This window comes from Rattus norvegicus, chromosome 7, assembly GCF_021556685.1.
Source record: "Rattus norvegicus strain SHRSP/BbbUtx chromosome 7, alternate assembly SHRSP_T2T, whole genome shotgun sequence".
Lineage (NCBI taxonomy): Eukaryota > Metazoa > Chordata > Mammalia > Rodentia > Muridae > Rattus > Rattus norvegicus.
In genome coordinates this window covers 140,307,182-140,419,600 of record NC_141540.1, presented here as the reverse complement: position 1 = coordinate 140,419,600, position 112,419 = coordinate 140,307,182, and the positions used below count along the sequence as shown (strand labels likewise).

Genomic DNA, 112,419 nt, shown 5'->3' with positions numbered 1-112,419 from the left:
GTAGCCAGAAGATGAGCACCTCCCTGCCACACATTCTGACTTGTGTGTCAGCAATGCCATTTTTGGATGTCACAGTTTTTCAAGGGAAAGATCATTAAGGAGGAGGGGGCAAGATAGAGATTAAAAGGGCAGATGCTTGGAGAAGAACCTGGTAGGTAAGGAGAGCTAGAGACATTGAGCAGGGGCAGCGATCCCTGAATAGGAAAGTCTGGGTCTTTGAGCAGTGAGAGATGGAGGGAAACAGAAGGTCCTTGGTGCCAGGGGCTTTTCTTACCCCTAGAAACTTCCCTGGTTTATTTTTTACCCCTATTACCGACTGGTTTTCTCTACATTGGGTACTGTAGCTACTGGGGAACAGGTCCTCTTGTACCTGTTTCTCAAGGGGTGTCCCAGAGGAAGCAGGGGTTGCCTTGATTCCAGAGGAGAGAGTACTCTGGATGAGGTGGGCCTAGGCATGCAAGCTCAAGTCTTTCATTTGTTGGCCTGCAGTAGGGGCACAGTAACCAGGGCATCCCCCTGGGGAGGGAGGGACTGCGTTTCTGACTGTGGGATGCAGAGACCTGGAGTGAACCTGGCCAGTGCAGCTGTCGAAACAGCATTTAAGGAATTGCATAAATGAAGAGCATTCTCCGGGAGTCCTGGCTGGGTTAGGCAGGGTGTGTGTATGTGTGTGTACGTGTATGTGTGTGTGCTCGCACGCGCACGCGCGCCCGGGTGCGTGTTTTCCTTTCCTTCCATCAGTTAGTCCTTAGGGCGCTGGGGTCTCGGAGCTGTTCCTAGCCAGGCACAATCCTCCACCACCTAGCAGGACTTCTCCAGTCCGCTGCCCTTCCCAGCGGGCCCCCCTCCCACCCTAACCGGCGCCTGTGGAAGGCGCAATCTCAGCGCCCAGGGCGGCCAGCGAGCCGGGAGAGGCAGAGGCGGTGAATAATTCATAGGGCTGGGAGGCCCTTATCTCCCCGGCCGGCCCCACCCGGGGGCCCCTGTGCTGGGCTGGCGTCCCTCGGCTCTCTGCTTTATCTCGACGCCCAGCTTGTAATGCAGCCCTCCATATCACAGGCAGAAGGGGAGATTAATTTTCTGGTTTTGCATGGGCGGGGAGGGGGAGAGGGCGAGGGGAGGTGCCGGGGAGCAGAAGCTGGGATCTTTCCGATTTCAGACTCCAGCGGCTTAATCCTCTCCCAGGCCTGCAGGAGCCGGAGGAAGAGGGTGTTGCAAGCCAAATTTCATCATCATCGGTGGCAGCCCCAACAGAGGGAGGAGGAGGCGAGGGGCAAACAGACGGCAGAGGCAGCAGCGCTGGCGCAGAAAAGAGGAGCTGTTTGGAAACAGGGTGTAGGGTGGCCCTCTCAGTCTCGTCACGCATAAGGCTGGCTTGTGGCGAGCTGGAACTCTCTGCCCACGTGGAACACGCGTGGGCACACGTATATGACATCTAGAACTTGGGGGCACTGGGCATATACCTCTTTGGAAGTTGACAGCGTCCTGATTTCTGCCTTGTCTAGCATCGGTCTTGAAAAAGAGTCTAAAGAACGTTGACTGACTGGGGAATGTTGATGGTCTGAGCAGACAGTGCCACATGCTCTTAGAATCTGGCTCTGCCAGCTCCTTGCCATCTGCCCCGTGGGCCCTGGCACGTGCCCACTTCTGGTTCCTTTCATTTTGGGGTTTTTTTACGGTCTGCATAGGACAGCGAGGTTTTCTGCTATATCTGCTTATGTGGCATAACTACCCAGAGCTGGAGGAACCCACCACCTGTTAGTTGAGCACCCATTCCATGTAGGGGCGTGGTCAGGCAGCTTTGTGCTTCCCACAATCGGAAGTGAGCCCTGTCTTCGCGGAGCTAACCACCTAGGAGAGATGACTGATACCTGGGGTAGCTGATTCGTTGAAAGACAGAGTGTGATGCTAGGAAAAACCACCCCGGGGGAGGAGAGCTGGTGAGAACCAGGGAAGCTTTCTAGCATGTAGTGTTTGAGATGTGCTTTTATTATTGGTGTGAACTGATAACAAGATAGAGGCAAGGCATTTTAGTCTGGGAAAAAAAATGATGACGGGGGATGTGAGGGTGAAGACACGGTAGTTTTGTCTGTTTAGTGGGGTCAAGTGGAGGAACTTAGATCAACCTTGGGGTGCAGGGTAGCCATTGATGGGTTTTGAGCAGGAAGTGGCATCGTCAAAATGGTACCCGTGGGAAGGTAAAGAGAGCCAACAACATTGAACATTTGTGTGCTGGGCATTTACTAAATGTTATGGAAGAGATTATCTCGTTAAACCCTAGACATTTTATACTCGACCTGAGCCAAACGGCTGAGAAGCGATGTTATCTCACTGTATATAGATGAGAAAGCCACAGAGGTGCTGGCGACAGAATGCGAATCAATGGAAGATACAGAGATTGAGGTGATAAATTATTTAATGACTCACGAACTTTCAGGCACGGGGTGGGGGGGAGGGAGAAGACATTTTTGTATTTTGGTGTTCAATGTATTCACCTTTATCCAGTGATTAGCATTTTTCTAAATAGTCTCATACCACTCACAATAAACCAACAACTTCTGCAATTAGCAAATTTCTTTTCTCTAAATATTTAAACATTGATTGTGAATGAAATCAAGCTCCCCATAAATCCATCGGTTTCTCTCGAAAGCCTTAAACATCATTAAAAGCAGACGAAACATCCATTACGACACCAGCGTAGAGCACTTTAAGGTCTTTGTGTGATATTTCCGCTGCTACTCTCTTTGTTCCTACTGTTTTGTTTTGTTTTGCTTTTTTCGCCCCCAGACATAGGATTTTCCTATCTTAAACTAGAGAGCAAAGCTTTACCTTCTCCCACAGGCTGACTACTGGAGGCGATTAGGTAGATGGGAGAGAGTTTGGTGGGTGCACAAACCCCAGGGGTGGGGGACCTCTGAGGGATTCTTCTGGGATTCATCATGCATCCCCTTCCCCTGCCTCACCAGGAATCGTTCTTTTTCCAGTCAGGCCAATCACAGGCTTTGATATTTTTGTGTGTGACCCTAATCTTTTGCCCCCAAATGCTTCTGGTCCTGAGGCCTTATCTTTACGGCGCAGCCCACCGGATAGCACTGTTCCGAACGGGGCTGGTCTGGTTAAGCTGAAAGCCCTTGGTCAATTGGTTAACTGGGACTTCAGCCTCCTCCTTCTCGTCAGCTGTTAAGGCCTCCAGCATTGTCAGCCAGGGCGCCGAAGCGAGTTTCTAAGATGAGGTATTAAGGGCTTAAATTAGGGCAGTGGCGATGGAAATTAAAAAAAAAAAAAAGGAGAGGACGGGTTTTTTTAGACGGTGTTTGGAAAGTCCACGGAAGCGAAATTGACTTCTGGTAACCGGAGGATAATATTTGCCTCACGGATTCAACAAAGCACACATGAAGCCTTTTGTACCTTACGAGCACCACTGATTCCTCGCCCCCCCCCCTTCTTTTTGTTATCACGGCGCGATTATGAAATGACTAAGAACAAAACCACACAGGGTTTTTTTTTTTTTTTTTACAAATGTAGTGAAAGGCAGGTGACACGAGGGGCTTGAAGGACAAGTGGCACTGGGAAAGGTTGGCTGAAGGGACAAAGACGAACCAGGGGTCATAGAAACCAAGGGGGTGGGGACAAGAAACAGTACTGTGTGTTAGGAAGGCCAGGAGAAATGGTCCGGTCTGAAGTAGGTGGGGCAGTGTGGATCTGTCAGGAGACAGGGACGTAGAAGAAGTATAGGGTCTTCTAGGATGTGCTGATGTGGACCATAGAGGAGCTGGGGGCTGAAGCCAGGCACTTGGGACCTGAGAAGACACAGACAGGAAGGTGAGGGTGGCTCTTGGTCCCTCGGATGCACAGGACCAAGGATCCCTTTGTGACCAGGTTGACTCTTCTTGGTGAACGGAAACCGTGCCATATGGTCCTCGCTCTTCTGGCACAACCACCGCCTCCCGCTCAATCCCCAGCCTTTGCCGAGACTCCGAGAAGCGGTATTGCAGGAGCTTAGGACCAGCAGGAACTTACCCAGACGTGGCGCCGCCAAACGGTTTTGATACCAGATTTTGGGATGCGGAAGCAGGAGGATCACGGGCTTAAGGTTAGCCTAGGATACGAAGGGAATTTAAAATGCAATACCCTGTCTCGAAGAACCAAGTGCTGGGCCCGCTGCTCAGGGCTAGGGCACTTGCTTGCATGGCCACCACCCTAGGTTTGACCCCCAGCACTGGAAAAACCAAACCAAGCCAGACAAGTACTGAGGGTGAGCACGGAAGTCACAGGCTTGGAGCCACAAAGTTCCTCCCCCGATCTTCTTTTACCTGTCACTCAACGTGGAGATCCTACTGCACAAGGACTCAGTCACCTAGCTGTCTGAAAACCCCCTCCTATGTGAGGAGCATGTTTCTGTTTGTCAGGCTTTAAAATGCTGGGATCGGGGTGGTAGTCCTGGATGGGTTTAGTGCTGAGGCTTTGACAGAGATGAGTCCACTCATGTATGGGCTTATCCAGGAACAGGGTGGTATTGGGGTGTTTAAAGTAATAGGAGGTAGAAGTGGGAAGAGATTAGAGGCCCAGCCTATGACTCTCTTGGGTTCAGGGTTAAAGCCTGTGGGAAGATGGAGAAAGGGAATACAGTGATGGGGTGGGGTACGTCTACAGGGATATGATTGCCAGACACAGACCAAGGGTGTGAAGATTCCGTGTAGGGTAGGGAGGAGACCATCGAACTGGAAGGAGCCACAAATAGGCCTTAAGTGCAGCATCCCTCCCTCTGTCCTGGGCCTCTGGCCATGTTACCCTCCTCCCTCTGTCTGCTGGTGGTAATTACTCTCCATTTGGTCATTACTTAGCTCACTAATTGCCTGAAGGAGACGAGAAGCCTAGAGTAGAGGGCATTGGCAGGAGGAGTAATGGATTAGATGGACTCTTGGGGAATGGAATGGACCCTAGTGTGGCATGGGCTAGAGGACCGTACAGCCTGCTCAGATCCAGTTTGGAAGAACATTTTTCAACTGTAATATGGACACCAGTATAGACACCCTGCCAACCCCAGTACAATCAATACCAATGGCTCCATTTTCCTTCGGGTCATGGCCATCACAATTACCACTATGGTAGGCATCCTCTAACATGGCTCCCAGTGACCGCTACAATCCTGTCCCTTTGGGTATGGGCTGTAATTAGCAACTCACTTCTACTTAAAGTACTTGTACATTTATTTATTTGTTTATTTATTGTGTGTGTGTGTGTGTGTGTGTGTGTGTGTGTGTGTGTGTGTGTGTGGTGTGTGATCAGGAACTAGTACTCCCATCTTCCTATAGATTCTAGGGCTCAAACTCAGGTTGTCAAGCCCTTTGCCCTCTTAGCCAACATCTCTATTTTTTTTTCTTTTTTTCTTTTTTTGGAGCTGGGGACTGAACCCAGGGCCTTGCGCTTCCTAGGCAAGCGCTCTACCACTGAGCTAAATCCCCAACCCCAGCCAACATCTCTATTAAACCCCATCCAGCGACCTGACTTTAAGGTTAAACTACACTGACTATGGTAGTGCATGCTGGTACTAGCACTGTGGAAACGGAGGCAGAAGGTTCAGGAGTTCAAAGCCAGCTCCCGCTGCACAGAGACTCTGAAGCTAGCCCAGGCCACATAAGATCCCGTCTCAAACAGATGGATAGACAAACAGACTAGTCTCCCAAACCACCGAGGCCTCCATTTTGGTAGCTCTTGTGCTGGCATTGAGGAGAAACAGCTACCCTGACAGCAAGCAGTGTCCCTGGAGGGGCTCCCATGGAGGGCAGCCCCAGGCCTTCTCCCCCTCAGGTCCTAAAGGCTAAGAGAACCTGAATACTAATTGTGTTCATGAGTCAGGTGCAGACAACCACCCAGTGGAGGCAATAACAGATGAAACTGTAGCCCCCTGCGGTCACCTTCAGAGCTGACTTGTGAGAGACATTGTTGACTTAGGCCATCCAAACCCTGGCCTGTGGAAACAGAGATGGTGACTCTCTTATTGTCTTGAGCAGCTGGGTTCTAAGTGACATCTCTCATACAGTGCTAGACATCCAGTACTGTTACCCCCTTCAATTCATGTCACTTAACAGCACAAAAACCCTCACTACCAGCCCCAAAAACCTTTCTAGGACCCAGTAACTGCCGGGTCCTCCTTATGGCCCAGGGGTGGGAGATGTGTTCAGCTGTCAGTTGGGGACTGTCATTGAGGAGTCAGGTCACCTTCCTTAAACACGGGTGGTGGGCTAGAGAGATGGCTCAGTGGTTAAAGGCACTGACTGCTTTTCCAGAGGTCCTGAGTTCAAATCCCAGCAAGCACATGGGGGCTCAGATGGTGCGTCAGAGCAGAGGTCACAGAGGGGTACTACTCACTGGCTTGCTTCGCCTGGCTTGTTTCTTATAGCACTGAGCAGCAGGGTTCTGTATATTCTATAGAATTTATAGCCTCAGGATGGCACCACACACAGGGGACTGGGCCCTCCCCCGTCAATCACTAATTAAGAAAAATGCCTGACAGGCCTGCCTGCAGTCTAATCTTATGGAGGCATATTTTTCTTCGTTGAGGCTCCCTCCTCTTAGATGGCTTGAGCTTGTGTTAAGTTGCCAGGACAGGGTGGTGGGGAAGGCCTCACGGAGGAGGAACTCCACGAAGGCCTTTACCCAGTCCTTTAAGGATCAGTGAGATCAACCACAGGAGAAGCGGGGCGGGGCGCGCCAGTGTCCGTGAAGCTTCAGGGGAAAACTGAATGGAGGGGAAGGGTATGCAAGGGACCTGTGAGAAATGTGGCTGCAGCACAAATCGGGTCGTGAAGAAGCAGCACTTAAAAGCTTGTGCAAGACTTTGGGCTTTCCAAAGCCCCCTGTGCCGCTCTTGAGAGCCAGCTCTTTCGTGGGGGAGAGAGCTGTGGACGTGGCCAGTGACGGAGCACTTGCCTAGTATGCGTGAAGTCTTCCACTCATTCTCCAGCATGGAACTGGGGTGTGGGCAGCAAAAATCGGCTCAGTTTTCCAGCTCTGCCGTGGAGGACAGGCCTGTACAGAGGCCCAAGCACTCAGTGGAGGCCGCGTGGGGTGATGGGATCAGGCCACTCAGCCTTGGGTTGTCCCAGTTGGTAACAATAGACCCACATAGGGTTAGCCTCGTGTCAATTTAATCTCTTCTCGGGCCATTGTGCTGTCTGGATATCTTCTGAGAAATTCTAAATGGAACCTGGCTCACGGTAGCCTGATAAGAAGTTCTGATCCGGGGCTGGGGATTTAGCTCAGTGGTAGAGCCCTTACCTAGGGGCCCTGGGTTCGGTCCCCTGCTCCGAAAAAAAGAACCAAAAAAAAAAAAAAAAAGAAGTTCTGATCCTGGCCATCCCCTTTTATCCCAGCACTTGGGAGGCAGAGGCAGGCCAGCTTGGACTACAGAGTGAGTTCTAGGACAGCCAGGGCTACACAAAGAAATTCTTGTTTTTGAAAGCACAAACAAACAAAAATCGTGATCTTTGGGGTTGGAGAGATAGTTCAGCTCAGTGGTTAGGAGCACTGACTGCCCTTCCAGAGGTCCTGAGTTCAAATCCCAGCAACCACATGTTGGCTCACAACCATCTGTAATGGTATCTGATGCCCTCTTCTGGTGTGTCTGAGGACAGCTACAGTGTAGTTATATATATAGTAAATAAGTCTTTAAAAATTGAAGGAAAAGAAAGATCTTGATCCTGTTCCCTAAGCCCCAGCACTTCCTCTGTCGCTGGAGGCTGGGTGGAAGTTGCTTCATTCTGGATGAGTCAGGATGACTCCAGAAGGTGTTAGTCTTCTGTGGACAGGAGAGCTGGGTAAACCAGGAAGCGGACGTACGTGACCAGATCCCGCTTTCTCTGGAATATCCTTCAGGGTCTGTGACAGGCACTCTCTCAGCATAGGGCTGGTTGACAGAGAAAAGGCCAAATTGCGGTGTCTGTTCCTCAGAGACTATGTCACCCAGGAGCTTAGGCCAGAATCAGGGATTCTAGGACTGGAAGAGCCCCCTGGAGGCTTTGTGGTATCCAGCCATCCTCAGCCTTTCATGGCACCTTCTACAGACTTCCACCCAAGCTCACCCTGGTCCTTATTTTCTTTAGTCCCATTTCACAGATGAGCCAGTGAAAGATGAGAGTGAGGGTGGAGGCAGCAAGCAGTTTCGCTGACCCCAGGTCTCTGGAGGACAAAGGTCATCTCTTTTTCTTCCACTTACGTGGTCCCATGATTTAAAGAGGCCCAGTACTGTCCCGGGCTGAGAGACAACTGGAGGTTGGAACCCCAGCCTCCCCTCCATCCCCTAGAGCTGTGTTCTTTCTGCTCCACCACCCTGTACCAGGTAGAACTGCTTTGGGGAAACAAGTTTGGCAAAGGAGAGAAGAAAGGAGGGGCTGGCGGGAGGAGGAGGGAGCTGGGACCCTGCGGGTAACTGCAGAGAACAGGTCGATATAAAGAGATGGGCGAATTAGGACGCCGGGGTCCCCAGCTGGCTGGGGCTGGGACCAGCCCCTCACACAGTCAGGCCCAGGCCTGAGGCTGCAGGCTGCCAGTGTTCTATAAGGACCCCTGGAGAGCCCGAAATCAAACATTCCTCCTCCCCTGCTCAGACAGCCTTATTGCGGTTGACAGTAAATGTATTGCTGTAATCTTTTCTCATTTTGCCAGGACCAGCTCCATTCTGACCTCCCTCCCAGCCTTGATGGCTTCACGGAGGTGGGAGGGTGGAGGCTGGAACTGACAGAAAGAGGTGGGAGGGTGGGGAGGGTGAGGCTGTCAGTGGGGTAGCTGCAGTGATCCCAGACTTGACATGGCCTTCTCTCTAAGGTGCTGAACGTTCCTAGATGCATGGGGGGTGGGGGTCCCTAGGAAAAGCCTGTCCCTTAACCCAAGGGTCTCTCCCTGTGAGTGAGCGGTAGGTAGTGAGGAAGCAAAGCATGAGACTGCAGGGCTGTAGACCTCTGCAGAGCACTGTGAGTGTGTGTGTGTATGTGTGTGTGTATGTGTGTGTGTATGTGTGTGGTGTATGTGTGTGGTGTATGTGTGTGTGTGTGTGTGTGTGTGTGTGCGTGCGTGTGTATTTAAGGGATGGTTTTCCTGCCTACCTGTCTGTGCCACTGCCCTCCGCTGCTCAGAGAATCAGAGAAGCTTGGCCACATATATGTATTGTTGCTCCTTTGGCTGTCTCTCCTGGTCTCTGCTGAGAAGCCCTTAGCTGGCAAAATACAGTGAGGCATTCAGATGTGTGGATCAGATGTGCAGGAGGATAGGACAAACAGACAGAGAGCAGAAAGCCTGGGGGATAAAGATGGTATTTGAAGCCCTGATAAAGGGAGGCAGAGGCAGAGGCAGAGGCAGAGGCAGAGGCAGAGGCAGAGGCAGAGGCAGAGGCAGAGGCAGAGGCAGAGGCAGAGGCAGAGGCAGAGGCAGGGGCAGAGGGGCAGAGGGGCAGAGACAGAGAGAGGCAGAGGCAGAGGCAGGGGCAGAGGGGCAGAGACAGAGAGAGGCAGAGGCAGAGGCAGAGGCAGAGGCAGAGGCAGAGGCAGAGGCAGAGGCAGAGGCAGAGGCAGAGGCAGAGGGGCAGAGGGGCAGAGACAGAGAGAGGCAGAGGCAGAGGCAGAGGCAGGTGGATTTATTTGAGTTCAAGGTCAGCCTAGTCTGCAGAGTAAGTTCCAGTTCAGCCAGGAGCACACAGTAAAAAATCCCAACAAATAACATTTGAAACGTAAATAAAGAAAATATCCAATAAAAGAAAAAAAAGAAAAACCCCAACAAAATAAAACAACAAAACCCCCAAGGCGTGGGGGCTAGACAGAGAGACTGTGAGAAGACATTTGTAGCTCAGAAGAACCAGAGATGGGGTTGCTGGTGCTGTGTGAGACAGGAAGAGCAGGTGAACGAGATGTGGTCCTAGATGATGTGTGGTAGCAACTCCAGGGCAGAGAGGGGCGAGCCAAGTCAAATGCTCTGCTGGAGAAGTTGGGGGTGGAGTGGTTGGGGACTGGAGGTCTAGAGTTTTCATTTGTTTTGCTAAAATTAATCCTGAGCTTGCGCGTGTACATGTGCATCTGCTTTCTCAGGGAAGTGTAGAGTCCTGTCTATCTCTTCATGGCTTCTTTAGGTTGAAATGGGTCATGTTTTGCATTTCTGTTAGTTCATTGAAATAGGTAGGGCCTCAGCTTCTGTGGGGTAGGATGTGTATAAACAGACAGACACCAAATTCTCTCTTTAAAGTCCTCTGGCCCCTTCCAACAGAAACCCTTGACGGACTGGCTGGACTGGATCCAAACCTGTAGAGTTCGGCAGAGAACAGCGAGGGGGTGGGTCCCTCTGGCTATAAGATGCTTCCTATAGCCAGGCAAGCATGCTATCCACCTGGAGATTTCCCTGCCTTGTTACACAGTGTTCAGCGTCCCATCCTTCCTTTTCTCTCTCTCCTCTCAGATCTGTCCCCTCCCACCCCGCTGCACACACCTTCTTTCTGTTATATAGTTCTGGCTGCCCTGAACTGAATCAGGCTTGCCTCGAACTCAGAGGTTCACCTGCCTTTGCCTGGTGAGTGCTGGGATTAAAGGCTATCATACCATGCTTCTCTGTTCCTCATTGTTTTGTGCTTCTCAGTATCCTATCTGAAGATAGCCGAGATGGAATTTGAGAGACTCTGTGTTTCTGCAGTCTGATCAGACAAAGAAAGATATGGAGATACAAAGTAATAAGTAGCCCAGCTGGGCTGTAGCTCATTCCTTACAATGCTTCTTTGACAGAGGCCCCGGGGTGGGGAGGGTGGGGGGTAAGGAGGGGTGTGGGGATGAGGGGTGGATTAGGGGGTGTGTGTCCATGCCCAGAAAGGCATAAGATGGGGTGTGGTAAATCCTTGGCTTCCTGGTAAGTTCAAGGGCAACCTGAACTATGTGAAAGTTCGTCAAACCAAACCAAAACACCAACTAATATTCTTGGAGCACAGTGCATGACTAGCTCTGTACTGAGTTTTGTAAACAGCTTGATCTCATTCCTCCACCAGCCTTTATCATTTATTGATACCATCACACTTATTTAACAGTCAGGGAACCCCAGGAAGCACATCAACTAGTTTGACCTGGTATTAAGGTGTCTCACGTGGCTCTGTGAAAATCATTTCCAGTCTTGTCCCCAGACTTCCAGGGGCCTTGCCCCTCAGACGCACTGCTTGGATTTTCTCTCCACATGTCTGCCTGCTTCACTTTCTACCTTAGGGTTGGAGTCTGCCCATGCTTTGGTCATCAGTCTTAGAGCATCTGCCTTTAAATCGCCGGCCCAGAACAGAGTCCTCAGTCTGGTGCTGTTTGACCCCAGGTCACCTTACATGTGCAAGGTGAACCCCTTCCTGGGGCAGGAGAGCTCACAGATGAGCTGGGTGGGGGTAGTGCTGAGACCCTTGAGTGGAGGTTCAATTTGTATTTCTAGAAAGAGGCTGAGAGCAATGAGAAGGAACTGGAAGACACAGCCGGGTGGGGCAGTCGAGGTGAAAAGACAAAAGCGCTCAGTGAGTCAGGTGACAGCGCCTCTGTCTGGATCTCTGGCTCCTGGCAAGGAAGGGTTCAGGCAGGGCGGGACCGGGCTGCGGGGCAAGGGTGATAGCGCTCGTGCTCCAGCGAGAATGACTCGCCCCACACACTGAAGCCCTTTTACAGACTTAGCCACCCACCACCCTCATCCGGGCGCTCGAAACCACTGCGTCTCCAGAGGTCGGACATCGAAGAACCAGGTTAAAAGCCAGCGCCTCCCGTAAGTGGCAGAACTAGGATCGAACTCTAGGCTTCCTGGAACTGGAGCCTTTGCTTTTTCCCCGTTCAAGTGGATCCCAGCAGGCTCCCTACGCACAAAACTAAGTTTGGAGGCAAAAGGATTTTAACACCTCTAACCCCACTCTGTACCCGCAAGCGCGCGCGCGCACACACACACACACACACGCACACGCACACGCACACATTCACTCAGCATTTTTTCTCACCAGTCTGGTGCAGCAGACAAAAGGGGCTGAGTGAGATGGTGCTTGGCTCCTGGGTTCGGATGAGGTGTAGGAGGACAGTGTCTCCATACCGCTCCTGCTCCTTCACCCCCCAACCCCGCCTTCCCTCCCGGCCAGCATCATTTGGAACGTGTAGATTGGGTGGTGGGGTGGAATACTGCCACCATCTGGTAGAGTTCAACTCACCTGCACTTGGATGACTTTATTGGGGTTGCCTACCATGCCAAATGTAGCAGTGAATCAAAGGCGTCCTGCTGCGGTTCTCCTGAAGCCGATGGACTGGCCATTTTACTGAGCATTTACTTTGTACTGGGACATGTGCTTAGTTTTTTTTTTTACAAGGACCTCTGAGTATTCCTCTGAAAGACCTCAAGAGACAGACATTGTTTCCACTTCTAGGTGTCTGAGCCAAAGCACAGTTAGCACGTGGGAGGCTGGACAGAAGTAACTAGAAGAATCAGAAAAAGATAAGGTAACTCCCACGGGGTGGGGAGTGGGGTGGAAGGGGAGCTAGTGTTTATAGCAAAACCACAGAGACAGGCAGCATAGACTCCTTTGAAGAAAGCAGTTAAAAAAAAAAATTCAAGCTGCCCAAAGGACAGATAAAACTTAGTCAGATGGAGGTGAGGGAAGGGGCTGGAAGAGTGTCTGGGGCAGATGGGACTGCAAGAGTAAAGCTCTGGATGCTAGGTGTCACTTGGTGCACTTCAGGACCTGTAAACAAGATGGAGGGCAGTTAGGGAGCAGGGAAGCACAGGTTAGGGGAGCCATTAAGGACCCCATCTTTTTTTTAAGGAGGGGAGGTGAAGTGATTAATGGTTTTCAGCAAGGAAAAGCCACGGTTAGAGCTGCTTTTTTGTTTGTTTGTTTGTTTGTTTGTTTGGTCTGGAGCTAAAGTAGCAGAGGCTGGTCTTGATCTCTCAGCCTCCACTCCTTAAGTGCTGGCGATTATGGGTGTGTGCCACCACACCCACACAGAACTGCCTTTTAAAATACCAACTGTTGTAAAGAGCTCAAGGGCACAGCTCCCCTGGTGGTTTGAGAACTGAGGCAGACTAGGCTGGCCTTGAGTTTACAGACATCTGCCTGCCTCTGCTGTGCTGGGCTTAAAGGCATATGCCTGGCTCACCCTTTCTAGTAAGCTCTAGCCAGCCAGTATTTTGTCAAATTGCAGGTAGCCACACCTTCCAGTAATTAGTAAATTCAGGAAGGAAGGGACTCCAACACAGAGAAATAACAACAACAACAAAAGAACAGAAACATCGGGAGTACACTAATAGATTAAGATGAATGGTTGTATATTGAGTGCATTTCTGATGTTGGGCCCAGATCTTTAAAAGTTTCAAAGCCTCTGTACCAATACAATGCCAAATTTTAAGTGCCATTTATTAAATGGAATTATAACACTTCATTCTGCACTTCTATTTGTTTTCTTGAGCTGTCTCACCCATTCATAGCTACTGGAAAGCAGAGACCACATGATCTGTATTTTTTTCTGATCTCTAGCAGAGTGCTTGCTATGAAGTTGGCATACTTACTGTGCATCAAATAGAAGTCTGAATGGATGCGTGAGTGAATGGGGGGGATAATTATAGCTCAGTAAATATGGTTAAAATGATTGTTGCTCTGTCTCCTTCTGGAATTCTTCCTATTCTACAGTGAGACCCGAAACTATTCGGTTATTAGTTTCCAAGAGTCCTATTTGTCTGCCTGGGGAAACATGGAGGCAAGAATAATATGCAATTAGTCAACAGGTCATTAGAATAATTGCAAGAAAGGGAGCCGTAGCCGGAGCCTGGAGCGGGAGTCCTACACAGGCCATGAAACACCCACTACTCCCGCAAAAGTGTGCCCACAGTCAAAATGGCCGTCTTTCGGCGTCTCGCTAATGTAATGCGCACGCTCTTCCCGTTTTGCGCCCGCCCCCTGGCCCTAACACGTGCGTCGCCCAGAGCATGATCTCCTCTGTGATTGGCTGCTGCGCGATTTTGAACCGGATCCGGCGGCGCGGTTTTACACTGCCGTTAGTGAGGCGCGCAGCTGGTGGACAGCAGCCCTCCTGGGGCGCGGCGGCCGGAGAGTAAGCGCCGCGGGCCGAACAGGGTTGCGTGTGCGCGGGGCCGGGAGCCTCGGTAAGCGGGTCGAGGCCGCGAGCGGGCGGCGGAGGGAGGAGGGGGGCATCTGGAGGGGTCTGCTCTCGGCGTGGGGCTGCGCGTTAAGTCGGGAGCGTCCTTTTGAGGCGTGGCCCGACGGGTGCGGGTGTGGTTCCCTCAAGGTGGTCTTGGCGAACTCTAGTGCGGGACGTGGGAGTGGCCGGGAGCGAGCCCCTCTCACCCTTTTCCGAGGAGCAGTCTCTTCTGCGGGAGAAGTCAGGTGTTTGAGGAACCTGGCGGCCTACAGTGGAGAGCCTCTACCTTCTTGGCTGTCTCCCACAAGGCTAATTAGAACATCCCTATATGTGGAGAGCTAGAATGCTGCAAATGCGGAGCCTATCTTTTTCAGCCCTCCTTTTAATAATAATTTATCACCTATTTCTGCCACTGACCTAGCTACCGTTCTGCGATTAGCATGGGAAACCCTTTGGGGGTGTATTACTTTATATTAACAGCCTCCACCCACAGAAAAGCTACGACTGTAATCTGGCAAGCCTCGGAAACCTTCTTGAAGCGCCCACCAAAGTTTTTTTAAGCGTTCCTTGATTTATGACTGTTCTTAACTATAAAACTTAATGAGAATGATTATATCAGAACATGGTATTTATTTAGGTAACCTGGATTCATGGTCACGAGCCAGGGTCACTTATATTTGGCTCAGGAAGGAACACTCATTTCTCTTGGGATGAGAACTTTGTTTTTGTGCCTCAGAAAGAGAGGGAGGGAGAGAGAGGGAGAGACGGACTGCAGTACTCCCAATAGTGTATTGGAGGGTTATTGGAGTTACTGTTCTATCACACTCTGTGTGTGTGTGTGTGTGTGTGTGTGTGTGTGTGAGAGAGAGAGAGAGACAGACAGACAGACACACACACACACACACACACACACACACACACACACACACACACGGTGTCTTATGTAGCCCAGGTTGGTCTGAGACACACACACACACACACACACACACACACACACACACACACACGGTGTCTTATGTAGCCCAGGTTGGCCTCTTGTATCCAAGGATAACCCCGAACCTCTGATCCGCCTGTCCCTGGAGTGTTGGGATTACAGGACAATTTGGAGATGACACGTGTGATCCACCATTCTCAGTATTTGCTGTGTTGAGGACAGAAACCAGGGGCTTGTCACTCTAGGCAGGCATGGTGTCAGCTAAGGTATAGGCCAGCACAATGGTACATTTAAGTTCAAGTAAGATTCTTCTACTAACCCTTAAGAAACTGTTGACTGCACATCAGGCTGCTGGGGTGCAGTAAAGATGGGGACTCTTGTGCTGTTAGACCTCAGTGCTGTCTGCTGACCAGCTTAGCTTCTGGGTTGATGAAAGGTAGTTATTTTTTGGTTTGTCTTTTTTTTTTTCCCCCCTGGAACTCAGAGATCTGCCTGTCTCTATGTCTCCCAAGCTTTGGGATTAAAGATGTCTGCCACCATTCCCCTTGGTAAAAGGTAATTAATTCAGGCCAAAATTTCATCTGATAGCAGCAAGGAGGTGGCTGGTGCATTAGTGGGGTAAAGAGATGACTGAGATAGTTTGGCTGCAGATCTAACTCTCCACAAATACACAATAAATCCCTCCCACCCACCCAGCTGAGGACCCAGTGCTAGGCAAGCTCTCTACCACTGAGCTAAATCCCCAACCTGCCTTATAGAATTCTTAACATTGGCTTTTTTCCCCTGGCTTTTTTCAGTTGACAAAAATTTCTACTCAATATAATAGCCTTGCTATATTATTTTGGCTGGCTTCTGTGTGAGGGTGTCAGATCCCCTGGGGATGGAGCTACAGACAGTTGTGAGCTGCCATGCCAGTGCTGGGAATTGAACTCAAGTCCTCTGAAACAGCAGCCAGTGCCCTTAACCACTGAGTCATCTCTTCGGCCCCCCTCCCCGCCAATATAAGGTTTTTATACCGTGCTACATTAATCAAAAACCTGTCGTTGCAAGGACTCACCTTTGAACCTGAGGAAGAAAACTGGCCATGAGGAGGCTCACTCAGTGAGTGTCAGGTCACCTACCAAGCATTGGTAGTGGGCAGTGTTCTAGATACCAGTGGCTCTGCTAAGTCCTTGCTTTCCAGACAGTAAGTAAACATGTTAGGTGGAGACAAGCACTCTGGAGCAGAATAAACCAGGAGTTACAGAAAAGGCTGAATTTAAAAGTGTGGCTGGTGGAGACTTCATTGAGAAGTAAATTCCCAGGGGTCAGGGAGAAGGGGACGGAATGGGATGGGTGACTGCCCATGCTAGAGACTTCTGGCAGAGGGTAACTGAAAAACTGAATCCAAAGAGAACGAGTAGACCAATGGTAGCCCATCGACTCTGTGATGCTTGCTCAGTGCAAACAAGATGCTAACAATCAAAAACTGTGTGCCCCGAGCGAGAGTGTGGTGGGCACAGGGCTGGATGAGGGGGATGAGGTTTGTGTTTTGAGGCAGTGTTTTATGTCTGCCTAAGTTGAAGTCATTAGGAAAAGGCTTCAGTGACTGCTAAGGCAGACTCTGGGTAGGCCTCACAGGAGACAGCAGCAGTGTGCCGAACTTACCTGTCACATCCAGTTCTCCTTCACTCTGGCCTTGACTCTTATTGAGCTGGAACATTCTGTTTACTCTTTCTTGATTGGTTTGCTCATAGGAACTTTTGGTTTCGCGGTGGAATTTCTTCTGTCCGTGGGTGGAGCCTCTGATGCAGAGCTGAGGCCGGACAGTTAGGGACGTGGATTGTTCTCACGTGCTTTGAATGGAAGCACCTTAGTCTGAGCTTGTCTTTGGGAGTATTTGTCTGTGGTAGCAGGAAACCTACACTGTTAATCTCCAGAACAACAATGTGCATAACAATGCTTTTCATTAAAGTACTTTGCTGGAAAAAAGATCCAGCAAGCAATCTGCCATTGCTTTGTCGTATGGAAAGTAAGTCTTCTTTTTTTTTTTTTTTTTTCTTTTTTCTTTTTTTCGGAGCTGGGGACCGAACCCAGGGCCTTGTGCTTGCTAAGCAAGTGCTCTACCACTGAGCCAAATCCCCAACCCCCGGAAAGTAAGTCTTGATGGGGATAAAAACCCCGATGTATAGTTTTCTTAATAATGTTGTGTGGAGGTGAGTATAGACGCCTTTCCCAGGATGCCCTGCAGTAAGAGCTGTGACAGTCTGCTGCTGTTCTGAAGGACCGTCTGTCTCTTTCCCGGGTGATTGAAATTAAATCGGGGGCTCACAGCAATCATAGCAAGCTGGGAACCTTTCTCCTGGTGCTGCCGAATTGCTCCCTTAGGATACTCACAGATTGGGGATATAACACAGTGACTTCTCCACCTCTGGGACTCTCCATCGATAGCAGCTGAGATTCCGGGCACCTTTTGTTTAAAGTGCTTCATAAACAGATCCCTTTGCTCACATGGGCCTTTGCAGTGTTGTCAAACGGCAGCAGCCTCTGCTTGGCGAGTGACAGCTGCTCCACAGCTGAGAGCAGTGCTCTGCAGAGGACTGCCGTTTCCTCTCATGCTACCGCACCTTCTAGCCATCCATGCTGCTAAATAATAAAGGGAGGGGGATGGAAATGTGGCCCAGCAGGAAAATTAAAGCCATTCTCTACTGACACTGGAAAGGCTGAATGAGAGTTGGTGTGAGCAGAGGGGTAGGTTTGTCATCTATAAATAATTCCTGAGAGTCCCTTCTGTAGATGTTAGTGGAGGATTATATTTTACTAAACCAAGTTTTGATTCTCCTAAGCAAACCTATATTAGAGGAGGGAAAATGAGCTTTCTTCAGGAGCAAGAGCTTCACCAAGAACCGCTTGTTTGACAGGTCAGGAGTTTTTGGACCTAGGTGACATCTGTGTTTACACCCATGGCTGTGCTTGTGTGACTGTTAGGATTTGCAAGTGTCTGAGAAAATCTGCAACATATACTACGGTCGATGCTTGATAACATTTTAGTGTGTTAGGGCGGAAAGAAAACAGACACCTGGGTGTCCCTGGTCGCTCAGCGTTTAGTCATTTCAGGTTTCTGAGCCTTTAAGTTGTCTGTAAAATGGCAGCTTAGTTAATTAGATTCACATGAAGAAAAAATGTGAAATGTCAAGTTTAGTACTCAATTCACAGCAAAGGCATATATTAAATATTATGTAGTACTATTTTAAAAAATAGTCTATGCTTCTGAGTTTAGTGGAGCCTCATGTGGAGACAGTCTAGACAACTTAGGGGAAATTACTAGAGTTGTGAATCATTCTTCCAGAATCTAATTAACAGCTATCAGACCCGGAACAACAAAGACCCACTCCTGTTTTCATTAGCTGTACTTTTGATAGGGTTCAGTTTATACATTATAACATTTTCACCTACATTTGCATTCTCTTGTGAGGCAGTCTACTCTATAGATTGTCTCAGAATCAATCCATCTGCAGGGATAGGGTCCTAGCCTTCATGGGCCAGCCTCTATTTAATGATGCTAAGCTGACGTGACAGAAGTATTGTGTATGTCTAGTTCACGTCTAGGCACCATGTTAAATACCGCGTGCTTGTGTATTTTAGTGCTGTAGTAGCAAATGCAAGATTTCTGTCCTCAAATTTAGTAAAGTTAAACTAGTGTGTCTGAGTAGCAACTGGTAAAGAGTAGTGGGGGATGGACCGGGGGATGTTGGAGGCAGGAAAGAGTTCAGGCAGGAAGTCAATCTGAGTGGTGACAATTGCGTGGGATGAGGAGACTCTGACCCATATATGAGAAAAGTCCACAGACGAGGAAGAAACCAAAGATATTTCTGAAATTTGGAACTGAAGGATTAGAAGGATAATGAAAATAGGGAGATAAAAATTGGGAGTCAGAGCCAGACCTGCTGGTAGTGAACACCTTTAATCCTTAACTCAGGAGGCAGAGGCAGTTGTACTTTTAGTTCAAGGCCAGCCTGGTCTATAGAGGGAGTTCCAGGCTCGCATAGGCTACGTAATGAGACCCCGTTCTCAAGAACCAACAGTGCCACCTGGGAGTCAGTAGGACAGTTGATGTATATGAAGGAGAAGGGAGAATGGTGTTTCAGAAGTTCAACACGAAGTGTAGCCACGCCTTGAGAACTACTTTAGACAGACGAACTGTAGAGAGAAATTGGTGTGGTGAACTACCAGAGCTTGGGACATGGCTGGAGTAGAGCAGTGGCATGAATTCAGAGAATTTGAGGGATTAATTTAGGTAATATTTGGCACTAGGAAGGATACCTAGACTTCTGGTAAACCACGAGGAACTGAGAATTGCCTCTCTGCTTACAGTAGAGCATTAGGATTTTAAATATCTATCTCCTAGGTACATAGATGTCAAGGAGACCAGTGTGAGACTCTGTGACAGCTACTGTGGTGCACTGTATCGTGTAAATCTGTGTTGTTGGAATCAGGTTTGTTTTCAATAGACCGCTCTTTCTTTAGCTGAGCAGAGTGACTCATGCCTTATATCAGCAGTTGGGAGGCTGATTTAGGAGTGCTATGGGTTCAAAGCCAGCTTGGGCTCTCTCACAATGGTCCTTTCCTCAAAACCAATCCAAACCAAACCACAGTAAACCAACCTCTAACCCTTACTCCTGGGAGTAAACACAGAGAGCAGAGTAATAACGAGGAAATGTGAAGATTCTGTTTTTATTTCTGCTGCTGTAACAAAATACCTTAAATTGGGTAATTTATGAAGATAGACATTTATTTTGTGTGTGTGTGTGTACACAGGGGCCAGGTCAGCCTCCAGTGGCGTTCCTCGGGAGGCTGTCCACTGTGGGCTTTTTGCTTTGTTTGTTTGAGATAGGGTCTTACTATGTGCACCCAGGCTGGCCTTCATTCACAGAGACCTGACTGCTGCTGCTTTCCTAGTGCTGGGATTAAATGATGGGGGAAAGTCGTGCATCACCACACCTGCCCCGTGTCTCATTTTTTGAGATGGAGTCTCACTGAGAGTGGGGTGCGCTCTAAGGATCTTTCTATTGCTTCCCCAGTGCTAAGGTTATAACTACATTACCTGTTCCGCTTAGAGTTTCTCTTTTCCATTCTGTTTGTGTGGGGTGTGCTGTATATGTGCCATAGCATGCAGGTGTTGGCCAGAGGGTAACTTGGGGAGGTAGTCGTGTGGGGTGGTGGGATTGAACTGGGGTTGTTAAGTTTTGCAGGAGGGTCCTTATCCTCTGAGCCAGAGTCTGAGGGTCAGACTTGGGTCCTCATGCTTGGGCAGCAAGCATCATGGGTGGAGCTCTCTCTTTACCTCTCCCACCCCCAAACAGGCATTTACTTCTTAAAATTTAGAAAGTCCAAGACGAAAGTGCCATGAGATGGCTTGAGAAAGTCCAGGTGAAAGTGCCGCGAGACAGCTTGGTCAGGACTTCCTTTGCTTTTACAGTGATGCCTTTTTGTGATCTCCTGTGGCAGAACAGTCGGGCTACCTAGTCCTTCAGGCCTTTCCCAAGGGCACCCAGTCCCTTGACATCCTAGTTCTGCTGCAGGGGGAGTTCAGTTTCAGCTTGCGTTGTGGAGGGGCACAAGCAGAGAGGGTCAGGACAGGTCTTACTGTCGTTTAAGATGGATTTTTGGTGGTGGTTTTAGGATGAGATCTTGTCATGTATCCCCCTGACCTGGAGCTTGTGACCATCCTGCCTTTGCCTCTAGTGCTGAGCTTTTAGTGCACAGCACCACGCCTGCCAGGAGATACAGGCCCCCCCCCCCCCCCCCCCCCCCCCCCGGAGCTGGGGACCAAACCCAGGGCCTTGCGCTTCCTAGGCAAGCGCTCTACCACTGAGCTAAATCCCCAACCCCGGAGATACAGTTTTTGCCTGCTCTGGTGGTGCACATCTTTAATTCCAAAGACAGGTAGATCTCTGGGTCTCAGCCCAGGTCTCAAAAACAAGAAAAGCCACTCCTCTGTTTTCAGCATCATGGTTGCCACAGAAACTGCTGTCTGAGTCCCTTAGCAGGAGCTCTCTTGTTCTGATGGCAGGACACACTCACGAGGTTGAGGCTGAGGCACGGTTCACTCAGGATTTTGAGGTAGAAGAGATCAATATCCCGTGTAGAGCGCGGGCTAGTAGCCTCCGTGCTTACTGGAGCCAGAGGAGATGATGTGAATTGATGCTGTGCGGCGCGTGCTTGTGCGTTTGTTAGGTCTGTCCTCCTGCTGGTCTCCACAGCACTGTCTGGGAAGCTCGGTTAGTTTGGTTGCCTAGCAGCTTGCCATAGTTGCCTGGAACCAGATATGTTGCCATTTGGAGAACAGGGTTTCAGCCCTGTTCAGGTTACTCTGCAGACAAGCTTGGGACTGGTAGAATTTATTTCATTTTATTTGCTATTAAAGCAGTTGTTTCATAACTACAAATGAATATTTCTGTAGTGTTTAATACCAACTATTTTTATGCTCACACATTTCTTTGTTCTTTGTGGAGTTTGATTTCCTTTTTTCATTTCTTAGTGTCATAGCTTGTGGTACAGTTTTACAAACATTTACAAAATCACCAAAAATTCAAAATAGAGCTCTGAAACTTTTTTAGATGAAGTGGTGACCTAGACACAGCATCAGGTGAGGAAAGCATGAGAATTCCCTAATGTATTTCTAAGAATATTTTATTTTGGAGTGAAATTTGACTATTTTCTTTTCTTGATAATTTTTTGTCACATTTAGTAAATGTCTTTCTTGACTACTAAATGAGCTTATTTTCCTAATCCCTTCCTGGTTGAAGTCTATTTGGAATGGAATTGTGTGGAAGGCCTGAGACACAAAGCCTGAAACTCCCTGTACAGAGCACACTGCAAATGGCTTGCCTTTGTCCTTGTCCCAGTGAAGGTGGTGTATTGTCTCTCTGATGCCAGAGTGGTATAACATAATCCCTTGCCTTACTTAGTATAAATTTATTAGACACAGTCCTGCATACAGTCCAACAGAGCCCCGCACCGCAGAAGTAATTCCTGTGCTGCTGAGCTAGCAGTTTCCCTACTTAATCACTGTGTGATGTCACCTGTGCCGTTGGTGAGAAATGTGCTGACCAGGTCCTGCCTTTTAAGAGACAGTTGTGACAGGATATTAGCCAACAGTGAAATTAAAAATAAACATTTTAAGTTACATTATAGGTTTTCAAAGTCTGAAAGATTAAAGTAACAAAAAAATATTGAATGAGACTTGAAGAACCACATTTTGTGGAGTTATTTATAACACATTGACTTGCTCATTCCTACTGAAGGCAGTTAGCACAGCATCCGTGAGGAGCAAGGGGCTTCACACAAGTAGACAGGGAAGGCAGATGTTTCTAGTTTATATGAATCTTTGTTTTTGTTTTTTTGTTTTTTTTTTTGTTTTTTTTTTTTTTTTGTTTTTTTTTTTTTTGGTTCTTTTTTTCGGACCTGGGGACCGAACCCAGGGCCTTGCGCTTCCTAGGTAAGCGCTCTACCACTGAGCTAAATCCCCAGCCCCTTGTTTTTGTTTTTTAAGACAGGGCTTCTCTTCTCCGTAGTCCAGGCTGGCGCCAAACTCAGAGATCTGCCTGCCTTTGCATCTCAAGATTAAATCTAAAGGCGTGTGCCGCCACAGCATGGATCCATAAGTGAGTCTTTTATTGCAACTTGGATCTGGCATGTTTGTAATCAACATTTGGAAGGCTGAGGCAGGAAGGTTATGAGTTCAAGGCCAGCCCAAACAATCCAGTAAGACATTGTCTTAAAAAATAAACAAGCAACCTGGTGTGATGACACATTTCTTTAATCCTAGCACAGCCAGATCTCCTAAATGAGAGAGAGAGAGAGAGAGAGAGAGAGAGAGAGAGAGAGAGAGAGAGAGAATAAAGAAACAACTTTTTAGTATAAATTAGGATCACACAAAATTGTTGGCTTGAGACCCTTCTAATGGTGGTTGTGGGTAGAAGAGTCCATCCAGTGTTGGTCACTGACAGATTTACTGGATTGATGTTGACACTTCTGTAAGGGGCAGAAGGCAGCTTCCCTGATGTATATTTGATTTCTTGGCAGAAAGATGGATACTACAATGGTGAATCTGTGGACTCTGTTTGAGCAGCTTGTGCGCCGGCTGGAGATTATCAATGAAGGAAATGAAAGCAGTAAGTCACTCTGAGCTGGGCTGTGGAGGGTGGGAGGGAGCGTGGGGGAGACCAAATAAAAGGGAAGCGCAGCAGATTGGGGTTTTTAATACTGCTGAAGTGTGTTGAAGTCTGAAAGTTGGTGTACTGTCAGGTTCCCTAAAAATGATGGCTACTTCAGTGGTAGAGCGCTTACCTAGGAAGCGCAAGGCCCTGGGTTCGGTCCCCAGCTCCAAAAAAAAAAAAATGATGGCTACTTAATGGCCAAAGCCATAGGCTGTTGCACTGTGTCTGTGTTCTGTGCCCATGGAAGCCAGAAGAGGGCAGGAGAGCCTCTGGAGCTGCAGTTACTGGATGTGTGAGCTACCCAGTATGGGTGCTATGAAGCTAACTCCGGCTCTCTGTACCCCTGGGCCTTTGTTCTTGCTCCCCCACACCCTTTCTTTTTTCTTGGGTGCCTTTTCATAGCATAGTGGGTATTAATTGCCAATTTCTTACTCCATGAAGTGGGGATCTGGATTTCTAAGCATGTTGCTTTTTTCTTTTTCTTTGTTAAGAGGGTTGGCCTCATACTGTAGCCAAGACAATTTAAGTCATGGCAGTCCTCTTGCCTCAGCCTCCTGACTGCAAGCACAGAGCCACCTCATGCAGCTCTGTTCTTCATGTTCTCACACAGGCAGGCCTCCAGTTCACTAAGTAGCCCAGGCTGGCCTAAAAGCTCTGTTCTTCCTGCCTTAGTCTCCCAAGTCCTGGCTGGCCTGGAACTCACCATGTAGACCAAGCTGGCTTTGAACTTACAGAGATCCACCTGCCTCTCTCTACCTTTAGTCCCCAAGTCCTGGGACTAAAGGTGTGCACCACCACACCTGGCTGTAATTCTTTTATCCTTTTTTTTTTTTTTTTTAATTTTTTTTCTTTTCTTTTTTTTCGGAGCCGGGGACCGAACACAGGGCCTTGTGCTTGCTAGGCAAGCACTCTACCACTGAGCTAAATCCCCAACCCCTTTTTAAAAATTTTTAAAGCTTTTATGTGTATCGGTGTTTTGACTGCATGCATGTCTGTGTGAAGTTGTTGGATCCCCTGCAACTGGAGTTACAGAAAGTTGTGAGCTGCCATATGGGTGCTGGGAATTGAACTCAGGACCTCTGGAAGAGCAGTCAGTGCTCTTAACCATTGAGCCATCTCCCAAGCCCTAATTTTTGATGCTTGATATTTACTTTGCCTAAGATGACTTTCATACTATCCTAGTTTGCTAAAATTAGTCTGCTGCTAACGTAAGTTCCTTATGACCCGCTTAATTCTTCCCTCCTTTCCCTCCCTCCCTTCCTTCCTGTGTTTTGGAGACAGAGTTTCTCCATGTAGCTCTGGCTGTCCTGGAACTCACTCTGTAGACCAGGCTGCCATCAAGCTCAGAGATTTGCCTGCCTCTTGCCTCCTGAGTGCTGGGACTGAAGAACCACCACAGGCCTGGCTCGATTTCTTTTGAATGAGTTTGTATACAAAGTTGAAAGTTTAGTCACATTAAAATTGCTTGTACGATGTATATTTCTGCATATGAAGAAGTTCTCTCACTACCTCATAAATCTGGTGGCTCATGTGAGTTGCTCACCTCATCGCGTGTGAGATGGTGGAGGCTGAGGCTGAGGTAGGTCGAGGTTAGCTTGGGAGCGTGAGGCAGGCGTACAGACACTAGAGGAGCAGTTTTTGCCAACATCAGGAGACAGAACGAATGCTGCCGGGCGGGCGGCTCTCTTTGAGGTGCTTCCTGCTGCCTAGGAGTGCTGTCTTTGCAGACATTTGAACAGGATTCCCATTCGCTACCAGTGACTTCCTAAGAGCCAGTGCCATCATTTCTTCTCTCACCTGGAGGTGTTTACTTACCCTTCAGGGAACTGTTAAATGGCAAAGCACTGGCTCTTTACTTTCTAATCAATATTTGTATAATTATGAGCAAATGGAATTTCAGGCCTTAGATATCTGTAATATTAATCCTCATCTACTGGAGTATATTGTAGCAGTTATAGCTCAATTTGCTGTTTAACTCTGGCTCAGCATGTGTGCCTGGGAAGGAGGTTGTTTTGTGTGGCTGTCCTGGTGTATGTGTGTGACAGCTACTCTAGAGGAATCCCTCGTTGATTGTCTTCTGTTGAGAGCGTTCAGCGTTGGTGACCTGGGGAGCCAGGTGACTAACTTACATACTCCATAGCAGATGCCCTGCTTAGGCCAGAGTGCATGGTAACCTATTGAATGAGGGATTGCTTTCCACTCAGCTATTGTCCAAAGTGAAACACAGGGTTTGTTCCTGGTCATTTTCAGCTGTTTGACCATAGTCCAGCAACACTCATATTTGGGGTGAAGCTAGCTGTGGGACCTATTTATTTGAGTAGCTATGTCTTTGCTACTTGGATTATTGAAGTTTTTGCCTGTCCTCAGTTGAATTCATCCAGGTTGTAAAGGACTTCGAGGACTTCCGAAAGAAATGTCAAAGAACCAACCAGGAGCTGGAGAAATTCAAAGATCTGTTGTTGAAGGCAGAGACTGGGCGGAGTGCCCTGGACGTCAAGCTGAAGCACGCCCGTAACCAAGTGGATGTGGAGATCAAACGGAGGCAACGAGCTGAGGCCGAGTGTGCGAAGCTGGTGTGCATTGCTTTGCGTATTAGACTGGTGGGCGGGGCATTGTCTGATGATGTCTCTACTTAACATAAATACCCAGTTTCTGCTTCTACATGAAGAACTCATTTGACATCTTGCCTGTGATTAGGGATGAAACGGAAGCCTGTGATTTCTGCTTTTCAGTTTGAGATTAAAATGTATGTTCTCCTTTAGGCTTGAAACTGTTTTTCACTCGACAGGCTTCAAGTGAGAGTTTAAAGAGTTAAAGCAAAGCAGCTAAAAGTGCTTGCCTGGCGTGCACAGCCCTGGACTAAGGAGTTAAAGTGGGGATCAGAAGGAAATTCTGGATACTTAGCTAATACAATTATTTGCTGTTCGGTGGGGTGTGTGTGCCTTTTGAGACAGGGTCCACTATTTAATCCCTGACAGCCTTTCACTCAGGTGATTCTCCTGCCTCTGCATCCTGAGCAGTAGGTTTAGTGGTGCATGCCAGTGTACCCAGCCTGTGTTGTTACTATAAATTGGAAGAGCATTGTCCTCTTTATGAATTAGTGGCTCTGGGCCTTTGTCATCACAGCTCTCTAGCACAGGGTGCAGGGCTGGATGCAGTCATATCGAGCAGTGTCAGGTGGGTCATGGTGCCGCTGTGGAGAGCTTTACTCGGGAACTAATCCATCTTAGCTCAGTGCAGATGCCCCAGGAAGCCCAAACTGTCTGCATTACAGCTTTGTGTCTATTTTAATGCATTTTGTTCCGTCATGTAGAGAAACATGCGACTGCCTTCTTTGATCCATAAAAGAAGCTAATAATTGTTCTGATAAAGACAACACTAAGTATGTTTGCTCTGTGAAATCTATTCTGGAGCTCTCGTTCTATATCATTCTCCCTGGTTTAGCAGTTTAAGGTCTTCTAGCGGAGATCTTGCTGTTCTATATGGGGTTGCTTTCACTCATCAGAAACCAGCCACAGTCAGGGCTTGGTGTGAATTAATATTCTATTGTTGTAAGGTCTTCCTGAAGGCCATTTGCATAATGTATTTTAATGTCTTCTGCCTATCCCATAAATTTGAGGTGAAGCTTTCTTCTCTGGCTGGTCATGATGTTTTACTCTGCTTTGGTCTGTAGGAACAACAGATTCAGCTGATTCGAGATATACTCATGTGTGACACAACTGGCAGCATCCAGCTAAGCGAGGAACAAAAATCAGCTCTGGCTTTTCTCAACCGAGGCCAAGCATCCAGTGGCAACGCTGGGAACAATAGGTGGGGACTGCATCTGTTGTTATCTGACCTCTGAAACACGCTGCTTCCGGGACGTGTGCTGAACAAAGCAGAAAGAGCCTTAGAGGAGGGCAGAGGGAGATAGAGGGGGAGGTGGGGGAACGAAGCCAAAAAGCCCATCCCCATCTGCTTTCATTGTTTTTTAAGCTTTCGTTAGGATGCTGTTTCACTGTGGGCACGATTTTGATGTTGGTGTTAAATTGCACATCAATAATGACTCCTGTCCAGTAACTAAGGTCTGGAAGGTTCAGCAACCCTCGCTTGTTCTCTGGAGAGCTCTTGTGGCTGCTGGGAGCTAAGAGTAGACAGTCCTTTTGGTTCCACGGTGTCACTGAGACAGGCTGTTGGGCTTTGGGTGTAATGCTTCCAGCACAGTGAGGAGGAGAGGTTCCACATGTGCAGGGGGAAGAGGTTCCACACGTGCAGGGTGCCCATGAAAAGCAGAAGGAGGTCCTGCGTCCCTGGAATGAGAGAGAGAAAGATTAAAGCTGCCAGGAACTGAGCTCCATCCAGTCCTGGAAGGATAGCGTGTGCTTTTAGTCACTGACCATCTCTCAGACCCCACCCCCAACCCAGCCTGTATTTTAAAGCGTGGCCTTTCATATCCCAGTCTGGTCTTGAACTTCTGATCCTCTGCCTGTACATCAAAAATGTTACAATTACCTGTATGGACCCCTATTTCCAGCTTGGGCTTAATGTCTTCAAAAGTCAGAGCTGGGGCTGGGGGTAGGCCCAGATAACAGAGCCGAGTATATAGCTCAGCACCTTGCAAACTGGGCCTGGAGTTACACATTTGTGCTCCCAGCATTTTAGGGAAGTTAAAAATCATCTCCTGTGACAAAGGAAGTTCATGGACAGCCTGGGCTAGAGGCCTTGTCTCAGACAAAACAAAAACAACAGCAAAAAACCTCAAAAGCCCAGTGCTGGGCAGCAGCAGGCATGATTAGATTCAAATTAAGCCTCAGCCTGCGCCCTGTAGTCCACACTCAGCCAGAAGAGCCCCGTGGGCCTGGCTGCAGTGCTCTGAGCCACTCTTCACGGACCCAGCCCAGGGAGACCTTGGAGCACAGCGCGCTGCAGCGTGCAGGCTTCGGCTTGGCGTGTCTGAGCTCGCTCACTCCATTACCCGACCAGTGGGACTTTCAGGTGCCGGTGGCTTTTATGTTTTATGGTGTTCTGTGTCTAACGCTGTTACTGTTTTTAATCCAGACTGTCAACGATTGATGAATCTGGCTCCATTTTATCAGATATCAGCTTTGACAAGACTGATGAATCACTGGTAATAAACATTTGCTTTCTAGAGTTCTCTCCTTCTGTTAACCTGCCCCCGCAGGAGCATGTCTGCCCGTCCTTGGCCATCCTTTATGACTGTTTATTAGTTGATTTGTTACAGGTTCTGAGCTAGTAATTTAAATATAAATCCACACAAGCTCTAAGATACGGACTTAAATATTCAGTTTCTGGAGAAGAAATGTGAAGTTTAGGATTCCCTGTGAGGTTGAAGGTCTCTGAAAGGTTTCTGGGAGGAGCCTGGAGTAACTGCTTATGACTTGTTAAAGCCCAAGAAGTGAGCAAGCTTGACCAGGCCAGCTGGTTTTGTTTGTTTGTTTGTTTGTTTGTTTTTTGGTTTTTTTTTTTTTAAATCTATTTTTTTTCCCCAGAGCTGAGGACGGAACCCAGGGCCTTGCGCTTGCTAGGCAAATGCTCTACCACTGAGCTAAATCCCCAACCCCCAGGCCAGGTGTTTACCTTTAGTTTTTGGAAAAGGGTCTCATGGAGTAGGCGGCCTGGACCTTACTGTGTGCAGACCCAGGGAAGGCTTTGCTGCTGCTGCTGCTGCTGCTGCTGCTGCTGCTGCTGCTGCTGCTGCTGCTGCTGCTGCTGCTGCTGCTGAGGTGAACAGATCTGTATCTTACTTCCAAATTAGTCTGGTTCTCCAGGAAGCCTTAGCCATCCTTCACGTCCATTAGAAGGGAACTGAAGCCCATCTAGAAGGGTGCTTTAGATTTCTCAGCAGCGTGTTGTTCCTCGGTTAAGCAGTGGTTTGCTGTGTCTAACTTGTTACCTTTTCTGGGCAGCAGACCTGGTAGAATTTCTGTATAAAACATAATATTTCATATACCTACATATATTTTAGTGTTTAATGTTGAGGAGACTGGTAGTCCACCAGTAATTTATCATTTCTGTGGAAAGCTGAAACCCTGCAAACAAAACAGCACGGGAAATCGTTATTATTTGGTTTTGATGCAGCAGCAGATAGCAAGCACTTACTACATGCCTAGGAGTGTTTTTGCTCATTCAACCAGAGAAGCAGATGTCCATTTTAAGGTTATGAATATTGGGCAATCACTTTCTGAAATAAAGAATGATACGGGACAGGTCTGGGCTATATAATGAAACATCAGCTGAGTTCTGAGGAAAACCTCTACTGTGTTAGCTGTTAAAAGTTGGAGCCGATGAACCCATAGAGAGATGACGTAACTGTGGATTGGGGAAGTGCAGTCCTGCGGACCCACTTTGTTCTCACTGTTTGTAGGAATTGTGTGTTTAGGGGTAACCAGTAGGATACTAAAATGTATGCCAGTGATTACAATAACGGAAGTGAAACTGACCGTGGTAAAAAAAAAAAGCACTCAAGGGTAAACTTGCTTTTAGGGCCACGGAAGAGGGCACCGAGGGTTATATGAGTTAAGCTAACTTTCTAAGTGATATATTTCCCAGCAGCAATCACTTGAGGAAAGAGTCACATCTAACATGGTCAGAACAATGTCTTCTATTCTCTAACTTCTAAAACTAATTAGAGAAATAATGAGCGATAAAGACTCAGGCTCCTGAAATGATCACGGCAGGAGCCGATTCTCTGACCTTCTCTGTCTCTGTGGCATTGCTTCCTGATTCTGTTACTGTTGCTTCAGTATTTGAAGGAAGCCTGTTAACTGCAGCTTTGGAACAAATGCCAGAGGCCTTTATTTCCCTCTTCCGGGGCTCTAAGTTAGGCAGTCTGACTCGTTTGCTGCACATTTATTTGCATAGGATTTATGAGCGACCTAACCAAAGATATTAACATGATCTAATTGCCAATAGGACTGGGATTCTTCTTTGAAGAATTTCAAAATGAAGAAACGAGAAAAGAGGGTATGTATTTTCTTGTTGTCCCTCCCCCAGTGGGGCTTGAATGCACAGCCCCATGCACAATCGGCAAGTACACCCATTGTCTCCTCACCAAGCGCCAGGATGTCCTTAACTCCTGTGTAAGCAAGCTTTGATTGTGACCTCCTGCCCCAGCCTTCCAGGTGACTGCCATCGTGCTCAGATGTTTAATGTTTTTGCCTGACATCATGCCCCACACTGTGATCCTAACACAAAGAAGGCTGAGTCAGCAAGATCAGAATGTGAGGCCAGCGTGCGTTACTTATCAATGTGAGACCATACATAACCATCAGGAGAACCAACCAGCAAAGAGTCCCATTGGTTACCGTTTTCCTTTTTGGGAAATTCAGATACAAAACTGACACATCTCTGGGCATTGTTAAACAGAAACACAAAATGTAGGTCAGCTGTGGTGCTGCCTGCTTTTTTTTTTTTTTTTTTTTTTTTTTTTTTTTTTTGGTTCTTTTTTTCGGAGCTGGGGACCGAACCCAGGGCCTTGCGCTTCCTAGGCAAGCGCTCTACCACTGAGCTAAATCCCCAACCCCTCTGCCTGCTTTTTAATCCAGGCAGAGGCAGGTGGATTTCTGTGAATTGGAGCTCAGCCTAGTCTTCAGAGCAAGTTCCAGGACAACCAGGGCTATATCAAGAGACCCCGTTTCAAAACAAGCACAAAACGCAAATGAATTGATGCTATTTTGGGCAATACTTTCTGACTTTAAAATTTTATTTATTACAGTTTTGTGTGTAATGTGGCCATGTGAGTGCAGGCATAGGCACACATACCTCAGTGCATGTGGGTTGCTCCTCTTCAAGCCTCTGGGAATTGAACTCAGGTCCTCAGGCTTGCACAGTAAGCACCTTTGCCCACTGAGCCATCTCACTGGTGCTCTAGGGGTCACATGATGGTACTGCTTGAAGCGGTGACTCGGGCAAGAGTCTACTTTATCTTACGGGTCTGGGCTACGTCCTCATGTAGTAAGGAAGAGAATATCTGAGTTTGTTTTGAGTTGTCCGTGAATTTTTATGCAAGAATTTTTTGCTCTAATATATGCTTCAGAAGCAGTGTGTGTATAATGGGATATGGAGATCTCTGTGCTGACGTGCTCAGCGTATTTGATGTGTTTCCAAAGACTTCATGTCCTTAGATAGGATTATAGTTCTACTTTTCCTGATTCTGTCTCAGAAGCTTGTCTCTTTTTTCTATAGCTGAAAGCATTTTTGTGTTTGTTTAACAAATGGGCCGTGAGAAAGAGCGCATTGTTATTTATTGTAGTCCTGGTTCTTAGAACTTGCATGCATTTGTCTGATAGGATTACTGTGTTTTCTGGGTTTCAGTTCTACTTGACACTGAAGTTTTGCTTTTATCCCTTCTCCAGCGCTCCAGCAGTAGACAGTTCATCGATGGCCCTCCTGGGCCTGTGAAGAAAACGTGTTCCATTGGCTCTACAATAGACCAGGTAAGAGAAGTCAGGGCCAGAGACCTGGGGGCCTAAACACACCAGCGATTAGTGGCTCTGCAGAGTGATAGTACTCAGTACTGCTGCAGTGTTACTTGAGGAAGTTAGAGTCTTCTATGGAGTGAGGTCCTTTATTATCCATTCGAGTGGGCTCTGAGTAAGAGCTGTCAGCTAGGCAGGGTGTGATGGCTCATGCCTTTAACCCCAGCACTCTGGAGACAGATGCAGGTAGATCTCTGCATGTCTGAGGCTAGTTTGGTCTAGCATAGTTCCAGGACAACCAGCATTACAAAGCAAGAACCTGTCTCAAACAAGGAAAAAAACTTAGTCCGGTCAGCTGTCGGTCTGTTGTTCTTTGCTCTCTCTATACTCCTGCAGTGTGTGAGATTTCAGCTTAAGGGCTTAGGACTGGAATATAGGTCTTATTCAGAATTTGGTGATTTTTATCCACTGGAAAATACCTGTATGGAAACAGTCAGCGCGTCCCTCTTTCATATGGCAAACGTTTCATTTTGTTTCAGGCAAATGAATCAATAGTTGCTAAAACAACGGTGACTGTCCCCAGTGACGGTGGGCCCATTGAAGCCGTGTCCACTATCGAGACATTGCCGTGTTGGACCAGGAGTCGAGGGAAATCAGGTCTGGCAGATATGTAGCTACATTTCCTCCTTATAGCCACAGGGCTGGCTCTGGTGACAGCTACAGTCTGCTCACCTAGAAGCCGAGACGGGAAGTGAGAGTTGCTGGGTAGCCTAGACTTCATACTGACTCAAGACCAGTCCTTGGCATACATGGTGAGACCAAAAAAGAGGGGCTGGAGAGACGGCTCCGCCCAGCTGCTCTCATAGAAGACATAGGTTTAATTCCTAGCACCTATAGGGTGGCTACAACCATCTGTAACTCCAGGCCTAAGGAATCTGACGCACGCTTCTGGTCTCCTTGGCACTACACTGCACCTATGGTGCAGATTCATTCAGACAAACGCCCATACACATAAATAAAGTCTCAAAAAAATTTTTAAAAAAGGAAAAAAGCACTGGTTCCAATTGAGAGTTAGTTGGTTTCTGCGAATCCTCTTGAGACATGGACATGCTGGGTAGGGAAGTTCTTATGAGCGCCTGCCCGATGCTACCCCGAGTAGTGTCTGCTGTCCTTTACTCTGTGGGGCTGGTCAGTCTGAGTGCACCACTCGTGGAGAATTTTAGCTTTTCTTGGAAACTGTGTGTGTGTGTGTGTGTGTGTGTGTGTGTGTGTGTGTGTGTGTGTGTGTTTACTACTATTAAAAGTGAAGTTAAAAAGAGAAAATTAAAATAGGATTAAAATTTATAAGGACGAACACTTTTATGACAAAAGTTTAAATTTGATTGTTTTTCTAGGACCTTTACAACCTGTGAACAGCGACTCTGCTCTCAATAGCAGGCCACTGGAGCCAAGAACTGAGACAGACGCTGTGGGCACACCCCAGAATAATGGCATGCGCTTACACGACTTTGTCTCAAAGACGGTAAGTCTGGGGTGCCTTCGTTTCCTCTGAGGCGTCATTGCGGTTGTGGAGACGGGCTGGCTCCTTCTCTGTGGCCCGGTTGGCCTCTCCCTCTGTTGTACTTTTGCTTTGTCCTCCCAGTGTGAGGGGCTACACTATAGTACTTCCACCTTTCCTATTTGTCTCTCTTTAGGGGGACTAGGGCCGTTGTCGCTTTGTTCAGCTTGTTTTGTTTTAGTTTTTTCAAGACAGGGTTTCCCTGTGTAGCCCTGACTATTGGAATTTGATCTGTACCAGGCTAGCCTTGAACTTGAGATTTACCTGCCTCTGCGTCCCCAGTGCTGGGATTAAATGGGTGCAAAGCTACACCTGACTTTATTGAGCTGATTTTACATACAATCACATATACTAATTTTATTAAAAGAAATTACTATTTTCTGTGTCCCTTGCTGAGTGGGGGGTGTGCATATGCTATGGCTGGTTCTCTGTCCATCACATGCATCCGGGGATTGAACTCAGGCCATTAGGCTTGGTGGCAGGTACCTTTACCCCAGGACTTTGGTAGGGCAGTTGATGCTCTTAACTGCTGAGCTGTCTCTCCAGCCTCTCTTTTTTCAATTTCTTTAAAATTACCTTGCATGATGTTGCCGATCTTAATGTAGGGTGTCAGTTCATTTGGAGTGGGAACTATAGGCAATTGTGAGCTGCCCAATGTGGGTGCTGAGAATTGAACTTGTGTCCTTTCTAAGAACAACTTAGTCTCTGAGTTGTCTTTCTTGCTCCATTGGTCTCCCATGCTGGGATCATAGATGTGAGCTACCATTGCCTGGCTTCGCTCATCCGCTTCAATGTTCAATTCCTTGACATTCAGTGTAGTCCTATAATTGGGTATCTGCCGACAGTAGCAGTTTTAGACCATTTTACCATCCAGAAGGGAAATCCCAACCAAACCTAACAGGATTTCCTCCATCACCCTGTGCCACACCAGCATCCAGTTGCCATAGGCTTCCACCATAGACTCTGCTGCGTCTCTCTGGGCGGGCTGTCTGTCTGTCTGTCTGTCTGTCTGTCTGTCTATCTATCTTAAAACATTTCCCATACACGAGGCACATGGCATGTGTGCCTTTGTGTCTGGCCTCAGTCAGTCGGTTACAGTCCCTCTGTAGCCTGGTTTATGTCTCTTTATCTGATGAACGATGTTCCCTTGTGAGGAGAGCCCTTGACTCATCCTCATCAGTGGAGAGAGCTCTTCTGCATCTGCTGGGAAGACATTTCCACTTCTGCTGGGTATGCATATCTGCGAGTGCTGTTGCTGTCGTACTGTAACGGTGCTTGAGTTTCAGCTTTTCTAGATCTTGTCAACACTTATGACATTGTCTATCTTTGAGAACTTCAGACATGCATGTAGTGTATGGAGAGCATATTCACCCCATTCACCAGCTCCCCAAAACTCCTCAACATGCCCCACTCTCAACATCATGTCCTCTTTCTATTTTTTAATAATTAATTGAGTCTAATATGCATGAGTGTGAGGATTCATGCACTGGAGCATGAAAAACTTCCCAGCAGCCTTCAGAGAACTGACTCCCACCTCCCACAGCATGGGTGAGGGAGGGGCTGGCTCATGAGCACCCACTCTCCACTCCTGACTGAGAGGTGTTGGTAGTCAGCCTTTTTCCTTTTTCTCTTCTCCTCCTCCTCTTCTTCCTCCTCTCTTTCTCCTCCTCTCCTTTTTTTTTTTTTTTTTTCCCCAAACAGGGCTTCATTTTGTAGCCCTGGTTGGTTTTTGAGCTCACAGAAATCCACTTGCGCTGTCTCCTAGGTACTTGAATTAAGGCATGTGCCACCATGCTCACCAGACCACTGCTATTATTATTATTTTTTTTTTCCTTTTTTTCGGAGCTGGGGACTGAACCCAGGGCCTTGCGCTTGCTAGGCAAGCGCTCTACCACTGAGCTAAATCCCCAACCCCAACTACTGCTATTATTAAAATGAAGAAAACAAGACTTATTTCACAATTTTTTTTGTGGGAATTACATTAAAATGTGTAATGGGCCTAAAATGTTATTTCATACATACAGTGCGCTTAATGCATGTAGTTGACATTAACTCTAATTCATATTGTCCCATGCCTCTGCCCTGTTTTATCTCCAGGTTATTAAGCCTGAATCTTGTGTCCCGTGTGGGAAGCGGATCAAGTTTGGCAAGCTGTCTCTGAAGTGTCGGGACTGTCGTTTGGTCTCTCATCCAGAATGCCGGGACCGATGTCCCCTTCCCTGCATTCCTCCCCTGGTGGGAACCCCCGTGAAGATTGGAGAGGTGAGACTCATGGCAACCAACCATCATTTGTTACTTTAGTCTTTAAAAGGCATAGTATCAGTTTTTCATTTAAAAATTATTGATCTCAAATAAAATTCCCTCCAAGAAAAATGAATAGAAATAGTAAAATGTCAACTTGTAGTGGAATCTTGTTTGGGATTTTCTATTTAATAATCTTTCTATGGCGGGTCCCTCTTCACTCTCCTCTCCTAGGGAGATCACACACACACACACACGCACACGCACGCGCACAGTAGCCATTCTTCTAGCCTACCCCTGGTTCCTACCATTTAACTCCACAGTGGTGAGCTCAAGGCCATTCCTGTTTACTGGCTCTCCAATCTCACCCTCAGTCCCACCCCGTGAGCTCGCGTTCGTTCTCTTCCCTATTGTTGTTACTGATGTTTTGGTTTCTCAAAACAGGGTTTCTCTGTGTAGCCCTGGATGTCCCGGAACTTGCTCAGTAGATCGGGCTGGCCTTAAATGCAGAGATCCTCCTGCCTCTGTCTCAGGAGTGCTGGGATCATAGGCCTCTGCCATTCATTATGCTTGCTTTATTTGATAGAAATTGTCAGTTTATTTAGGTCTAGACCACACACTGGAAGATGGATTTAACTATTACTCTGTATATGTGTGTCTGTGCATGTGAGTACAGGTGCCTCTCTAGCTGTAGTTACAGGTAGGTGTGAGGCACGTGGCATGGGTGCTGGAATTGAACTCAGGCCCCCTGCAAGAGGACTCTCACCTTCAGCAGTTTCTATCCCTGTCTGAATGCCTAACTAGAAAGAAGACGTGAGACCTGGGCACGCAAAGCTGTTCTGTGCTAAGACACAGCGTGTGTGCTGTCTGTATTGAGTGCAGAAGTCTCAACTGCACTCTTGTTCCAGTCCATCGTCTTCTCATCTGTGCAACTTCCCCAAGCCTCTTTTCCCTGCACTGAGTTCTACACGAGTCAGACCACATCACAGAGCAGCCCTGACGCTCCTGTACCTGGCTTTAGATGCCAACATGTAACTGAGTAATGGTTGCACCTTGTTGAGTGCAGGGCTAACATAGGGCTAGCCAAGACAGGAGTGGGGAAAGATTTGGTAACCTTCAGAAGGGTATACTGGGATCAGTTCTCAAGGATCCAAGCTCAAAGATGGCCTTACCTCTGCAGGGTGAAAGCTGTGGTGTGCCACCACACCCAGCTCACAGCAGGGACCTCTCCACTGCTTGCTTTCTCGGTCTCCAGTAGAAGAAAAGGAAGTAGGCGGTGTTGGTGGCATTGTTACCTGCTCATGACAAAGCACGGTTTTATTTATATACATACATACATACATACGTACATACGTATGTATGTATGTATGTATGTATGTATGTATGTATGTATGTATGTATATATTCTCACAGCAGGAAGACAGGAAAGTGACCAAGGAAGGCTCTGTGTGTTTGTTTTGAGGCAGGAGCTCATGTAGCCTTGGGTGGCCTCAAACTTACTATGTAGATGACTTCAAACTGCTCTTCCTGCTTCTATCTCCAGTGTGCTGGGATAACACGCATCGGTCACCACAGGGTCAAGACCAGGCCTCATACATGTCAGACTTATACTCTATCTCCTCCTCTTTTTAAAGATGTATTCATTCTTATATATTTGAATACATTGTGGCTATCTTCTGACAAATCAGAAGAGGGCATCAGAATTTAGTACACATGATTATGAACCACCATGTGGTTGCTGGGAATTGAACTCAGGACCTCTGGAAGAGTTGCCAGTACTCTTTAACCGCTGAGCCATCCCTCCAGCCCCCAGACTTATACTCTAATAAAGCCGCACCTCCCTCTCCCAAGATCCTTCAAAAATTTTATTCTTATTTAAACTATGTATGGGGTGGGGTATGTGGACATGAGCTGAGGTACCCCTGGAGGCCAGAGAGGTCACATTCCCCCGGAGTGGGGGGTAGGTGATTATGAGTCACCCAAGACTGTTTTAACATGAATTGTAGAACAGAAATTTAGAAGCTGATGTAATTTCCTAGTGTTTAGTGACAACTCTTTGCATGAGGTCTTCCTCTCTTAGTCTCAGGGGTTAAATCATAAAGCTTCTTCTTCCAGGGAATGCTGGCAGATTTTGTGTCGCAGACTTCCCCAATGATTCCTGCTATTGTTGTCAGCTGTGTGAATGAGATTGAGCAGCGAGGCCTGACTGAGGTGAGAGGAAACCATGCACAGGGAGAGTTTGTTATCTGTAATAGTAATTTGGAAGTCCCTGAATAAGTGTCATCTTTTAATAGGCAGGCTTATACAGGATCTCAGGCTGTGACCGGACAGTAAAGGAGCTGAAAGAGAAATTCCTTAAAGTGAAAACCGTGCCCCTCCTCAGCAAAGTGGACGACATCCATGCCATCTGCAGCCTCCTGAAAGACTTCCTTCGAAACCTCAAGGAACCCCTTCTGACCTTTTGGCTAAGCAAAGCGTTCATGGAGGCAGCAGGTAAGGGCAGAACTTGATTGTGCCACCAGCTGATTCCAGAACTGAGCTGTGTTCACACAGTGTACTAATGTTTCCCTACCTTATACAGTGTCTGAAGTGTAGTAGGCACTCAAACTGTTGAGTGGGTGAGTAACTGTCCATGCCTCCCATCATGCCGTTCTTCCCTTACTTAATTAGAGAGGCTGAGAGATGCTCTGTGGTTGAGCACGGGCTTCTCTTCCAGAGGATCTGGTTTTGATTCGAAGCTTCTGCATGGGTGGGTCACACTGTCTGTGACCCCAGACCTGAAGGATCTGTTGCCCTCTTCTGCCTCCTTCAGGCACCACATAACTGTCGGCAAAGTGCAGCAAAGTGCCTGTACACATCAAATAAAAGGGAAGAATTAAACTAAATTAAACTAAGCCTGTTTGTTGGTCTTGGTTCTTGGTTGGGTTTTCGGTTGTCCTTTCGGAAACAGAACCAGCTTTTTTTTTTTTTTTTTTTTTTTTAAGATTTTATTTATTGTATATGAGTACACTGTAGCTGTCTTCAGACACACCAGAAGAGGCATCAGATCTCATTACAGATGGTTGTGAGCCACCATGTGGTTGCTGGGATTTGAACTCAGGACCTTTGGAAGAGCAGCCGGTGCTCTTAACCACTGAGCCATCTCTCCAGCCCCAGAACCAGCTTTGATTCCTTTCTTTTCCACCACAGACCGTGTTAGCAGCTTGTAAATACACCTTAAATCTGGTATTTGTCATGAGTCCTGGTACTCAGCTGCCCTCGGAACATGCTAAGAACCTGCTGACAGATTGTGGTGTCTCTGCTTGCCCCTACATGATAGTGTCTGTGCGGGTGCTGTGTGGTCCTTTCACATTCCTAAGTTACTTGGTGGCCCTTTTGTCTCTGTCCACCATTTTTATTTTATTTTATAATTTTTGTTTTGATTTTTGAGATGAGGTTTCACTGTGTAGTCCTGGTTGTTCTGGAACCAGGCTGGCCTCAAACACAAACATCCACCTGCCTCTGCCTCCTGAGTGCTGGGATTAGAATCATGTGACACCTGCTAGGCTTGTCCATCGATTTTAGACTAACTTCATCTTTATCGTGGTTAAAAAGACCTGTGTGACTTGGCTCCTGGTTATTGTCTCCAATACCATTTTCTTTATACCCTTCCTTCCTCTTTTCTAATCGTGGAGTTTTGGATTTTACTTTTTATTTTATGTATATAGGTGTTTTACATGTCTGTGTACCACATCACACAGTGCCTACAGAGGCCTGAAGAGGGTGTTGGGTCCCCCACAGCTGGAGTTACAAGCAGTTGTGAGCTGCTGTGTGGGTGCTAAGAACTGAACCCAGGTCCTCTGTAAGAGCAGCCAGTGAGTGTCCTTATCTCTCCGCCCAGTCTTGGAATCCATAGCGTCCACCCACCACAAGTCCTTAGCCCCAGCAGCTTCCCCCTGGATGTCTCTGCAGTTTGTTTCCCAAGCCAGGTGTATGACATGGTAGTCCCAGCACTTGGGAAGTAGAGGCAGGATGACCAGGTATTTGAGACAGCGTTGGCTACACCATGAGTTTAAGATTGGAGTAGGCTACGGGACCCAGTTTTAAAAACTAACCTTAAACCCACCTTCTGCCCAGAGTGTGAGAAGTAGCTGACCCCATTACTTCAGCGTCCCATGGCTCCTTTTTTCTACCTGGCATGTGCTTTGTTTTCCCTGACCAGCTCTTTCAGTATTTATTCCAGGAAGCAAGGCCTCTGTCTGCTTTTTCCTCACACTTAAAGCAGCACCTGGTACAGGGTTGGCCCTTAAAGGTGGGATGACTGTCGATGGCTGACCCCGCAGTTGTCTGTCTTCCTAGCAAGTGGGTTGCAGCGGTGAGCTTAGGCTGTTTGAACTGTTGGCCAGTGTCCTGCCTGTTCATGAAACCAGAGTCTGGTGCTGTCATGAGCCTCATCAGAAGTTCCAGAGCCCCGTGTGTAGGCGGCCTTTGAGGTCGGTAACTTTGAAGCTGCTGTCCAGGGCAAGAGTCTGGACCTTAGAGCTTTCTTGTCATCACAGAGATAACGGATGAAGACAACAGCACAGCCGCCATGTACCAGGCTGTCAGTGAGCTGCCCCAGGCCAACAGGGACACGCTAGCCTTCCTCATGATCCACCTCCAGAGGTTAGTGTGGTAGATTAGTCTGTGAACCAGGGAATCTTCCAAGGAGAAGACTGTGGACTGGGTGTCGGAAGTGTGGACACTGGGTTGTTGTCTTACAGAATGTGTATTTTGGTGTGTAGTGAGGAGGAATAGTATGTCTTTAATATAATCTTTTGTTTAGAGTGGCTCAGAGTCCGAGCACTAAGATGGACGTTGTCAATCTGGCTAAAATCTTCGGCCCTACGATAGTTGCCCACACTGTGCCCAATCCAGATCCAGTGACGATGTTCCAGGACATCAAACGCCAGCTCAAGGTAGGGGCTCATGTGTGCACACAGATGCAGAAGGTCTGAGCTTTGCACTAACATGGCATAGTGACACAGTAAGCCGTGTATGGCGAGCACATGCAATGGCCGCTGTCCCAGGAGGGTCACCCCAGCCTGGTCTACATTTCAAGTTCTAGGCAAGCCTGGGCTGCAGAGTGAGACTGAGAAACAACGAGGATTACACGCAGTAAGCTTGACTCTGCCCTTTAGGTGGTGGAGCGCCTGCTCTCTCTGCCCCTGGAGTACTGGAATCAGTTCATGATGGTGGAACAAGAGAACATGGACTGCCACCGCGGCAATGGGAGCTCAACACCACGGACACCAGACATTAAAGGTCAGTCCTGCCTGCGTTTGCTGCTGCTTCTGCAGGCGCTCGGCGGCAGGCCCATTTCTCTGAGCTTCCAGCTGTTTGGATATCTGGGCTGGGCGTGGGAACGAACACCTGTAACCCTAATGCGTAGGAAGTGAAGGCCGAGGCAGAGAGCTGAAGGCCATCCTCGGCGAGAGTTCAGCGCCATTCCGGGTTCCACGAGGCCCTCTCTCAACCCCTCTAATCGGTGTGCACCAGCTTGGACGTTCCATCAGTGTTTCAGAGTTACATGTATTCCGTCCAGCGTGATGGAATTCCCAGGGTTTAGTCCTGCTTTGGGTGTGTTAGCGTGTTTTATTGATTTGGTTTCATTTTTGATTCTTTCCTTCGGAGCTGGGGACCGAACCCAGGGCCTTGCGCTTCCTAGGCAAGCGCTCTACCACTGAGCTAAATCCCCAACCCTGGTTTCATTTTTGAAAAATGTTATGTGTGGTGCACATGCCATGGTGCATTGGTGGAGCCCGAGGACAACTTGGGGGAATTGGTTTTCTCCTCCCACGATGTGTGTGGGTCTCAGGGACCGTCGTGCCTTTGCCTGGGAGCCGTCTCACTGGGTCTGATTCTGGTGTGACTTTGCCATTTCTGCTACCATTTGAGTGGAATGGTTTTATCCCCACCAAATAGACCTATTAAAAGTGTCTTTTTAAGGAAAGTGTCTTGTTTTTTGTAGTATATGTAAAAGTCAAATGTTCAGATGTCAGAAGTGTGAGGTTTGGAGTTTGGGAATTGTCTGAATCAGGAAGTGAGTGTCAGCTGTTCATTGAGTAGTTGCCTGGATGGTTCAGAAGACTCAGGAGCCAGTTACCACAAAAGGGCAAAAATGGCCTGTGAGCTGCTACACGTCTAACTTTCAGAGGCTAGTCAGCTAAAACCATCCCTCGTCAAAGGTACTTTCTTTATTTTTCCAAATTCACTTAAAAATATGTCTCAATTTTATTTCAAGTGAGCTTATTGGGGCCTGTGACCACTCCTGAATTCCAGCTTGTCAAGACTCCTTCATCAAATTCCCTGTCACAGAGATTGTACAACCTCTCCAAGAGCACACCCAGGTATGCAGAACTTCTCAGGGGTATGTGTGCACATACTCGTGTGTGTGTGTGTGTGTGTGTGCGCGCGTGCGCGTGTGCGTGTCTGTGCGTGTGTGCATGTCTGTGTGTGTGCGAGTGTGCGTGCGTGCGTCTCTCTGTGTGTGTGTCTCTGTGTGTGTGTCTGTGTGTGTCTCTGTGTGTGTGTGTGTGTGCGCGTGTGTGTGTGTGTCTCTGTGTGTGTATGTGTGCGTGAGTATGTGTGTGTCTGTGTGTGTGTGTCTGTGTGTGTGTCTCTGTGTGTGTGTCTCTGTGTGTGTGTGTGTCTGTGTGTGTGTGTCTCTGTGTGTGTGTGTCTGTCTGTGTGTGTCTCTGTGTGTGTGTCTGTGTCTGTGTGTGTGTGTCTGTGTGTGTGTGTGTGTGTGTGTACTCCTGCATGAGTTGCAGCAGCATGCTGGGGTAGAGCATACCTTGTAAGAATCAACTCTCTCCTACCGTGTAGTTCCTAGGAGTTGATTCAGGTCTTCAGGTTTGGGGACAGTAGTTTATTGAAGGTGTATTGGTGTATATGCCTGCAGTCCTCCAACAGTTCTAGCATTTGGGAGACTGAGACAGGAGAATCACCAGGAGTGCAAGGCCAGCCGGGGCCTTATCTAAAGAAGTAAATGAAAAGAATAACTGAAGTAGAAGTGGAAACCTCAGATGAAGGGCTCTGCGGTGACCCTGGGACCCACCCTGCTGGGTCAGTAACACCTTACCGAATAGCTCCCTAGGCAGTTCCCATGCTTAGTTTTATATCAAGTAACATAATTGTTATTCAGTATTTTTTATAGAATGTTTTTTAAAGAATGTGTACTCACCTGCATGTGTGATGCCTGCACTGGAGCACCCACCTGGAGAACAACCTTTAGAGTTAGTTCTTTCCTTCCTCCTTTGTGGGCTGTAGGGATGGATCTCAACTTGTCCGGGTTCGCAGTAATCACCTCTTTGTGGTGTCACTCACCAGCCTGTAGAGCACTTTTCTCAGCCGTTCTCTCTAATTTATTTTTAGATTTGGGAACAAGAGCAAGTCTGCCACCAACTTAGGTCAACAGGGCAAATTTTTCCCTGCTCCGTACCTCAAGTAAAGCTGTTTCTGCCTACTGTCTGCCTACTGCAGGAGACACACCTGTTCGCTCCTCAGCTCCTGTGTAATTACTACTTTTAGCATTTTCCAGGCTTTAAATAAAGTTTAATGTATATGAGAGTTTGATTATTACATAGCTCCCTCTCACCTGGTGACCTAGCACCTCGTAGAGTTGTTGGGAGCTTTAAAATGGAGCTTTCTGCAGGGTAGAAGGACAACGGGAATCGACTATGGCTCTTCTGGGGGGGGAGGGGGATCTCTTAGGCTTAAAGCCAGATACAGCTCGTGAAATGACTGGTCCTGTGGTGTCTCTTAGACAGTGACAGAAACTGTGCCTCTTAGGTAAACCTGAATTATCTCGGGACAAGAGGTTTTGGGACAAGATAAAGAACTACACAGAGGCCACAGGATGGCCCCTTCTCAGAAGCCAGGTCCTCTTCTCCTTCAGGGAGTGACACATGGCCGGGAGCCCTCTGCGGCGGGTAGGCCGAGGCACTGATCTGAGGATACTCACTTCTAACTGGGTTAAGTCTGAGTTGTAGAAAGTGCTAGAGGCTATGATCCCACGTGGCGTGTAGTCTCTAGTCAGCCTCAACCTGGACTTTGTTTGCAGTTGATTGGGGTCAAAGCCAGATTGGTTTAAAGCCTGATTCATTCTGACGACTGACCCCTTGTCCTTTGTCCAGTGGAGCCTATTTAAAAAGCCAGCTAATAGTTCAGAAGATTGTCTATTTTCATACAGCGAGAACGTTAGTTGCTTCTGTCTTTGCACTTTAGGTGGTGAGCTTTTTCCAGACATGTGTATGTAAGCATTGGTTTTTTGGTTAGCATTTTCCAGTGTCTAAAATGGCTTCCTTCCCTGGGATGTTTTCTGATACTCATACTAACCCTTATCTGTAAGACATGTATTTGGAATATTATGTGGAAAAAAATAAATACCTTTTTCAAGATGAAAGTGATGTTGGCTTTCTTGCCCTTGAGCACCTTTCTGAAGATGTCTCCCATACAGGGTGTTGCTTGCACCTTCCAGCTGAACCTGAAGTAAACCTGGAGAGCTTCCTCCTCCTTGTCATTCAGTCTGTTTTTCAAAACCGAAGTCCTAGATTTGTTACCTTCTTGTTTGAAGAAAGCATTTTAGGGAGAAAAAAAAACTTTTTAAACTAGTCTTTAGGGATCAGAATGGTGCAGATTTAAAGAAAAAAATTGCCGCTGGCTGTCTGCCTGGAACATCCTTCACTGCTGGAAGTGACTCTGGAGTGAGCCGGGATGATTAACTGAGGACACCTGCACTAAGAGCTCGAAGCTGGTGAGCAGACTGTATCTGAGATTGGAGGCAAACAGTCGCAGGCTTAATGTGTAACAGTGGACAGAGGAGGCAACCGACTGGCTTTTTTCCCAGGAGGGGGCAGCTCTCACAGCAGGGCCCATCTGCCTCAGCAAATTGACAGAAGTTGGGTCCCGTCTCCCAGGCTCCCCTCTCACACATGCCTGCTAGGCTCTTTTCTAACGCTGTCCTCTTTTCTCCTGTCTTTGCAAGCCTCACATTGGCCTGCCTCCACGTCGCTGTTCCACAGCGTCTCTCCAAGGTACACTTGAAGTCGCTAATGTGAGGAGGTAAATGAGTTGTGTAACGTTAGTGAAGGCAGAACTGCCCTGCGCAGGAATTGATGGCCCGTTAATGAAAAAGGAAACAGCCTCCTGTGTCACTTGCTGGCAGCCGGTTGCTCAGGTTTTGAGCTAAGTCAAGAGACCTTAGCTGTGCTGACGATTTTGAGGTTAGTAAAGGGAATGTACCTATTTCCATTTCAGCAGCCCCTCACATACAAGGGCTCAACTACCAAGGGCCTTTTTAAAAAATTATTTATTTTATGTATATGAGTACACTGTAGCTGTCTTCAGACACACCAGAAGAGGGCATCAGATCCCATTACAGATGGTTGTGAGCCACCATGTGGTGGCTGGGAATTGAACTCAGGATCTCTGGGAGAGCAGTCAGTGTTCTTAACCACTGAGCCATCTCTTCAGCCCTATTTAATTAAAGGGATCCACTGTTTTGAAGGGGCTGGACCCTTATCTCTTGTTTGTCGCACTTTCTCAAGATACCTCTTCATCTGTCTTGTTTTAGACCATGTCTCTCTCTGGCCCAGGCTGCCCTAGAATCGCTTCATTTATTTTTATTTATTTTGGGGGCAGTCCCTCAATATATCCCTGGAACTTGCTTTGTAGTCCAGGCTTCCCTTAGGGCTGTCCTGTTGCCTTAGCATTCCAAGTTCTGGAGTTGTAGACATGAACCACCATTCTAAGGCTAAAAATGGGAATCTTTAAATCTTAAATATCAATGTAAGCACAACTCTAGTGGTATCTACTTAACTGGACAGGCATTAGCCGGCCTGGTTCAACAGCAACGATCTGTGTCCATGGCTGGGTATTTGATCATTTCTCCTTTTCCAGGAAGATGGATTTGTAGCTAGGCCTGGTGGTGTCTTACAGTTTCGCACTTCATTCATGGGATTTTCCAGTTGGTGTTGTTGGGTTGTGGATGACTGGGGAATTGACCCTGCAGAGTGAAGCCACAGAGGGGGGCAGCAGTTAACATTCATGTGTCCGCACACATAGCTCTCGCATCATTCTACACATACAGTGTGCCCAGTGCTGGCTGTGGTACCCATGCATGTCTGTATAGCCTCATACATTGTTTCACACACAGTGTACCTATCATGGGCTCTGGTACCCTGCCTACGTACATAGCCACATACATTATTCTACGCATACAACGTACGCGTATTTGGGGGTGTGCCGTTCTCATATTTCCTGGGGTTTTTTACATGAATGAGAAAGCCGTTGTGGAAGTCCAGCTTTGAGAAGTGATTATGACCACGTGGTTCAGAGTTTAAGTCAACTTAACTCACACAGTAGGATCTTAGTCGGCGTACTTTACTTAACGCAGTCTTGGTGATGACTCAGGTTTAGCCATCATTAGGGTGTGGAGAAAATGTAAACCTATAGAACTGGGCCTGTTAGCATTGTGCTTTTAGTGTACACAGGGTTTGGAGAATGACCACTTAACTAACCTAAGAACTTGGTAATTTTTTTTAAAATTTGCTTCCTGTAGCTAGTGTGTTTTGTAAACGAAGAAAGGCACCAGGCCAGGAGCTCCCTCGCTTGTGTAATTCATTAGACCGTAATCCTCAGAACTATATTTGTTGATGGCTGCTGTTCACGAAGTCAGGTGGAAAACAGCCAATGTCACCAGGAATAACCTTGTAGTGGGTGAGAGTTTTGTCCTCTGTCATCACATGGGATGGGAAAAAAGGCCACTTTTGAGGACTCCGACTTGGAAGTGGGGTTTTGGTTTGAGTCGGGTTTATTTCCGTTTGTGGGCTAGGATCTCACGTAGCTGGTGCTGGTCTCAAAGCTTACAAAGCAGCTGAGGGTGACCTTTAACTTTTATTTTATTTATTTATTTATTTATTTATTTATTTATTTATTTATTTATTTATTGGTTCTTTTTTTCGGAGCTGGGGACCGAACCCAGGGCCTTGCGCTTCCTAGGCAAGCGCTCTACCACTGAGCTAAATCCCCAGCCCCCCAACCTTTAACTTTTAATTGTTCTGCTTCCTCATTTAGGATGCTGGCATTGCAGCTATGTGCCGCCACCTCAGGGTATGGCAGTAGGTATCGAGCCCAGGGCTTCATGTGCATGCATGCCAGATGGCCACTCTTCCGGTTGAACCAAATCCCTAGGCCTCACTTTGTTTTTATCATACACTGCTGTACCCCACACAACTGGCCACACCTCTGTGGCTGGCTTGGACACATAAATATGGAGGCTTCTGATGGGCACTTGCCAGTTATTCCTGCTCATCGCTGGAATTAAGGACACCCTCTCCATAAAAATCTCCAGGACTTAAAAAGTGCTTCTTTCTATTTATTTATGTGTCTTGGGTGCTGACCTGCTCGGATGCGCATGCATCAATGCTTGCAGTGCCCATGGAGGCCAAGAGGACATCGGATCCCCTGCATCACTGGGTGGGTGCTGGGAATGGAACCCTTGTCCTCGGTGCCAGCCACCAGTGCTCCTAACTGCTGAGCCATCTCTCCAGCCTTTAGGACACTTACATAGTGACTTAGCCCATTCAACAGCTGTTACTTGACCTCACGGTGCCCTGTGAGGGCAGAAGGATGGGTGGTGTGTCCTAGTTGGTAAATTCAGTGGGATGACTTGGCCCAAATGTCCATGAACTATAGTTTCCGTGGGATTAGAACTTGAGGATTCCAACTCTTAGTGAGCAATGGTGGGTGCTATTGCACACTTCCTAATAGCAGAATCTTTTTGGTGGAGTTTAATACCTAATAGTTTAAGTTGCCCTTAGCTTTACGTAGGCTCCAGTAACACACTTGTATCCCCAAATGACCAAAGAGTAAATGAGCAAAGCTAAGTTGGAGGCACAAGCTTAGGATTCTAGCATCTCACAAAGTCGGGCCATTTCAAGGCCTACCTGAGATAGTGAGTTCTGGGCCAGCCTGGGCAACTTAGTGAGACCATGTCTCAAAAAAAAAATGTTTTTAAAGATTAATTTATTTATTTATATGAGTGCACTGTAGCTGTCTTCAGACACACCAGAAGAGGGCATCAGGACTCATTACAGATGGTTGTGAGCCACCATGTGATTGCTGGGAATTGAACTCAGGACCTCTGGAAGAGCAGCCAGTGCTCTTAACCGCTGAGCCATCTCTCCAGCCCCATGTATCAGATTTTTAAATTAAGAAGCAGGGCTGGAGATATAACTCACTGAGAGAGTGGTTGCCTAACATGGGAGAGGCTCCAGTGGTTCAGTCCTCAGAACTGCAAACAACAAAGCCAAAACTGTATGTAATAAGGGACTGAAGAGATACTCAGTGATTAACAGAACTGGCTGCTCTTCAGGAGGACCCAGGTTCGATTCCCAGCACCTACACCACGGCTTACAGCTGTCTGCAACTCCTGTTCCAGGAGATCTGCCTGGTTTCCGTGCGGTGCTAAGACATGCTCTCCAACAAACACCCATATATGTTAAATGGACAAACAAAAAGCTCTAGTAAAAAGTGGTTAGCAATCATTTTCATTTTTTATGTTTTTTATGTTCTCATCATTATAAGAACTTATTTGAGTGCTGGAGAGATGGCTCAGTGGTTAAGAGCACTGACTGCTCTTCCAGAGGTTCTGAGTTCAATTCCTAGCAACCACATGGTGGCTCACAACCATCTGTAATGGGATCCGATGCCCTCTTCTGGTGTGTCTGAAGACAGTGACAGTGCACTCACATACATTTGAGACTAGATCTCACTGCCGAGTCAAAGGGATACCACCGTTCCCAGCCTTGTAAGTGAGGAATCCACTGATAACTGAATACAGTTCACCATGCTAGAGGGGACCCAGAAAGAGTGGGAACAGCCATGCTTCGGGCAGGGACAGAGGGCTAGGGACAGACTCTGTAGGGGTTGGGGTATTGCTCAACAGAATGGAGGACTTGGTCCTGGGAAGTTTTCTGTACAGAAGGAGGAGAATGAACAGGCACGAGCCTGTGAGGTTGTTCCTCTACGAGGCCTCTGTGCCATGAAACTCGAAGCCAAAGACAGACAAGTGTGAGCCGAGCTATCGTCCAGCTTTGAGGATGTGTCAAGGGATTAGCTCCCTGCCTTTCCCCTCTGAGTGGCACAAGCTCTCACTCCGTCTCATGTTTACCGTCTGGCGCTGAGTTAAGAAGTCTTCAAGTGATCTCTTCAGCAGCCTGAGCAGCGCCAGGCCTTTCTGAGGGCTGTTCCGCTTCCTCCCTCTCCAACCCTGGGGCCCAGTGCTCTCCACAAAGTTGTGTCCACACGTGTGCATGCCTGGGGTCAGAAGAATGCACTAGAGCTCCCAGAGGGATTAAATGAACTTCCAGCCCAAGGAGTCAGCGTGCTTAATGGTCCAAAGTCTTTCTGTTGTCAAAACTAACAAGTGGCCTTGTCCTTAGGTGAGTTGTTCCTACCACAGAGGACACTCTGCCTGCCGGATGATCTGCTCCATCCAGGACACAGTAGCTAGAAAGATAAAGGGGCTGGGATTTTTCTTCTTCGGAAAGCGAAGCTTAGGGGTAGGGGTGCTTGAACAAAGCACCGGCTTTCCTCCCAGGGAGCTGGCTGCTCTCCCCTCCTGGGCTAATGTGCACTGACTACAGCTAAATGCCTGATGCTTCTGGATAGCATCCAGCCCCTCAGCAGAGCAGCCACATTGGAGATACAGCTGCTGGCATTAAAGGGCTAAGCCCTTTCCAGCTGCTTTGCTCTAACGGGGAACCTACCGCGGTCAGAGGCTTAAGGGAGCCGTCTTGGCTGGGTTAGAGGAAATGACTAATCTCTGTATCTTCTCTGGACGATGCCCAGAGGCTCCAGGAAAGATAACCTGGTGGGGTGGGAAGTGGCTGGATAATGAATGGTGTTACAGTGCTAGGCTATTGTCTCAAAATTGTGGTACTGGGAGTGCCAGAGCTGAGCTGTGCCACGAAGTAGACTTAGATGCCTGAGCTCTCTGGCCCACAGCGGCCGAGGTCCCCTTACCTGCTCCACGTCCCAGTTCCCGGGAAAACTCAAACTCTGACACAGGCACAAACGTCTACGTGAGGACGAAGATTAGAAAAGCTGAGGCCTCAGGAGGAGGCCGCAGCTCGATGCCAAATGGTGAAAAGAGAGGACGAGGGAGGTCACACAGATGTGTGGTCAAGGTGGTGAAGCTGGCATCGTCTGCTATGCGTCAGGCTGCATGCTGTACAGCTCCGGAGAGCTCCGGTGTGCTCCAGCACTGACTTAATGGAACCTTGACAGATGTGTGACAGGGACAGAGCAGCTCCAGTGCACAAGCCGACATGCTCGGTCAAGTGTGCAAGCAGGTTCAAGCTCTAGGCATGCACCCAAACCACAGGAGCTGAGTGTGGAAGAGTCCACCACCCGCTGGACATTTTAGACAAGGAGCAGCTAGGTTGATGAGAACACCCTGGATGCCTTGAGAAAGACCAACCGACGGCTCACCAACCCCAGAAGAGCAGCTGTCCTCGGCTGAGGTGCTGAAGGACCAGAAGACCGCTCTGCAACCCCCCTCCCCAGTGCCCGCCACCGTATAAAATGGGGGAGGGTGGGGACTGCTTTCCCACCCCCCCTCAAACCTTGTTTCTCTGTTCTCATGCTTCTCCCCAGACCCAGAGAGCAAGATCTTCCTTCTGTCACCCTGCACAGCTGTCTACAGGAGTTAGGACGGTGGGTGGCTGATTGGCCTCCGTCCATTGAACTTGCTCCAGCCCAACCCTGAGTAGGTCTACAGCATTGCTGCCATGGGCCATCAGTGGAGTGGAGGGTGGGGAGGACATGGTGGAGCTTCCCTGGCTCCCTTTGCTGCACTGTATCAGCTCATTTACAGCAATGCTCAGGCTTCTCTGTACAGCGGAGGACACCTTCCTTTTGCTGTCCCCTAGGCTGTCCCTCCCCTGTGTCATGCTCTGTCCACCACAGTGGCAATGGGGTGGCTGTCTGCTTGGAGTTCCAGGTGTGGGGAGGCACCCCTCCGTCTTCTTGTCTGTTCACCGGGTGCCCCCTTTCTCTTTGGGCGTCCTGGCTTTGTGCTCACCGAAGAAAAGTCTACAGGCAACAAAGTGGAAATGTTCTGCCGTGAAAAAGAAGACGGCTCCAGTTTGGCATGGCTTGTGTTTTGTCTTGCCTTTTTGAAAAGGATTCCGAGGCGCAGTCTGGAAAACCTGAAGCCGACATTGCAACAGGCAGTGGGAGAGGCTAGGGAGGTGGTGGCCATCCCTCTGAGAGCAAGACTTGAGGCCTTCCCGACTTAGACTGATTAGACTGATTTAGACTCAAGATTTGAAGGAGAAACAATCATTTCATTGATTATAAGATGTGCTTTTAAAATGCCTGGCTAATACCTAGGAGACTCAGGGCACCTTATAATCAGTGGGGTTTTACAATGTACCCTTTGTTTATGTTTTTGTTTTTTCTGGTTGGCTTGTAAGATCACAGCATATACACCTGCATTCCGTGTTAGTTTGGTTGGAAGCATAAGCTGTTCTGTTAGCTGGCAACCTGCCACCTTGCCATGATCAAAGACATGTTAGGATAGTTCCGGTATGTGGTGGTTCAAAACATAACGGCCCACGTCGTGTTGTATGTTTGAACGCTTGGTCCCCACTGGGTGGAACTGTTTGGGAAGATTCCGAGGTGTGGCCTTGCTGGAGGGGTTGTGTCACTGGGGGTGGGGGGTGGGCTCTGGGCTTCAGAAGCCTGCCAAGCTCTCTACTTCTGCCTCCTGGTTGTCTTCTCCTCTTGTCTGCTTACTGCTTCCCTGTAACACGGTGGCTGCTGGCCTGCTGTCATGTTTCCTACCATGGTGGTCATAGACACCAAACCCCTGAGACTGTGAACCCACAGATTAAATGTTCTCTTGTATGAGATGTGTGGGTCTTGGCTGGTGGAACGTAACTAAGACACAGTGAGCAGTGCATGCTAAGGACGGAGACTGGGGATTCAATCCAGGGGTTCAGTTCCTGGTACCAGGGCATCCCTTGTCTGAGCACAGCTGCTCCAGGGACAGCAGAGCCACTAAGAATCTATAAAATATCCTAGCATAAAGAAGCAGACAGGTGGCTTCTAAGACAGTGTCAAAGTGTGTCCCTGTCACCATTCCCCAGAGCAAAGAACCAAGAAGGGGAGAAACACTCGTACGGAGATCAGTGATGGAGGTCACGGAACAGTCTATAGGAGTAAGACATCACATCTGAGCAGTCTGTTGGGAGCGTCCCTTATGATCCTTGTCCAGTTCTCTCGTCAAGTCCAGAATACCCAAAGAAGGTCTCTCCCACTGACGTACATCTGGATGACTCCAGGGAGACCGAGGCAGGAGGATTCTTACAAGTTTGAGACCTGCCTGGGCTACATGTTGCCACAAAAATGAGACCAAGGGAAAGCTGTGACTTGGAAAACGAATCCTCTAGCATGGGACAGACACTGAGGTCAGGGAAACACGTCCAAAAGTTAGTAGACTAAAAATATCATTTTGTTTTAGAAGGCCTTTCTGTGACAGGTGCTCAGATAATCTAGCGAAAGGGTGTTGAGTGCCAGGGCAGAACTGGGGTAGAGTGAGGGAGAGCCGGAAGCTGACAGTCTCCACAGCCATGATGTAAGGCTGGAGTCCAGGGAGAGGTTCAGCTGGTGAGGGCCATGGAAGCTGTACCCAGGCAGAGAACATTCAGCCCAGGACTCTTGACTCTGACATCCGAGATCTCCGTCCTCGGCTGGGCTCTGGCCTGTCTGGGCCCTGTTTCGTGTCTAGGGCTGGGATGGGAGTTACTGTTCTCTGCCCTGCCTTCTCCCTGAGAGTCTTTACTTCACCGGTCCCCATCAGAGCTCTGAAATACCATATTTTATTCCTCTCTTCTGCCCACTAACTGCAATGTATTAATTAATGTCATCAGACTCCTGTAACCCTCACTGGCAGGGCCTGGCTTCCACAGCTTTGCTGAATGTGACTCTGCCCTGTGTAGCCCTCTCCCCGAGAAGTGATTGCAGATCTTGGCCGTGCCGACCTCCTGCCATGGCTGCCCAGAGTGGCCCCAGTGTGGCTGGATTCTTTGTCTTGATTAGCTCTTCCTCTCTGCCTTCCTCTGATGCAGCCCACAGCTGGCCCTTAGCTGTAGGTTAAAAAAAAAAAAATCTATCAAGCTCTGGTTTTCTCTTACCCTGCACTCCCCAGAGTTGCTCTGAGCTATGGAGGAGAGCGGGTGGGGGCAGTGTTGTGGGTAATCCTTTTCCCTCACCCAGTGGAGCCTCCCATCAGGAGTTCAAGGTCACCAGCAGGCAGCCTGACCAACATGACATCTTTTGACTTTGTTAAAGATGGCAAGGATATTGCTCTATGCTATTCCTCAAACCGGGATCAGATATCAGTGCTCTCTGCCCCTGTCTGTCTCTCTCCATCTGCTTCTGTCTGTCTGTCTGTCTGTCTGTCTGTCTGTCTCTAATCACTGTTGCTTTATTCATTAACCATACAACTCTGTGCAGTTCGATGTATCTTGTTTTATAAAAACCACTACCAGGGCGATGAGGAGACAGAGAAGAAACATCTTCATATTGTGAACAAAAGATTGCATTCCCAAATGGAAAAGGTCCCCGGAAATTCCCACAAACGTAACAACCAACAGGAAGTGAAGCGAGGCGCAGCGGTCCTGGGTGAAGAAATCTAAGTAAGCCTCAGCAGGAAGAGAGCGGACTTCCCTGCTGGGGTCCAAGGCAAGTTTCTGAAACCTGGAAGGTCTTTGTAATCCCTTGAAAATAAAGTCAAGGCCGTGTGGTAGGAAAATGGAAGAGATTACACCCATGCATGCGCAGCTCAAGGGATCCTCCTGCCTCAGCCTCCAGAGTGGCTGGGATTCCATGTGCCCCGCTCGATGTGTGTGTGTGTATGTGTGTGTGTGTGTGTGTGTGTGTGTGTGTGTGTGTGTGTGCGCGCGCGCGTGCTGTGGCTGGTGTTATACTGTCCTGATCTTTGTGTGGTGCTCCAGCCGTCAACATGAGGGGCAGTCCTTCCTGCCATGGGTGGCCAGTGTCTTATCAGCTAGGACACCTGCACAGCCGGCTGGTCTGAACCAGTTGTTCAGTAACGGGAACAGCCTTGTCCTTGGCTGACGGGAGAGGGTCCTCTAAGAATCGCAGGCTGGAAGTGGTGTCTTGGAAGTGGCTCTCTGAGTCACTCTTCAAATCTTCTGCAAACTTCACACCTCATAAAGTTAGGAACCCAGAAGACCAAGGCCATTTTATGGAGTGGAAAATAGCTGGGGGAGGGGCTATCTGTGACGGAAGAAGGATTACCCACCCCGGACTCCCCCTCCTGCCCCATGGACGCAGCCCCATGGAGCTGTAGGCTATCCTGGAAGCTGGCTCAGGCCTATCACAGACTGTGAGAAGCTAGGAGTGCAAGCCAGCTCGGGGAATCCTGTGGGGTGCAGAGGGCTAGACTCTGGGGGCTTGGCGGGGCTCCTCTGCTCTCTGAGTTCTCGCACAGGCCTCCCTTCTCATGGAATCTACATGTCAAATCTAACACCCTCTCAGTGTTTGAAGGCTGTTTTGGACCTTGCCGGTACACATGCAGGTCTGGGGGTCCATATAGCATATGTGGGGGCTGTGCTGAGGGCACCCACAGTGGGGTCAGCTGTTCTCCCATCTCCAGTTCTTGTGTGTGTGTGTTGTGTGTGTGTGCGTGTGTATATGTGTGTGTGAGTTTTCTTTCATATGAAGTTCCAATCCTCAAAACCCTCCTTTTCACTATTGCTCCCAGCCCCCTTCAGTCCTGAAGCTCCTCCAAGCCAGCCACCATCTTTCCAATGATTCGCTTCTCTGCTCTAAGGTCATTGTTAATTATTTTTCTTCTTGTGTGTGACATGTCACCTTTTCTTTGGGGTCCACCTCATTTCCAGGAAAACATGCACACACACACACACACACACACACACACACACACACACACACACGCCACTCCACGGCTCGGCTCAGCCCAGGGTATGGAAAGGAGGCAGTGCTCTCTTCCTTAGTAACAGCCCTGGCTTTGCCAGGAACCACACAGGAAGCTGCTGTGCTCACGTGGATGAAATGGCGTCTCCCACTGTGGGGATAGGAGCTGTGGGATCCGACTCTGTGTCACGTATGGTAACAACAGGTGTCACAAAAGCTATCTAGCCTGGCTGTCTCTTCACTGCTGAGTTTTCCAGACGAGTAAATTAGTCCATGACCCAGAAACCTCGAGAGCCTACCGTCCCTTGGGCGACTGAGGCAGGAGGACATTTCTCTTCACCTTTGAGGCTACAGAGTAAGACCAGGCCTCCTGTCCTTATTTTCTGAGTGCCACCACGCCACGTTTATGTGGTGCTGGAGGTCAAACGGAGGGCTTTGCACATACTAGGCAAGCACTCAGCAGGCAGAGGTACACACCAGCCCTATCTTTTTCTTCAGCCTTGGCGGAAGAATCCTGTAAGGCAAAGTGATTTTCTTGAAAGGTAAATCTCTGGTTTGGTCCCTGTTTTCCCTTACACCTGGGGACCAAATAGATCCCAGAGGCTGGCCCCTCTCTGGCCTCTCCCATCTTGCCCAGTATGCTCTGTCCGGATGAGCCCTGTCCCCTTTATACTTGGTCTGTAAGTTAAAGGCCAGCATTGGGGGCAGGTTGGGAGTGGGGCAGCAAGGGGCTTCCTGCCAGCCAATCAGAAGTAACTGCCTGGGCTCTGGGCTCGCCTCATCTGCTCCTGCTAAGACAATCATCAACATAAAAGGCTAATTGTATTAATCACCAAGGCACCCATCCTGAGTCCCCCTCCCCCTCGAGAGAATTATGAATTGCCACCGCAGATGGCCCCACTGATTGAAAGCAGTACTCAGCAGGAAGAAGGACCAGATCCGATTACACACCATTAATTAAAAACTTCCCCTGACAAATGAGAAACAGGAGGCGAGCACTGAGGGCCTGCCTGGTGGGTCTCTCTGTCCTCCCCAGACCCTTTGTCCCCAACCAGCCCCAGGGACTGTGGTGGTGAAGCCTACTTCTCCAGCTGGAGCCCCGAGATCGGAACACCGAAGGTCAACTCTCCCCTTGTCCAAACAGATGGCTGCCCTAGTAAAGTGTCTGGGAAAGGAGAGGCTAACCTTCGATTTCTCACTCTGATTCCAAGTTCCTCTTTTCTCAGGAAGCCTACCCCTCCTCTCCTCCTTCCCTACCGAGGGTGCTAAAGGACTATCAGTGAAAATGGTTCCCTGCTCTCCCTCTAACCACCCCCTTGCTCTTTTGGGTCCCTTTGGGGGATCTCTGTGACCACCATAGCCAGCAGAGTAACCAACCATCTACGGGAGGCGAGAAGGCAGTTTGGTTAAACACAAGGTAGCTGGTGTTGGCTCAAACTTCAGGAGTCTGACCAGGAGGAGCAGCCATATCTAAGCACAGCACATTTTGGTGAAAATTTTCCTGGCGATAATAACTCAGTCCTGTGTGCACAGCTACCCTGGAATTCTTTGTAAAGTCCGTGTGACAGGCTAACAAGATGGAGCCTAACAAGTTCATGAGAAGGATTTAGGTGATCCTATGTGGTCTTGTCCACTGTGCAGGGAGTACAGAGGACTTCAGATTCTTAACCACTTCCACTCTGGGCAGATAACAGGCTATGCATGGTATTGTATTTTTTTTTTTTTTGATTGATTGATTCATTCAGGGTTCCTTTGTGTAGCCCTGGCTGTCCTGGAACTCCCTCTGTAGACCAGGCTGGCTTCTTCTTTTTTTTAAATATTTATTTATTTTATATATGTGAGTACACTGTAGCTGTCTTCAGACACACCAGAGAGGGCATCAGATCCTATTACAGATGGTTGTGAGCCACCATGTGGTTGCTGGGAATTGAACTCGGGACCTCTGGAAGAGCAGTCGGTGCTCTTAACCGCTGAGCCATCTCTCCAGCCCCCGAGCTGGCTTCTAAGCAGAGATCCACCTGCTTCTGCCTCCCGAGGGCTGGGATCAAAGGCTGTGCGCCCCCCCCCCCCCCACCTGACTGCATCCCTCTCTTTGAAGGAGCAAGGCTGTGTGTTTAATACTCCTGGTTCCTAGTGCGCATCCGTGAGCTCAAGGACCTCCATGCCTCCCACACCTAAATTCCAGGATTGCTGCTCCAGAGTGGTGGGTGGAGACACGAACTCTGGCTGCCGCCCTCTTCCCATCCCTGCATGGAAGCAGAGACTTCTCAGCTGCTGTCATTTAGGCTCATTTGGAGCTGCGAGTTCTGACTTTCCCTCTTCTTGATCAATTGTCCCTCCCCAGCCGCCCAGCCTCAGTCACTCATTCATCAAACTTTTATTGAGCACCCAGTGTGTGCTCGACTCTGGGGGCACAGAGATAATTTGTCAAGAGGCTTAAAAGCCTACTGCAGGAGCTCCCTGCTACAACACTCCAGCCCCTGCCTCTTTCTTGCAGGGCTGCAGCTCGTCTGAGACTCCATGGGGCTCTATTTTAGAAATTTCTAATCCGGGGAGCTAGGGACACCTTAGGGGTCTATGCAATGGAGTCAAGTGACCGCTGGCGAGCCAATCATGTATTGTTCACTCACTTGTACATAGATGAACACACACACAGACATGCCACACATACAGACACACAGAGGTGCACACTCATATACACATATACACACGGAGACACAGACACACATACACACACAGAGAGAGAAAGAGACACACATACACAGAGACACAGACACACACATACAGAGGCACACATCCACACACACACACAAAGACACACAGACACACACACACAGATACACACAGACACACACAGACACACATAGACACAGACACACAGACACACACACGGACACACACAGAGACACACAGAGATACACACAGACACGCACAGATACACACAGACACACACAGACACACATAGACACAGACACACAGACACACACACATGGACACACACAGAGACACACAGAGATACACAGAGACATAGACACACTTACAGACACACACAGACACACATACACACATACACACACACAGGTGTCCCTGCTTATAAAAGGACACAAGAAGCAGGACACCCTGGGGCTTTTTGAGATTGTGAAGACGAATGAGAAGGATTCAGCTCGGAGGGACGTGGATAGTCCTTGGCACCAATGATATCACAGAATGTGGAACATAGATGCTGGGCCACGGCCACCCCATGGCCACTGCAGTAATCCCAGATTGTCTCTACCAACCTGCCCTTGAAGGACTCTGGCGGCCCCTCCCTTACTCCCTCATCCTGGCCCATTGGAAGATGCGGAAAAGGACTTCAGCATCTCTCTCTCTCTCTCTCTCTCTCTCTCTCTCTCTGTCTAATGGATTTGGCTGCTGCATCTCAGGGTACCATGGTGATGGGTGCCATAGAGATGAGAACTGACTTGAATTGGCTTATCTCTCATTCCAGGGCCCCTCCCCTAATCCCACCCCCACAAAGCTCCCAGGTCAGTAGACATCAGAGAGAAGGAGGCAGAGTTTCTCTCAAGCATCCCCCTCCCCCTCCTTCTCCCTCTCAAGCATCCCCCTCCCCCTTCCCACTTCTCTTCCCCCCTCTCAAGCATCCCCCTCCCCCTTCCCTCTTCCCCTCCTTCTCAAGCATCCCCCTCCCCCTCCTTCTCCCTCTCAAGCATCCCCTCCCCCTTCCCACTTCTCTTCCCCCCTCTCAAGCATCCCCCTCCTCCTTCCCTCTTCCCCTCCTTCTCAAGCATCCCCCTCCCCCTCTCTCCCATTACCAACAGCAATTGTATCCAAACCCAATAATTACAGTAATAATCATCATTTATTGAAGTGTTCTATCAGCATTTAACTCCCCAAAGTGTTCTCTAACTCGTCCTTGTCACCGTGCTCCCGAGGGAGAAGTGTGCCCATTTTACAGTGGATAAGCTGAAATCCAGGAGAGGATGCCCCGCCACCCCACGACCTCCTTTGATTGGCAGAGTAGTTGTGCAGCAGCCATCAACATGGAGCCAAAACAATTCAACTCCCACGGTCTTTTAGAGACGTTAAACCTGTAATCTCCACTTTCTGGGTCATTCTATGGTCTCATTGTTTAATAGGACTTAAGAGCTTCTTTGGAGCCACAATGCTGAGAATCAGACTTCAGAGGCTTCTGGCCCAGGGTATAGACGGAGTGGGGCATGGTGGGAGTGGGGGCGGGGGAGTGTGTGTGTGCAATGGACGAGAGCGTCCCATGAGAAGGTTCCTCTGTGTCACCTTGTCCCAGGTGAGCATTTGGGAAGTAGGAACAGAGGCCTTTTGTAAGAGTGACCTTTGTCCTTGAGAAACACCAAACCACACCTAGAACAGAGAAGCTTGGGCTATCCCAGTAATTGGTATCCCCCTCTTCTCAGAGGGGAAAGTTTGGGGGTTCTGAAGCTCCCTCATCAGAGTCCAAGCAGAATGGATATTTGGGCCCCAGTCCTCCTTTCTTCAAGTCCGGGACCCAGAGGCCCAGGATGCCCACTGGGTGCTGCTGTGTGATTTCTGTCTCCCTTTGCTCTTGCCATTAAGAAATGAAAAAGAGTTATGAAACTAGAACCGTGACCATGAGAGTGAGAAGGCATGTAGGGGGAAGTAGAGGGACTGGAGGGGCTGGGAGGACAAGGGAGGGGAGACTGGGGGGAACTGGGATAGCCTGGGAGACTAGGGAGGGAGAACTGGGGGACAAGGCAGAGGGGACTAGAGGGGATTGAGGGACTAGGGAAGACTGGGGGACTGGAGTAGACTAGGGGACTGGGTGGGGGCTGGGCAGGACTGGGATAGACTGGGGGACTACAGAGGGAGGACTGGGGGGGGGAACTGGGATAGACTGGGGGACTAGGGGGACTGGGGTAGACTAGAGGACTAGGGAAGGGTATTGGGGGGCTGGGGTAGACTGGGGGACTAGGGAGGGGGACTGGGGTAGACTAGGGGACCAGTCAGTAGGGACTGGGGGGACTGGGGGAAGACAGCAACAGAATACGTGTAACATGAAAGCAATGTTAAAGCAGAGGTGGAGGACCTCAGGAGGGTAAGGTAAGGGCCAGCAGGAAGTGGCCAGGAGGTACTGGGAGGGGAGCCAGGGAGGGGATCAACAAAGGCAAAGCATGAAAGAAAATGGTTGGAGGAAACATATCACAGGTAAAAATTAAACACTGAAAGAAGAAAAGAGGGAAGGCAAGGAAGGCCTTGGAAAACTAACTGGATGGATTTAACCTCCAGATTCTTTCTGTCTGTCAATGTAGAAGCTAGTCCCAGCCATTTCACAGGGCAAGAGACTGAGGCCAGCAGGGTTTGGGGAGCATTGTGAACAGAAGGTCAGGTTGCATAGTGTATCTCAAGAGAGGAAAAATGGAAAGGGAACAACTGTTTGGTCAGGGATAGATAAAGATTGGTACCTACTGTTAGGACAGATCCCACACACACCAGGGACACCATACAAGGCAGCCTGCCCTGGAAGCCCAAGGGGCCAGAGGCTGTTACACGCTCACTTCTGTGTCCTCTGAGTTCGTCTGTGATTCTTTCTTCTGGGGCTCCAGGTCTACCACTTTCTCCACCTTTGTGGTACCCACAAGGATGGCCAATCGCTGGGCTACGGTCTTGGTGTCAGGAAACAAGATAAAGTTGTAGATCAGCGAAGCCAGGACAGCCCCTGTGAGCGGTCCTACCCAGAAGATCTGAGGAGAGAGACGTAGGCGTGAGCACAAGGTAGTTTCAGAAACCTGCCAGCACCAATGGCTTCCCAACCCCAGCCCCAGAGACTCACTAAAGCCCTACAAGGCAGGAACCTGAGAACTATGAGCCCAGGGGTGTGGAGACCATGCAGTCTCTGGAGCGGGGCCTTGGACGGTGCTGCCAAAACTAAAGCTGGCCTCCAGTCTCCTCACCCACCCCTACGTCTTCCTCTCACCTCTCCTGTTTTAGCTCTGACTATTGCTGTTTCTGTCTGTGCTTCTGTGTGGTCTATTTCTGTTTGTCTTTTCTTTATTCAAGTTTGAAATTTGGTCCAGCTGGAGAAAGTGAAGAAGGAAACAGCCAGAAGAAGAAAGCCTGGGCCAGGGCTGCAGTTTCTGCCCTGGCCCATTTTGTGTGAGTCCCTGGATACTGCAGGATATTGGAGCTGAAAGCTGGTGCAAGCCAGGACACTCACCTTGGCTTTTTGAATGTAGGGAAACCTGCACTCCTGAGGGGTTTAAATAACCCGGGGGCAGGAGCTGGTTTATTTTAACTCTATGTGGTTCTCCTAATGGCGAAACCTGCTATCTCCATTCCTTCTGCCTACCCCCCTGACACACACACACACACACACACACACACACACACACACACACACACACACACAAGCTTGAGGCTACCAGTGGAGGACCTCACCCAATGGACTGCAAACTTCCCAACAATGACCGCAGGGCCGAAGGAGCGAGCTGGGTTCATGGAACAGCCAGTGAAGTAGATCTGGTGAGGAAGTGTAGGGCAAAGAATGAAGAGATTGGGGCAGCCTGGAGGAGGACGTTCCTCATTGCCCTAGCTCAGACCCTCACCCCCCACACTAGTCCCATATTATAGGGCGTTCCTTGAGCCACAAGACATGAGGGGCTCAGGGAGAGACATTTCCTGTCCTTTTAGGATCCTATAGCCTTTAAGGCCTTAGGGTTTTCCAGGGAGGGCTCCAGTATGTGCACATGTATGGTGTCCCCCTTTGTCCCTTACCCCAATGAGATGGCCCAGTGCCACAGAGGTCCCAATCATGGCAGCTGGGGAGCCCAAGGTCTGCCGACTGTCCATGGAAGCAAAGACACAGAGAACCAACTGCAGCGTCAGAACCAGCTCCACGGCCACCGCCTGGCCAGTCGAGGTGCTGTTGTGGACCTTGGCAGAGAGGATTGCACAGGAGTGGACTTGGGCTCTGAGCACAGGACAGTGAGACTCCCTAGTCTTACTCCCCTCTGCTGAGGGCTGACACCACATCAGAACCTAAGGAGGTCTGTGCAGCGGGCTCACACCACATCCGGATGCTCCCTGTGCAAGCGCCTGCCTGGCGGGTCTCCCACTCTGCCATCGAGTGGGGCCTGCGGTTGGGGGTGGGGGCGGGAGGCTGCCACCGAAGTAAAGGAGTGAGAGAGCTTGAGGAGAGAATGGAGGGGCCGCGGGTAGTGGTAGATGGAGCAGAGACAATTAGGGGAGTGAAGCAGGCCTAGGAAACTGGGAAACCAGCAGGACACAGAAAGTACAAGGCCAGTTAGCTAGGGTCTTTCCCTTTCCCTCAAGCCCAGCTCTGCGCTCCTCCCTGCCAGCTCTTAGCAGCCTGGTCCTTCCTATTCCCCCCCCCCCCCCCCGCCCTGTATTGCCTCAATGTCCCATCTGCTTATCACACCGTGTTGCCATTTCTCTCCGGCCTGCGGAACCCCGGAACCTGCTCGGCGCAGTTACGCAGTTACGGGTGCGCCGCTGCTTTATTTCCCCGCCTGGCCTCCCACCTTCACCGTCTAACCTCACTCGGGTGCCCTATCGCCTGCCATGTGCCTGGGCCTCTTTGCACCTACCACGTTGACTCCAAGGGTCTCTCGGACACCTCCTGGAGTTACCCCATAAAGAAGAGCAGCCCCAACTGTAGCCCCAGCCAGCTGAGCAGCTATGTAGGCCACAGCCCGGGGCAGAGAGATGTGGGATCCCACGAGGTAGGCCAGGGTCACAGCGGGGTTGGCGTGGGCCCCGCTGGTCTTCCAGGAGATCTGCACAGCTGTGGCTGTGGCCAGGTTGAACGTGATGGCAACCTGCAGCACAGAGGGAAGCGCCACGGGCCAGGGCAGGACGGAGCCCACACCAAAGAAAACGTACAGCCCTGTGGCCAGGAACTCAGCAAAAAGCGCCTTGCTGATGGCGGTCCAAAGCCCGCCAACCAGCAGGTAAGCCCTGTTACACAGCCCAGGCTCCATGGCTGGTCGCCTTCGGGTCTGCTGCCTCTTCTCCCTGATTCTCTCCGATCCTCCTGGTCTCTTGACCCCTCCCCAACTCTACTGGCCTCCCTTTCTCTGGCAGCCTCACCAGCCCAGCTGAGGTGCCCCCAGCACACTGCTGGCCTTAGGAGCAAGCTGCTGGCACGGAGGGGGAGCCTGCTGATGACATTGTGCGTGTCTGGGGGTAGGAGGTACAGGGTGCTCACGTGTCTACTCCGGCTTTAGCTCACCTGACAGGAGGGGGCCAGACTAATCAGCGGGAGCACTGAGCGCTGAGGTGGAACCTCCCAGGACTATGTGCCAAAAGAAGTTTAGCCTGGGAGTTGGGGACTTGGAGACTGGAAACCAGATCCCTACTGTCAGCTTAGGGGACAGCAAGGTCACTGAGAACCCCGAGTCCAAGGCCTGCTTCAGGGCTGCCTGTGTCCTAATTGCCTAGCCTTTCCCTCAAAAAAGAGGAGTGTGTTCTGTACTCCTTAAGCCTAAGTGTGAAATTAAGTTCTTTCCACCATCCCCTCTACAACATCACTTCCGGTCCACAGGCAGGAATGATCAGCTTGACTGAGGCTGCGGTCCTGGCCGTGTGGAAAGGAGTGTAAAGCTGGGGTTCATCTCGCAGATGCTCAAACCCTGACAGCTGACCCATGTGGCCCTGGACAGGTCTACTGACCACTGGTGGCAGGGATTCCCTCTGCTCCTTCCCTCACTTCCTGCCTCTCTGCCTCCCCTCATGGCCTTGCTCTCAGAGGTCCCCCTCCCCCATGATTTATTAGATCAGACGGATTATCTGCTTATGTGGCTAAAGTGTCACCCATGCAGATGGCATTTTCTCCAACAGAGGGGTTCCCTCTGTGGGGCTATCCAACAATACCTGCATCCTGCCCTACCCGGGCTACTGCAGGCTTCTCAGAGTCCGCCCCAAAATGCAACCCTCCCTGCCTCCCACTCTTCTCTCCAGCACAGTTGGTGACACCCAAGAAGTGTCCTTGACCCCACCTTCCCCACAAAGGCATCTAACCCTGCTATGGTCCAGGCTGCATCCTCCTCCTGACACCTTGCAGCCGTTAGCCCGTCCGCCCTCACTTTGCCCCATGTCAGTTCACACTGCAGTCTGAATGATGTTTTAAAAAATGCAACCGCTCAGCCACCTGCTGTCCTGCTGCCATCTCTGCTAGGCTACACCGTCCTCTCAGGAGGTCTGAGCCGGAATGACAAGGTCCTGTGGGGTCCCACTCCTCCTGCCTCCCTCGCCTTCTTCCTTTGTCCCCTGACATCCTGGGAAGAACATCCCGCCATCTCCAGGACCTTCCCCTCTATGAGGAGCCTTCCATACTCTTGGCCTGGACCTCCTAACCCACCCTCGAGGACACCTGCTCTGTCCTAAGGACATCTATCTCTGTGTGTCCCTACCGTACTGACAACGTTGTTCCAAATACAAGTCAGCACACCCTTGTCATGGTGTTACTATGTCTTCCAAACAAGGTGATAAGCCCTCAGGGGGAGGAATCACATTCTGTTCTATATATAGTGTCCTGCACAGAGACTGGCTACTGGCTACTCATAATGAGAGCAGGTGACTGTGTGGTTGGTGTCACTCCGGTCTGCTGTTTCTATGGCCGCCCTCCTGTCCCCTCATAGGTCTGAACCCTCTGACATCTTCAAGGGAAGCATCCAATTCTGGACCACAGGCTCTACCGTCACCCACCCCCTCCCCCATCTCAGTCCCAATCAGACCCCTCCCTCTCCCATTCTGTCCTGGATTCCCCTTCTTCTCCTCAGAGGAACCTTGGTTCCCTACTGGGCACAGCACACTCGTGCCACTGCCTTGCTGCCCCTCCCATCCCTTCCGATGCCCATTCTTATTCTCATCCACACCTCTCCGCCCTGGTCTCTGTGGCCAGGTCCAGTTGGTGGGACCAAGACACCCTGCAGGCACAGCCATAGTGGGAGGTCTCATTCTCATCTGTGACTGCCACTCCCACCTCCCCCAACTTCTTACTGATGGAATGCTGGATAATCAGAATTGGTGGGAGACATCAGCTTAGAGTCAGTTCAGGTTCTTTTATGCCAAACAATACACCCTTGACCTCCAGGCAGAACCTGCTGGGGCCAGGCAGCCCAAGCTTCCTCTGACCTCATCTTCCCACTGTCCTGCTGGTCCCAGACCATCTCCCCCCTTTCTGCTTATTTGCCTGTTTTATTGTTTGTTCATTTGTTTTGAGACAGGGTCTCTCTGTGCAGCCCTGGCTGTCCTATTACTCTGTAGACCAGGCTGGCCTTGAACTCAGCCTGCCTCTGCCTCCCAAGCCCGACGGTCCTGACTCTAGTACCAATCTTAGAGTTCAGAGGCCTTTTGTCCCAGCCCCACACCTTCCCTCCACGGAAGCCACTCTCTTCCATTCTTAAAAATTATCACCATTGTTTACATTTCCCTTTTTATTGTGTGTATACGACTGTGTGCACATCTAGTTTCAGAGGGCAACTTTCAGGAGTCAGTTCTCTCCTAGGGACTGAACTCAGGGTGCCTGTCAGGCTTGGCGCAGACGTCTCTCACCCTGAGCCATCCCCCTGTCCCTCTCCCCCATCCTTCAGACCTCCGCACTCTGCCCAAACTCCTTGTTCCCTCTGAGTTCCTGCAACTGTGGGTCAACCTCCCATCCCATGCAGAAGGCCAGGCGACCAGCAAGCCTTCTCCCATCCTCCCTTCCTTCCAGCTGACAGCTCAACTGTGGCCCACACCCTGACCCGGTGCTTATGGAGCTAGAGGTGGCCTTTCTCTTATGTAAGGGACCCGTCCAAAATGCCACACTGGTCACACCACCCCGGTGCCCACCAAAGCTTCAATGGCTCCCACTAGCCACTACTTCAGGTTCAAGTCTGAATGTTTATGTCCCCCTCCACCCAGGAGGGGGCATCTCTCCTGTCCTCCAGCACAGTTCTCAAGTGCAGTTCCCTTGTAAAGCCTTGTGTTTCTCCCCAGCAGAATGAGAGTGAGCTACATGGAGAAAGCAGGCTTGAGCAACAGAAGAGGGGTCTGAGGGGCACCCTCAGCATCCCCCAAAGGCCTGCTTCCCTCCTCTCCCAGTAGAAGGAAGGGCACTTAGCACAGTCCCCATATCTGACCTAGCCTGGCTAGGGTTAGACAAGCAGTGGCGTGTGTGGCTATGAGCGTGTGTACTGTGCCCTGCACCCACTGCCTGGCTTCTGTCATCTCAGTGCCTTGCTAGTATCGTTCTTCTGTCCCCCTGTGTTGGGAGAAGCGACTGCAGACACCTTGAGAGTGCCTCTGGTCAGATTGCCATCAGGTTCACAGCAGTGAAGGTTAGCCGGAAGAAGTCGAGGGGTCTTGACCTCTGTGGCAGGTCAGGGCCAAGTACTACCTGCAGCTCTTCTCTGGTTTCAGAGGCAAAGGGTTCTAAGGGCAGCAATAGTTTCTTTTAAGATCACATAGGACAGAGCCTCCTTGGATCCTGGTTAGCCTGGGACAAGGTCTTTTACCCCCTAGGGGCAGGCAGGCATTGCCCAGTTCCTGTTTTTCCTGCCCCAACCAGCACCTTCCTGGGCCTGACGGTCCTGACTCTAGTGCCAATCTTAGAGTTCAGAAGCCTTTTGTCCCAGCCCCACACCTGGCTGCCTTTTGGATGTTTCCTCCACCGAAGCCTTCTCAGCCCTGGGGAGGTGAGGCCAGCAAGAGAGAGAAAAGGGAGGAAAGGGGCTCAGACAGCCTACACATTACCTCCCTGACTCCGACCACACACTGGCAGGCTAGGAGGTTGGATAGAAGCTCTTGTTCCCTGTCGACCAGGGAGGGGGCTGAGCTGAGATCAGATCCTCCCCCAAATCCTTTCTCCCGCCCAACCATCTAATCAACTCCCTTCTGCCCACCACTGCCCACGTTTAGCTCTTGTCCTCTTCCCTCTATCCCAGTGCCTTGTCCGTCCAGCCCTGATGGAAAATGGCAGCTTCCTGAGGGAGGCATAGATTTCGGAGGAGGGACAGCCTTCAAATGGGGAATCTGAGTTCTTCCTACACTCCATCTTCAGACTGAGAAGTGTCTCAGAGAGCCGACAAAGCGTGTGTGCCAGGGTATGGCTTCACACAGGCGTTGCCTGGCTGTTTGAGAGTGAGTGGTGGCCAACTCGGGGGTGGGGGTGGGGTTGGGGCCCCAGGACGGTGGCTCTGCACACCTGGAATGATCGTGCCCTCTCTGAGAGAAGGGGATCACACAGGGAAGATATAGCCTCCCTAGGCACAGCTGACAGCCAGTGCCACAGCTTGGAGCCCCGGAGGCGTGCAGGATTAGTGTCTGTGTAAGTGTGTGTGCTGGCATGGGTCTTTGTCAGTCCAGGAACCATTACACACAGGCGCACAGTGCCCCCTGCTGGCCAAACAACCCAACCACAGCAACCTACCAGCCCCTTTTGGATCCTCACCCAACAGCAAGGAAGATGTCACCCGCAGGAAGCTCCAGATCTGTAGGTAACTCCCACTGGCTAGATGCCCCACCCATGCTGAGGGTCTGTCTCTTATAGACCCCCTGTGTACCCTGTCACACACCCTTTAGGGGTCCATTAGAGCGGGGTTTGCAAATTAGAGTTGTCTGAAAGCTTTAGGTGAGACTTTGTTCTCTTTTGAACCTTCTCCTGGGTAGTGAACTGAGCGTGCTGCTCCCGGGTGGCCTCGGGACCCTAGGCCCGAGGCACCCTTTGTGCTCTTGAGGCGTCCCATCCTTGCCTGGCCAGAGCCCAGTCCCAGAGAAGTGTCGAGTATGGATTTGGTGGGCGAGTCTGCCCCCTGCTGGCTACACCTAGCACTTACAGTCAGCCGGTCAGGTTCCCTCCCCACCCCCATCTCCTTGCTTGATTTTCCCAGGAAACCAGTGGAGCAGGTAGGCCTGGGTCCAGTGGTTCCCTCTGCCTTTCCCCCGGGATGTTTTGAAGGAGGGCTGAGTGGTCCGGCCTCCCAGCCTGGGTCTGCAGCTTCTTCCCACTCTTGTTGCCTCCCACTCTTCTGAGGCAGAGTGGAGGAGGCAGGGGGAGGATCTACTGAGGAGCCGAGGCCTCAGGGAGCATTTGGAGAGCAGACTTCATTGCTCACCCATCTCTCAGAGGTGCTCTCCTTAACTAGTGTCTAACCCCTGGTCACTGTCTCATTTTCTCCTCAAGGCAACCCATGAGGCAGGTAGATATATAAAACGACGTAAGAGTCTATCACTCCAGTTGCAGCAAGGCTGGTCAGTGGTGGCTCAGCCTTTAGTCCTGGCACCTGAGAGGCAGAAGCAGGCAGACATCTGAGTTTAAGGTCAACCTGGTTAACAGAGTGAGTTCCAGGACAGCACTACACAGAGAACCTTTGTCTCGAAAAACAAACAAACAAAAAAAATTTGGATGCCAATGGCCACCTTCCACACTTTCCACTCTGGACTCCTTAACGACTCTGGGAACTGAGCAGTTGTGTGTCTTTACCCTGTTCCTCACAGTGAGGCAGTCAGGCAGTTGGCACCAAGCACCTCAGCCTTACCTCATCTGGTTCCCACTCCTCCTGAGTCTAGACAAGCAGGCAAGGACAGGACAGGAGGGGAGGAGGGTGTAATGGACACTCCCCACCCCCAAAGGTGACCTGGGAAGGAACTGAGTGGGGAGATGCTGCTGTGAACGTCTGAGCTTTTGGGGACATGGGGAGACCCAGAAAAGGAAGCGCTAGGTGGGGACTCTCAGGACTGAACCTGGCTGGTCTGGTCATCCCTTTGGAATCCCAAGGAGCTGTGGCTGGTTCACTTTTCCACCCCACCTGGCACATTCAGGGCCCTCCTCAAGTGTCAGACTTGACATAGCTGAAGGGATAGGTGGGAAGGACATGTGACTTGGATGTGGGCCCTCAGCCCTGTCCTGGTCTCTTGGGCTGTTTCTGTATCCTTCTGTCTCTACATTCGATCTCCCCCTCCCTCCAGCTCTGGTCCTCTCAGCCTCCCCGGCCTCAGCTTCCCTTTCTTTCCTGGGGGCTTTGTGTTCTGGTCTTCCTTGTACTTTCCAGTGAGCATTCGTGAGGCTGTGGCATCACGAGTGGGAGATGTGACTGGCCACTGTCCTGAGAGGCTTCAGGAGGGAGATGAAGGCACAATATGAAGATAGGTGGTTTATTGGGAAGCGCCCAGCTCAAACACCAGCAGCCCCACCCCACCCCCATCCTTGACCAGAAATAAATAAAATAGCACTCCGTGAGCCATCTATCCCTCTCCTGAAGAGCTCTGGGGGAAATGTCCCCTCTGTCCACCTGGGGGCCGGCTTTGGCACTTGAGATACTGGGTTGGGAGAGATAAGCAAGCTGTCGTCCCTTTCTGGTGTGGTCCTGGACCGCCTGTGAGCTTGGCACCGCATTCACGATCTCTGAGGTCTGAGCTGTGGCAGACATTCTGCCTGATTCCAAAGCGGCTATGTCCCTGACCCTGTCAGACTCCAGCCCTTGGCCCACACCCAAGTGTCCCATTATGGGCTTCTGCTCCTGTCCCTGTGCGCAGCATGGGGATCCAATGCCTCTTCCCCAGCTGAGAGGATGTTGGGGAGGGGTGCTTCAAACTCTTCGTCTTCCTTTTCTCCAGTGGTCCAGGGGCTGAGGGACTGGCCCCTGTCCGGCACCAGTCAGTGTGCCGTCAGCTCGATGGTCTTCTTCCTCTCCTCTCGATGATCTTCCCAGTCCTCCTCCGGCTCATATGTGCCTTTGACGACAGCCACGCGATCATGGAGGCTCAGAGAGGAGGGGAAGAGCAGGTAGAAATAGAGGATGGCCGCCAGCATGGCCCCCACAATAGGCCCTACCCAGAAGACCTGTGAAGACAGGCTTAAATCAGAAGGCGAGCCCCAGGACTCAGGGACCACGCTCTTCCCCACCAGAACACAGAACTCATGGACCTTGAAAGGAAATGGACACCAATTTCAGACCTTCAGAGGGAAAGGTGTCTTTCCATCTTGGGGACTGATATTGTTAGCCAGTCCTTAATGACAAAGTCATGGACCCTCCACGGAGGCAGGCAGAGCCCAGGAGAGACAGGATTCCCAATCTCACCCCCAAAGGGAGGCAACTGTGCCTTCTGAAGAGATGGACAGAACCTCCAATACACGTGTCTTCCAAAGTGCAGGGCCCAGCAAGGCTGCTGATACATGGAAACACTGTCTAGGGGTACAGTCCCTCCCAGAAGAGTAAGCCTCAATATCTCCACAGGGACAGATAAATACAACATTAGAGGACAGCTACACGGAGGGGCAGACGAAATCCTCAGATTAACACAGACCCCCCCTCCAATGCACTTCTGAAGACTCGTTGATTCATTCCACCCTTCTCTGGCTGAGCGTCACCCCCTTCTGCGTTCTCTTCTCTTTCCAACCTCCAAGTTCTGGGCCGAAACACCCAGAAAGTTCAGTCACTTCAGGACTTTCAGTTCAGCACGCTGCCTGCCATGAGGAGCGGGAGGAAGGCCACACTTACCCAGTGAGAGGGGCTGAACCGGTTCATGACCACCGCAGGGCCGAAAGATCGGGCTGGGTTCATGGAACAGCCGGTGAAGTAGATCTGGGTAGATGGGGGGTTCATGGTGAGGAGGGCACCATCCCTTCCACTCCCACAGATTTCTGACTCTCTCGGGGGTCATACAGTGCAGGGGCCAGCCACATCTCAAATCCAGGTTTCTCAGTTTCTAGGATGCTGACTGTCCATGCAGCCCAGCTGCCCACCACACACTCCTAAACACATCCCCTGCCTTCTCAGCCTTTGCTTCAGCTTGAGTCTCTATGCTCCCTTCCTTCCACTCGTTCAGTTTCTCAGTCCAGAGAGGGTTTTTTTGGGGGGGGGGTGGGCAACATTAAACCTAGGGTCCAGTAAGGCAACAGCCTAGATAGTCAAGACCAGGTCTTAAACTCTGCTGGGTCTTATCCATCTGGAGGAGCTGGTGTTCAACTCCACGACACCCCAGCTTGTGTCAGCACTACTCACCCCCACAAGATGGCCCAGTGTGACAGACAAGCCAATGGATAAGGCTGGGGAGCCCACAGGGCTGGTTCGGCGAGAGTCGGTGGAGGAGAAGATGCAGAGGGCTAGCTGGAAAGTCAAGATTAACTCCACCACCATGGCCTTGCCAGGCGTTGTGTTGTTGTTCAGCTGTAAGGAAGAGCTGGGTTAGGAGCCTGCTGCCTTCAGGCTCTGTGACAGGGGTAGACAAGCGAGGCTCTGGTCTTCAAGGACACCTAGAGCCTGAGCTCTTGGAAGCCAAGAGCATGACCCAGACGGGCTATTGGAGAAACCGCACTTCAGTGTGCACAAGCTTGAAGCTCTCAGGCCTGTAGCCAGAGGGTAGGGTGTCAGCGAGTTTTCCTGGGTGCCATCATGTCAACGACTCTGCCCAATCCCCAGCCCCCATGAGCTGGCATTTACCCTCCCTCCTGTGGGCAGCTGCCCAGTTTGCCTACTGCAAACAGCCCCTGGCCTCCTATCCGTGCCTGACCCACTGCCAGTGCCAACTTCAAACCCGTCTCTCCAGTGGCTGACTCACAGCTTGACAATGGCCGAGAAAATCCTCCTCTGTGTTTGATTAATGAGCCCAGTTCACATGGGACAGGGGGCTGAATCTAGGGCTCCAAAAATGGGGAGACAACAGGAGGCAGGAACAGGGATTACAGAAGAGGGAGCCAGTATTGGGGGCGGTGTCCCATCATGGCTTCCAAGTGCAATCCCCACGACACTGTGCTCTAATCACCTCCACGTAATGGCTAATAAACTGGAAGCCCAGGGAGATCACGGTTGCTCCAGACCGGGACTGATTACTACTACCCCTTGCTCTCTGGTGGGTCTGTTAAAATGACACCACCAAGGGGATGACAAGAAAGAACTCACAGGTGAGATTAGAAATTGAAGAGATGTCTCGGTGGCCAGGGGGAGTTAGGCCAGGAAGAGCGGCCTAAGAGGGAAGGGTAGAGGAGGTAGAATGTGAAGAGAAGCCAGGACCAAGGAGCCAGGACCAGGGAGCACCGAGCTTGGCTAGGAGGTTGGTCAGCCTGTTCTTACCGGCATAGTTGTGCACTGTTGCTTGGCTTGTACCCTTTATCCTTTCTTAAGAAGGGGGAAGCATGGAGGATCTGGTCTGAAATGTCCCCAGCGTCCCTGGCCATCCCTCCACAGTCTGGTGGACACTCACCGCATTGACGGCCAGGTTACCCCGGGCATTGAGTGGCGCCAGCCAGTACAGGATGTCTGCCCCAGCAATGGCGCCCACCAGCTGGGCTGCCACGTAGAAGACAGCTCGGAGCAGCGAGATCTGGTTTCCTATTAAGAGGGCCAGAGTAATGGCTGGATTGATGTGGCCACCACTCACAGGTCCCAGAGCTTGGGCTAAGGTACCTATGGCCAGGCCAAAGGCAATTGAGATTTGCAGAATGGTGGGCAGAGCCGAGGGCCACTTGAGTGCTGAGCCCAGGCCAAAGAAGACGAAGATGAGGGTGGCCAGGAACTCTGCGAACACCGCCTTGAAGAAGGCAAGGGAGCACACCTCCTTTTTCATGGTGGCCTTGGGGGCCCGGTGGCAGCGGGAGGGTTGCGGGGCGGCCGTCGGGGCGGCGCTGGTAGCGGCGGGCGTCTGTCTGCGGGGCTCTGCGCGCGGTGCGGTGCCCACTCGGTGGCAGGTGACCTGGCGCGGACCGGGCAGGGGCGCGCTATATAGAGGGCGCGCGCCCCGCGGCGGGCAGAGCGCGGGGGGGCCGGGGGCGGCTCCCGCGCCCAGGGGCCAGCGCAGAGCGCAGGGCGCGAGCCTGGCCGGGGCGCGCTCGCCTCCCCCCGCTCCGCGCGCCCCGGGCCCCCCAGCCGCACAGCGGCGGACCCGCCCGGGCCACGTGACCCACGCGGCGGTGTAAACCGGCCCCGCGGCCTGGGTCGCGCGCATCGTGCGCTCAGCGCTGTTCCCGCGCCCTCCTGGCCGACGTGCGTGCGGGACTCCCCGGGCTGCTGAGCGCGGTCCTGGCTCTCCGCTCCCACAGAGCTCTGGAAGTCCGTCTCCGGCCGGCTTTACCGGCGTCCCGGGCCGACCGGCAGCCTTCCCCCTTTCTCCTCCTCGGGCTCGCGCGACCCGAGCATCTTGACCCGGTCTCACCCTCGGCCCGGCCAGAGTGATGCGATTCTCTGAGGACAGCGCCTCTTAGCTCCCAATCCGCCCGTGGCGGGGGCGGTTCGGCCATTGTGGGCCTCTCCCCGGTCCAGCCCGGCGGGAGCGGGGGCGTTGGGTCGGGAGCGCAATGCCAGCCTAATGGCAATCCTCGACGCCGCGTGTGGCAGTGTTGGCTCTAGGCAGCGGGCTCTAGGAGGCGTTCTCAGTGGGAGCCCTTGGGGACCTCGGAGTGTTGACCAATTTGGGTTGTTTGGGCTTAGGGAAGTGGCCCTGAGACTGGTGTCAGAGGGAAGGATCTTGGCCTCTTCTGTTTCCAACCCACCAGAACTCCCTCACTTTAGACCTTTGAGTGGCTGTTTGCTTTTTATCCTTGTTCTTTCTTCTCTCTCTCTCTCTCTCTCTCTCTCTCTCTCTCTCTCTCTCTCTCTCTCTCTCTCTCTCTCCATGTGCGTGAGTTCCTCCATCTCTCTGACTCTTGGTTTTTGCTTTTTCTTTCTTTTTTTCCCCCAGTCAATCCGTCCATTACTGTTTCTAGCTCTTTCCTTGGTCTCTTTTAACCTGTGGGTCTTTATTTCTGCCCGGCTATCTCCCATTCCTACGTCGGACACTCATACAGTTTGTCTTTCTGGCCCCCACCCCCACCCCATCAAGTCCTTCCACTCTTGTACTGGGCAGCACATTTTTATAGTTTCCAGCTCCCTCTTGTCCTCCCAACCCTCCCTCTGCAGGTTTGGTATGTGTGAAAGGAGATTGGAGGGCTTTCCAGGGTTTGGGGGCAGGGCAAGGATCCACCCTCAGGATCCCAGAAAAGGAGCTGCCTACCCTCTGCCCCCCAAAATTCGTGCTTGAGCTCTTTACATGGTATCACCCATAGAGCAAGGCCCAGGAGAGTCACCTCCGCCATGGTCAATTTTAAAAACCTCCTAGGGCAATTGAGCAGTAGGGTGCAGTGGGGGAATACACGTGTCCAGCAGGGGAGGAGGGTGGAGCCTACAGGAAGGCAAGAACCGGGAGGAGGAACCTTGGGCCAGGTGGCAGCTAAGAGGCCAAAGAAAACAGGGTCCAAAGAAACCCCACTATTGTTCCCATTCTGCCTGGCATTTCCTGCTGAGCGACTCCTCCCTAACGGCTCTGGTCAGGTGGACTGTTCTTTTCTCCGGAGTCGCAGGGCTATGCCCCCCGCAGAGCAAGGCAGTACATCCAGGATCAGAGACCTTCAGGCCCGGCATCTTCCTTGTGGCTGCACCATCCCTCCTTTTAAATGCATCTTCTCTACCCGGGCACCGACCATCTACCTGAATCCACAGGTCTCACAGTCTGTCCTCTTAGAGTGGGCAGGACTCACGTGCTGTTAGGAGACTGACCATGAAATATGTTGCTGCCTGAGAATTTGAGCCTACTCTTTTCTAACTAACAAAGGACTGGAAAAGCCAAGAACTTGTTCTTGCCAGATCTGTAGTTCAGTGGTAGAGTCCTTGCCTAGCATACGAGGGGCCCTAAGTTCAATGCCCAGTGCTGGGGGGAAAATAAAGGAAGTTTTGGTCAGGCACGGCAGCTGTTCTCGCCAACCATCAGGAGGCAGAAACAGGCAGATCTCTGAGCTCAAGGACAGACCGGTCTACAGAGTGAGTTCTAGGTCAGTCAAAGGCTACATAGTAAGACCCTAACTCAAAAAAACAAACAAACAAAAGAACTAGTTCGTGACATTTTATGGATTAAAATAGAGGTTTGAATTGTCTCTCCGTCGAAAGTGATTTAATTCCAAGCAACTTTGTGAGGAGACCAGAAGTCAGAAGTCACTGGCTCAGGCTAGGATGGGGACCACAACTTGTCACACAGACTTGGTCACAAGGAAATGGGTTTTGGTGTAACTAAAGAGGCTCCACCTGTCAGGGTTACCCCAAGCATCAGCTGATTCTGTTTCCAAGGCCTGTGTCTGAGACCTTTCCGAATCTCTTACCATCAGGGTCACTAGATCTCTTCCTGGAGATAAGGTGTGATAGAATTACCAGCAAAGTTTCGGGAATATGGGAAGAGAAAGAAACCCCTCGCCCTAGAGTGTGGGCAAAGCTCTTACCAGCTAAGAACAGTAAATTCCAACACAATTAGCCACAAACACAATTAGCAGCATTTGCTTACCGCCTTTCTCCTTTCCCAGTGCAAATGCTCAGTTCTCTAGGTCTCTGGGGGAAGACCCCATTTATCATGAAAAGCTATCCTAACCAACTTGTGAAGACGTGGTGTCTGTTGCCCGTTCCTTATCTCATTGTAACCCCATCTAAGGCTCCTCCAAAGCCACTTTATAATCTGTTATAGAAGGGGGACATGCTAGCTCAGAGTCAGTTAACTCCAGGGCAATTAACATTTGCTTAAGGCTTCTTCTTCCTGCCCAGTTGTAAACCTGTAATTTTCTAGGAATCTCACCAGAAACAGCCTTTACAGTAAAACAATGCATTTTAAACTCCCCTCCATCCCCACCCCTCCCCACACAACCTTAGTGGTTTCTGGTTTTATCAGATTGTAATCCTAGCCCTGCAGAGCCACGTCCAGAGCCACCTTGAAATCTCACTCATCGAAGAAAAACAGTTTCTTAGCAACCGTCTGAGAGCCACCGAAATGTTACATATGGCTAATACTCAGACATCTCATCGGGACTCTTCATTGAGAAGCCCATCCACTCAGGTGGTTCTTATTTTTCTTTTATCAAAACTGTCTTTTAATGAACTCCAACTCTGTTTCATACTGGCTTCTCCTGGAGTTCTTTTCTGAGTCAAAGCCAAGGATCTGAACTAAAGATTAAGAGAACTCAGGGCACTTTTGGGTGACAATGGGGCTGTGATTCCAGCCCTTCCTCTGCTGTCCTAGGAACAATACTTTAGAACTGGGAGCTGGAGAGATGACTGTGGTTAAAAGCACTGGCTGCTCTTCCAGAAGACCTGGGTTTGATTCTCTGTGCCCACGTAGCAGCTCACAATAGTATGTAACTATGTCTGAGGGGTGTCTTCTTCTGGTTTCTGTGGGCACCAAACACACACATGGTGCACAGACATTTATGCAGGAAAATGTTCACAACACATAGGATAAAAACAGTGATGACAACGACGATAATTTTTGCCTTGTGCACTCAAGGTCCTGGCCTTCCTGCTCAAAGGAACTTTTGGGCTGGGAAAAGCCCACTAGTGGCAAAGGGACTAGCATCTTTCAGAGAAAGGCCTTTGTCCTATTTCTCCTAATTAGGGACTTCTGGGTTCCCTGGGAGGTGGAGAGTCCTGGGGTGGAAATGTTAGGGCCTGGGACTGTCTCTGGCACATGGACTGTACTGACCACTTCTAAGCTGCAGGAGAAAACATCTATTGCCAACTGAGCATTTACTGAGTGTTCACCAGATACAGAACCCCGGTTTATTGACAATCAAGCCCTTATTAAGTGTTTACCATTTGCAGAATATTAAGTTAGACCAGACCAAGGGAGAAAGGAGGTAAGAGAACGGCTTGCCCCTGGGGAGCTTACACTCCACCCGAGAGGCATGATGTATGTACAGGATCACGGCTTGGAGATACAGACATGGAAGCAACTTTTGGGGGTATGAAATCCTTGGGTACAAAGTAAGACAGGGTATACTAGGACAGGTTCAGCCACTTCCTCCTGTCCAGCCCAGAGCCCTGCATTTCCCAGCTCAGGGACCTGGAAGCCCATCTACGCAGGTGCCGTCCTGTGTCTGTCTAGTTTGGGTGTGCCTGGCCTCCACCTTCTTGGCTGGGTGCTCTTTGAGGGCTGGAACCATCCATGAGGCCTTGTGTCATTTCCTCCTGACCCAATCACCACCCTCCTCAAGGCCCTTTGTCCACTACATGATTGGGGTCTGGACTGAGCTGGACCAACCCTGCTGAGTGTTCTGGTTTCTGCTAGGGGATGGCAGGAAGAGATGTCCTGGATTCAAGTCTTGACTCTGCTGTGTATTAGCCGTACGTCTTTGGGTCAGACTGTAGGGTCTCAGTTTCAGAATCAAATGGGGGAAAGAAGCAGTTGCCCTGCTAAGGTTGGGGTGCTAAGGGAATTATCTAGGAATAGCAAAGGTTTATATCACTGGAGGGCTTGACCAAAGATTTTTCATTAGATAAAGCTTAGCACATCAGAGGTACCAGCCCATCGCTGGGACACAGAGAAGCCTAATCGCCCGTACTGCCCTATCCTCCCATCATTTAGAATCTTGCTGTGACCTCTAGCCCCAGTCTGAGGGAGGATGTGACTCAGAAAGTGGTTCAGATACATTCTTGACCTTCAAGAGGAGTGTGTTGGGGGTGAAGTGCCTTTGAACGTTCAGAGCAATGACAGAGAGGCAGCCCCAGAGATCACTGATGCCACTCTTCTGGCAGCCATGATGTCAAGCCACTGTCACCAGCTGCTAGAGTTCGGGAGGGTCCTTCCCACAGCATGCACTTCCACTACACCTCTTCTTGCCTCCAGTGAGAAATTTGGTCAAGGAGACAGAAAGGCCAGTTACAGAGATTTCCCCTATACATATGTGCTTATAGGATCGGGGTTTGGAGCGTGAGACTCATGGACGGGGACTGATGGAGTCAGGAGCCTTGAGAGTGTCGGGGTGGCAAGGCCATGGAGAAGGGGCTCAAGATTGTGACCCTTAGATAGGCAGTGGCTGGAGAGGACATGTGGGTGAGCAAGGAAAGGGGAGGTTGCTAGGACGCAGGCAATAAGGAAAGGCTCAGAGACCAGGATGGGGCCAAGAGTAACCCCATCTCTTGTCTGGACCCTAGGACCCCAGGGTTCTCCTTTGCTTTAACCACCAGTTACAAGAAGCTGAAGAGGTTAGAGGTCTGGCCTCTTCTGCCTTCCCCTACCCAAGAAGACACAATAGTGAAGTGATCCTAATACAGTGTGATAAGGGTGTTATGAATCACAGTGAACACGGCATCTTTACACGCACTGCCTCACTTAATCCCAGCTTAATCTCATTGGAGAAATGTTGCCCTGACCTGGGCGTTTAGAAGCCTGGGGTTCTGGATTCCGACCTGCCTCTGCCTGGTCAAGTCGCTTCCTTTTTCTGCAGGCAGGCAGCAGGGTCCACGCACAGTAACTGTCAGGTAGTGGGAACTGGAAAAGGGTGGAGCACAGGCCAGGAAGGAAGGAAGGAGGGAACAGAGATTCCTGGGGAGGAAGGACAATAAGTGATGGAGGGGTGTTGCCCGGTGCCTGTGGTTGCATGCCTGAGCACCTTGCCCTGCCAGCTGTAGGCATGCGCTGTGTGCCGGGCTCCGGGCAGGGCTCACTTGCGAAACCGAGTGTCTCCTTTCAAGCAGTGTCTAGTTGCAAATCTCCCCCTCTCCTGGGACAAAAGCTGGGGCCCCACAGAGGGCTTTTGTTTTCTTTGCCTAAGTGGAAGGCTAATCTTTAGGTGTGTGTGGGCTCCCTGGTTATGGGAGTCATGCACACTCGCATGCCTGGCTCCCCTCTCCCCCTTGAAGAGCCCTCCCTCCGGGCAGAAAGTCCTTGGATACCCAGTCGTCCCTTCCTTAGAGGTCATGTCTAGGGGACTTGTTCTCTAGTTGACAAGTTCCTTCCAGCGATGAGCCCTGGCAAGTCTTTGGGCTGAGGACTGGTGGAATCTTGTGGCCCCAGAGGGTCGGAGAAGAGGTTGGAAACCAGCCCCCCTCCCCCTTTTCTGGGGCTGACTGCAAGGGAGGACTCATCTGTATCAGAGATAGTGGATTTATTGCAGGTACAGGAGAAGAAGGCCAAAGCGGGAATGACAGTCCCCGGCTCTGTATCACCACAGGCACTCGGGATCACGCTCAGGATCATGCAAACTCTGTTCGTGAGGAAAAGAAATACGCGGAGACGAGCACTTTTACAACCTAATAAAATGAGATGCACTAAGCACAGTCCCCCAGAAGGGAGTCTATGCACTTCTCCCCAGGCACCAGAGCGGGCTCTCCAGAGCTCTCCGTCTCTCGCCGGCCTGCCTTCCCTCCCCACGCCTCGGTCCCCAAGTGTCTGGTTCCCTGCAAGGGGCGAGCTCGAGGGTAGCTCAAGGCTTCCGGGCGGAGGTACTGTCAGGCTCCCGGGCGAGCCCCTTCTTGAGGCTCACTGCACTCGCTGGAGCAGCTACTCTGCACTGGGAACCGACGACGGGTCAGGGGGAAGGAGGGGGCGAGCCGTCGGTCGGCTGAGCTGCGGTGCGCTGCAGGGGAGCTCAGGCCTTGCTGCCGCGAGGCAGGCTCTGAGGAGAGTGGAGCTCCACCGACTGCCGCCGCCGCACTTCACGTTCCTCCCAGTCGGTGTCGGGCTCCAGGCCCTTGAGCACTGCCAAGCGCTCCTGCAGGCTCTTTGCCGAGGGGAACAGCAGGTAGTTGTAGAGGAGGGAGCCGATGATGGCGCCCACCAGGGGTCCGATCCAGAAGACCTAGAGTGTGGCGGGGGTAGGGGGGCGGGGGAAAGGAAAAGGCTCTGGCAGCCGCTCGCCCAGCTGGCAGCACCTTCTGTACTCGCTGGTATCTCGGCTAGTGTGGGAACTGGCCCTCCTGTGCCTCTGATATAGTCAAGACTCAGGCAGTAAAGGCCGTTGTGAGCCGTCAGCCTGTTAGTGTGTGGGGCGAGTGGGCAAGTTCTGAAGCGGGCTGCCTGGCAGGGAGTTCTGATCTCACCACTTGTGTGAACTTAGACAGTCACTGCCTCTGAGCCTGCATCCTTTCTCTACAAGAATGCTCACTTCCTCACTTCGAGAGATGAGGCAATTAAACGGGCTAAGGTTTGTAAAGCTCTAAGAAAAAAACCGCCCAGCACACACCAAACACTGCTAACTGTTCCACATGAATATCATTTACGAGGTTCTGAATGCCAGGCACTGTGTTATGGAAATAAGCTTGCTTAATTTCTCCCAAGAAAGCCAATAAAATGCCGACTGTTATTTTCATTTATCGGAAGGGACAGGGGAAGACAGAATCTTTGGCACAGCTCTGCAGAGTGGAACAAAGGTTTCTCAGGAACTCGGGACAAATGAAGAGAGATTGAAAGCCACCACCCCACCCCACCCCGCCCACGTGCGATATGGCCCCTAGTGTCTCTCTGGGATGATTTCTAGGAATGGGGAAGGCAGGGGTTTGGCCATTACCCAGTGATCATCAAACTTGCCAGTGACAACTGCTGGAGCCAGGGAGCGGGCTGGATTCATGGAGCAACCGGTGAAATAGATCTGTAGTGGGAGAGGCAGATAGAGGAGAGGAGGTGAGGACAGACAGGGCAGGGCATTCTCAGCCTCCTTTCCAGTGCTGGGAACACTTGGCCTCAGCTTGAAGTTGGGACTACGATCCACACCTTTCATCCCAGCACTTGGGAGGCAAGATCTCTGCGAGTTCAAGGACACTCTAAGGATATCTGTCTTATAGGGGTCACAGCTTCAGTAGGTGTCCCCTTGGGCGTTCTGTGAGACAGTTCGTCTAGGGAGTTGCATGTATCCATCTCTACAGCGATAGGTGACCGTTTCTTTGGGGGACATATATGTTCTAGTTCTTTTAGGGCAGCTGGAACCTGTGGCTGTCTGTGACTTACCCCAAGGAGGTGGCCCAGGGTAACAGAGAAACCAATGGAGAGGGCAGGGCTACCCAGGTTGTCACCGCGGCGCTCGTCGGTGGAGGCAAAGATGCACAGCACCAGCTGCATGGTCAGGAAGAGCTCTACAGTCACAGCCTGGCCAGCTGTGGCGTTGTTGTGGAGCTGGAGAGAAAGATGGAGGGATGAGTCTAGGGAGGCTGGTCACACTGCCCCCTCTTCCTGTCACCTGCTTCCGGAGCCAGAATACCATCCTCCACCTCAATTGTAACCACTGCCCCTTCTGAATCCTGGTCCCACGGTAGAGGATGGACCTGGGGCAGCCCGAGGCTGGGAGGTGGGTCTCAGAACTGACAGCCCAGGAGACTGAGGTTTGCGAGAGGAAAGAGATACTGTGTTTCAGATTTTGGGAAGAGGTTACTGTTGCAGCAGGAAGCTTTGGACCTGGTACTAGAAAGGCTAGTGTGAGCTCTAGGTCATACTGATGCAACAGGGTGTGTGTGTGTGTGTGTGTGTGTGTGTGTGTGTGTGTGTGTGTGTGTGTGTGTGTGTGAGAGAGAGAGAGAGAGAGAGAGAGAGAGAGAGAGAGAGAGTGTCTTTCTGTGGTCTTATGGTGGAGGAACTTATGGCCTAATTCCCCTCACCTCTCTCTGCCTCCCCTCCACCCCTTGCATTCAGGCCTTGCTTCTGTCCCCATAGCTGTTCCCTGTACATCCTGTGGAGTCTGAGGATGCTGAAGGCGGACCTTCATACCCACATAGGGTACCCACTGTCCCTGCAGCCCCTACCCCGGGAAAGAAGAGAACTTGGTGCTGAGCTCAGGGGCCATTTCATAACCTGGCCACACCCAGCGATGCATTTCAGGGTTTTGTCATCCTGCACCCCACACCCTGCCCTCTGGGGCTGAGCACTGCATGGGGTAGATTGGTGACAACTTTCAACTCCCACACTCCTTTAGGTCCTGAGCTCCTAGCCTGATGCTTCAAGATCTTTCTGGGGTCTAGCCTCAGCCTCTACTGTGCTACAGCCCCTTAGAGACAGGAACAAGGACTTGGGACTCCCACCTTGGCCTCCTCCAGCTCGACGGGAGACTATCTGAGTCTCAGTATCTCATTCTGTACAGATGTGCAGGATAAAACCAACCCTAGAAGATTGAGGGTGGCAAGGACGAACCTCTGGCCCCACTCTTGCTGGCAATGCTGTTCAGAGACTGATGGTGTAGGTTTGAGTCTGGTGTCACACAAGCCCAGGCTGTCCCTTGGATGGTACTGTTTATTGCTTCCACGATTTGGGTCACTGAATGCTGGATTTAAACCATAGGGAGGGGGAGAGCTCAGAACTGAAGTTACAGTGCTCTACCAAGGACAAGATAGTATGTGACCTGGCACAGGGATGATCGCCATCAGTGGCAGCTTCCTGGGGTCCAAGCTGACTCTTGGTGGCATCCTCAGAGAACACTGACTGCTTCAGTGGTTGCTGGTCTCTCCCTAGCCTCAGGGCAAATGGGCCCTCCGATGCCCTATCCCAGACAGACAGGGCTCCCTCTACCACCTAAGGTGGGTCAAGGCAGAGAAACAGTCTTTGGTGCTGAGGGGTGGGTAGGCTGGGATATGTGGTGGGTGGATGGGGGATAAGGGATGGCTGTTCCCCAGGGCTTTGGTGTTCCCAGGGCCTCGGTGCTAGAGAAAGCCTATGGCATGTTTTCAGGGGGTTCTTTGACTAGCTGTATGTCTCCCTGTTTTAAAACAAGCTCATTTTACTAGGTATAGACACCCTTCACACCTCAGCTTGCCCCTTGCCCCCTTGTGGCTCTAGATCCCCTGCCCCTTTTCTGTTTTTGAAGAGTGGTCCCTCATGGGGAGACTTCTGTCCCTCTCATGAGGAAAGCCATGTGCAGAGGAGTATGTGTGCAGGGCCAAGGGATTGACTCAGTAGAGAAATGAAAAGGGAGGAGCCCCGAGAGACACTTGCTTTCCTAGTTTGGGATCCTGACAGGGTCCCCACATTCCTAGGCCTGCGCAGATTGGAGAGCAGACAGACCATGGCTTCACCTTCAACTCTCAAAGTGCCCTGGGTGCTGTTTCACCATTATAGCATGAAGGCAGACTCCAAGAGTCTCTTCCTGTAGGCTTCTGCCAGGTTCTGGTACTTCTGGTATTAACAAATCTGATCTCTGGCCTCCCTTCCCAAGTCTGTTTCTTGGTTTGGAAGACAAAGCCCAGATGGCACTTTGGATAGTTGGTTGCTGGAGAGATCATGGGTTTTGGGGTTGAATCAGGGTTTGGGGGTGCTTCCTGCCTGGAGCCTGCTCCACCTTACATAGTGTCAGTGTTGCCTTGTGAGCGGCACTGCCCAGTCCTCACAAGCTCAATGCTGCTGGGATATCTTCTTCTCTAGATCCCTGTAACTGCACTCTGGAGTCCCCAAGGCCCCCAAGGCCTGTCTGTGCTAGGCTGCTGTGTCCTGCTAGGGTCTAGCCTAGTCCTCCCATGGAGTCTAATAGAAATCCAGACTTCTGTTCCTTGGTGGTGCTGGGTGGAAGGCCCTACAGGCGGCCACCAGGATTCTGCTCCCGGTGACCCTGTTGCTTTCCTTCCAGCTCTCCTTGGGTAGTTGTGTTCCTAGCCTTCCTGGCCTTCGGCTCTCCGTTCCCTCACCCAGAGCCTGTCCCACCCATCTTACCCGTCGCAAGGGTTTTCAGTGACTGCCCCTCCTGGAGGAGACAAAACTCAGGCTACTTACAGCATTGACAGCCAGGTCCCCACGGATTTCTACTGGAGTAATCTCATGGAGGATGGCAGCCCCAGCCACGGCGCCCAGCAGCTGGGCAGCCACATAGAAGGCAGCTCGAAGGAAGGAGACATGGCAACCCACCAGGCATGCCACAGTCACGGCGGGGTTGATGTGTGCCCCGCTGACATGGCCCAGAGCCTGAACCAGGGTGCCGATGCCCAGACCAAAGGCCACGGCGATCTGGAGCACAGAGGGTGGGGAGCTGGCCCACTGGAGGGCTGAGCCAAGGCCAAAGAAGACAAAAAGGAGCGTGGCCAAGAACTCAGCCAGCACTGCTCGGGAGAAGGCTATGGATCTGAGTTCCCACATGCTGCTCCGACTTCTGCGCGCTGGCCAGGGGTCTGGGCCACGGGGGTGGCTCTTCCTCCCTCCCTCTCTCTTTCTCTTCTCTCTTCCTCTGGGCCTCTGGGGAGGCTAGACCGTGGGCACTTATAGGACCTTCCTATCGTAGGCTTGGGCACGTGGTATGGAGGAGGCGTTCCTGCCCACACCATGCTCTCCCGTGGTGGCCTTGCCCCAACCCATGCTCCTGCCCACCTGAAGGCCCTATCGTCCCATCTTAGCTTCCACAGCTGACTAAATGTTCTCCTCGTTAATGAACTCCAGATAAGGATTGACGTCCTCTGTTTTCCTCATTTTTTTTCTCCTCAGTTACTCCAGGGAGCTGCCCCAGGGCTTCCCCAGCCCCCAGAGTGACCACCAGTTCCAGTTCCTGCATTGGAGACCGTGTCCAGTGACCTTCTCTTCGACTAAAAGGCTGGCCAAGGAAGGGGCACCACCTCAGCCCAAACTGTGAGAAAATGTGGGAACTACCTTTCCGCTGACTGGATGGTCGGTCTTTCTTCTGGAAGAGGATGGAAAACAACTGATTGGCCTGGGACAGATTTCCAAGGCAAAGGTCTTGTGCTTGCTTTCTTGCAGTTAATCACCCAGAAGTTATTATGTTTCACCTTCACCCAGGAACCCCAGCCAGAGAGTAACTCCCATTGCCCGGAGCCAAGGGTGGCTTCAGTGGCCCCCGGGGACCCTAGCCCTGTGTGGTAGAGTCATCCAGAGCCAACAAGAAACACAAGGGCTTCTGTTCTGCAGCACGCACTCCAGATGTGACATCCCCGCTCTGTCTCTATAGATGAGGTAATAAAACTATCTCGTAGGATAGAGATCTGCGTTACTATGTCAGTCATTGCTCAGTGCTATTTGCATTTTGAGGTAAATAGGTCCTGTCCCCCAAACTCAGAGTCTCTGAGGCTACAACAGACTCTAGGTACCATCTTTGAGCTCAGAGGAGGAAGATGTTTCTGGTGGCGGGACCACTCAGCTTGGTCAGTGTTCTACAAGGTCACCTGCCCTCACAGCTCCTGTGGCTGTGGAGCCTCAGAAGACTGACCTACCTGATGCCTCTTCCTTCTTTGGGGATCCAAAGGCAGGAGTGCTTACAGTGCATCCAGATGACAGGCTTCTAGTCCCCCTGGCCAGCCATAGCCCAAGGGACAGGAATGTGTGAGAAACCGATGAGCATGTGGTGGAGACACACTAAGGGGTGACTGAAGCTAAGGGAGGGTCCATTTCTTCCCAGGGTACCCCAGAAGATTGGTGGCTGAGCTCAGACTAGAACCCATCAAGGAGTGCTTTCCTGACACCCTGCACTGCCCAGGTCTGCTCTGAGCCCTGCTCTCCTTGCCCAGACAGGGCCAGACAGTGATGCTTCTCCCCTTAGTTTTCAGAACATAGTAAGATGCACAGTAAACACCCACGTATACAACGTGGGCACATGCACACTTGCCTCCCACACATGACTTGCAACTCCTGCTGTTAGGGGGCAAGATAAGAATGAATACATGAGGGTTGGGGATTTAGCTCAGTGGTAGAGCGCTTGCCTAGCAAGCGCAAGGCCCTGGGTTCGGTCCCCAGCTCCGGAAAAAAAAAAAAAAGAATGAATACACGACACCAACAGAGGCCCTCAGAGGAGTCTGAGGACTTGGGCTCAGGTAGTGCTCCCTGCTCAGGGTCCTCCCCTGCAATCCAGGCTCTCCAGAAAGACTCAGTGGGAAGGTGGAAGAGCCTTGTCTTGAGAAGGGTACTTGTGACTCTGTTTTCTCCTTCAATCATAGGGTACCCAGACTTGGCACACAAAAAGGGTGAAGGACCCTATCCAGGGACTGTATCATGTCTGTGCCTCCATGATACATACTATCTTGTATGTAGTGTCTACCACCTCTCCCTGTCCTCTCCCTGCCTGTCTCAGCGGTGCCTGGAAAACCCCCAGGCTGTATTGAGCTGAACTGTGACCGTGGTTCCAAAGCCACTTGACTATTGAGTTCCAGTGTGACCTCCGATGAGCCGCACACTCTTTCTGGTCTCTACACTGTGTGTGATCATGAGAACAGCGTTCACTGGTTCTGACCCTAAACAGCACAGCTTCTAATCAACCTGTTGTCCTGGTGGTCCCATAACAGGGTTCACTGCCTCTGAAACCACACATCCACATTTCCACAGGGCAGGGGGTGCGGTTCTGTGGAAGAGTGCTTGCCTAGCACACGGGAAGCCCTAGGTTCAACTCCCAGTGCTGGAAAAAACTACAAAAGCAAAAGCAAAACAAAACAAAAAACCCAATCAGACAGACCGTGATGGCCGTGGGTCTCATTTCACCTGTGGGTTCCTTTCAGAGAACATGATTCCCGCAGAGACTGACTTCCAGGAGCAGTGAGAATATTCTGGTCTGATCCCAAGCCAGGGTAGAGGAAGAGGTCAGCCTTAACCATCCCGCCCATGCCCTGCCTGTGCACTCGACCTTCCTTCAGCCAGGAAAGAAGCTGCAACATTGTTACAGAGGCCCAGCCGCCTACTGCGGCTCGGGCTTCAGCAGGCTCCCTAAGAGCACCACTTGGTTCTGCTTTTGTTTGTCCTTACCCTTCCAGCTTCCCAACTTGTGGGTCACAGAACTGAATGAAGGGAATCACGACAAACTCGGCCACAGTAAAAGGTTTTCCAAATGAGTAACAAGCAAAAACTTAATCAAAGAGTAAGCGTCTGATGGATTCCGAGCATTTTTGGTGGGGTCGGCTGTGCTCCATTGTGAGCCGTTGCTGCCCCGCACAGGTCCTGGACACAGCTCGTGCCCTTCGTGTGCACGTGTGGTGCACCCCCCAGGCCAGCAAACTGTGCCTGGAGCTCCTTGGTGAAATCTGACATAGTTGTGTTGTTAGTTGCGCCGTTTTTACTGTACATGGTCAGCTTCCTGCGCCTATAGAAACGTGTAGGTTTAATTATGAAAATAGACCTTACTATTTCCCCACTGCTGTTTCTCAGAGGGTACCATGTTCGAATACCCGTAGAGTATACCATGTTAGAAAGTTTGATTTTGGGGCTGGGGATTTAGCTCAGTGGTAGAGCGATTACCTAGGAAGTGCAAGGCCCTGGGTTCGGTCCCCAGCTCCAAAAAAAAAAAAAAAAAAAAAAAAGTTTGATTTTTTAAAAAAATTGCTATTTGGAGGCTAAGGAGGCGGCTTAGTGGTTAAGTGCTTGCCACTCATGCTCGAATCCCCAGCTTGACCATAGCTGGAAAGAGTGGCTCATAATCTGTAATCCCAGCACTTGGAGTGTTGAGGTAAGAGAATCAGGAGGTCAAGACCAGCCTGGACTAAAGAACAAGTTCAGAGCTAGCCCAGGCTATGTGAGACTCTGTTCCAAAACCCACAATGCATTAATTAACTAACTAATTAATTAAAAACAATAGAAGTTGTTGTTGGAGTTGTGGACTTCCATAAAAAAGATTGCTCAATGGATTTTGGCTTGTGATGAGGATAGAATTTCCAACAACTTAGGAACTGACTGGAAAGCTACTTGTTTTGAACTACATATTAATAAGAACCAGTGTTTCATATTGAGCATCATAAAGTCCAAATATTATCTACCTCTAGAAAACATGGAAGACGTATATCTTGCAGTATCAAGTATGTAGCAGGAAATTTATTCCATTTGTAAAATAAATGGACAGATCCACTTCAGCGTGTGGCTTTGCTTTTGTCTTTAATAGATGGTAAGATTACACATGTATCAAAGGCTTTTTAAAAAAGTAGATTTCTTGATGGTTTCTTGTTAGTGTTTGAGATGTGTGCGTCTCTCACAGGTCTACATTCCTGGGGCTGCACAAAACTTTCTCAGGCAAAAGGGGGTCGTGAGGGGGAGGCGCTCAAGCCATAGCCTGTCTGTCCAACCATCCTCTGAGCCATAGGAGGTCTAGGGAGCCAGGGATGCATCTGCGATCCCCTGCTCAGTAGACTTTGGGTGATGTGATGTCTTGGATGAGTGGGAATGCATGTACCCCACGGCTCTGAAGTGTGCTTGGGAAGGATTTCTGACGGTTGAGTTTCAGGTAACACAACAATTAGAATTTCTTAAACTCAGAGAACTAAAAATGCTTCCTCACCAGCCAGCGTTGTTTTCAGTTACTGAACGAATCTCTCTTTCCTCAGAAATCCAGTCTTCAAGCCAGAATCGTTCTGCATAGCAAACAGGTTGCAAGATTTCCTCCCACTCAAGGCCAATGGCTGGGAGGAGAAGCTCTCTTTTCTGCCTCTGTACCCTCTTGCCTCCTGCTTCTGCATCCAAGGTTGACCTCAGAGTCTGATCCTCCTCCCTAAGCCCCCACTTCCACCCATTCATGGTGGCTTCTTCACCATTCTGTGCCACAGAAGCCAAGATGAGTCATATACCATTTTCTTTAAAAAGAATTTAGACATGTTTATTTAGTATGTTGGGAGTTGCGCGTCTGCTATGGCATGTGTATGGACATCGGAGGACAACTTGTAGGACTCGGTTCTCTTCTATAGCCATGTGGGTCATGGGAATCAAATTTGTCTTCTGGCTGGGTAGTAAGCACTCAACTGAGCCCTCTTGCTGGCCTGAGGTATGGTCTCTTCAAGACTGACAGCTGCTGTTTCTTTCAGAACTCCTCCCAGCCCTCAGATACCATGTTGCGAGCATTGTTGCAGGTGTCTGCTGTGCGTGTGAGCAGTGATGACTTTGTTCTTCCTCAGTAATAAACCTCACAATGCAACGCCTCTTTATCTCCTGGTGGGCTCTTCCAGCTGTAGCCACGAACATTTGGGTATTGTTTTGCAAGAAGACAGGGAATTGTGCTCATTCTTGGATCAGTAAGGCTGGGCTCTTAATCATCTGTTTCTTCATCTTCCCGAGTGCTTAGTAACTCTGCCTAGTGCAGAGTAAATTTATGTGTTTATTCGTTCACAATTCATTTGTCCTGATTTCCCCCCTCCCTCACCTACCCAACGCTTCCTTCCTAAGCTCACCTACTGCTTTGGTGAGTTTTGTGACCCACTACATTTAAGGTTCATGAGCAGAGGCATCAGATCGTTCACTTGAACACGGGCAGCTAAGCAATGGCCACACGCCCGAGGAACGTGACTTCCTCTCTCCCAGCAACCATTAACTACCCAGGGCTCCTCAGGGTGGGGCCTCAGGAGCGCCACCCTCGTTCTCGATGGAATGTTAGTGGGCCCCATCTTGTACAGGTCGTACACAGGTGATCTCCCCTGCTGTGAGTTCATGGGTGCAGTCGTCCAGGAGATGGTGTCTCACAGAATCTTTCCCCATCCTCTGGACGTTGCCTGAGTCTAAGAGGGAAGGATATCGATCAGATGATCCACTTAGGATTCCACTTAGGGCCGAGCACGCCAGTCACTTCTTTCCCACACTTTGATGAATAGCGAGTGTCTGCATTATCTGCTGTCCATTGCCTAAAGAAACGCCTTTGATCAAGAATCTGTGGCTATAACAGAAGTATTTAGAATACAGTTTTAACACACCATGTTAGCAAGACAGTTGAATAGTAGATTTCTCCATCCCCTACCAGAGCCTAGGACCTCAGCAGCCATGGGTTCTATACGTGTTTACAGTGCCAGTCATGAATTCTCTCCTGTGCAACGAGCTCAGATCTAATCAGAAGGCGGTCTACCACATAACAGTTTGAGGGTTTATCATTCGGGAAAGATCCTCACTACGGAGCTCAGGCCGACCTCAAACTTATGATCCTCCTGCCTCAGCCTCAGAGGGCTGGGATTGCAAGCATGTGTTGCTCACTCAGTGCAAAGCCATCTCAAGTGATGATTAACTTACGTAGCAGAGAGAAGGCTCTTGGAAACTTACCAGGCCAAGTTCACGCTTGCACGGGCAATGAATGACAGCTACTCCCAGACGTCCTCTGATGGCACAATTGCCAGGAACATTACAAGGAGGCACGCCATAGGATTGATGGAATACAGCAGTTACCGTATTAAATGTATTTAATTCCCACTCTGTCATACACAGTTCTGGGAACGCTTAAAAGTATCAGCTATCGGTGGTGGCGTGAATGAAAATGGCTCCCCTTAGGGTTGTAGGGAGTGGCACAGTTAGGAAGGGTGGCCTTGTTAGAGTAGGTGTAGCCTCATTGAAGGAAGTATGTCACTGGGGAAGGGCTGTGAGGTTTCAAGTGCTCAAGCCAGGACCGATGTTACTCTCTCTGAACTCTCAGCTACCTTTCTAGCATCATGCCTACCTGCATGCCTCCATGATTCCTGCCATGATGATAATGAACTGAACCTCTGAACCTATAAGCCAGCCCCAATTAAATGCCTTCCTTTATAAGAATGGCTGTGGTCTTGGTGTCTCTTCACAGCAAGAGAAACCCTAATTAAGAAACCATCTCTCATCCTCACAGACATCTTACAGGTCAAATGTTATCTTTATTAAAGGCAGGAAAGTGAGGCAGAGAGAGGTTGGGTAACTTTCCTGAGGTCACACAGCTAGTAAGCAAGAAGGTGAAATAGGAACCCCAGTAGGCAGGCTTCTGGGAGCCCTTGTATTTCAATCTCATGTATGTAGGTGTTTTGCCTGCATGTACATACGGGTACCGCATGTGTGCTTGAGCAGGTCAGAAGAAAGCGTTGGGTCTCCTGAGCTGGAGTTTATCGATGGCTATGAGCCACCATGTGGGTGCTGAGAGTCCAATTAGGTCCTCTGAAAGGTTAACCAGTGCTTCTGAGCCCCTCTCCAAGCCCTCGAAAGAGGGTGTTTAAAAAAATTTATTGTTGGGCATAAATTACACCTTTAATCTTAGCACTCAGAGCACAAAGGCAGGGGGATCTCTGTGAGTTGGAGGCCAGCCTGGTCTACACAGAGTATTCCAGGATACCTGGGGCTACACAGAGAGATCCTCTGTGTGTGTGTGTGTGTGTGTGTGTGTGTGTGTGTGTGTATACACATATATACATATATACACATACAGATATGCATATATACGTATACACATATGCATATATGAATATATACATACACATATACATATGTATGTATGTATGTATGTATGTATGTATATGTAGGATGATGTCATTATACAGGTGTAGGCAGGTACAAGATAGAATGAGGAAGGATGGGCAGGAGAAAGAGAGGAGGAAGAGACTGGAGAGCGGAGAGAGGCAGCCGCCGGGAGAACATGGAGGCTGACGTTAAGATTCCTCTCTGAACATTTACAGGTTGTTATGAATGTCCTTAAGGAATGGATGTGTACAGGGCTTTATATGTCTTGGTGGGCAAAATTATATCTTATCAATTGGATCAGAGGTTATTGTATTGTGTGTTCTCTCATGTGGGGATTTAATTGAATTCAAGAGCGTCTGTGGTGACTGGAGACATGTGTATGTGTGGCATGGTGGCAGCCTGCCCTGGGAACTAGATGGGTAGAGAGATTGCTGCCAGGCTCAGAGAGTAGCCATCGGCAGTGCGATGTGGGATGGAGCAGAGTGGGTGAGAGGCTTTACTGACTGAGATGAAGATTCTACCAGATATCCTGGGGCGCTATGGTGCCGGATCTAGTGCGGGATAAAAGACATTTTTTTTTATCATTTTATAGTAACACATATATATATATATATACATTATATATACATATATATATATGCTGGAGAGATGGCTGAGCAGATGAGAGCACAGGCTGCTTTTCCAGAGGACCTGAGTTCAATTCCCAGGCCACCATAAAGCAGTTCATACCATGTACCTCCAGTTCCAGGGGATCAGTGCCATCTTCCGGCCTCTGCAGGCAGCAGGTATGCATGTGGTTCATAGAGATACACAGAGGAAGAACCTTCATGCATAAACATAAAATAAAGTTTAATCAGATTGTTATCATTTAGATTACGCTCTGGATGCTGGCGCGTGCACATGGGCGCAGATGCCCTCTGAGGCCAGAGGCACTGGGTTCCCAGGAGCTGGAGTTATAGGGATTGTAAGCTGCCCTATACTGAGCTAGGCACTGTGCTTGGGTCCTCCGCACAAGTATTATATATCTTAACCATGGGCGCCATCCCTTAGCCCTTCAAGGGACAGTTTTTATAAAACCGTGAAAGTGAACCTCATTTCATCCCTTAAAATAGTCAAGATGGTCTGGGTCTGGCAGCAAATGCCTTTAATTCTAGTATTCAGTATGTAGACGCAGACCAATATCTGTGAGTTTGAGGCCACCCTGGTCTACATATTGAGTTCCAGACCATCCAGAGTTACATAGTGACATCCTGATAAAATAAATAAATAATACAAACAAGCAAGCAAACAAATAAAAAGAGAACTAGATTTCCCCTGGGAATAGATAATTATATAATTGTTAGTGTGTTCTTTGCTAGTAGTTGTTAAAAGGGAACTGGCATCCTCCTACCTGCCTCTGCTTTAACACACTTTTTAAAAATTTTATTAATTATTCATTTACATATCAAATAATATTCCACTTTCTGGTTACCCCTCTACCAACCCCCAATCCCAATCCGCCCTCTCCCTCCTCCTCTTTGCCTGTATGAGAGTGCTCCCCCACCCACCCACACTCTCCTGCCCCGCTACTGCTCCAGGATCCCCCTACACTAGGGCATCAACCCTCCCCAGGACAAAGGGTCCCCTCCTGTTGCTCTCAGGCAAGGCCATCCTCTGCTACATATATATCTGGAGCCATGGGTCCCTCCAGTTACACAACTTGGTTGGTGTTCTGGGTTCTGGAAGAACTGGGTGGTCAGGCCAGTCTGTGTTGTTCTTCCAATGGGGTTGCCACCCCCCTCTGCTCCTCCAGTCCTTCCCCCAGCTTCCCCACCAGGTTCCCTGAGCTCAGTCTGATGATTTAATCCCAGCGCTTGGAAAGCAGAGGAGTTGTTGGCCAGCCTGGTCTATATATTGAGTTTCAGGCCAGCCAGGGCTACATAGTGTCTTAGTCATTGTTCCACCGCTGTGAAAAGATACTGTTACCAACACAACTGAAAAGGGAAACATTTAACTGGGAGCTTGCTTACCCTGTCACCATGGCAAGGGCCATAGTGGCATGTACTGCTTTGGAACTACGTCCTGATCCATAGACTGCAGAAGGAGAAACTGGGTCTGGCATAGCTTTTGTTTTTTTTTTTTTTTTCGGAGCTGGGGACCGAACCCAAGGCCTTGCGTTTGCTAGGCAAGCGCTCTACCACTGAGCTAAATCCCCAACCCTGGCATAGCTTTTTAAATCTCAGAGCCCGACCCCAGTGACATACTTCCTATCCAAAGAGTCACCTCCTCCAACAAAGCCACACCTCCTAATCTTTCTAATCCCATCAAAGAGTTCAGCTTCCTGGTGAGGGAAGCATTCAAGTCTGTGAGCCTTTGGGGGCCATTCTTATTTAAACCACCATATATAGTGAGACTGTCTCAAAAAACAAAAAGACGTTCCGAGCAATATTTGACATATATTAAACTTATTCTGAACAGCTCTTCATCTCCTCCATGGCTTGGGAACATCTGAGCTGCATCCTGAGTCCTCAGAAGTCCTCAGAATGACTTTGATCTCAGCAGCTTTTCTCCTCATGGCTGGTGAGGCTCGAGGGCAGCCATGCATTTCCACCTGTGGCTCTGACTCAGGACCCAGTAGAGGTAAGAAAGGGCACAGGACCAGAGGCGGCAAAGAAGCCTGTGGCTTTTATGCTGCCCACTGTGGAGAGGGGTCGGGGTACAGGACAAACAGATGGCAGAGGTACAAACATTCGATTTAACCTCCCCGGCCTCCCTCTTTTCCCTCTTCATCGCTGAACCCTGATGTGTTCATGGACCATGTGACATCATCATGTTCTCACAGCCAGGTCCCGCTGTCAAACCTGTGCTAACAAGTACATTCCAGGGCTGGAAAGACGGCTCAGGGGTTAAGAGCACTGACCGCTCTTCCAGAGGTCCTGAGTTCCATTCCCAGCGAGCACACGGTGGCTCACAACCATCTGTAACGGGATCCCATGCACTCTTTGGGTATGTGTCTGAAGACAGCTGCAGAGTACTTATAAAAATAAAAATAAATAAATCTTAAAAAAAAAAGAAGCACATTTCACATTCCCATGAAGAGATGAAACTAACATTTCAGAAAACCTTCCTAAGTGTGATGTTTTGAATTCTAGGTTACCAAAAAGCAAGCAGTTCTTATGAAGACAAAATTGATGGTGTGACCCCATTTCCAGTTGTTGCTCAGCTTGAGGGTTTGAGAAACACCCCTGGACATTCCAGATGAGAAAGGTGCTCTCCTTGGGGACAGCCGCTCAGCCCCATTTCCCATCTGTTGCAGCTTGTCTTCTCACTCTTAGCAGCTGATGCTGACCCAGTGGGTGTTGGCTTCTCCTCTGTGAATGTCAGGGATCTGGAGACTATTTCTGGTTTGCTTCGTGTTGCATACCCGGCAGTCTGGCACAATATAGCTTCTCAAGAACTGCTTGTCGAAAGGCTGAATAAACAAACTTCCAACATGTTTCCTCAAACCTGGACGCCATGGCAGACCCTAGCAAGAGCTACTGCTCCTCCCTGGTCAGCTCTGAACTTTTGCTAATCCCTGGTGTCCTCACCTCTGACATTGGGGAGTTGGGGGAGGGGTAGTTGACCAGACTGGAGGCCTACTGAGCTGAGGTGATTTGGTGGCTCCTGTTGTCCCCAATGTTTCTACCCCTCAGGCCTGGGAATCATTCACCAGAAGCCTAGGACGTCTGGTCTACTCACCTGGGAGACTAGGGAGCTGTGAATGTCAGGACTCACCACAGCCATTACTAAATAGGAGTTGGTGACAAGCCACACCCAGTGACCATGTATGCAAAGGTCACCAGAACCTGTTTACTCACCCCTCGTGACATCTGTCAGCCATCCTGGCTCCTGTGTCTGCTGCAAGCATCCGTGATTGGATGCACATAATCTCTGCTCCCCGTCATGCCTTCACTCTCCCCCACCTCTGGCCTATCACCACAACCCCTGACTCCCCAGTCTCTCCCCCTATAGCCTCTGCCCAAGCCTGTCCATTCTTCTTTAGCAAGAGGCGCTGACCTCAGCTTTCTCTATTCTCTTGATTACAAGACACAGTAGGACAGTATATCTGGATGAGGGGACAGAGAGTTGAAGGAGCTAGCTGGCTGCCACCCCGTCCTACCTCTCCTAACTCATCCCTTGTCCCAGGCCCTATAACACGGATAGGCTGTGTGCTTTCCGGGATGAGCTGCAGGACGAGAGCTGTATCTAATCGGCCTTTGTTGTCCTAATGCTTTACACGTGATTGGCACGGAGTAGATGCTGAAAAAATGTTTGTGGAATGAACACATGCTTGCCTAAGGTCAGACAGCTGGGAAGTAGCTATAATTCAAACCTAACTCTTCCTGGATCTCACCTCACCCCACCCTGACATCCTCCAGGAAGCCTTCCTCAATTTATTCAGGCAGCTTCTGTCCCCACCCCTCAGAGACCTGGGACTCAGGCACAAGCCACATTCTCCTCCTCACCTAGGATGGGCCTCCACAACACTGACCGTGGTCAGAGCGAGGGTGAGGTAGACACTGTGGAAAGACCTCAGCCGCCACAGTGATCCTTGCTTTCAGGATCACTGACCTGATGCTTTCTTGGGCTAGCTCCCATACAGCCATCTTGCCCCAGACCCTCTGCTCATTTTGCAGTAGTTTAAAATCAGCCTCTGATCTGCAAGCTTTTCTGCAGTCTCTCCTACTTCAAGTAAGAACTTGTGCTGTCCCCTCAGTAACAGCCCCAAGGCACCCCTTGTGCTTCCCTTATCCCCCATAGGCTTGCTTGGGGGCTGAACACTGACCTTGAGCATAGGGACAGGTGCCTTTCTTAGGGTCACAAGGCCGACACCTACTCAGCTGCCTGGATGTGGGGCCTGAAGCCACTCAAGCCCTCTAAGGGTTTCCCCAAAAGTGGATGGCTCTGTGGTTCTGGGAAGTCCCTCACCCTATCTAACCACTCACCTCTGGCCACAGTGTCGGCCCATTCACTCTGCTTCTAGTGGGTGGATGACTCTTTTCTCGTGACTTTAGAACACTGAGACCATTCTTTGTATTCACTTAGCTAAGCAGCAAATGTTGCCTGAGCACCAGGCATGTGCCAAGTACTTGCTGGTCAAGGCTTCAGCTATTCATCAGGGAGCAAGCCTGACAGATCGCTGGGGGCGGGGCCTGCAGCACACAGCGTGTAGTCCATGAGGCAGAGATGTATCCAGGCCCTCAGCCTGACGGAGCACGAAGATGCCAGGATGAGGCTCAGTGGCAGAGGGCATTCACCCAGAGTGTGTGAGGCCCTGCGTATGATCAGCCCCAGAAAAACAAATGAACGAACAAACAACAAAATCAGCAGCAGCAAAGAGAGGAGAAAGGGGAAGAGGAAAGATTAAAGGAAAATGTAACTACAGGAAAACAATCCCGTGTATTCTCAAGCCTTCTGCCTAGTGTATGAATTCAAGCCACTCAATTGCGAGTGAATGTTGGGCTTAGCGGGTGAGGGTGCTTGCCGCCAAACCTGAAAACCCGAGTTCAGTCTAAGACACAGGCTTAGTGAGGTCTTCCACTGCTGTGAACAGACACCGTGACCAAGGCAACTCTTATAAAAACAGCATTTAATTGGGGCTGGCTTACAGGTTCAGTCCATTATCATCATGCGGAAGCATGGCCGCATCTAGGCAGGCATGGTGCAGGAGGAGCTGAGAGTTCTACATCTTCTTCTGAAGGCAAATAGGAGAAGACTGGGTGCCAGGCAGCTAGGAGGAGGGTCCACAAGCCTAACCCCCAAAGTGATGCACTTCCTCCAACAAGACCACACCCCCTAATAGTGCCACTCCTTGGCCAAGCATATTCTAGTTTTTTGGAAAGTCAGTTATGTCAAATGATGCTTTGCTGGGCACACAGGTGAAAGGATGATTGGATGTAGCAAACACGTGAAAGGCCCTGTGATGAAGGAGTATAGATGTGACCCCGCAGACAGTGGGGGATGAGCACTGAGCATTGGTTTGGTTTGCTCTGCCTTGCTACTCCTCACTAAAGACACGCATGTATTGGTTTGCCTTACATAGATAGCAGTGTTGAGCTCAACTTGTGAGAATGTCGCCATTGAGAGAAACTCACCCAAGAACTGCTCTTGAGGTTCCTGGGGCTGCTTGCCCCTTCTGCAGCCTCAGGTCAGTTGGCGAGCCGGGCAGCCTCTTCAGGATTGAGCTACAGCTGCCTGGTGTCTGTCTGTTGAAAGCACTGGACTGTAGCTGCTGGTTCGTGCCTGGTGTCTGCCTGCCTAGAGGACTGGTCTGCAGCTGCTGAGTCATATTCGGTGTTTGCTACAGGACTGAACTGCTGCCCAAGAAGATCAAGCTCGCCCCCAAAGAACTATTGGTGAACAGATCTCCTTCCCCCATATCCTAATAACTTTTCTCTCCCACTCCTTCTGCTGGGTGGTGGGCTAGAGGAGAGGTTGAACCCTTATTAAAATCAGGTTGCAAAAAAAAATTTATGTCTCCACGCATGCATACAGGATGATAATTCTCCTTCCAAGAGCCAAAGACCCTCTAACAAGGTGACCGATGCAAAGCATGAGAAGCCATTTTTAGAGTCGTTGGTCAGGGCTGTACGGATACATTATAGACTCTTGCTATTGTCACCCTGCAGAGGGGGAGGTAAATCCCTATTGCTGCAGATACCCATGCACTTCACGCACATTGCCCCGAGTCCCCTAAGAGAGAACTAATCTGAAATTCTCTTCCCGAGGACTAGATTTCATGGCACCAGAAGGTGCCACGCAAACTTCCAGAGGAGGGAAGCAACCAACAGCCCTGCCCAGCTCTGATGCCTGTGAGCCACATCCCAGCGTGGCACAATGGGCCCAAGGGTGCAGTCATGGCATGCATACATGGGCAGTGCCCAACAGCTCTCTAATCGGACTTAATATCTGCTCAACAAAAGGACTCTATGCCTAGCCCTGGAAACCTAGTCAACTTCTCAGTGAAGTCCTTGGAGGAGAACCTACAACCTCCACTTCATTAAACCAACGCAAGTCCTAGCTACACTGCACACATTCATCCTTACCCCACGGAGAAATGCAGACTTCACCCCTCATCAGGGGAACTTTTCAATGAATAGAGACCTCCATAGAAAACCACAGCCAATCAAGACACAGAGCTGTGGATCCCATTCCAATGGACACAGCTACAGTATAGCTCCCTCACTCAAGGATCAGGGGTAATTGCAGAAGAGGGGGCAGGGAGGGTGTAGGAGTCACAGGAGAGCTGAGACCAGGAGATATAGTCTTCCCAGAGAAGCACACGCTGACTGGCTAATCGACACCAAAAGGTCAGTCAACGCCGAAAACATACATACAAGTAACATGTATGTATATACACACATATATACATATACATATTATATATACATATATATATCAATAATTAGTGAGAAAGAGGGCCACGAATTTGAGAGTAAAGAAAAGGGAAATTACGTAATTATTTTATAATCTCAGAAAATAGGAGACAGTGAAGATTGTTGGGCAGAAGACACAGACAGGGAAAGACACATGCTTCGTGGTGTCCTTTCGATGAATCGTCCAGAACAGGTAAATCTACAGGGACATAAAATAGATAAGTGGTTGTCAGAGGTTGGGGCAGGGGGATGACAGACAGGGAGAGCTCAGTGGGAGCAGGGTTTCCTCTTGGGGCGATGAGCTGTGTGGTAGTAATAATTGCATCACACCGTGGACTTAATGAATACTACTGGGCCGTCTACTTTAAGACGGTTGCAGTGGTGGGTCCTGGGCGATTCTGCCTCACAATTGAACAAAGAGTGTGTGCTATACTGGCCTGGTCACATGGTCATACTATGTCACAAGCAGTAGGGAATGTCTGTCCTGTACCAACAAGGCAAGCTCTGGGGATGGGCAGGCTGGGGAAGTAAGGAATCACTTTCTGGACGTTTCTACATTGACCTGCTTCCAGGACAGGCAAATGAAGTCCAGGGAGTTGCAGAGGCCAAAGGCAGAGTGTGGGATGTAAGAAGGAAAGGCGGCAGGCAGGGGCTTCTGTGATTGTGGGAGGATCAGGCGAAAGCTGCCGGCTGGAGAGGGAGGCAAAGGGTGTAACTCCATGTCCTGTGAGAACACCAGAGCCAGGCTGGACCACAGGCTGGTCCCAGTCAGGAACAGGGAGGGCTGCCTTGCAGGCGGTGAGGAAGAACAGGAGCCTGAGAGGGGGAAATAGGAAGGTGGGTGGCAGAGGGTGAAGTGCTCTCTGTGTCTGGACTCCAGAGCATTTTGTGAATGAGGAAGCATGTTGGCTACCAGCAAGCTAACAGGGGCAGCACTGGAGGGACCAGGACAGGGCCAGGGGAACAAGGATGGGACAGCATTGGAGAGGGCAGACAGCAGTGGGACAGACAGTGTAGAGAGTCTGGCCAGAGGCCAGAGTGGGCCTTCAGTAGGGCTCAGTGGCCCAGGGGAAGCCAGAAAGGCAGCCAGGTCTCTGGGCCCAGAGGACACTGATGGTGTAGTCGACCACTGGACAGACATGGCTGACAGGGAAGGGCTGGAAGGCTAGAGTGTTCCCGGTGAGACAGCATGGTGAGGTCCAAAAGTCTTGGGGTGTGAGGGACAGACAGATGGGATGTAGCTGGAGAACAGACTATGCACTTTGAGGGTCACAGGTCAGGTGAACCTCCAGGTGCAGGCTGGGAGGCTGACAGACAAGGGATAGATAGCCTTTGCAATGAAGCAGAGGCTAGACCCTCACCAGCTGACAGCAGAGTGAGCCCAACTGGAACATGGAGCGAGGACTCCGGGACTGTACTGAGGAAAAGGAAGGCTCATCCCGGGGTGCTGTGCCAGGAGTGGAAGTGGGGGCTGTGAGAAGCAGAGCAGGAAATGCTGACGGCCATAGGCCTCCACGTGGGTGGCGGTGGCTATACACACCGTTTCCAGAACAATCCCCTCTGCAGAGCCCAGCACAAGAGGGATTCCAGCCTCTCGGGGGATAGGGGTGGGGACAGCTGTAGCTGGGACTACTCTTGAGAAAGCTTCTACCCATTCTTTTCAATCAGGCCTTGGCATCCCTTGTTAAATTTGACGGATGTAAATGGCCGAGGCTGTTGGGCTGTAGCCTTGAGTGGTTGCAACAGTGAATTTTCAGTCGAAGGATCCCCTTTCTGACTGTCTTAGTTAGGGTTTTACTGCTGTGAACAGACACCATGACCAAGGCAAGTCTTTTTTTTTTTTTTTTTTTTTTTTTGGTTCTTTTTTTAGGAGCTGGGGACCGATCCCAGGGCCTTGCGCTTCCTAGGTAAGCGCTCTACCACTGAGCTAAATCCCCAGCCCCCAAGGCAAGTCTTATAAGGACAACATTTAAGTGGGGCTGGCTCACAAGTTCAGAGGTTCAGTCCATCATCATCAAGGAGGAAACATGGCAGCATCCAGGCAGGCATGGTGCAGGAGCTGAGAGTTCTACATCTTCATCTGAAGGCTGCTAGTGGAAGACTGACTTTCAGACAGCTAGGGTGAGGGTCTTAAGCCCACGCCAAGTGACACACCTACTCCAACAAGGTCACACCTCCTAATAGTGCCACTCTCTGGGCTAAGCATATACAAACCCTCATATTCCACTCCCTGACCTCCACAAGTTTCAAACATAAGTCTACGGGGGCCATACCTAAACATAGCATAATGCAAAATACATTTAGTCCATCTTCAAAAGTTCCCATAGTCTATAGTAGTCTCAACAATGTTAAAAGTCCAAAGTTCAAAGTCTCTTCTCCTGGACTGGTTCCACTCCCTGTTATCAGCTTTCCTCAGCAGATAGCCCGTGGCTCTGCCATCTCGAACATTTTTGGGGTTTCCAAAGCAACTTTAATGTGACAGCTTCTTGTTTCATTGTCTGGGATCCACACATGGTCTTCTGGGCTCCTCCAAAGGGCTGGCGTCACTTCTCCAGCTCTGCCCTCTGTAGCACTCAGGTTGATCCACACTACACTGCTGCTGCTGTTCTTGGTGGTCATCCCATGGTCCTGGCATCTCCAATCCACTGGGGTCTTCTGCTGCAACTAGGCTTCACCAATAGCCTCTCATAGGCTCTCTTCATGGTGCCAACCTTCAGCTCCTTTGCATGATCCTTTCAGTCCTGGGCCATCAACTGCAACTGAGGCTGCACCTTCACCAATGGCCTTCCCTGGCCTCTCACAGTGCCCAGCCTCAGCTGCTCTTCCTGACCCCTTCATGCCTTCAAAACCAGTATCACTTGGGCGACTCTTACACATTACCAAGTCCAGCTGCAGCATGAGGTGCAACCTTGGCCAACTCTGAAACACTGTTTCTTTGTACTCTGAGAAAACACTTCCCAGAAAGATTTCACCTCAGTGATGCTGATCTCTTCTTAATAGCTTAGCTCCAGCTGACCACCAGCAGCAGCTGTCCCAGTCATCCCTTCTATTTTTCACATGGTTGAAGGTCACCTTCATTCCTCACTGCAACCTGAACACGACGAGATTGCGCTGTACACAACGCCGTGGGTTCACCGTGTACCCAGCTGTCTGACTCCCGCAGATGCAAGTATCCTATCCTGGCTTCTGTATGCCTGGACATCACTCCCTAGGTCCTCAGCAGCTGCATCTTCTCCCTTCCTCCAACCCCATCACCCCGCTTGCTACTGCATTCCTTCTGTGGGGACTCCTGGGTCTCTGCACAGCCATGTACTACCTCTCATGCTGTGTGGAGACTCCAAGATGCAGCTCGCCCACCTGCGCTGTCTCCTCCTCTTCTGCATGTTTCCCACACACTTTCTCTGACAAAGTTTGCCTCAGCTCCCTCCTTCCCTATGCCCTCTCTAGTTTTGACTCCCTATGTCCCTCAAGTGGATTTATGGTCATGGCAGAAATAGTTGCAGGGTCAGGAAGCAGAGGGCTCTAGAAGTCACGCCAGGTCATGCTAGGCACCCTGGGATTTTTCTGGACTGGTGGGAGATGCCTGGAGCTGGAGGAGACAGTGATCATGTTGTAGAAATCAGAGCCCTGTCAAGAGTTTCCATTGTCCCCTGGAGGGACACTGGCAGTCTCTACCCAGAGAACCTGCCCAACAGTGTGGACAGGGACCTGCTAGGTAGAGTAGAGAGTGGGGGTGGGGCTGGGGTGGAGCCTGCTGGAGGGGTTCACACCGTACAGCTCTGCAGTCAGTTCCAGGGTCCCCCAAGCTCTGAGGTTTTTTGGGGATGCAAGAAAAGTTAGAGGTAGTCCATCTCGCCAGCAGTCCAAGGCTAGGGGGAGGATTCACTCACAACCTCACAGAGAGAGCTTCAGGCTCTGAGGTTTGCTTTAACTTAAACACTGCAGTCAAGTATCCCTGAACCTCAGCTCCTGGTGGGAATTCTCTCAGTGTCGGGCTTGCTATCTGCTACAGAGCTGAGTCTGCCTCACAGTCTTCTACTTAGCAGGAAATAGGGAAACAAATTAATCATTACTTGCCCTGGATCTAGAGCAGCAGTTCTCAACCTTCCTAATGCCGCGGCCCTGATGTCTCGGTGCCCCCTCCAACCATACAATTAGTTTCACTGCTACTTTATAGCTGCAATTCTGCTACTGTTATGAGTTGTAAAAGTGTCTGCGGCTTCAACCCATGTGAAAGCTGTAATCAAAGAGCCCTGAGTCTCATTGAGAACCAGAGAGGCGGCTCAGTGGTTAAGGATGCTTACTGCTTCTTCAGAGGCTCCGGGTTTGTTTTCCAGCACCCACACCAGGTGCTCACAACTGGCGGTAAGCCCTTTGCCCTCCTTGGGCACCTGCACACACATGGTGCATATAAACACGCACGCACATATGTGTAAATAAAAATAATAAATCCTTCAAAAAAGAGTAAGGGTTGGGGTTGGGGATTTGGCTCAGTGGTAGAGCGCTTGCCTAGGAAGCGCAAGGTCCTGGGTTCGGTCCCCAGCCCCGAAAAAAAGAAAAAAAAAAGAGTAAGGGTTAAAGCTGGGGTGAGTGGGCAGTGCACACCTACTGTGCACCACCAGGCTGTGGGTGGGCAGTGCACACCTACTGTGTACCACCAGGTTGTGGGCAGTGCACACCTACTGTGCACCACCAGGCTGTGGGCAGTGCACACCTACTGTGGCACCAGGCTGTGGTTAATAGAGGCAGAAGGAAGTTCCAGGCCAGCGAGACCTTGTCTTCAAAGTAGAAAGTCAGGGGCTGTGGCGTAGGTCAGTCTCTTAAGTGCTTGCCTTGAAGACATGGAGACTTGAGTTTAACCCCAAGAATCTTACAAAGGAAACAAACAGAAGCCAGGCATGATGTTCCAGAGAAAGGAAGATTTCTAGTCAGCCAGTTTAACCTACTGGTGTACATTCCAGGACAGTGAGAGGACCTAGCTCAAAAGAGGAGGTGGGAGAGAGAGAGAGAGAGAGAGAGAGAGAGAGAGAGAGAGAGAGAGAGAGAGAGAGAGAGGTAAATATGGATCCGAGGAACCATATCTAAGGTTTTCTCTGACGTGCACTCACATAGGTATGAACACACACATACACTCACACACACTCACACACATACCACAGAAATCAATTCCAAAAGAATTTGTGTGTAAATACACACGAATACAAATCTCAATGAAACGATCTATTCTGCTACAAGACAGGAGAAGGTCCCCTTTGGGGGAGGCTGTGAATGGAAGGAGACCCAGACTCTAGGGTGCCACTCATGTTCTGTGTCTGGACAGGAGTTCTGGTTACAAGAGTGTATTCCGCTCGTAAAAAAAACAACAACAAAAAAACCGCATGAAGTTGCTCCCTGATGATATGCACATTTTAATGTATGTTTGAATACTTTAATTGCAAATTGACAATCCAAGTTGATCGATAAAGGCTTGGCGGATGGTAGAAAGCACAACTTCCAAGCAAGGCATTAAATCCAGGACAGCAGGGAGATGCCCTCCCTGCCTTCTTGGCCTGGCTCCTCAGCCAAAGGTCCCATGAGGCGGGTGGAAAATTCTTCGTGAATGCTTCACAGGACCTGCGGCCCGTGGCTTGCTTCGCTGGGTCTTCTGGGATTTGAGCTGCAGTGTGTCTGTGGTGCAAAAGGCTCCTGAAGGAAATGTGCAGACAGGCTGGCCAAGGAGCCTGCATGAGGGGACCTGGGCAAGGAGAGCAGATGTTCAATGCCCTCCTGAGGTACTGACAGAGGTAGACAGGCTGACAGCTTTCAGGAGAACGATTGCCTGGTTCTCAGCATTCTCAGCAGATGATCTACTGAGCGTGGGCGTGAGAGTCCAGCGTGTTCCTGTGAACTTCCCTTTCTCTGGGTGTTCCTTCTGCCAGGAACACCTTGCCCACTGCCCTTGACTACAGCCTCCAGGCCTCCATAAATCCTAGGCAGGCTCCAAGACCCAGTTGAACAGGACATTACCTCTCCCCACCTCCCTGTTCCCACCCTTCTCTGTCTAACACTTGCCAGCACAGACTCAAGAGGCTTTGAGCCATCCCCTCTAGGGCAGAGCGGAGACCCCAGCCCTCAGCAGGGGATTAAGGGACAAAGAAGTGCATGCATTCACACAGCAAGTGTCTGAAGTGACCAGGACCTTCCCCTCCAAACAAAGGAAACCCTTAGTAGATGAATGGAGAGTCCTGTTTGTAGTGCTAATTTGAAGGCTGATAATCTTTTGGCTTAAGCAAGATCCGATGCTTTGATAAGAGCCTTTATTGTGTTTCGGTATTGATCGGGGTGGGCCCTGGCAGCAGAAAGCCTGAGTGTGCAATTCATGCATAATTCCTTAAGTAAGTTGGGCACATTTTTCTCTTATTGATGGGCATTATAATGACTATAATAAACCAAGGAAACCTCAGGTGAAACAACGTATCATTACCCTTGTCAATAGAGGTGTAGCCGCGGCTTTAATGAGCGTGTTTGCTAAACCCTTCTTTGTTAAGGATGTCTGCCCAGGTTCTGATGAGAATATGAACTGTGTGACTCAGGACCATTCATTCATTCATTCATCCACTCATTCATTCATTTGGCATAGCCTCAGCCCCACCACAGCCCTAGGCCCCACGCCAGGGGCCAGGGAAATAATTTCAAATGAGTAATAATCCCTCCCCAGCCGAGCTCATCTTTCTGTGACAACAGTGGTCCCAGCATCTTCTTGTACATAGGAGCCCTTGTGAATTATTAGGAGATGACAAGAGAAATGTGTAGGCTACGGAGAGTCTAGAACACGCTTCCTAGAGGAGCTGACTCTTGGGGGGTTACATTGGATACAGAGCATTATGTTAATAGCTACCTGTATTTTTCCTATCCATCAAAGTAGTTTCAAGCTTCAGAATGGCCAACGAGACAACTCAGTGTAGCTCAATGGTAGAGTGCTTGCTTGCCTGGCGTGTGCATGGCCCTGGGTTTAATCCTCAGTGCTGCAGAAACAAAAGAATGAATACACAAAATAAGGTTGCCAAACGGCCAAAACAATTTTGAAAATGGACAGAGATATAGGAGTCATGTTTCCCGATTTTAAAATCAACCGCACTGGGATGGAAACAGTTGTGCTCAATTTAGCGCGGTGGGATCAGTCTGACAAGTCAGGGGATCGGGTAAATCGGGCAATTCAGACATCTAAGACACAAGAAAGAGGAGGAAGAATTAGATTTCGCAAAATGATAAAAATAAAAATGGGCTGAGGGTGTCATTAGGAGAGTACAAACCTAGAATGCGTAAAACCCTGGGCTTATCCCCAGCACCACAAAAACTAACAGACAAGAAAAGAACACTTTGGAGGATGGAGTAGGTTTCAGTGTTCCCAAGCAGACACTGCTCTTCCAGGGGACCTCAATTCAGTTCCCATTGTTAAAATAAGTCATGGCTACAGAGAAAGAGACTGCCACTCCAGTCGGAGAGTCTGCACGAGCAAAAGCTTGTTCCTAATCAAGGGGGTGGAACATCGAACAGAAGCAGAAAGAGCACTCAGTTTTTATTTCCTCTTGGTGGTGACTTTCCCCGCTATAGCTGGTGTCCCACTTCACTGGCTTGTTGGATTGGTTACTCTTAAAAGAACTGTCACACAAGAGAGAAAAGAGGTCACAGCTCCAGGCCATTAAATTCCTAGAGGTTATCGGGTGCTTTGTGTAAACAAAGATTTTACCAGGTGTGTGTGTGTGTGTGTGTGTGTGTGTGTGTGTGTGTGTGTGTGTCTGAGTGTGTTGGTAGTTGAAACACTTGCATAAAAGTCTTAGAAAGTGAGGAAGATAAGAATATTTAAATTCCTTGCTGCAAACACAGGTTTGATAGTATCTGATAGAAGAGACTTACATTTGATATTTCTTATGCCAGAACCTACGTTGGATGGCTCAGGACTACCAGGAATTCCAGCTCCAGGGGATGCAACTCCCTCTTCAGGCCTCCTAGGGTACTGCATTTACGTGCATATACCCTCGAAGACAGACACAGACATGTGCATAACTAAAGATCATTTTAACTTTTCTTTATTAAAAGAGAGAAAACTTTTGTGATAAGTGTGAAAGGTACACACCTACAACCCAGGACTTTTGGAGGCGGAGGCAGAGGATCGGGAGTTAAGGCCAGCCTTAGCCTCATAGCAAGTTTGAAGCCAGCCTTTAATACATGAGATATTTTACCAAAAACAAAACAAAAGGGGTTGGGGATTTAGCTCAGTGGTAGAGCGCTTGCCTAGCAAGCGCAAGGCCCTGAGTTTGGTCCCCAGCTCCGAAAAAAAAGAAAAAAGAAAAAAAAATAAAAAACAAAATAAAAAAGCAAAACCCTCAAGAATGAAAGGCAGCATTGTCAAATCATATGGTTTTTTTTTTTTTTTTTGGTTTTTTTTTTTTTTTTTTTGAGCTGGGGACTGAACCCAGGGCCTTGCGCTTGCTAGGCAAGCGCTCTACCACTGAGCTAAATCCCCAACCCCTTAAATCATATGTTTAATATATTAAAATATATAAGAACACTTATAACTCAACTCAAGGATTTGAAGAGATGTTTCTCTAAAATACTTATACAAATGGTTAATGGAACCACACTCATCAGGAAATTGCAAAGCAAAACCACCGGAGGACACTGCTATACATCTACCCAAATGGCTACTAAAAACAAAACCAAAAACCAAAACCAAACAAACCCTACCTATAACAAGTGGTGGCAAGGTGTAGAAAAATGGTGATCTTTGTTCATTGCTGATGGCAATGCAAAGTGGTTCAGAGAGTGTTATGATCTTTTAAGAACTACCAACCAAACAACCAAACAAACAACCAATAACCAGACAACAACCAACCAACCAACCAAACAAGCAACCATCAACCAAACAAGCAACCATCAACCAAACAACCAAGCAAATAAACAACCAAACAACCAAACAAATAAACAATCAACCAACCAAACAAACAAACAAGCAACCAAACAACCAATCAAACAACCAAACAACCAAGCAAACAACCAACCAACCAAACAAACAAACAAACAAACAAACCAGCAATCAAACAACCAACCAACCAATCAACCAAACAAACAATCAAACAACTAAACAACCAAACAACCAAACAACCAAATAAGCAAAACCAGCCTTGTCATGTGGTCCAGCACGTCAACTGCTAGATGTATGCTTCGAGGAGCTGTAAGCAGGGACAGTGTGCCAAGGATCAGAGCCCCATTCTTCGTAATAGCCAAAATAGCCAGGCCCCATCGCTAGACACTGGTGAGCCCACATAGTGGACTAATCGACCTTAAAAAGGGAGGGAACTCTGGATCTGCTACGAGGCAGACGAATCCCGGTGACGGTGACGGCAGGCCAAAGCCAATCAGAAAGGGACGCAGATTCCACTTATATGGGAAATCCTAGGCAGGCAAACCCAGTAGGAAGCTGCTAGGAGACAGAGGAAGGGAGACCAGGGTGTGACTGCCAGCGGGTATAGAAGGCTTCTTAAGGTCAGGACAAATGTTCTGGAAGGAAAGTAATGGTTGCTTAGCTGTATAAAAAACCAAACCCCTCTAAATTATATAGTTTGTTTGTTGAGCAGGATTTTCTGTAGCCCAGGCCGTCCTCAAACTTGCTATGTAGCTGAGGTTATTAACCACGAACTCTTGATCTTCCTGTTCCTGCCTCCAAAAACACAAGTGCTACCCCACCCGGCCTCGAACTGTACAGGGCAATGTTTACATTGTTTAAATTTTATTTCGCTAAAAACAGACAAACAAAAAAGGACAATTCATGCCTAGCAGGTTCAGTTCGGAAATAATCGCTCAAAAAACAAAACAGAGAAAGCATTCCTTGGGCTCGCTCCTGGAAGATGCTTTGTGGGAGGGAGGATGGGGTGAGTGTAGCCAGTGCTGGGTAATGTGCAAACCTGTGGAGGGCCTAGGGGCTAGCCTGGGCCACGTGTAGGACAGGAAGAGCAGGCAAGAGTTCTAAGGTGATCCAGCTGGCATCGTCTAGAGGCATAACCATGGAAATACAAGCAAGACACAGCCCTGGCCCTGGCCAAGCTAGGACTTGACTTATGAGAAACCTATCTGTCCACAAGCAAAGTAACACTCCTGGGACAATGAGTAATCCCTAACACTTACTAAGTGCTCTCAGTGTGCCCTGTGTCAAGTGCTTTCCATGGGCGAGCCTGTCAGATCCTGTGAACCAGGCTCGCCTGTCTTTCCTCCATGGGATGCCGGTCTCAGAAGCCCTTGTCACAGCCATCTTTGTCAGCACAGCTCTGAGCCTCTTGTTTACCTCCTTGACACCCAGTGAGTTGTGGGTCAGGCCAGGAAGGTGACTAAGGGAGGGCTTGCCCTCCAGCCATGCACAGCTGGCAAGCAGCTGAGGGATGGAAGTCCTGTTGTCAATGTTACAGGAAGGGAGCTTTAAGAGGCTGAGGTTTACACCAGAGTATGTCAAGGCTCCAGACAACCCACACGAATAAGGCTGCAGCCGCTGAGTCCACAGTAACACAGCTGGCCTAGGAAATTCTGTGCTCCTTCCAAGAAGAGCCCCAGTGTGCAGGTCTGAAGTTTTTACGGTCTGAGGAGAGCTCTCGCAGACACAAACAACCAATGGCAAGGTTTACAAAACTCCATGACCGCGAGAATGCGGTTAAGGTCTCCTCAAGGTCCTAGAAGCCCCGATAAGCCAGGACTTCCCCTGTACAGAAGATTGGTGCCAGCCGCCTACTTCTGGGCTCTCTTCTGTGATGGGGGAAGCATCCTCGGGCTGCTAGTGGTGGGGGCTCTGTGTTCCATGGTACATACAGGAGCACTGCTTGGAAAACCAGACCAGACAGCCTCCCACTCTGACCCGTGCCCTGCCCTGTCACAAGCATGCTCACACTCACGAGACCAATGAAAGGGCCGAGGCTCAGGAAGCAGCATGGCCTAGAACCTGGGTATCTATTCCTGTGACCAACATCAGTCGGTACCCCAGCAGGGAGCTTCCCTACATCTCACAGGTGCCCAGAGTCCGTGCTTCCCTATATCCCTCAGTCCACGCTGTGGAGTCCCAGCACAGAAGGGGTGGTGTCTGGGAGTCTTGTTTCTGGGAGGCAGACGTGTGGAGCCAGGGAGGCTTTCTGACAAAAACACTCATTCCACTGGGCATGGTGAGGTGCGCCTGTAGTCCAGCTCCTCAGGAAGTTGAGACAGGAAGGCTTGCTTTAGCCCTGGAGCTCAGTGTGCAACCTGTGAGGCTGTGTCTTAAGAGGAGGAGGAGGCAGTCAGTGACAAAGACACTGAGGGACTGAGGATGGTTCAATCCACCAAGAATTTGGTGCGCGAGCAGAAAAGCCTGGCTCTCGGTCTCAGACTCCAGCCTCAAAGCAACAAAACCAGACCCAGGCAGACAGCAAGTGTTTACAATCCCCGCGCTGGTGAACTGGGGAGAGACGTCCCCCAGGGTCTGCTGACCAGAAAGCTTAGGAGCTCAGGAGTTCTAAGTCAGTGAGAAACCACCGTGTCTCAAAGTACAAGGGGGATGGTGCCTGAGGAACAATACCCAAGGCTGCAAAACACACACACACACACACACACACACGCACGCACGTGCACACACACAGACACACACGCATGCACACATGAAAACACACACATGCATGCGTGCACATGAATACACACATGCACACATGCATACTCACATACACACATACGCATACACATGCATAAGTGCACACATACATACATGCAGAGAGAGAGAGAGAGAGAGAGCACTTCAAGTGTGGCTAAAATCTAAACATCTAAAATCTAGAAATCTAGAAAGAAGACCAAGAGAGTAAACACAAAGAACGAGGACCCGAGGCTCAGGGAACGCGGTGGAAGACCGAGTGGAAGGACCGTAAGACCCAGAGGGTCAGGGAGTTGGATGTGAGATGGCTACACCCAAAAATTCTCACCAACAGTGCTGCCTAAATAGAAGCTGAACAAGGACTCAAGGACTACAACGATGGACAAAACAGACAGGGAGAGACCACGAGGCCTCAACCCTACACGGAGAATTCCAGGCAACCAAGGAATGCTGAGAGTGGAAGAAATGGCTTTCCTCAGAGAACACAGCAGTAGGAATTCTCCAACAGCCAATGGTCAGGCCCTGAAAGCATATAAGGAAGTAATATACACACTCCTTGGGTTATAGTCAGATGAGCGTGTGTGTGTGTGTGCATGTGCCTGTGTGTGAGTGTGTGTGTATGTGTGTGCATGTGCATGTGTGTGAGTGTGTGCATGTGCATGTGTGTGCATGTGTGTGAGTGTGTGTGCATGTGTGTGAGTGTGTGTGAGTGTGTGTGCATGTGTGTGAGTGTGTGCATGTGTGTGTGCATGTGTGTGAGTGTGTGCATGTGTGTGTGAGTGTGTGTGCATGTGTGTGAGTGTGTGTGCATGTGTGTGAGTGTGTGTGTGCATGTGTGTGCATGTGTGTGTGCATGTGTGTGAGTGTGTGTGTGCATGTGTGTGTGAGTGTGTGTGTGCATGTGTGTGTGCGTGTGTGTGAGTGCATGTGTGTGAGTGTGTGTGCATATGTGAGTGCATGTGTGTGTGCATGTGCATGTGTGTGTGTGAGTGCATGTGTGTGTGTGCGTGTGTGTGTGTAAGATGTAATTATATTATAGTCTCCAAAACAAAAGTAAAAATGATGGGGAAGGATGGAAGTGTGCAATGAACACATAAGGCATGAGAGGGGACGAGACTGGGGGTGGGGGAAGGGAAGTGGGGGTGGTGTGCAAAGAAGAAGCAGGAAATGCACCTTATTTGAAAAATGTCATAATGATATCTTATAGTTTATAAGCCAACTTTAAAAAAAAATTCTGGGGTTGGGGATTTAGCTCAGTGGTAGAGCGCTTGCCTAGGAAGCACAAGGCCCTGGGTTCGGTCCCCAGCTCCGGAAAAAAAAGAACCAAAAAAAAAAAAAATTCTGAAAAACAAAAGCGTGTGTCTAATTTATTTACACGACCAAGTCTTCCTCCCAGAAAGGGTAAGGGTCAGATTCCTTCCCACTGTAGCAAGTATCATTTCCTGGTTTGGACTGGCTCTAGCTGTGTGACGGTCAGAACGGCTTTCAAGAAGGGCACCTGTGACAACCAAGGGATTGTCACAGGATGATAGGTTTGTTTGTTTGTTTGTTTGTTTGTTTGTTTGTTTTTGAGGTCCTCAAACTCACAGTCCTTCTGCCGTTAGCCTTCCAAACACTGGGGTTACAGGCGTGGTTACCCACCCCTGGCTCAGGATAAGTTCTTCTAGCTCTTTTATTTCTATGTCCAGACCTAGCAGTTCTTCACAGTCCGCCCAGAAGCATTTCTCAAGTGTGGTCTACCTTTCTTGCAGTTGCTGGGCTCTTCCACAGAGATCTGAGAGTCAAAGCCACTTTCCGAATAATTCAAGAAAGCGTTTGCCCTTTAAACAGTAGTTGAGGAATGTACAGTGGAGTTTTCCAGACGTGGCTTGGCATGAGATGTCACTAGAGCGCTGATGACTAATTGAACATGTGCTTGCCTGTGGTTTTATTTCCGATGCTAGGGATTGAACTCAGGGCCTTGCCAATGCTAAGAATGTATTCTCCCCTGAGCCACACCTGATGTCCCCCTGTGTGCCTTAAGAGAGAGCAGTTTGAGGTGGGGATGTGGCTTTATTGAAAGAATTCTTGCCTAGCTTGCACGAAGCCCTGGTCTTGACCCCTACCACTGTGTAAACTGGGTGTAGGGCACCTGCAATCCTAGAACTCAGAGAGTGGAAGGAGCGGGGGTCAGGAATTTAAGGTCATCCTCAGCTATATGAGGAGTTGGAGACAGCCTGGGCTACATTAGTCCCCAGGTGATATATAATGCTCTTTGAAGACCTCAATAGATTTTAGAAGTCTAAAGTGGCCCAAACTACAAAAAAGTATGAGTACTACTCACCCACCCATGTACATATGTACTGCGCACTCATGTGTACATGTGTACATGTGTACCGCTCGCCCACACGTGTACATGTGTACCGCTCGCCCACATGTCTTCACCATCTACCATCTAGATATTGCTTTAGGAATCTTTAGTGCCGCTGGAGAGAAGGCTCAGAGGTTAAGAATCTTTAGTGCCCTTTTAAGTGATAGTTTGTAGCACTGAACAAGAGCATTTTAAAATCCCTTTTTTAAAATGACAGCAATAATTCATCAAATACCACTTGATTATTTTTGCTCATACATGATACACAAAATGCAGCGATTCTCTCTGTAACCTCGTATTACTTTGAGAAGTAAGTAGTCATAAAGTCAAATTCATAAAACCAAAGAACTGCCAAATTTGATGACCAGCAGGGCAAAATTATGTAAAAATCTTTGTTATAATGGAGCAGTCGGTGACTTTATTATGACAAAGGTGAGAAGAACACATCTCATTGAATAACAAACTTGTAATAGTCTATGAATTGTGTATGTGTTTACGACTTGAGTGAACATTGCCAGCCCAACACAGGCCATAGCAGTTTAATGGAGTCTTTTGGAGGTCTGCTGCCTCCCAGCTGCACGCAAACCCCAGCTCTAAACACTCTCAGGCCCTGTCGCTGTGGAAGTATGTTGTCAGACCTGGGAAGGTAGCCCAGAGGTAGAACACTTGTGCAGCAAGTACAAGGCTCTGGGTTTGATTGCCAGCACTGCAAAA

General features: G+C 49.8%; 4 protein-coding genes and 1 long non-coding RNA gene across 7 annotated transcripts; 1 reads left to right on the top strand and 4 right to left on the bottom strand.

Moving 5' to 3' along the window:
* Positions 1 to 2,398: 2,398 nt before the first annotated feature.
* On the bottom strand, positions 2,399 to 12,115 carry LOC134479572 (uncharacterized). The gene is made up of 2 exons (XR_015626022.1): positions 11,990 to 12,115; positions 2,399 to 3,800 (listed from the first exon to the last, which is right to left on the bottom strand). It is a non-coding gene; the product is annotated as an uncharacterized LOC134479572 (long non-coding RNA).
* Positions 12,116 to 13,962: 1,847 nt separating this feature from the next.
* Positions 13,963 to 43,911, top strand: Racgap1 (Rac GTPase-activating protein 1). 2 transcript variants are annotated; one of them, NM_001108112.1, is made up of 17 exons: positions 13,963 to 14,139; positions 23,137 to 23,225; positions 25,638 to 25,843; positions 26,944 to 27,080; positions 28,308 to 28,377; positions 30,183 to 30,233; positions 31,625 to 31,705; positions 32,227 to 32,344; positions 33,082 to 33,209; positions 35,343 to 35,507; positions 37,602 to 37,697; positions 37,781 to 37,979; positions 40,025 to 40,130; positions 40,291 to 40,423; positions 40,646 to 40,769; positions 41,749 to 41,854; positions 42,882 to 43,369. In NM_001108112.1, the coding sequence occupies exons 2-17, from the start codon at positions 23,141 to 23,143 to the stop codon at positions 42,955 to 42,957; spliced, it is 1,881 nt and encodes a 626-aa protein (NP_001101582.1). In that variant the 5' UTR covers positions 13,963 to 14,139; positions 23,137 to 23,140; the 3' UTR covers positions 42,958 to 43,369. The 2 variants fall into 2 exon arrangements, with proteins under 2 accessions (NP_001101582.1, XP_087413712.1); XM_087557586.1 differs by having other exon boundaries at positions 14,034 to 14,139; positions 23,141 to 23,225; positions 42,882 to 43,911.
* Positions 43,912 to 59,673: 15,762 nt separating this feature from the next.
* On the bottom strand, positions 59,674 to 62,605 carry Aqp6 (aquaporin 6). Its single transcript, NM_022181.2, has 4 exons — positions 62,078 to 62,605; positions 61,245 to 61,403; positions 60,909 to 60,989; positions 59,674 to 60,214 (listed from the first exon to the last, which is right to left on the bottom strand). The coding sequence occupies exons 1-4, from the start codon at positions 62,468 to 62,470 to the stop codon at positions 60,017 to 60,019; spliced, it is 831 nt and encodes a 276-aa protein (NP_071517.1). The 5' UTR covers positions 62,471 to 62,605; the 3' UTR covers positions 59,674 to 60,016.
* A 6,008-nt stretch (positions 62,606 to 68,613) lies between these two features.
* On the bottom strand, positions 68,614 to 72,146 carry Aqp5 (aquaporin 5). Its single transcript, NM_012779.2, is given in 4 exon segments — positions 68,614 to 69,315; positions 69,974 to 70,057; positions 70,478 to 70,642; positions 71,676 to 72,146. Coding segments are annotated over 4 exon segments (798 nt in total). The 5' UTR covers positions 72,039 to 72,146; the 3' UTR covers positions 68,614 to 69,129.
* A 6,205-nt stretch (positions 72,147 to 78,351) lies between these two features.
* Aqp2 (aquaporin 2) lies at positions 78,352 to 83,403 on the bottom strand. Of its 2 annotated transcripts, none has more exons than XM_087555827.1 (4): positions 82,947 to 83,403; positions 80,205 to 80,369; positions 79,788 to 79,848; positions 78,352 to 79,059 (listed from the first exon to the last, which is right to left on the bottom strand). In XM_087555827.1, the coding sequence occupies exons 1-4, from the start codon at positions 83,304 to 83,306 to the stop codon at positions 78,917 to 78,919; spliced, it is 729 nt and encodes a 242-aa protein (XP_087411953.1). In that variant the 5' UTR covers positions 83,307 to 83,403; the 3' UTR covers positions 78,352 to 78,916. The 2 variants fall into 2 exon arrangements, with proteins under 2 accessions (XP_087411953.1, NP_037041.3); NM_012909.3 differs by having other exon boundaries at positions 78,353 to 79,059; positions 79,768 to 79,848; positions 82,947 to 83,390.
* Positions 83,404 to 112,419: the final 29,016 nt, after the last annotated feature.

What these genes read in the sequence shown, in the direction of transcription:
- Racgap1 (XM_087557586.1), top strand. Translation starts at nt 23,141, where the DNA reads ATGGATACTACAATGGTGAATCTGTGGACTCTGTTTGAGCAGCTTGTG. An exon ending in GGCAACGCTGGGAACAATAG is followed by an intron (nt 27,081 to 28,307) that starts GTGGGGACTGCA and finishes TTTTTAATCCAG; the next exon opens with ACTGTCAACGATTGATGAAT. An exon ending in CTCATGATCCACCTCCAGAG is followed by an intron (nt 40,131 to 40,290) that starts GTTAGTGTGGTA and finishes TCTTTTGTTTAG; the next exon opens with AGTGGCTCAGAGTCCGAGCA.
- Aqp6 (NM_022181.2), bottom strand. Translation starts at nt 62,470, where the DNA reads ATGGAGCCTGGGCTGTGTAACAGGGCTTACCTGCTGGTTGGCGGGCTT. An exon ending in AGACCCTTGGAGTCAACGTG is followed by an intron (nt 61,404 to 62,077) that starts GTAGGTGCAAAG and finishes CTCTCTGCCAAG; the next exon opens with GTCCACAACAGCACCTCGAC. An exon ending in CACTGGGCCATCTCATTGGG is followed by an intron (nt 60,990 to 61,244) that starts GTAAGGGACAAA and finishes CTTCCTCACCAG; the next exon opens with ATCTACTTCACTGGCTGTTC.
- Aqp2 (NM_012909.3), bottom strand. Translation starts at nt 83,306, where the DNA reads ATGTGGGAACTCAGATCCATAGCCTTCTCCCGAGCAGTGCTGGCTGAG. An exon ending in GGGACCTGGCTGTCAATGCT is followed by an intron (nt 80,370 to 82,946) that starts GTAAGTAGCCTG and finishes CTTTCTCTCCAG; the next exon opens with CTCCACAACAACGCCACAGC. An exon ending in GCAAGTTTGATGATCACTGG is followed by an intron (nt 79,060 to 79,767) that starts GTAATGGCCAAA and finishes GCCACACTCTAG; the next exon opens with GTCTTCTGGATCGGACCCCT.